At 39.3% G+C, this 144,179-nt stretch overlaps 1 protein-coding gene across 2 annotated transcripts; it reads right to left on the bottom strand.

Annotated features, from left to right (window-relative positions):
* Window positions 1–62,907: 62,907 nt before the first annotated feature.
* STIM2 (stromal interaction molecule 2) lies at window positions 62,908–129,380 on the bottom strand. Of its 2 annotated transcripts, XM_063335768.1 has the most exons (13): window positions 129,037–129,380; window positions 89,592–89,722; window positions 78,421–78,535; window positions 74,147–74,258; window positions 73,363–73,478; window positions 71,816–71,993; window positions 70,721–70,898; window positions 69,948–70,115; window positions 69,639–69,739; window positions 69,149–69,387; window positions 65,319–65,520; window positions 64,895–65,043; window positions 64,330–64,506 (listed from the first exon to the last, which is right to left on the bottom strand). In XM_063335768.1, the coding sequence occupies exons 1-13, from the start codon at window positions 129,248–129,250 to the stop codon at window positions 64,469–64,471; spliced, it is 1,941 nt and encodes a 646-aa protein (XP_063191838.1). In that variant the 5' UTR covers window positions 129,251–129,380; the 3' UTR covers window positions 64,330–64,468. The 2 variants fall into 2 exon arrangements, with proteins under 2 accessions (XP_063191837.1, XP_063191838.1); XM_063335767.1 differs by lacking the exon at window positions 64,895–65,043 and having other exon boundaries at window positions 62,908–64,506.
* Window positions 129,381–144,179: the final 14,799 nt, after the last annotated feature.

The following is a 144,179-nucleotide window of genomic DNA, read 5'->3' as shown; positions in this document are numbered from 1 at the left end:
GAAGTAAAAGGATATGAAAAGCCATTCGAGGCAGCAGTAGAAAAAAAAAAGTTAAAATAAAAAAGTTTTCCAACCTGAATAAATCTTTGTGGGAAATACTAAAATAAAAAAGGATAAGAGGAAGAAATTAAATATATCTGAAATTATGAGTGCACTAGAAAACACAGTACAACAAACTTCAAGCCAGCCTCTTGGGGAAAGATTAAAAATAAGAATTGTAAACTATACAAGAAGTATTTTGTAAAAACTGTACCTTGTTCAAAAATAAAGCAATCTAACTTATCTTCCCAGATGCAATATTCTGCAGTTTAATTTGGTAAGCTAAGTATTGTTTTTGATCTTTTAGTTGATTTCTGCCTAACTAGCTTTAATCGTAATGTTTACTTTAAATTGACACTCAGCAATTCCATGAGTTATTATGCCAACAACAGGCCTTCATTAAGTAAAAAGACTCAAAAATATCTTGAAGTCAGAACAACCAATTAAAATGCTGTTCAGAAACTCTCAAAGAACTAAAGAAGAGGTTCCAAAGTGGTCACAAACTTTTTCTTTGTCTGTCAAAGGAGGAGTCCAGAATGACTTACAATCCACTCTTCTAGTTAATGGCTCGCACGCAAGAGAAGCAGGGCATACCACCACCACGTCTTCAAAACTGTTTCTGATTGAACTGTAATTTGTAAGATAAGAAGGTTTTCAAGTATACGGCATGTGATTAGGAATACTCTTTTGTGCATTGCGCAGAATTCATTTGTGTGTGTAAAGCAAATTCGTCTGAGGGGGATTTTCCAAAGTGTGCAGCACAGTGGGGCCAAGGGACCAAGTAGATGTTGAGCATTTCCAAAAAAATATGGCAAAGTCAGTTAGACCAAGATTTCCTCCTATCGGATTCCCTAGGATTATAGTCTCAGTCAGGGCAAATTCCCATTTACGACACAGAATGGGTGGAGCGTTGAACTACTGGAATATGATACCCTTCACTGTTAATTTGGCAGCAAGGAGAAGTTAAAGCCAAGGTCTCCAGTTTCATAGGACAGTTTACATCAGAGAATAAAACGTACACGGGTATCTTTGTGCTAGCTTCAATATGCACCATAATACGGCAATGGAGATGCAATGACAGATTGGCAACCACATATTTGCAACCCCCAGAGAGTTTGATTTTTAGTTATTAGCCCCTGTGTTGTTGCATATGTAACTGAAGAGATATAAGTACATCCATTTTATTCTTAGCATACTACCATTGCACCTACGTTTTACTCTGTAGTTAGACATTTAAGGGTGTAGCTCTCAGGCCAATTTCGATGGGAAACTTCCCAGGAAAATGTCATTCAACCTTTGTATCTTCTCTATCCCTTTCTGCCTTATCCACCCTCTTCCTCCTAAAATTTTCTCCTTCACATCAAAAGTTTATTGTTATTTTGAAGCAACAGGAATCAAGGACAAGGGAAAGAGCTGGCTTTATCAGAGCCTGTGTTGAAAAGTTCCTGAGGATGTGGGAGAGGGAAGAAACATCAATTGCCGCAATCCAAGATGAAGAACTTGGAGGTTGGGATGTGAGGATTTTTGGACAAGCCAGCAGAACAGGGGTGAGGTATACATACATTTACACACATATTTGAGGCGTAAAAGGAATTAAGATTGCATAATGTTTCTGACATCTATTGCAATAGGCTATTCATTAAATCCCTGCTTTACCTCCATTCAGATAACTTCTCGGTACCATTTCAAAATGAACCCAGGCCTAAATAAAAGAGTTATAGAAAATATCTGCAAAGCTCTTCAGAGTGAGTACAATAGGCAACAACTTTTTGGAATGACAGAGAGAGAATGTTGATATGTTGAGGCATTTCATCCATTTAAAACCTTTCTCCCTTTTATCAAGTGTGTTTTAATTTTTATAAGTTCCTAGAGCTAGAAAGAGGCCTCTTTAATTATAAATGTGAAAGAATAAATACAAATCTTTAGCTTGCAACACTTCACTTTAGATTTAAGAATAAATGTGATTTAGAATATTCCTTTATTGTATATCAGTTTTTAGTAACTGGAAGTCAAAGGCACTGAAGATTGAAAGAACAGTGTAACCAGCTTGGCTTTGAGAAATTCAGGGCAACTGAGAGGCTCCTCTCAGACAAAGACACAACATACAGATGTCCTAGAATTCATCCGGAAGGAATGCTGTGCGTTCCAATATGCATTTCTGCAGGTAAAAATGCTTTTTTCTCTGCTTGTAGTTTGTAAAACCTGCTCATTGCAATTCTATAAATATTCCTTTAAATCAAAGGGAGGTATAGTTGCTAATATCCAGTCTGATGTCCCATTTTTGAACACTCTCAGAAGGGAGCAAACTTTCTTCGTTTTCTCTTCTTCACCACAGGGATCATTTACAAAGATATGAAGTCGCCACAATAATAATAAAGCCCCACTTGTGCCTCCAAATATATGCGGGCAATTCCAACACCACAAAAGCAATAGCCCAGGCTTCACCCAGAAATGGAAGCAGCAAGGCAGAGATTACATTTCAGTGATATGAACAGACTGCAGCTCTGCCAGTCATCTCACCATCTGGGCTTGGATGGGGCACGGAAATACAGTCTGGAGCACAAGCAATTTCCCCTAGCCACAAAAGCAACAGCTTCTCCCAGACCCCACACAGTGGTAGACGATAGGTACCATTTAAACAAAATAAATGTATGGATCATAGCAGAGGACAGGGAATGGAACCAGTACCTTTGTGCTAACCCTTCTCCTCTGAGAAGCAGCAGCTCCGGCTTCTCTGAACTTAGCCTGGAAACAGATCGAAAATCAAGAAGATAAGATGAAGAACAGCTGCTCAATGATATCAATTCAAAGTGATTCCACCAGCTTTTCAGCAGACTGAGTATCGACTGTGCATATCTGCAAGTCAACATCAGTAACAGCAGCGTGAAACTTCAGTGTTCTGCTGAGACGTAACAAGGGGAACAGGCACTGAGTAGTTGGGGGGGAAGGAAAGCAGAGACAGTTCAAATTATGTATAAACGTTGATCATGCGTGGATCCTGCACATTATTTGCAGCTTTCTTCTAATTCTATGGAATTTCATCTTTGGGGGAGCGAGGGGAAGAAAATAGCACAACTCTAGCCATCACTGCTACAGAGAAATCCCGTAAGTTTGAATTATGTTCAAAATGCAAGCAAGAAAGCCAGATATGCAGGAAGCTCAGAAATGAAAAGCTATGGTACTAATCACTCCTTGCATGAGCAGCACCTCAATTTGAGGGGGAGAGTTATGCGCTCCTCCCCTCACCACAGCCTGACACATGAAATAAAAAAAAAAAAAAAAAAAAAAAAAAAAAAAAGACAAAGACAGAGGGAGGGACCAGAATACCCAGTTAGGAACTAAACTAAGAGACCGTACCATCAAAATATGAGAAGTCTAGTCTGCTTGGGGCCAAAAGTGGTAACAATCATCATTTTCCCTTGAATTTATCAACTTCAAGTCCTCATCCATTGGCTTCTCTCCACAAACTTCAGATGACATCACCGCATAGATGACAATAGTCAAGTCTCCTCTGACAACCAGGAGGGCAAAAAACAAGGCACCCAAGGATTCAAGCCTAATTACATTTATATTCCTGCTAGCCTTAAAAAAAAAAAAAAAAAAAATTCCTGAGTCCTGAGCCTTATATATATATATATCCTTATCTAAGCAGGTGCTAAGCTTGGAGATTCATCACAGGAGTTATGATCATCTTCTTAACACAGGTAGAGCCTGTTATGTGAGGATCACTGGATATTTCAGCTTGGAAGGGACCTCAGGAGATCTCTCATCCAATCTCCTGCTCAAAGCAGGGCCAACTGAGGTCAGACTCCTACAGCCTGGGTCCATCTTCTTGATGACCTCCTTGTAGGTACTGGGAGCTGCTATTAGGTCTCCCCAAAGCCGTCTCTTCTCCAGATTAAACAAGCCCAGTTCCCTCAGTCTCTCCTCACAGGGCAAGTGCTCCAGCCCCCTCACCATCTTTAAAGTAGTTGAAACATTAGCTTCTAGATAGAATACATCACAAATTCCTTCATTCATCCAGTTACAATTTACGGAAAAAATACACTTTTTGATAGCAGCACTAAGATCTATACCGGTGCAGTCGAATACCAAACTGCTATATCGAAAAATATTGCTATAGCTTCTCATATAGGAGATAATTCATAAAATCTCAGGAAAATTCAGGTTGGAAGGAGGTAATATAGACCAACATCCTTCCCAAAGCAAGGTCAGCTATGAAGTCAGTGTTTTAATTCTTCAGTTGTCCATTATCACTGGCAGCAGATGAAGAATTCAACCTTATTTTCAAAAAAATCCATTTCTTGCTAACTCACATTTCATTTTGGGATTCTAAGGAATGAAAATGTTTCATTATGAACATGGGAATTATAAGGCAAGAGGGAGGGGTAGCCATCTGTAGTAGAACACGCTGCTCCTGTTTACATTCATCTCATCAGTTTGTTTACAGTGAACCCTCCTGAACCTCTCCTTGCTAGATAGGATGCCGTCCCTTTGTGTTAAGCAGGCTTATGCTTAAAGTCAGAATAAGCAGATGGAAAGAAAAGTTTTAACAACAAGAGTGCTCTTCCATTGTACTGGCGATGACAAAACAGTACAAAGTGTCAGCAGTAGGCAGAGTCTGCTGCCATCTACAATATTAGGTATGTTGCTGGTTTTCTTAAATCCAGAGTAGGCTGTTTCTGAGCAACTTGAAACATGCAGAAGAGATTAAAAAAAAAAAAAAAAAACTAGTCAACCGAGGACAAAATTCAAAGGAAGGCTTTCATTCCACGTCCTATCCTTTTGTATATAATAAATATAAAAGAGGCAGTCAACCTGCAGCCTTGGTTCAGAAGTAGTGCATAAGCACAATTCATCTACCTCTCCACTTGCTGTTTTTCAGTCAGAAACACATTAGGCACAGGCAGGAAGGGAAATGAATGCCTCAAAGAGGCAATTACAACCCGCTTCTAGCTGACCTCCTCAGTGTTAAATTCAGACACAGCAGTTTGTGCATCGGTTTCTGGGCTCTCCTTCTAGACCTTCCTGAACTCCTAGGACTGCTGGAGGACCTCTGGGAACTCTCTGAGGAACATCAAGGTTCCTGCTGCTGCCAGGAAAGGATAGCTACAGGAGGCTGCATCTGCTAACAAGCTCAGCCGCTTCTAGCAAGATCTGGCAGCTGTTCTTGATCAAAGGGTGTCCAAGCCCTCATCAGGAGCTTAGGAAGGGTCCACCACCCTTTCAGCATGCACCAGGGAGAGGCCTAGAGCATAGAAGTTTGTGCAGAAGGTGGCCAAAAAAATCTTTATATATACCTATACAGCAGCAGTGACATGACATAGGGCCCAATCCCCACCAGTGACTGGAACAACTAGCTCCGGCATGCTCTTTGATGACTGAGGACTGAGGAAGAGACAGGATCCACCCAACCAAGTGGAACAAAAGCATCTTTGACAGTAGGCTAGCCAGCCTGGTGAGGAGAGCTTTAAACTAGGAACAAGGGGGCCAGGAGAGATGGCAACACCCAATACAGCAAGGGAGCGATGGACAGGGTTGGCAAGTAAAGCGTGCAGCATTATGTGTACGGGAGACACCTCAATAAATGGAACTGGGCTGAAGGGGCCACCCGACATCTATGCACACAAATGAAATGCCAAAAGGACAGCAGATTGCATATGTTTTTTCAGAAAACAGTAAACTGATGCCTCTCTGAAGTGCCTATACACCAATGTTAGCAGCAAGGGGGAGAGGCAGAAGTAATTAGACATCTGTGTGCAGTTACAGGGTGCAACCTCATTTGGATCATGGAGACATGGTGGGGGAGCTCAGTCAACTCAAGTGCTACAATGCGTGGATACAGGCTTATTAGGAAGGTGATAGTGGATCCAGATGGATCCACTATTAGGAAGGCCAGTGTGGTGAGGAGGGGCAGTTGCCCTTGATGCAAGAGCACCAGACGGGTGATGAGCCAGCTGACAGCTTATGGGTCAGAATCACTGGGCAGACCAAAATCAGTAACGTTGTGGCGAGTGTCTGCTACCAGCCACCTGATCAAGAGGAAATATGAGATTTTGTGTCCTTCTTCAGCCACCTGGAATAAGCCTCACATGCACAGGCCCTGGTCCTCATGCAGACTATGACCACCTCAATATCTGATGGAGGGACAGTACAGCAGGGCCCGAGCAATCGAGACTGTTTCAGGTGTGCACTGAAGGTGACTTTCTGACACCCAGTGATCAAACAGTCGACAAGGGGAGATGCTCTGTTGAACCCTACGCTTACAAACAAGGAAGAGCTGACTGGGAGCGTGAAGGCTGGGGGCAGCCGTGACTGCAGTGATCATGAGATGTGGAGTTCAGGATCCATGGAGAAGGGAACAAGGCAAATATCAGGATCATGGCCCTAGAATTCAGGGGAGAAGACTGTGGCTTGTTCAGGGAACTACTTGGAACAATCACATGGACTATGATACTGAAAAGAAGGGTCCAGGAGAGCTGTTTGATTTTTCAAGGATCACTTCCTCCAAGCTCAAGAATGGTCCATCCCAATGTGCAGAAAGTCAAGCAAAGGTGGCAGGGAGCTCCTGAAAAATTCAGTAAGCGAAAAGAATAATCAGAGGTGGCAGCAGGGACAGGTGACCCAGGAGGAATACAGAGACACTGTGCAGTGATGGGGTTAGGTACACCAAAACCCATCTGGACCTGAATCTGTCAGGGAATCTACAGGGCACTCTCCTGGTTTGTGTTAGGAAGAGCGTTTCCACCAGGCTGAGAGAGGTGACTTTTCTCCTTCACTCAGCACTGGTGAAGCCACTGAGTGCCAGGCCCAGTCCTGGAATCCCCAGTACAAGAGAGACATGGACATGCTGGAGTAAGTCCCTTTAAGGACCATGAAGACAATTAAGGGACTGGAGCCTCTCCTGTGAGGAAGGGCTGAGAGCGCTGGGACTCTTCAACCTGCAGAAAAAAAGGTTCACACCTCATGGTGTGAGTAAAGAAGGTGGAGACAGACTCTTCTCAGTGATACCAGCCACAAATTCAAACACATGAAATAAAATCTATCAGGAAAAAAAAAAAAGAAAAAAAAGAAAAAAAAACCCACATTTTTACTGGGAGGGAGATTAAACATTGGAACAGGTTACCCAGAGATGTTGTGGAGTCTTGGTCCTTGGATATATACAAATTCACATTTGACACAGCCCTGAGCAACCTGCTATAACTGACCCTGCTCGGAGCAGGGGGCTGGACTGGATGATCTCCAGATGTCCCCTCCCACTTCAACGAGTCTGCGGTTTTGTGATCAGTTTGGTCGCCTTTCCAAACATGTGACCAAAAGCACAGGAACCTTTCATCATGTCATGTGTACACTTGTGGTAACTCAATGGGAACACTCATCTGTTTTACCTATATTACAAGAGTGCATTCACATCCATAACAGAAGAGGATCATGACCTATAAGCCCTGGAGTACTGTAGGAACACGTGTACGTCACACTGCACCAGAAACATCGGGAACCACTGATGGAGTCGATTCTTTTAGTTAAAAAGCTTAAGCGGTAACAGAAACGTTATAATTAGCTATGGATTCAAAGCTGTATTTGCTGGTAGTGGAACACACAGGAAGAATTACTCTGATTTACAGTAATTTGCCACTGAGGGTTTCAAACTTCACCAAAAAAAAAACAAAATCTAATGAGTTCATAATATAACAGCAGAGATGTGGAAACTCCCCAGGAAGGTTTTCTGTGTTGGAATATTTTTGCATCCTTTCTCCACTCTGATTACGTACCAGACTGTACTTGCTGACAAAAGAACTAGGCAGATTGAAAACATATTATTCACTAGAACCAGGGATGAACAAAAATGGCTGTATAGTTTGCAAAGTATTTCTAGTTTTTCTGGGTTTTTTTTATTATTATTTCACATTGGTTTGAATCAGAAATCATCATTAAAAAAAAAAGACCCAAAAAAGAAAATCCCATTTCAGATTAAGCCATTGATTCTGGCACCTGCAAAGGAAAGCAGAGATGGAGATCCACTCTCCTGCTCTGAACTGAGCAAAGCAAGGACTTGAAGTTTGGTCTCCAGAATCCCAGTCAATGCATTATGGGCAAATTCAGTGGAACACGTTAAGGAAAAGAAAAAAGTCTATGGGACTAATATGACTTTACTATCCCTGTACAATATCAAGCACTAAAATAAATCAGAGTTCTAAGGTTCATACACTTTAACCTTTAGCAGACAATAACAATTATCATTTTTTAAACACTGTATAGAAAACATAAAAATAAGTAAAAAAGAAGTTGATATCTAAAGGGAGGTATTTCTAGATGAGGGTTTGTTTGTTTTATGAGAGAAACTTTTCCATGACCAAGCTCATTGCACAGGATGATTACAATGTTAACAGAATTCCTTTTTAGGAGAGCAAGGCATTCTGTGGGATGAATTAGGTTAATTTTAAGAATAAAAAAAAAAAAAGAACAAGACAAAATAAGAAGCACCTACAAAATCAAAAAGTTAGAACATACGATACCTGTTTGTGAGTCTTATACCACTACAGGTTAGAGTTATATGATGTATACATACACATCGCATGCACAGCAACATGTGATATCACTGCTGTTTGTGTAGACACCCCAAAGCTGGCTTTAAAGTCACCAGGTGATAGTTGTTGCTGTCAGCGTAATCACAACAGCTCAGTGCAGACTGGAAGACCTACTTGACAAGCTTATTCAAGACCCTTTGGTAACGCCTACCAAGACCTATGCTTCCAAAGCAATAACAACAACTATATTTGAAATAGAAAGTTTAAACCTAACCTCATACATTGGCACAAGGCATAGTTATTCAACACCAGTAGAAAGATATTCTCTAGCACATAAATCATCCATCCATGGACAGACAAAGAAAAGGAGCAGACTATAGAGCTGCCAAAGAGGCAGCAACCTCATAAGCTTATGTCACTGTTAACATACCTAAGAAACGTCTATCTGCATCTTCGTTCAAAGGTTCATATCACAATGTTGCAGAAGGCACAGTCTTACCTGTCTAAGAAGCGGTCACAGAGAGGGTCGGGGAGCCTAGAAGAGTAAGCCATTCATTTCAGACACCTGAGGCCCTTTAACCAAAACATCCTCTAGGATCCCTTCTTACTCCAACTGTCTGATCAGTCTCTGTCTCTCCCCCAAGCCCAGGTTAACCAAAACCCAGCAGTATCTTGAGGGATCCCAGGATGTGGCAGGAGCTATGAAATTCAAGCTCTTCCATCTAGCTTCCCTCCAGAGAGGAGAGACGTAAATGGATCGACATCTAATTGTTTCAACCACCCGTGTTGTTTAATCACCAATTAGACCTCATTTCTCATCTGCTAAGCTCAACCTATCGATTTCCAGTCAGACGCCCTTCTTGTTTACTGTAAAGATGTGCCTCCTCTCTGCTCGGAGAGAGCAGCCACGTGTGGGCCCCACATGTGCCCCAGGGCAGCCGGCTGTGAGCCTACTCCAGCCCCACACCTGGCTCTGCCCGTGCCTAGGTGTCCACCCGAGGAGCAGGACGTTTCACAGCAGGCATAGCTGCACACTCACCAGTCTGAAAGCTTCGGGCTGAAGTCGGCTCAGAGCAGGCATCAGACTGTGCAGATGCTACAGTTGAAAGCAGCCCTTGGGTCGTGCCTGCAGAGCTCTCTCTTCGCATTAGTTTTCTAACTTTTTCAGACTTTTCGTAGAATAATTTTACATAAGAGGTTAGGATGGCACTTGAAGTAGGTATAGTTTTATACAGGGGCCGTATGGAGGCCTCCATACAGCATAAGTACCAAACTAAAAGCAGCACTTATCCTCAGCGACTGGCTGTTAGCTGTTGTGGGGCGAACGTATTTTTAGCACTATCTCAGTATTCCTGATGCTGAGACGCCTTCCTGACAAAGTTTTATTAAAATGACTCTTTCCACAAAATGTTTCAGCTTCAACAAAATAGTATTTCCTGACTGAAAAAAAAAAGTGCATCCAGTAATGCTGAACAGTTCTACCTGCTGCTTAAAATAAGCAAAAGCATCAGCATCGGGCACAGTGAACTGCAGTCATATGCATAGTAGAGGCAGGGAAGAAAAAAGCAAAGAGCGACAATGTAACCCACAAATGAAACTCAAAAAAAGGTTTGCATTTATTGTCTGGCTATTTTGTATGCTAACCAGTATAAACCTATTGTTGTTGAGAGACATCAAGTCATCTCAGCTAGGTCTGTACACTTTCCTGTTGCAGAGAATTGAATGGGTCATTCTTATCTACCTTTTCACAGTTTCTATAGCTTACTGATACTATGAAATCAAATTTTTAACTAAAGGATGGTCTGTCATTTTGTGGTAAGAAATGTATAACAAAGCTATGCGTCTGTTAGTTTATCTGCATCTATCAGATCAATCTGATTACTTCTGAGCTTTCCTAAACTATTCATAAGGAAAAACTCTGTTAGAATTAGGAGTTACGATTATTATGTCCTTCTAATGTGCTTAACAAGACAAATCATTACAGAATTCAAACACTTTGGCAAACATATATTTCTGGCAGGGGAATGGACATTAACATGGCAGCAAACGCAGTTTTTCATGCTCAGGAGACACTCTAGAGGGCTGTCCTGGAACAGAACTTTAGTTCTGGATGGGCTTAAGTCAGATAAAACCAGTTGAAAGAAATACAATAAACAAGAGTGTTGGAGAACAGAAATTTCAACACCTCTTATGAAGAAATGGAAAAAAAAATGCAAACCTACCATCACAGATAGCTGTAGAGACAGAGGCTGATTAACGAAAAAAATATAGCATCTGATCCTGTATTTGGCTAGATGCTGAAAAGCAAAGTCCATTTATTTAGAAGAACAAGACGACAATGATACAATCTGTTTAGAACAAGAATGTAATTTTCAGTTGCATGTCCACTTTCAGCAAGTGCAGTTGCTGGGGGAAAAAACAGGAATCGAATCACACTTGCTGCTAAATACATATTTAATTGCTTATGTTTTTTTTATATTTTGTTTTGCACCAGACTGTTTACCCTGCTCATGATGATGTGGAATTAGTGTTGCGAAGTGTTCTGCTTTCCCTTCATCGGTCTTAAAGTGCCCCCTAGCGCACGCTTCGGGAAATAGCCCAGCCTTAGAAAAAACCAAAATGCAGCGCCGGGGCTGAGCGCAGAGAATATTCTGGCAGATTTGATTTCATGTGGAAATATGTCGTTATCTCCCTCCAGTCGATTGCATCCAACTTTAGCGGCTGAAGCGGATTGTGCATCTCTGGGAATGGGAATCGGTAAAAGCGAACCCAGTAAGGTCCTAGATCGATGTATCGTTAGTCCTGGTCCTTTCCAGCCTTCTAACCCGCAGAGCTGCGACAGAGGAGACCTTGCCGCAGAGGATGGAGCACTGTGGTGTCAGCTCCGGGCTCCGGCTCCCACCCTCCAGGACACTTGCAATGCCATCAGCCCAACACAGCGGGCCCGGACCCTGCCCGGGAGCCGTCACCGGCCCCGCGGGGGACACCCAGACTCCAGACCTCCTTTCCTCTACTCAGCAAGAAAGGGTGAGACCCTGTGACTCTCTTCCAATTTAGGAATAGAAATGTTAAGAAAGGGATTTACCCCTCTTCTGAGGCTTTAGACCAGAGTGCCAGGGCCTGATATCCATCCAAGGAGTTACAGCTGGCTGCAGCAAAGTCAGCAGCTACAGCAACAGATATTGCTGAAAACTGCAGTTATTTAACCACGTGCAGACACGCGATTTTACGTCATCGCAACACTTCGTGTTTTCCTCAGGGGTGAACAAATCACCAGTGCTCTGTGACACAGTGAAAGGAAAAGAAAAGTGGGATTTATCCCTTTTTTAATCACAAAAATGAAGAGATATGACTTTCTCAAAAGCCTGTCAAGAATTACATGAAAAAATCTGAAATCACCTGAGCTTTTGGTTACCTGACTTTTGCTCAAACCACAGACTTTTCCCTCCCTTCCAAAACAGGGTATATGTCCAAAACGAGCTCTGATTTCACTCCCTGATAATCTTAACACCGCAGTGGTAGGAAAGAGCTTGTTTCTCAGATGCTTGAATATTACTCCTGATGTACAGGGATCTACCTGTCTTTTGTGATATGTTGTGATAAGCTAATTTCTTCTGCAGAGCTTTCCTGGGAAGAAATTGTACTGCAGTAAGGAAGTCAAATTGAAATAAACTGTTAAGAACGTTTTCAGCTGCACAATAAAAAAAAAATTAAAAAAATTGAAAAATTAGGAGAGTCCTATCACATATAAACTCCAAAACAATTGAGTATCAATAAGCGTATCCAGCTGACAAATCTCGGTGACAAGATGTCCTTAGAATTTGGGCAGCATCATCTGTGGCATGGTTTCTAACTGCTTTCCCCAACCCTCCCCCACAGAAATCACTTCGATCTTGCCTGGTTAGGTACTTAGCATTTACACTGTCTAGAAGAATATAAATTCCTAGACAGAAGACACTGCACATACACATCAAGAATATTTTAATTCCTCTCAGAGTTCTCTTCTCTTTGGGATCAAATCAGAGCTCGTACTATGAATCTACATTTTGTGGTTTTATTAATTTGTGTCTAATTACTTAGAGAGCTATTTTGGCTTGACGTTATTCCTATTTGGGTTCTGTTAAAAGATCTTCAACAGCTGTTCCAGATCAGTGTAAGAATTGATTTCACATCCATTTTATCATCGTAATTAATGAAGGGAAAGAAGCATCTGACTTGCTGTGTGGTCCATGGCAAGCAGCTTTGTCTCTTTGCTTGTGTTTCTACATCAGTACCGCCCTCATAGAAACTTATCAGGAATTTTTTTTTTTTTTATTTTTTTTACACTCATACAGTTCTAATCAGAAAAAAATGCAGGAAAAATAACCAACCACATTCTTACGTGTCTCTTATAGTGGCATATTCAAAATTTGTCTAGTGCAGATTCCAAATAATTTAAAATGTCATCAGATCATGGATAATAGGACCCAAAAGATCATTAGTCCATCTGGTCAAACCAAGACAATAAGACTTTGTACTACAAGATTTGAAAACACCCTCTCATGCCACAGCAAGAAGCACTATGCAGTAATGAATTAATTTATTTACATTTGCCACAAGCAGCTTGTTCTCTCATTCTCTTCCCTGTAACTAAATTATATATGCAAAGTAGGATGTGGTAGGATTGTTTTCCCCTGCATAAATATATACATGCTGCTGCGTGCTTATGTTAGAGAAGTCAAGGTCAAAAAAGTATACTTTCATTTGAAGCAGCAACTCCCACTGTGGTTCCTATAGGAGACAATTAAACAACCTCTGCTGAAAGAGAGCTTACTTTCATACTGAAGAACAACACTTAGCCAAAGAGCCAAACTGTCTATGTCTGAAGGCTTTCTTATGAAACTTGTACTTTGTGGAGTGATGAACGGATCCAGCTTTTAAGCACCTTCAAAATCTTGGGGGGTTCAAATTGGGTCAAGGTGACTGGAAACAGAATCACCAAAATGTTTTCTGTAAGAAATCTCTGAAGCTTTCCAGTCCAGTCTCGCCCTCCCAGCAGGCTTAGCAGCAGCACTGAATCAGGTCACCTGTAGAAAAACCCCAAATACGGTCATCCTGCCCAGGTCCTGCACTGCACTCCCAGGAAGAAAGGACAGCTAAACCTGACAGTCCCCATGCAGAAATCACGGCCGTTGCCCCTTGTTGTATCATCTGCCTTCTGAGGAATGTTTGGTACTCTCATTTTCATAACTCCCCACTTAAAGGAGTTGCAGATGTCTGCTAGATCACTCCTTAGCTTCTACACGACTAAGTAAGCCCAGCTCTCCCAAAGGGTATGCGCCCTGTACCCCATCTTGGCATCCCACTGACAGACCCTCTCAATAAGTAAATTATGTATTTACTTAATGGAAACATGGCTGTGTTCTGAGTTAAAACTTCCTAAGTCACTGGGTTTCACATTTAAATGTGCTATATTACTGTAGACTCCAAAGCTGCAGCTAAGACTTCATCTGCTGGATGGGACAGTACAGGAAATGGTAGAGGGTCTTTCAGATGCTATTATGCAAGAGCTCGCACAGAGAATTTATCTTCTCCCCAGGGAATACTGGGCTGTGGCTGAAAATACCTCAAAGCACAGTTTAGGTCTGCACTAAACCCCTGGCAAGTGTCTTGTTTCCATTCAGCTACAGTTGTGCTTTCAGCGCCTACCTCTGGATCGTTTTGATGGGAGTTATATCGCCTTACGCAGATGAACAACGCACCGTGCCATGCATTAAATTGCTCGTACCTTCGCTCAGCTTTTTCTAGATATCGTCAGGTTGCATAATGTTGCAGTCAACCGTGCCATCCTAATGGATCTTCATAACATCTCCATGTAAACTTTAAGTAGGTCTGGAAGAGGATTGAGCCACACGAGACCTCAGTTAGCAGATGAATAGTGCTCTTGATACTAATATTTGTCTTGGAGCAAACACATACAAGTTCTGGGTTTACAACTAAAATCTAAAGTGGACACATCAACAGAATAATCACAGTTTCATTATCAAACTGAAATGCTAGAAATCAAAATATGGAATGTATTTTTAATATATACTCTGCTGTTCATACTCTAGCTCCAAGCAAGAGCAGCAACCTGCAAAGCGGCCCTCAAATACCACCTAAAGCTGAGGCTGACACAGGATATCCTTTTTGCAGCCCTTATGTCAGTCACTTCCTTTCCAGCTACTGGTCTAAAAATTGCCTTTTTATCTGTGGACATTTTGACTTCAGAAAACTACTCAAGTAGTTTTAGTTTAGAACTGTGTCAGCTCCCCTCTACCCTGAGCTATATCACATTTTCCTCAGTCAGACCTATTTGATCCAATGCATCCAGTTCACTGGTTGTTGTGGCATCTGCATTCAGAGCGCCCTGCCTTTCCAATATGGCAACAAACAACAACAACAAAAAAAAGTCAGACTCTGACAAGTAGCAAACAGAGCGAAGCTGGGACAAGATTTACGACAGCCGGCACAGCTCAAAATTTCATGTAAGAGTTGAAAGACGAACTTCTGTTTGTAAGTTATATGGTTCAATTTGTAGCTGTTGTTCTGTAATTTTGCACATGCATGCAAACAAACGAGAAAACAGTATGTTACTCTTCCAAAATAAAAACAGTTTAGTCCTGGATTTGAAAGTTTTCTGGCTGCCCAGAGGCAGCGATAAAACCTAACATCTACCCTACCTGCCAATATTTGTGTGCAGATAACTCATCTAGAATCACAAAGGTTTTGGCTTTGTTCTGATCTAGCAACTGTTCCTGAGGATTTCCATCACTTTTACACAAATGCGAACGTTTTCCATGCATTGTTGCACACCAGCAACATTTTCCAATGTTTTTCTCCAATAAATTTGTACAGAAGACCACAGCAGGAAATTCTACATGCCCCATTGGGCTAGCAATCATTAAATATACAACATCCTAATGAAAGGCAGTTTACAGTACCAGCAAAGAACTTTTCACACACTGACAACCAGTTTCTCAGCTTTTGAAAGCTGCATAAAAAGGCTTCCAGCTGCCATACAATATTTGCAACCAAACAAAAACTAATCCTTGGCAAATGCCTTTGCAAAAAATAACTACAGAGAATAATAAAGTGGTTAAAAAGGGAGTCACACCAACAGGAAAAACAAACATTAAAACAATGCTTTTTAGCCCCTTCTTCCATGTCAAATCGATATGACTCACTCTTCCACGTCATCCTCCCACCTGTGCAAACTCTGAGGCAATATACCAATCAATTTCCAGTACTTCAACACAGACAAATACGACAACAACTTCCCGGGACGCAGCCAAATCTCACACATCTCAGCATCCAATAGCACACAACCCCCATCCAGTTCCGCAGAAGCCTAGTGCAGGTTGACATAGTAGTATTTCGACGTTCAACTATGTTTTTCATAAAAACATGATCAATTCATGAGGGAATCTCATTTCGGAAACCTGACCAAGACAGGGGGCGTACAGATTCCCAAGGCTCTTGCCTTCCCTTCCCCCTTGGCCACGTGTGGACCTGTGACAGCCTTCAGGGCGGCATGACCACAATTATGATCTAGCGATAGAGAGTAGAAACCTTTCAAACGTATTTGCATTTCATTCTTTTTCGACTGCAGGAGCTAGTCAGCGAGGCAGACGATGGCACTAGCCCCCTGGCATAGAGCTGGAGGAGGAGGTGAGACCTGCACCCAGCAGAGGAACACCAAGGGGTGAGCGAGGCCAGTGAAGTTGGGTGGGGACTATTTTGGGTTGTTATGGGCTGGGCATCAGCAGGACAGCAAAGACCATGCTTGGCAATGCACCAAGGTACAAATCCAACCTGGCAAGAGTACCGAAAGAGGCAGATGATTTGAATCAACACCAAAGGCTTTATCACAAACCCCTCATCCGAATCCTACCCAAAAAATATCTCGGTTTTTGGGAAGGGAACTTAGCATGGTACGTGTGGAACAAGCCCTTGTGGGAGCGAGTCTATCGCGCTGCGCTCTCAGTAAGAATTAATCCTCCCAGCCAAAGCCTGCATTCCCAGACAGAAAACTGCAACTTTCTCAAAGACAGGGAGTTTGCAGCTATGTGATGTGACTTAATACAGAGCCAAAGGGGATGGCACGCATCTGACCTATTTTAAAACACAAAGTGTGGAAACAACTCTCAGCAAGAAAATATGAGCTTTACTTTCAAGTGCAGGCAGGCCAAAGTAGCCCAATTATTTACCACCCAAGATGCTAAGGAGAAAAATAAGTCTCCCGGCTTCCAGCACTGTTACAGAATCTCAGAAATATTCATGTCTCTAATTAGTAGATGATGATCCTAATACCCTTCACTAATGCTCTCCCCTCTCATTTTTTTTTCCTGGTCATCAGCAAGCTCAAACCACAGATCTCCTGAACTGACCCCATTTAATACAGCGATGGTTTTGTCTAGATCGTGTTACATTATTTTCTTATTTACTTTGGAAATAAGTAATATATTACTCAAACATAAATCAGTTGACATCAGAAAGATGCAATGTTAGAAAGCAATAACAAAGGGGCAGATGTGTTTCTAACTTTTAACTCAGCTATAATTTTGTAGTTCCACAAAGGAAGAATAGGCTTTTCCTGCTCTCTCCATCAAAACAAGCAAAAATATCACTAATGCAGAAACAGTACATTGCAAAGGTATAAAAGTTATTTCACTATTTCTTTAAAGCCTGTCCCCAAGAACTCCATATGGGGGCAGGGGGGAGAAAAAAAAGAAAAAAACAACAAGCAGAGGCTCCTTTTAAGCATTTTGACTTAAACAAGTCTTTTTTTTTTTTTTTCCTTGTTGCATTTTTAAACACAGGGAAGAAAACTGTTATTGTAACTTGCACCTTAAAAATAAAAAATAAAATAAAAAAAAAATCACTGTCAACGTGTTTTTTTTTTTTCTCTCTCAAAGGAACTTGTGCAAGAATCACCTTTCAGCGTATCTGCTAAGCTTATTGGCCTGGCCATAAAAAAAGAAAAAAGAAAAAAAAAAAGGCAAAATAAAAGCACAAGCGTCTAACACTAGAATTGCCTAAGGTAGCAAGAGCCAGCCAGAAGCCTGCCTCCAGTGACATCTATGAAGATGTCCTTTCACAAAAAGGAAATGTTTGCTCCCTCTCATCGCTGATTTTAATAAGATTCATTGGCTGAGACAGCTATTCATGCAGAGCAGTTATGATCCCCTCAGACTTTTCATTGACCTTCAGGGAATTACAAAAGAAGGAACTGATTTCAGTTCCTGGAAAGGAGGAGGGAGAAAGGCAAGCCTGCTCTCGCAGGGTAAAGGTAAATACTTCAACAGAAAGAGCTCTGATATTATAAAAGAATTCCTAGCAGCAGGGAAGAAGGCATCAAATCAACTGCTGTCATTTTAAATATTTCCTACAAAGGAGGAAATATGCTTTAGTGCAATGAGATATCCAGCGGCGGATTTTTGTGTAGCATGCTCAAGAATTAATCTCTACGTTCAACCCTGCACCACCACTGCTGAGTCAGCACCATTCTTTTAAATGACCTGATTCTGTAATCCCATTATTAATATCACGAAAATGACTTTCCTCTTTGCTGTTTTGTGCTCTCAATGGAAAGCCACAGAACCGAAATGCATTAGCTCTCACAGGTCTCCTCTAGGATTATTTGCATCAATACAAACTGAATTAATCATGGAGACATTTGAATAATCACCACTCGCGTGCTAGTGCCAGAGCTATGTCGGGAGCTGCGGTTCACTTCTGTAAAATGTTGCATTTTATTTGTGTTATTGTCATCTGAAGCATGCATATTTTATTATTCTCTATCAGGTTAATATCTTGCAATCTACGTTGTTATTCTTTTCTTATTTCCCGGCATATCATATACACACTGTCTGCTTTATGTTCCCTAATCAGCAAGCCTAAATTTTTAAGTGGCACATGTTTAAATTTATGCATCTGAAGAGGGGAGTTCATTACAAGAAATAAACATAAGAAATACCAACATAATTGAGACTCCCTTTATTTTTGCAAGACGTTGACTCAACCTGTGATTTGTAGTGTTTTATATAGCTACAGCTTTTAACTCCAAAGAGGAGAGAGTCTACTAGGTTACCAGAGGATTGCTTTGATGGCCACTAAAATTTAACTCTTATTCCTGGGCAGTGCTATAATTCAAGTGGACTGCAAACGTGAAGAGTAAAGTGCTTTAGAAAAAAAATACCCATGATAAAATCGACCAGTTCGAATCCAAATGAGTTGGTAACCAGTGGGTTCAAGGCAATTTGTGTAGCTTGTTTAGCAACCTAAACTCTAAAGCATTCAGCATTGGTAGCAACGTATTACTAAGCATTTTAAATGCAAAAGAGCCTCAGACAGCTGGGGTCAGAACTCTGACAGAAGTGCTGTACAGTTTGTCAGCGTATTTGTTCTGCAAAATAAATTAAAAAAAATAAGATGCTTCATGAAACAAAGGCAACCAAAATTCTCACAAGACAAAGGACGTACTAGGACCTCGTCAAACGTTGTGATATACTGATGAAAAAATGACACCTCCCTCAAAAATAATGCATAAACACATATGAAAGAGACGCAACAGGCACAGCGACAGTGGTAACAAGCAGTCTTACACACTTGCACACAAAAGCCGGAGCGAAACAAATGACTTGCACTGAAAATGATCGTAGAAAAATACATTTATGTCACTGTTAAACATGGTTGAAGCAAGTTTTCAGCTATGAAAGAAAGACATCTTTATCAAAGGGAATTCAGAATAACTAGAGTGCCACGCAGTTGCCAAGGGCTCCGCAAGAAGGATGGAGGTAGTAGCCACTTTCCGAGCCCTTCCAATTTCCAGGCCGCCTGTTGCAGCGGTGCTGTAACATGAGCACGTTTCCCCAGAGACACAAAATTTCATGGTGCAAACACCCTCTAAGCAAAACTATGGAAACAATAAAAGAAGCACCGTACCAGAAATAATAAAACTGGAATAGCAAAAAGCAAAAATGTATTAAAAACATCCAACCAAAACAAACATTGACTTTCAGTGGAGTAAATATACTCATCTCCGCCTGAAAGGAGGCAAGACCTATCATTTATGAGGGGCAAGGCCTTTCATGAAAGTACAACAGCCAATTTACACAAACATTCAACTGGGCTATTTCCTTGTTAATTTTCTTCTGAAATGTTTTTTTCTTCTTTATATGTGGAAAACAATGCTTTACAAAAGTCCACACAGGGAAAAGAGAAATCAAGTATTTAATCCTACCCTGTTACTGTACAGCTCCAGTTACCATAACAACTTGCTGTAGCTCTTCTCATAATAGGCTTAGGGGGTAGCTTGTCCACAAAACCATTTTGTCACTGGAGCTATACCGTTTGTATACTATTTCACATCCACGCAGCCTGTCTGTTGCCAAGAGTCAAATCTATTTCCTTTTAAGTGTAAATATAATTCACAATATTTTGAGATTTTGTGCCTAGAAAAGTCAGACTACAGGAGGTGTTTGTAATCACATCACTTATCACTCAATGTGGCATTGGATTCATCATTTCAAAAAATAATAAAAATAGTCAGTCTTTACCCTACTGGTGCTCATCAGATGCTTCAGTTTTTCACCATGCTTATAACAGGAAATAGACAGTATTTTAAATACATATGTGAATTTGTAGCTGTATTTTCAGTCATCTCAGCAGTTCATTTACACCAAATCTGTAGTTCTTTCATTTCTATATTTTAAAATTAAATGGTTTTTAAGCCTACACTACATAATACCTCTTTCTCAGGTATCTTTTATTCCTGTTCTTTAAGAAAGTACTACAGCTATGGAGAATGATTGTGAAATCTGCCAAAATCCTGTGGTTAAAGTTGGAAACCCGGTGCTCAATTTGGGGCTTGGATTTTTTTTTTTTTTGAGCTCCATTTCACAATACAGACATTCTTTCATGTAATTTATTATTAAATATCAGTTTCCCCCAGCCTAATTTTGGTAGGAAGTGTTGGTACAAAAGCTAAGATGGAGCTTGATGTCAAAGTAATTTGTTTGAGAGGAGGATCCTCAAAATATCTTTCAGATGTTTTGAATTCTAATAATTATTTAATGAAATTATGCTGTCTTTTCAAGATAATTATTCACAGTGCCTCAGTGCAAGGGAAAATCTGTACACCCAACCTAGCCTGCTATTTGGTGTTTCCAGTGGAGTACGTTGGAGCAAAATGCTGGGCAAATGCAACTCTCAAACATTCCAGGTCTTCCAAACACCTTCTACTGGAAGGGAAGATAAAAGATTAAACGAAAAGCTCCAGAATTTTCTTTCCTGAAGGACAGAATGAACTCTTTTCTCCACAGGACAAATCTAAATGCAGACAGCACCAAATTTTTGGCTCTACAGAAAGTCTTAAAACCTCCTTTTAAGCAGGTCATGAGCAGGAGCTCATAAATTTGCACCTGTAGCTGATGGTCAAGACGCATCGACGTTCCCAACAAAATTTTCTTCCTCTGGCTAAGCCCCCTGAAGGAGGCTACGCTCCAGCCCTGCATCTGCTCTTGGTGCAGCAAGACTAACGAACCCTTACTGATAACAGGCATCTGCCTGTTAGATCCAAGACCCGATAGCATCTCAAAGTAGCAAAGGAGTGGTGCCCCCTCTAATTCTACAGGATAAATATCACAAGATCTGTGTGAAAGTCAGGATGGTGCCTACTTCCCCGTGCGAGGGAACTCTTAAACACTCACCAACATGTGCGTGCTTGTGGGAACCAGGATGAAGGCGAGCAGTGGTCCTGACTTAGAGATGCAAAGTCCACAGTTCCACCAGTTTTCTGGGCAATTTTCTGTACTCTGAGACGTTTTAATCACCTTGTCAACTGAAACAACAAAATTAGAGTCCATTTACAGGGTTTTTATTATTTCTTTGATTCCTTCTTCCTTGTTCCTTTGATTTCCTAATCTAAATCCACCCCCACTGAAGATTATTTCTATCTAAATCATTTCTATCTGCAAAGTTCTTTGAGTTCTTCATATTTGAGGTGTGTTATTTTTATGAAGCTTGATGTTTAAAGCATTCCTGAATCAAATTAAACAACTTGACATACTTGGACTTAATTTGATGTGTAAAGACCATTATTATCTAGTTAGCAATCTCTACTCAATTGTAAGTATTTTAAAAAGATCACTAAGGGAGAAATTCTGCAGTGTTACAGTCCACATACAAGTCATTAGCTAACACAGTAGCTATCCTTACCTATAGATAGAATTTTGTCTTTTAAATTAACAAATGATGAAGAACAGCAAGAATTTTTGCATGTAGGCATCCTAAGTGGTTCTAGTCTAATTGATTAGTGTTCCCTGAGCAGAGGCAGCAGGCTAGCAAACACCACTTTGCTGATGTCAGCTCAGCTCTGACATCAGTAAAGTCCCTATTGCAAACTTACGAAGGACGGGTAAGTAGAATGAGCAGAATTTTATTTCAGACCCATTAAAGTGCTGGAGATTGCATTGTCAACTAAAGCCGGCAAAATGTATATGAAAAGCAATTATTTCCAACTTTAAATATTACAATGAAGAAACATAAAATAAAATAAAAGCGTACTTGAAGTTTCCTTGGAAAAACAGCAATATCAAATGCCTGGAAATTCATTAATCTGTACAATACAGTGCAGCTTAGTGTTGCAAATTCCTCAACATGCATAACTAAGCAGCCTTCTGTGGAGGGAAATGCGATGTAAAAGACAAAGAAGAGGTGATGAAATAACATCAATACAAACTGAAGGTTACCAGAGCCTTGCAATTCTAGTTACCTCTGTGGTCAAGATAATAGGTTTTCACTGCATACAAATTAATGCCTCGTTTCTATTTAGAAACAGATGTGTGATCCATGGCAATCACTAAGCACTAGACAGTCCACTTGAGGGACCAAATAAACACTCCTTCAGGAACACATTAAGAAAACGAAAACTGTTGTCCAAGACACCGCTCTGGAAGAGACACCCTGACCACAACTTCCCTGCAGGATGAGAAGGAACTCCCCAAGACCTAGCACAAGTGCAGTATTTGGAAAAATAAATGAGAGCATGTTCTGGTACAAGGAATGGCGGAAGCCCAGGAGAATTTTAGTTAGCAATAGTCTTAGACGATTGGATATATGCAAACACAGAAAATGCCTCCTGTCCAGTAAAGCTAGACTTTAATACATCATCTTCATACATCTGTCATACATATGAACAGGACAATGCCAGAGAAAGGCTTGTCTCATCGCGACCCTCCTCTGAAGAAGCCCTGCCCAGAAAAGCCTCGGTGCGGTCAATCATTTCAAAGAGCAAGAATGCTAAAGGCATTCATATTCTGAGATGCTGTAACAGATACACATCTACAAAAGACATGACAAACCAGGTGCAAAGCCACGTTCAAGGATGCATGCAAAGTCTGCTGTATTGCCATAACATGAAAACCATGTTTGACTAAGTGAGCTTCTCCTTTATGCTATTCTAAACACAGGCTTCCTGCTGTATCTCTTAGCAAGAAGCCGGATGTTGCAACAATTCATAATACCCTGAGTATCACCACTTGCAAATTACTTCCAAGGAAATAAGTACTTAGGAATTTGTCGGAAACCCGATTAGATGGTGAAATGAATCAGTGTTAGAACTGCAATAGACTTTGATCAGTTTAAAAATGGCTTGTTTGAACATTTGAAATCATTAGCAAGGTGCAAATGGGAGTGATATAATATAGTGTTGAGAGCAATTAGTTTGGAGTTCATTTTGTAGTGTCTATTGAGTACATTATTTTTATCTGTTTTAGAAACATTATAATACTTGCATAATGGATGCGACACCCATTCTCCTTGAACGCTATTACAGATGTCTTTTCAGTAATTTTCATACACATGAAAGCAGCAGTAAAAATAGTATTTGCTCATAACTTGATCTTTCTCTGAGAGAAAGCTGAAGATTTCAGCGGATCAAATACTTATTCTGCCTTCCAAGCTCTTTAGACATTTATCCAAAGATCTACTAGAGCAATCAATGCAGATGGAAATGAAACTTTAAGACCTAGATCTACAACGTATTTAGATTGAATTGGTTTAGAAAAAATCCAACTACACATATTAAATCGAACACAACGTCTTTAGAAGATACCATTAATCTGGAAGTTACAGCTCCAGTTTCTCCCAAAATTTAGAGTATTACTTTTACAATAAAGCCAAGTAAAATGAATGTGCTTCCAGAGAGATTCTATTCAGAAATTATAGTGACCAAGTCCCAGAGATTCCTGTTATTTATCAAATTAATTTAATATTTTCTATGTGAAATTCTGATGGTTACCTCCCTGCCTTCTTCCCTGCAGTCCTGCCGCCTTCTCCAATAACGAAAACTTAAAGCTCTCTTATGACTTTGCAGCAAAGAGCAGTTGGGAAATACAGCCATTTTAATAGTAGGCTGCAGAAAAATAAACTCGTTGACTGTAGTGGTCTGAAAATCAAGATACATAGCTCAAGGAGTGACCCACTGACAGACAATAGGGTTTTCAAAATCTTCTTGCTCCACTGAGTTTAATATCTTCTTTCATTAGAGTAGATCCCATTAAGTGCCTGATCCAAACCATTTCAAACTCCACAGCAGTTTTTCCATTGTTATTAGTAAGCTTGGGATCAGACACCTAAGCATGGTTGTCTATATACATGGAATAAAAAATGCCATTTTGAAACCAGGAGTAGGACTGCCTACATATGGTTTATATGCGAAGGGCAAAAAACATGCAGAAACAGACTAGTAAATGGGTGGGATTGTTTAGGTTTTATTTCTAATGGCTGCGTTCACCATGAGTCATTTCTAATATGCAACACTTACCATGAAATGGACAACCTCAGTCTTCTGAGTAGTTTTCCTCACAATGCCTGCGCGCAAGGTATGGAAGTAGTTTAATCTTCATTTTATATATAAAAATTTGAGGCATTGAAATACGCTCATGAACAGAAATTCTGTGGCAGTAAAGGAAGTTATGAAGCTGAATGACAGAGTTCATATAACCAACTTTTTCATCCCCATCTCTTAAGACTTTTGCTTACTCAGGCACTGCTGTGATATTTGTCTCTGTACCGTTCCCAGTTAAAAAGCTACAGCTTCCGTCAAGGAAACATCAGGAGTTCAGACCAGTGGCACCAGTGTTCCCCACAGCGGCTCCAGATGGGGATTCATTCCAAATCAGAGGATGGTTTGCTTGTGCCTCAAAGTTCTAACTCCAGGTTCCACAAGCAGATTTTGTTATTTCTAGGGCAGCACTGACAGGGGAATGGGCTTTGGCATATTAACCAGAGCACCCGTAGCAGCTCTGCTAACAGCTCAGAGGAAAGCAGCGTATAGACAGCAACCTGCGCTAGTTAACGTTGTAAAAGCTCCTCATCCACCAGATAATTTATGCCTTTTACTGGAGCTAAATCTTTAGAACAAGCATATTAACTACATACAGAATCAGTTTCAAATAAAGGATGACTTCTGCCCTGACGCCAAGTTTTCACTCAGGAGCTTAAATTTTTGTTGTCAGGCAAATCAAAAACTGCTGTTCCCCTTGTTAGCACTCCACAGCTATCAAACTATTACTTCTCATTCAAACCCTTCCTAAAAACTCAGCTTGCTTAAACATGTGACTGGGTGCGTGTGTGTGTGTGTGTGTCACTAAGTTCATGAACTTCATTCACTCTGCTTTTTCAGTCAGATATTTTATAAGAGCCACCCACTAAGCATGGTCTTTGTCAGATGTTTTGTAAAGCACAGAGTACACCAATAATCAGTAAAAGTAGTAATAAAAGGTTAAGAAACAGAGTCAAGATAATAAAATAAAAAAAAAAAAAGAGCTTTTCCCAGCATCATAGATATTTCCAATATTTTTTGTTATTGGTTTTCCCTCCTGGAGGACATGGCAACACAGAGGGCAGACCAAAGCAAGGCAATCCAGCTCGTGAGCTACCACTAGTTCCCATGAGGCAGCTGAAAAGAACAAGATTAAGTGGAATCATCCCAAAACATTTCAACTATGAATTATTTTTTCTGAGGCAAAACGTTCCTCTAGAAAATTGACCATGTTCAAAAAGTAACAAGAATCATCAACCAACAAGCTTTTAAATGCAATTTTTCCATCCTAAGTAGTTTCGTTGTTTTGGAAAGGGAGGGGTTTTTTTAATATTATTTTATTTTAAACAATCAGTCCTTCAAGAACAGCAAAACGTAACCAGTAAAACAAAAAAATAATAATTTCTGCTCTTGTTGGAAGATGGGTAATCAAATAAAAGCCAACAACAGTGAAAGCAAGATGATTTCAGAGAGAGAGTTAAATAGAGAGAAGCTCCCAGAGGACCTTACTAACAGATGTGGATAGTATATTACGCCATTGTTATCAGGCAAAACTATTCTCTTTGCTTGTAAATTAAGTTAATGTGTCAGTATCAATACTTAGGGATTTGAATAGTAAAACAGATTTCAATTACCAGCGCATTCCTATACCTGGTGAGGATCGAGTCCGTTGTGTCAGGATGCCTCCTGCAGAATATTAGCTGCTTACAAGTGATTTCCCTGTTCATCCACCTCTGCGGCTCGCAGGCAGCGGGGCAGGAGCAGGGGAGGGAGGGGAAGGTGGGGGGGTGGCAGCAATGCTGCCTCTGACAGGCCCCTAACTGAGCCCCCACGCAGGTTCCCAACACCACCCACCCACATGGCAGGGCCGAAAGACAAGCAAGATTAGGGCAGTCCTTACAGCAGTCAGGTGAAAGTATCTCTGGGACTGATCTGAAGAGACAGGGCAGAGCCGAGGGCTATAACACGTACCCGAGCGGTGAGAGGCAGCACTCAGGGGCCTCCAGTGTGACCCAGCCAAGAGAGAAGGAACCAAACGCTTCCTCAGCTCACCTGCTGCAGCCTCACAGCTCATTCGTGTTCTCCAGTTTGAGCCCCCCGTGGGCCTTGCCACTGGTATCTCTTCGCATTTGGGCGAGGACCCCCCTTGCCCTTTGTATCCGTCTCCCCCTGAGCGGCTCCACAGAGAACTTCCCTGTGCCAGATCCAAGTGATGCAAACCAGGGCAGGAGGCTCCTCAGCAGAACAAGGAGCTTTCCCCCCACCTCTCCAGCGAGAAGCAGGAAACTTGTATAATAACTTAATTTAGACGCTGTAATGAACGTTGTTTTAATGTTCTGACATTAAAGGATGTAAGAATCATTTAAAACCTGGAAGGCAAATTCACTGTTGGTGCAAACAGCTGACTCCAGTGACATTCAGCTTGTTTATGCAAGCAGCAAATTTGGCCTGCGTGTACTTTTTGCTCAACGCTTCTGTCAAACAATGCAGAGCAAACAATATTTGGCTTCATCTCACTCTGGGCAGATCAACTATTTGCACCCAGGACTTTTTTTCTTTGCCCGCCAGTTTGAATTTTCCCCTAGCCCAGGCTTTGATGTACCTTTATAACAGCTGCAAAACACATTTCATGCCAAGGAACAATTTGCAGGCACAGCACTAGACATTTCAGAGCATTGCCAGTTATTCATACAGTATTTTTTTGGCAGCTTTTCGAAATATACCACCATAGAACTGTCGTCTCTCACAGTAACAAGTATTTTCATGCATTTGTCTTTTCTGTGAAAATAATTTATAAATTTTTACCACAACAGAGAACTCATCCTAGCAACATAGAAATTTTAAATCCGATAGTTTGCTTTTAATAGTTCTAATTCTAAAGCAGTCTTAATGAAAGCTATCTTGACACATGTGTACAAAATACCTCTTGCAGGTAACAAGGAAAGCAACAACAACCAAAAAAAACCCTTGCCTCTCCCACTGCATGCTTCGGATGAGCTACCTTCCCCCAGGGAAAGCAAAGGCTCATCTCTCTGCTCTTGCTTTTTCTGTACAAAATGTACAAAGAAATACTTCTAATTTGGATAACTTCATGTAAGAAAAGGTTTCTGTTAAGCAGGCATAGGTCATATGTACTCATTTACTTGAAACTCCTGAAACCAGGCCAGGAAGTCTCCGAACTTTGCAATTCATGAATGATTTCACCATAAAGATATGGTAAAACATTTTAAAAAAAGAAAAAAGAAAAACACAAACAAATACCCTCACACTCAGCAGCATTACCAGCAAAAACCAAAGCTGTTCATAGTAGCTTTCCTCAATTAAAAGAGTTTCCATCACAGGCTAGCTCCTGGAGTATGAGAGGATGACTCAGTTCAGTTGCCTTTTAAGACCAAAATGTACTTCCTACGAAGCTGTCCAAGGACAGTTTAATTAGAGAATTTAAATTCCATTGTTATTCAACTATTAGTAATCCATTCCTACAGGCCAACAGCCACAGGGCACCATTTCTAGCCGTCTGTCTTTCCTCATTTCAGCAGGTACATCACCATTTACGTACTTTCCGTTTCACATCGCAGGCAGACTCAGCCATCACCCTGAGCTACATTTTCAATGTAGGAATCAGATGTCCAAATCTCATGTTCTGGAAAACGTCCCTCTCTACTCACCAAACCCTCCGACCTCATTCACCTTGTCAAAAAACTCATCTCATCAGGCTTAAAGGCATCCTGATATTCTGGCTTTTAGGAAAGTACTAATTCATCCCTGAGGGCTGGGCTGGGGGCGCTTCCAGGAGAACCTCTTGAGAAGAACTACCTGCAGCAAGTTTCAGCTCACCAACACGGGTTCCCTCTGTCCTGGAAGGCAGGCCAGCCCTGATTGTCCAGGAAGGGATGTCCTTCCCCCATATGCTCCAGCCCTAGAACCTCTTTGGGAAACAGAGAAAAGGAAAACCGCTGCCAATTCACCACTCTGCTCCTGCCCCCTCGTGCACCGTCCCCAGCTGCCAAGCAATTTGATATTCAGTTGGCAGCAAGCATCCTGTTCTCTCAGAGAAAGTAAACTAATTGCCTTCATTATTACTGTTGTTTCTCATATCCCATTTGTGCTTTGTGCCACTTGGCTCTTTTGATCATTCATCTTAAATATACACAGACTTCAATCCATTTAGATTTATCAGTGCCGCATTCTGCAGGTTAATACTCTTTCCAGAAAGTAAGATTTCTTATAGTTTGATAGTATTTGGATAAGGAGTCAGTGTCTGCCTTCGCACCTTATTTACTTTTCCCCTCCCTCCACATATCAGTCAATAAAAAAAACACAGATGCAAAGTGTAGGAAAATCTTATGAGATAAGAGCAACTGCAGAAATATACGAAGTTAAACACCATCACCTAGCAAATCAATAGCAAAGTCAGAAAAACTTCCAATCTCTTGATCTAAATCCTAGACAGACTCAAAAAAAAAAAAACTTTATTTCTAACATCACCTTGGTTTCATTTATGACATATTTCTCATTTTGGTTGCTTGAAATACTTTAAACGGCGAAAGAAAAAAAATACGTGATGAGCTCTCCTTTATTTTCCTGGTTTAGTTTTAAATTAAAAAGAAGAACCTAGCACAATCCCTAAATCCTATATTTCAAAATTTAGGTTCGATTAAAAAAGGAGAGATCAAATGGACAGCAGAAAGTGTGGAAGTTTTGTGTTTAAATGAGGCAATTTTTATTAAAAATGGAAGAAAAATCTGTACAAGTATTTCTCAACTGTAACTTGCTAAAGATACATAGATATAAAATACAAACATTTGACTCCAATTTGCTGTACAGAATACTAACTACGTAAGAACAATAGTCAAAAGCTAAAGATTCAGTTTTCAGGATCCTCTAACACTGAAAACTTTACTTAGAAGCATTTTTGGCTAACTATTTGATAGATTAAAGAGATACATATATCCAAAATGATCAGAGCAGATAGCACGGCAACTAGGTAGCCTTCAAGTTGTCATTTAAGAGACTCAGATAGCAAAAAAAAATACAGCAAGCAAAGCAGCTGGATGCACAATTTATTTCCAGTCTCTTTTCTCGTATTAAAGACTATTTCTCTGTCATAGCAGCAACATTCATTATATTTGGAGCAGTGAAACAATGAAAACATCATCAGGCTGTAATTGGCCTGGGGGAGGCCGGCATTGGGGCATGTCAATTCTTTCAGTCGGAGGAAGATTGTGGCTCATTCCTCCAGTGACCCCCACCCAGAAACAGCTCTGCAGCCAAGAGCTCCTACACCTTTGTTATAGCTGTTAGTCTATCCCCATCAAGCTTAGATATCCTAAAACACAGTAAGCAAACTCAAAATGAGCAGTCAGTCATCCCTACTGGATCCCACTCTGGCTCGTAACAAATTGTGGTTTTTATGAGCAATTACAATTAAATCATTTTGTGATGAAACTTTTATTGAGAGGCACCATAGGAACAAAACCAGCAGCATAATTCAATTTGTTTTCTCACTAAAGATACATTGTTGAGCGGTATTTTTCAAATTGAGGCCTTCTGCCCTTGTGTCTTGTGAAAGACAGAGGACATTTCTCTAACCTCATTAAGTTCATAACAAAGACCAGAAGGAATAGTGTCTTCAGTTTTCAAAAGATGACATATGGTGTGTTCCACAGGATTGTCAGAACTAATCTCCGAAATCTTCACCTTAAATTGGCTGACAACTGTGCTAAGCTAAATTTATTTTTGCATTAACCCTTAGGAATACAAGCACATTTTAGATTGCCAGCAAATAGTAAAACTAGTAACCTTTGCAATTCCATTTCACTGTTCATCTGAAAGCCTCGAGGCAGTATACATGTGCTTCAGAACATCCAGTAGGAGAGATGCTAAAGCCACTTTAAAGATAGAAACACAGAGTAACAAATAGAGCAAACTAAATAGCAAGATAAGATTGCAATTGAAGGACAAAGCTATGGAGCTAATTTCCCAATTCCTAGCTCATAGCTGGAGACAGTCTTACTGTTAAAGGAAATATTTCCTAATGTTTGTGAGACCCACTACAACATCAGCATCAGCCAGTTTGAAAACTTCTGAAAACTATCATTTTCACATTCACAGAAAGCCATCCACACAAGGCACTCCAGTCTTGTTGGCTTTATGAAAGCTGTTCTGGCTGGGACCCAAAAAGATATTAATTCCAACACTTCTATGCATGTATGTCAAGAATTTGATGAAGCCTAGGAGACCTCTGCCTCGTTAGAGAATCAAATTGCTATCGTCCTGAGCAAGGACCTTAAAGTGAGATGCTCAAAAACTTGTTAAGCAACTTGTTTCCCTCACCCACCCCAAATCTATAAATTGGGAGATAAAACATCATTCTGTACTTCACAGATTCTATGAGGAAAGCTGATTAAACACCAAGATACTCGGTTATTACAGCCAGCAATCATGGAGACAGGGCTTTAGTAAAAGGAAAGTTTTTCCATCAAGTGCAGACTCACCAGGTAAAACTTCTCCTTCCATCATTTCAGATGGTTTCTTCTAGCTTTTGCTGAAGGTTGTTTCTAGCATTATTCTGTACAGCATGTGAGGCTATCTAAAAAGATCAATAAGATCAGTGAACACTAGCAAAATGAGTTCTAACAACACATCCAGACTTATATTTCTCAGAAACCAGACAATGTAGGCATTCTTTGGCTTAGTAGCCAAGAACAGGAAAGCTTACATCTCTAGAAATCATCTCCCTTTGATCATTTCTTGATCAGACACAACAGCTTCCCTCAACTCCATCTAGAGAAGTTGCCTTAACCCTTCCTAGATTTTCTTCACACTGAGGCATATCGCAACATACTGCTGTTCCAAGGTGAGGTATTTTTCTCATAAAACATTTGACTAGAAGAAAAAAAATAAGCAAGGAATATCTGTTGTCCTGAAGATATTTTTGTCCCCTCAGCTGTAAGTTAGAGATTCCTACACATTGTTATGTGTCAACGCAGCTCCTCTCAGCTTCTTCCTAGCTGTATTTCTATATACAGCTACTACCTATACTTATTTTTTGATCTGCATGTTCATTGTTTTGACTGTAGTGTTTGAAATCACAGCCCGTCTGGGTATGGCTTTTTCCTTTATCTGACTACTGTTTATTATGGCTAACGAGAATTTGCCTCAGCATTCTCCCCAAGCTGTGAATGTGGTTATTCAGTCATGATACATAAAGGTAATTTCAGAGATAACCTCAGGTTCAACAAAAAGTACAGGCATTCACTTCATGGACAAAAAAAAAAAAAAAAAATCTTCAACTGGTGTTGTTCAGGCAACAACATCGACCTACATGCAGTCTTTGGGAGACATCGCTTGGATTCTCTGTGAATAAAGAGCCTTCAGAGCCAGAAACACTCTGTCACGCACCACAAATTAATCTTGCAAGCTCCTCTAGGCAGAGGGGAAGAAACAAAGAAAACGTTCAAGTCCCTTTGCATCACATACACATAATACACAAGTGGAGGAGCAAAAATAACACTAGTATAAACCCTTCATCTAGCAGCTCATCACCTCCATTGGAACTGCTAAAGCAACGACTTTGTGTCAGCTTCATATTGATCGCAGATGGGAATCGGTTAACCATTTTCCCCTCACAAAGATTCTCGCCATGAAACTGCGAGCATTTTTGTGATAAAAAAGTTACTTGCTCAACAACACAAAAGCAGCTTAGCTTCAACAGTCCTGAAAATTAGGCCGCTAACTCCATTGTGCCTCAGCCTATATTCAAAACTCACTGCATTCAAAAGAATTAGAAATGTCTATCTACTGCTCAAAATGATACGTGTTGATTTTATGGAGGTTTTTTTGCTGCTGTACAGTCATAATAGCATAGGTATGTCTAGATATTTGTAAAATTTATTTCATATATTCCCTAAAAGTTAATGGTGACCTTTTGCAGTAGGCTAGTAGTAGGCTAGTATAAGTTCAGTATCTACAGACTTTTTTTTTTATTATTTTTTTTTTTTTTTACAGAGCGCTGCAGAGGCATTCTCGAAAGAAATGCAGACGTTATTGATGAAATTCACATCATCAAAATACATGAAGTGTTACACTGGAGAATACTGTTAGGTTGTAAGATCAGACAGGCACAGTTGGCCAATAATTAATATCACTCCACTCACAAGCGCATGCGTGTGTATATATTGAAAATTAGCTATATGCATAAAATGTTTAGATCTTGCATAATATCAATTTCAATATAAAGTAATATATACTATAAATAATTCTCTGCTGCAATGATAATGGCTTCCAGTTAGACCTCATATACAGTAAAAGCTTATGCCTGTGCCAAAGCACATATAAGCACTTCTATGTTAAGTGAATACAACACTGTATCAGCAAAGCGTTTGAGAGCCGGCAGGCCCTGGGTTCTCAAACATCTTTGAATCCAAGCTTGTTTTACACCAGTTATATTGGCAAAATTTTGCTTTTAAACCAAAGTCTTGACCTTTCTACAGCAACAAAACTTTCTACTGCATGTTGCCATTTTCAAAGATAGGCAGAAATAGTGAAATAGTCCTTTGTGTAGCAGGTTCACGGAAAGGTATTCCAGTTCATTTTCAAGTGAAATACAAACCTATTTTCCCAAGGAAAGCAGTGAAATGCCAAGGGTAGGGGAAATGGTAACTGCTGGCCCTCAATAAGATGATGGATGTCTACTACGTGAAGCTACATAGCTGGCAAGGTGTCCCCAAGATGTGTTTAGGACAGCCTCTAAAAAGCACGAAGAGTGATAATATACTGTTTCAACATCATAACTAGGCCCTACCTTATACAACCTGTCCTGCTGGTTTCAGTGGTCTGGTTGGTTTTACAGCGCAAGCCTTCTGGCCACCCTCCAGTATGCTCAGATTCCCAAAATGTGTTCAGCCCTGTCTCTTTGGAAGGGGAAGCAGCTCTCTGAAACAACAGTACACTCTTGTATGAACACATAAGTGCTGGAAACAGAGACAGCCCAGCAGAAGGGCACACTTTCACCTCTCCATCACCACGTTTCCACACTTCTGGGTTTTAGAAAATGTTTCGTCTTCATGACCATAACATATTTAGAATTATCCTTGATGACTGAAGAACAGGACCTCACACGCACCTGCTGCCTTCCCTTGACTTTCGATTCAGCAAAGCTTTAACTAAATCCGATCATTTAAGTAATCATGACATTAACATGGACGCTTGCCACCACCATGTTGCTTACTCTTCTTGTATCCCCATCAGGTCCATTTAACTTATAGCATCTCTGAGATGAGGACTAATTATTGCTTTGTGTTTGCACTTCAACATGATTGAGCCCTACTTATGAGCGTTTAAGACAATAATTGCATACTTGTATAAATTGCCACAGAGACAATTCAGGCACAACTACTTTTCTTCAGTGCATGTAAAAATCTCACTGTGCTGTTATTTGAAAAACAAGATAACAGCATTGAGGACAATAGGAATTAGCAAATATATATATATACACACAAATATTGAAGTCCCTGTCTAAAAACCTAGCATCAAGTTTTCATGCCTAAGCCTGTTCCTATCAGAACCAACTCTCCACTGAAGGCAGAAAACAATTAAATGAAGTGCATGAAGTAGCCATCCTTGAATTTTTGGTTGAAGATGAAATTCCATACAATTTTTATTATTTATTTCCCACTATTTTGGGTTGAATTAACTTAGTATTTGCAAGATGTAGGCATCATTTGAGTCTACACTAGAAACTCCATCTGATCTCGCCTCAAGTATCAAACACGATCAAGTCCCTACTGTTTTTCCAGGGGAGCAGGTTTTTGCATGGAAAATAAGTAAAAATGTCAGTAGCTCCAGTTTCACCCAATACTTCTTATAAATGATGGTATATGTTAACGGGACACAAGCTTTCCGAAGAGTTCATGATAGAAACATTTCAGCGTTCATGCATCAGTGTTTCAAATTTATTTCCAGTAGCATCACAACTGATTGTTTGTTGCGCTCTCCATCAGACTACGAAGAGTTGTGCTGGCCTAGTTTTGGGTTTTTCCTAAAGCAAAGGACCTGAGAAAAAGTGGATATTTTGATCTAAAATAAATATAAATTATCTAAATTTAAAGTAAATCTAAATCTAAAGTCAATATAATACTGCACAAAACAACTATGAGACAGTTAAAGTGACACAGATTATTAAATTAACCTTCCTCAACACCCATGAGGAAGGGAAGCTGGGCTATCAAGATCAGCTATAATTGTTTAATGTGGATAAAACCCAACAATTCATAACTGATCACATAACTCACAGTTTGTGTGCAAATGTTACTGTGCAATACCTACATGAAATAGGCTCTATTGATATATTTTGACGATCCATAATCTATTTTTTGTAGTAATTGTTTGGAGAGAGGGGGTTTAAACTACAGTTTAACATCTTAGAAATGCCAAATCAGAATTTCAACAACTTAATATATTCTTGTACTAAACACACCAGTATTCTCAGAGAACAGGAGAAGGTTTCCTTAATTTCCTGAGATGTTATAGATTAAGACATTAAAATTTCATGGGAAAGCGTAACTGTGCCCCCTTGTGTGCATTAGTAACATCATACGCCAGGTCTCAAACACACTACGTGCTTCTCCGCCGACTTAGTTTTCAGTTTCTGAAACTTTTCATAGAATTTGGTTAACTCTGGGAATAATTCCATAATGAGCAGCACAAATGTGACAGATAAGAGGCAGCAAAGGGAGAGGCACTGTAGGCCAGCCCTCCATCCCTACCGCTCATGAGCGCTGTTTGCCCATGATACCCTCCAACACCGCTCATAGGCAGAGGAAATTAAAAAGTTGAATTCAGGCTGAAGGGAAGAACTAAGTACGATACGCCTGCAGCACAAGACTCATTCAATATCACTGCCCTCAGGCCAGCAATGTTGGGGAACAATGCTACTGGCAGTGCTTAATGCTGCCTTTAATATGCTTAGCATAAGCCTTTTTTTTTTTTTTTTTTAAATAGGCTATACCGAGTGAGGAGGTTTGGTTTTTTTTTTAATTAACAATAATGGAGCACAGTCTCCAGAACTCCAAAGAGTCTTTCCAAATAACGAGGAGTAGTTGTGTTGACAGCCTCTGAGCTTTTCTAACGCAGTGAAATAAGGTAACTGCTGTCATTGGAAAATGACATCGGCTGCAGTATTCTGCTCTGTCCGCAGGCTGGGGTACTCCTCAGAAGGGACCTACTGAAGATCTTCAGGCAAATTTGTTCCCCGTTCAGAGTCACATGCCTAGATACCACTTAGATTAAGTCAAAAGCAGAAGTTATTGGTTCTCTCTGCTTTTAAACAAGTTAATTTTGAGGTATCACATGGATGAACAGAGTACAAAAAAGTCTAGCTGGATAGAGCACTGGAGTTCTTTGTAGACAAGCTAGATTCCCAAATAATTTTAAAAAAGGATTTCTAATTTCACGGAATCACGGAATCTTCAGAGTTGGAAGGGACCTCTAGAGATCATCTAGTCCAACTCTCCTGCTAGAGCAGGATTGCCTAAAGCACATCCCTCAGGGCTGCATCCAGGCGGGTCTTGAAAATCTCCAGAGAAGGGGACTCCACAACCTCCCTGGGCAGCCTGTTCCAGTGCTCTGTCACCCTCACCGTAAAGAAGTTTTTCCATGTATTTGAACGGAACTTCCTATGTTGTATGCCTACAATTTAGGCAATAAGCTTTAATTGTATAAAAATCATGTGTTCGATACAAAGCACACAAAAAAAAAAAACCACCACAACAACAAACGTTTAGAAGGTTTCGCTGTGTAAAGAGGGAAATAGGGGGTTTTTTTTGTTCCCTCCCTCTTACCACCAGAATATTTATACTCTTGGTACAGTGTGACAGAGCAGTACCTTAAAACAATAAGTAGGATATATTTTTAAATCAGTTGTATTTGAGTACTGACTAGGTGTGACTAGTGTACAACCTCATCACAAGTGTGGGTGTCCAAATTGTTGGTCTGCAGGAGAAGGGAGTCTCTCCAGATGATTGCTTGGCCTTTGTAGGAGGTTAAAGAACATGTTAGACCCTTTTCCCACCCACATATTCTGTTCTCCCTGTTGCTGGTTTTCTGGTTATCATAACCAATAACGACTTAACTGCAGGTTAAACAGCATTCCCGGTTATGGAAATAACGTTGCAAATATTGGGATTAAGGCAAAGGATACAAACTTGTAACCCCAAAATTTTTCAAAGATACTACCTAGGAATTGTGAAAACACATGTAAGTATATTCTCACGTACAGACACATGCACACAAGAGTGAAGGTGACACTTAAAGCCACTGACTTTCAGAAGGAATAGTATCTGACCCTTGAAAAAGGAAGAAAAAAAAAAATTCTGAAAAAGCACGTGACATTAAAAACACATTACCAAGCTACAGACGCAGTAGCTGCACTAGGTCATTGGTATGTTCTCTTTTCTGTGAATATGACCTGTGTAGTCTCTCCAAAGACACTCACCTGCCTCTGGGCGTAAGTTGTCCCCCCTGCGCTTTGCGACCAACCACGTGTGCTGCTTCAGGAGGTTCATTTGAGACGCGGAGACCCATAGAAACCAGAGCGAACCGTGCCAGGTAGGCTGCTTTTGGGGCTTACACTGGGCTGCTTTCAATCTGCCCCCCTGTTACCTTCCCCATTCCAGTAACCATTATAGACGAGGAAGAACGTAAAGGGAGAAAAAACCCTGAAGCCTACAAAACAAAAATTAACACAATAGCAAATATAGGTCTGCAGAGCAGGGAGGGCGTCATTGCCAGAAATGGAGGAACCGAAGACAAATTCAACCATCCTAAATATTAGGAAAGATAGACTTCTTTGCTGTCTAAAATCCTTCCACTCCAATTACTACAAATAAATATCGTATTTTAAGAATCTGTGCAGATGAAGGGCATGGTAATTATTTTTTTAATCAGATCTTGAAATGTTTGGGGGTTTTTTTCCATGTTGATTGGACACTTAAGATTCAGATGGACAGGGTGCTGTGCCATCTTGTCTAGTCCATGCTTTTGCTGAGAAAGTTTGGACCAGATGATCCTTGAGGTCCCTTCCAACCTGGAATTCTATGATTCAAGAATTACCACAGGCCTCTTCACATAAAACATCAGGTATTCATGTGTATTACTCAGCAGACGCTATAAATGCTAACAAACTTCTGAAATACAGGCAAATTGGTATTGAGCTACATCAAGAGAAGCTTAAAAGCCTATTTCAACATGTAACGGAGAGAGTTTTAGCATATTGAACAAACTTTAAAAATCCCATTCTTGTGCTGCACGCAGAAAAAACACCCAGAAATTACTCCCTGCAGCCAGAGAGTATGCTTTGATAAGAGTTTTATGTGGCTAAGCATGGTTTAAGATGGAATAGTCTTTTTTTCCATATAATTTTCTGTTTCTCTCCATTCTCCCTCCACCCCAGAAGTTCATTTTCAAGCGAATCAAGAGTAGTTTTCCTTCGAATTGGATTTTAAACACTCATTACAATTCTGTTAAGTAAGACTGCAAGCACAAGTGCTTCTCTCAGTCAGAAAAATCTGTTGTGAGAAGTAAAATTTTAAAACTGTTAAGTTCTTAGGTAGCATCTTCACTTGAATTGCCTTTTTTGAAGAAAAAAAAAAAAAGAAAGAAAATTCCATAACTCCTGAAAATCCAGTCTGCATTCACTCTGCTCAAGGATCTCCAGTCCTTCCAATGCATGCCACCTATCCAATCTTGACTTTGCCATTTTCAATCATTGATAATGTTCCAGTGTCAATCATTCCTCAAAAGCAGATGAATGATGCATCTGCATGGATTTTGAAGCAGGAGGTTGTACCTTTTATTAGCTGTGAGGTGATCCTCCTCTCCCAAAAACCTGATACCTCACTGGGTCTTAGGCTGAAGTTAAACTGTCTCTTACATCAGTCAAGGAATCACAGTTAGCACTTTGAAAGCAGATCCCTTGACTCCTCTCCTCCATATGAGGATAAGAATATACTAGCTATATCCTAAGATTCTGGTTATTATTTGCTCCTGGAAGCTGGTTTTCTCAGCTTTACCTTCTTTAGAAGAGCTGTAAATGGACAAACTGTGTTCTTGTAATATGAAACAAATCCTATTCTCACTTCCCTTTAAAGAAAAACTGTCCCTTAAAATGCAAGTAAAGACACAGCCATCTGCTCTCTCTTCTCCCAGACAGAGAAAAACACTTTGGGCCAAAAATACACAGGCAAATCAGGCATTTAGGGTCTGGGCAATATCTCCATTGTATGGGAGAAGGACAGGCAACGCTAGCAGAATAACAGTCTGATTCTCAGGACTGCCTTAAATGAAGAAAAGACTCATCAGATTGCCAGTGGCTGCACGAGGAAGACCAGACCCTCCCTCTTCTTCAAAATGTAAGGAGAGTTAACGTCCCATAAACAGCACATTTTAAGGCCAAAGCTCTAAGGTAACTTTAGGTAGGGACATGTTTTAGGTAAGCCAACAATGATGAAATGTAACAATTCATAACTAAGCCATATTCCAGCATGCAAACTCCATTGAAACAACTTTAATTCCAAAATATTTATTTTTATTCTCCCTGAATCACAGATTTCTCACACCTCTCTTTCCTCTGCAGGTCATACCAGATATAATGCTAGAACCACCCCCTAAAACGGCCCATGCTTCTGTTAAAATATGTTTTCTAGGGAGAAAAGCCTCAAATTGAGGACAAAAAAAAAAACACAACACCTTCTGAAGACTGACTTCTCTCTTTTGATTAAAAAGCAAGATATTTGAGCTAATACTTTTTACTAAGTTGTCTCCAGGTTTTGTCAGTGGAACTACAGCAGCCCCACCAGTCACCTGGCTTTAGCTTCTGGAAGCAGCCCTCGCTGGGCTTCTCCCAAGGGGCTCCACAGCATCAAGGTGGCTCCCCAGGGCGGGCAGACAGAAGCACAGCACATCGGTTTCAAGAAGCAAGGGAAATCGTTTCAGTCACTGTGTCCGAGTACAACGCACTGACAGGATATTGCTAAAGGAAAATGAGGAAAACATTGATACAGAGGAAGGTCAAAACACACACACTGACATCTCAGAGAGAAGCAAAGCCAGTTTTTCTTAATGCCATGTTAATAAGGGTGGAATGGATACCGATACTGTTTGCAGCTCAGAAATAAAATTGTGTGCAATACTTGGTAAAGTGGTGGGTGTAAAGGTTTCACTTATGCTTTCTCCTGGATAAAATGCAAAGTCAAAAACCTTTTGTAAGATAGCTTCATTAACATTAAAAAGATGTAAAAGTATGACATTCTTCTAGTACAGAGAGCAGCTACAAGGGTAGTAACCCTCACCTCCTGAGCATCGCTTTATGTCACTTGATAGCAAACCCCTGTGGAAAACACATTAAACAATATTAGCATAGAACTCCCCGCTTCACAGAGAAGAGAATCTCCTCATGGTGACTACAGCAAGCTAGAAGAAAAACGATGTCGCAAAAGGTGACCTCTGAATAGTTTTATAGAGAAGTGATAATATAAACCTATTCTCCCAAAATAGAACAGCACAAGAATCGCAGTTACAAGCTAAAGAGGATTAGTTCAATTGTCCTAGAGCAAGGAGAAAGTGTTTTGTTTAAAATTAAGAGACTACAAATTAAGAAATATGATTTCGTTAAGCAGAATTCAGTTTTGTATGACCTTTCCCATTGACAACAGGGTATGAGTAATCTATAGAAACACCAGTCTTGTCATATCAAGCAGTGCATAGCAACATTAATGCCGTAGACCTTCAAGACTCCCTAATGATAAATGGGTACGTTGCAGTTGCGCTCGTTAGCATGCAGAGTGCCAAAACCCCCTGAGAGTCAAAATATTCCCACAAATATATATCACCGATTACAGTTTTGTAAAGTAAACACAACAAATTTCTAACAAACAAATTGAGCAATTCAAGGCAGTCTTCAATTTCATTCAGTAACGGGGTTGATTTATTTTTTTTTAGAAGCGGTAAGAGTACAAATTCTTACCAGTTTTAGTCAATAAAAAGCTGTTTTTACAGTCTATAGAAATGCTAAGCTTGTAGGCTTTAAGGATTTATACATAAATAAAGCTGAAGCTCAAAAACAGGCAAAGTATTCTTCCATTCCTGTTTAAAAATATTTAAGAGTCTTTGAGCCAAGTTGACTGGCAGTTTTTTCATAAATTCAAATATTCATTTTTTCCTGAAACTTTTACATCAAATATTTTAGTTATTTAAGCTTCCTTTTGCTTTTCACACTTAAAAAAACCCACAGCCTCAGCAGCATGGTTTTCCTATCATTTAATATTTTCTAGAACAAAAGAAGGGTGTTAAGGGATGTTGGGAGCAGCAGCCACCTCCAGCAGCTCCAGCCCAGGACCGTCCTGCTCAGTGCTGGTGCCTGCGGTCTCTGCCCAGGCTGGGGGACACGGCTGCTGCTTCTCCCGTTGCACGTTCAACCAGCAGCGAAGCTGCACGTGTGTCCCAGAGACACAGGCAGGGGCACACGCTCAGGCCGTGGTGATCAGGCACAGGGCTCAGTCGGACAAGAGTGTTGAGCAGCCCCGTTTTACAAGGGACCAACCTATTTATACCCCTTTTTGTCTATGCCCACTGGACTCCTTCCTGATCCCCCAGGAACTGCACAATCCCCCATCAGTTTGTGGAGTTCCACCGATGCCCTGCCACATCCTGGACCCTCACCTTTGCATCCTATCCTTATCAGTTTGCCTGCAGTTTCCTGACAGCACATCAATTGCTGCTTGTTTCTTGTCTCTGTCCCATTATGTTTGTCTGTCAGGTCTGTGGCCCTGTATTTTGGTTATTGCTTCCTCCCTTCTCCTTTTCATCACATTTGACAAAGTCCTTGAACAGATAATCTTACAGAAATAAATGTTCCCAGGTTCCCCCACACCCTTTATCAGTTAGTGTGACATACCCCTGCATGCTCCCACGTACCCTTACAGACTTCTGATTGAATCACAGAATGGTCGGGACTGGAAGGGACCTCTGGAGATCGTCTGGTCCGACCACCTGCCAGAGGAGGGTCACCCAGAGCAGGTTGCACAGGAACGCATTCAGGCGGGTTTTGAATGTCTCCAGGGAAGGAGACTCCACCACCTCTCTGGGCAGCCTGTGCCAGTGCTCTGCCACCCTCAGAGTAAAGAAGTTCCTCCTCATGTTTAGGTGGAACTTCCTATGCTCAAGTTTGTGCCCGTTGTCCTGTCCCTGGGCACCACTGAAAAGAGCCTGGCCCCATCCTCCTGACACCCACCCTTTAAGTATTTATAAGCATTGATAAGATCCCCCCTCAGTCATCTTTTTTCCAGACTAAAAAGACCCAAGTCCCTCAGCATTTCTTCATAAGAGAGATGTTCCAGTCCCCCAATCACTGAAGTCAAGTGAAATCAAGTAAAAAATGCACTTCAAAAGGATCCATGGATAAATTGCCATGGGAATCTTCCACCTTCTATTTTTGCTTCTGGTGTGCTCAGACAAGGACTGTATTCATACTCGTGTAGAGAATTTATACTCCCTGCATTTACAAAGTGGCTCCATTTTATTTCAAAGAATCCTTCAGGGAGGAAAGTTGTACTCAGTGTGAGTAAAGGGTGCTTTCAACTCAAAATACAAGGCAGATTCTACTGCAGTATGCCAATCTTAGAGGAGGGGGAAAAAAAAAAAAAAAAAAAGAAAGCCTAGCTACTCCACAAACTGAAGGCAAGAATTTAGTCAACAATTCTGCTTTCTGAGAGAGGGAGGAAAAAAAAAAAAATTACACTTTTTCCAAATTTGAGGAGAGGTTTGCAAGTCAATGCTATAGCTGCTTCACTCTCTTTTTAAGCCGCTAAAAATGTAGAGATGTTTTGGTCAAACATAGCATAATTTTGAACGAAAGCTTAATGCTTCTTTCCCTCGTGTTCCAATAGTTACAGTTACGTGCCCAGCTAACGCTCCCCACCTTGCAAAGAAGAGCAACACCAGACTCTGGAGCGGCACCACACAGCAGCGTTTCAAACTTCCACAACAGCAACCCTGCTACAAAACTTAGAACAGATGGTAAGCCCAGTGAGAGGATTTTTCCTAAATAGTTTTCATTTGGGAGTAGCAATAACACACTGGCCAAGGGTGGCCAGGGAGTGTAACAATGCGGGCAATGAAAACACATACTAAACAGAAGAACTGGCATTGTTAAAGCTGGAGAAAGAGGGAAAACATGACATCTTTGGAATTCTCTACTCACCTCCACAACTCCAGAAAGAGTTTCTAGATTTCAAATGTCTGATCTCCTAAAGAGTCTAATTCGCCTCTCCCTCCTCCTGAAAGCATTTATTGCTTTGTTTTTCCTGGAATCTAAAATTCAAAAACACTGTCAGGAGGACACAAGAGATGATGCTTAAAATTTATTACTTTGAGTGACAAAGAAATTACGTCCAATGCTCCAAAACAAAGTTATTTGAATTAGAGGATCTAAGGTGGAGCTTTTGACAAAGCGTTAATCTAGATAACCGTGCGATCATCAGACCAGCTCAATCCTTCTAGGCTCTGAAATTGCACCTGACAGACAGAACCCACAGTTGCTCAGCATACGCATACGTATTTTTTTGGCTGAAAGAGCTGCTTCTTTACAAACATGTCTAAAGTGCACCAGCTCCCTGTTTAACAGCCATTTTGTGTTAGAATTTAATTCCTCCATATGCAAAGGATTTGACATAACACTGTTGGAAAGATTAACCCTTCCCCCAACCCTCCCCTAGGAAACTATACACCCGTGGCAGTTCATACACATACCCAAAAAGTTGCTCCAAGTATCAGCGTTTCACTGCAATTACACTTTACAAAACATTCTGCAGCTTCTAATTGAGTCAGGCGGTTTTTAGGAAGAAAAGCTTTTTTTTCTTCCCCCCTTTTAAAAAAACACCACAGCTTATGAATTCTACCTGCTTACTGATAATTTTGACACTATTGGAAAAATAAGGCAGCTGATTTAAGAAACAAGAATTATTCGCACTGAGGAGGTATACATCATTAACCATTTTTTGTTTCTTAATCTATTCTTCATGTGCTGTAGATAGAACAATTCTGCCACCTAGAGTAAAATCCAGGACCAAGATAAAAAGATTTTGGTGAACATGCACTATCTGCTTGACTAATTTGAAATGGAAGACATACCTTCTGTGGCAGATAATTAAATGTAAATATTTTAGGTTTATTCATCTTTTTAAATCGTGCTACAAAATATTTAGGAGGCTGCTTGCTATCAAAATCAGCAGCACTGCCAGAGAACTAGGTGAAATATATGATAAATAAAGTTGAAATAATTTACATTTTTATTGGCCCTTTCATTACACACATCTCCAAACATTTCCAAAACTTCACAAAGTAGTTATCCATTTCCCCATATAAGTGGGACAGAATTCCCTTAACAAGGTTTTAAATTAGGAACTGGTCTATTTGGGCAAATAAGGAAATTGTAAGCCAATTTAACAGAAAAATGGTTCCAGCTTATATATATCTACCTCCAACATTTCCAAATATTTCTATTTCTGAAGCCAAAAACTGCTGCTAGTTGATATGTAAAACACTGTCCATTAGCTGGGAGGGGAAAGGTGAGGCAACGGCAAGGCGGAGCCGTTCCTTACAAACAGTTGATGATCCTTAGTTTAATTTATATGAAAGCTAGGATTTTAGCATCTTATTAATATGAATTAAGGCATCTACCTCCAATTCTCCAGCTCACGAGGGTGGAAAAACTGATGCCTCCTTGGATATGAATCTGTGGTTTTAAAGATTCAGATAAATTTAAAGCAATAAATCATCCTATTCTGAGGGCTGAAAGGACATATGCTGAGCTCTTCCATGAGCAGTTATGTCAAAGTACCAAATAGCACATAATTTTTCCTCTAGCGACTGAAATACATTTGTCATTGTGGTAGATAGAGATTTACTTCCAACTAAACAGACTAAAAATATGATTTTCTTCCTCTAGGTTCTGTCTCAGACAGAAAAGAACACCCTATGGAAGGTATAACAAGGTTAATCCCCCAGCTCACCAACTGCTGGTCAAAAAGGCACGGACAAGAATTCCCTTCAGGGGCAGGTTTTGGATGTAACCTCTGGATCACAAAGTCTTTAAAATATTTGTTGCTAGAAGCCAGGAGGGTTTGCCAGATAAAGCATCTGTCTTTTTCACAGTTCTCTTCCTTAAACACCTGCTACTCCTGGAGACTAGATAGTGAGATAGCTGGACCTTGGCACGACCCACGATGGCCATCCCTCATGTGGTTGGTTTTGTGATAGGAAAAGCACCAAGAATTAGTTGTTGCTGGAATTAAAAATAGCCTGTGCTTATTGGCAATAATATGTTGCACCGGATGCACATAGCACACTTCATCTGAGGATCTAAGTGTTTTGCAAACATTAATTAAGCTCTGCACTGCTGTTATGATTCACAGAATGCCATTATCACACCCAAGGGACGCAGGAAAGAAAGGCATTGAAGCAAAGTATAGGGAAGCAAGCCCTTGAAAGCACAATGACTCTGGTTCCATTTCAGATCACATCAACCTACATCCACCCCAGGACAAAGAAAGTCAAGTCAAGGATTACTCAGAACAGAGCATTTCATTTTTACATGATTTGTGAAGCACGGGTGCTTTAAAAAGGACTTGTTTCTTCTGACCATTCTTTCTTTTCTTGTCACTTGAGAGATTATATATTAACATTTCCCAGTCCTTTTATTATTTCTGTTTATTCTGATCTCTTCTCTTCCTAACCCTGAGTACATTCACCTTTCTTGTCAAATTTGCTAGTCTTGACCTACTTCCAATTATTTGTCCTTTGAGTAGCACATTTCCTCCAAACACCCTATCCCTCACAGTCTGTCTTTCTTCTTTCACTTGACATTCCCCCCACAAGTCAGAGGCATTTTCCTTTCTCAACCTTTACCACATTTCTCAATACTGCACTGATCATTTCTGACTCCCTGGGGAGCAAATCGCTTTCTATTGCTAGGAGCAGGGAGTAAATAGGCATAGCGAATCTCGGGAGTAGAGAGCAGCAACCAGCATTCATTGTCCTCCACTGCTTTCTTCTCACCTCCATTAAAGCAGAAACACACTGAAGGACGTGTCCTCAGAGTTTCAAAACTGGTGCGTTTTGTGTTCTGATAGGTCTTTGTAGCATCAGTCATGGTATCAGCAGGAAACCAGCACAACTGAGCCCCTCACTGAAATGCCTGTACACTAACACTCACAGCACGCAGAACAGACGTCAAGACTTAGATGTCTACAAGCAGTTGCAGGGCTATGATCTCTTTGGGACCACGGAAACATGGTGGGATAGCTCACACAACTCAGCTACTGCAACGGGTGGATATAAGGCATGATGATGAGGAGGTGGAGATGCCCTCGATGTGAGACCACTGCAGGGATGCATGGAGCTCTGCCTGGGGGTGGGTGACAAGCCAGCTGATAGCTTATGGGTCAGAATCATAGAATGGTTTGTGTTCAAAAGGACCTTAAAGATCATCTAGTTCCACCCCCTGTGCCACAGGCAGGGACATCTCCCACTAGACCAGGCTGCTCAAAGCCCCATCCAGCCTGGCCTTGAACACTTCCAGGGATGGGGCATCCACAACTTCCCTGGGCAACTTGTTCCAGTGCCTCACCACCGCCATAGCAAAAAATTTCTTCCTGATGTCTAATCCAAACCTACCCTCTTTCAGTTTAAAACCATTACCCCTCATCCTATTGCTACATACCCTTGTAAAAAGTCCTTCTCCGGCCTTCTTGTAGGCCCCCCTTTAGGTACTGGAAGGCCGCTTATAAGGTCTCCCTGGAGCCTTCTCTTCTCCAGGCTGAACAACCCCAACTCTCTCAGCCTGTCTTCACAGGAGAGGTGCTCCAGTCCGCTGATCACCTTCATGGCCCTCTGGGCTCGCTCCAACAGGTCCATGTCCTTGGGTAGATCAAAATTGGCAATGCTGTAGTGAGTGTCTGCTAACAACCCACCTGATCAGGAGGAAGTATTGAATTTTTGCAGCGTTCTTGAGACAACTGAAGAGGCCTCACATGCACAGGCCCTGGTCCTCATGCAGACTTTGACCACCCCAATATCTGGTGGAGGGACAACACAGCAGAGCACAAGTAATTGAGGATGATTCAGGAGTACCAGTGATCAAGCGGCCAACAAGGGGAGATGCTCTGCTGGGCTTTATACTTACAAGAAAAGAACTAGTCAGGGGTGCTGCGATTTAACTCCCATAGGCAGCTCAGTCCCACACAGCCGCTCACTAACTCCCTCTGCAGCGGGATGAGGGAGAGAATTAGAAGGGCAAAAGCGAGAAAACTTGTAGGTCGAGATAAAGACAGCTTAATAAGAGGTGGAAAAAGAGGGGGGGGAAAACCCCAACAAAACAAAGGAAAAATAAGCAAAAGCAATCGCTTACCACCAGCCAACCGATGCCCAGCTAGTCCCCGAGCAACACCAACCCCTGGAAAACTCCTCCCCAGTTTTATTGCTGAGTACTATGTCGTATGGTATCCTTTTGGTCAGTTGGGGTCAGCTGTCCTGGTTGTGTCCTCTCCCAGCCTCTTGTCCACTTCCAGCCTACTCACTGTGGGGGGCAGAGTGAGAAACAAAGAAGGCCTTGACACTATGTCAGCACTGTTCAGCAACAGCAAAAATATTGGTGTTTTATCACCGTCACTTTGGTGATCACAAATCCAAAACACAGCACCATACAGAATGCTATAAAGAAAATTAACTTCATCCCAGACAGGCCCAGTACAGAGGGTGTGAAGGCTGGGGGCAGCCTTGGCTGCAGCAACCATGAGGAGTGGACTTCAGGATCCTGAAAAAGGGATCCAGGAAAGCTGATGGGTTCAGCAACTTGCTTGGAGGAGTCACACAGGGTATGGTCCTGGAAAAAAGAGGGGGTTCAGGACAGCTGTGGTTTGTTGTTGTTTTTTTTTCCAAGGATTGCCTCCTCCAAGCTCAAGAATTGTCCATCCCAATGTGCAGAGAGTCTGGACACCTGCACAGATGAACAGGGAGCTCCTGACAAAACTCATCTATCAAAATGAAACATAACAAGAGATGGTAGCAGGGACAGGTGACCCAGGAGGAATATGGAGACACTGTCCAAGTGTGCAGTGATGGGGTTAGGTACACCAAAGCCCATCTGAAGCTTAATCCAGTAAGGGACATAAAAGGCAATAAGAAAGGCTTCTACAGGCATATTAACAATTCAAGGAAGAATAGGGGCAGCATGGGCCTGCTGAATGGGACACACAGCATATGGTGACACGCAGAATGGATACAGCTAAGATACTCGATGCCTGCTATGCTTTGGTCCTTACTGGCAAGATCTGCCTTTCAGGAATCTCAGGTTCCTGAAATGAGCAGATACATCTAGAGCAAGGGAAATTTACTGCCAGTAGAGATGGGATGCACTCACAAGTGCTGAGGGAGCTGGTCAATGTCGTAATTATCTTTGAAAGGTCATGGTGATTGAGGAAAGTTCCTGAGGACTGGAAGACAGTAAGCGTCACATCTTTCAGACAGGCAAGGAGGAATATCTGCAGAACTACTGGCCAATTGATCTCACCTCAGACCCTGGCAAGGCGATGAAGCAAATAATCCTGGAAGCCATTTCCAAGCACACGAAGGACAGAGAGGTGATGAGTCAGCATGAACTTACAAAGCAGGAGTCACGCCTGAAGAGCCTAATAGCCTTCCACAATAAAGCAATGAGCTCAGCGGGTGAGGAGAGAGCAGTGGATATGGTTTATCTTGACTTTAGCAAGGCTTTTGACAGTCTTCCGTAACTTTCTTATAGACATACTGACAAAATTCAGACTAGGTAAGTGGACAATAAAATAGATTGAAAACTGGCTGAACTGCCAGGCTCAAAGCGGTTGCTGTGATCAGCAGCACAAAGCCTATCTGGAGGCCAGCCACTGATGTTGTATCCCTGAGGTTGATACTGGAGCCAGTACGGTTTAACTTCTTCATTAATGAACTGGAAGATGAGCATAGCAACAGCAAGTTTACTGATGATAAACGATGGGGAGGAGTGGCTGATAAACCAGATGGGTATGCTGTCATTCCAAGGGACCTCAACAGCCTGGAGAAAGGAGCCAACAGGAACCTCATAAAGTTCAGGAAAGGGAAATTTCAAGGCCGGTATTTGGGGTAAAATAAGCCCATGCATAAGCACAGGCTGGGGAGCAAGTGGAAGGAAAGCAGCTCTGCAGAGAAGGGCCAGGGAATACAAGAAATTGGATGCAAGTCAGCACTGTACCCTTGAAACAAAAACCAACAGTCTCCCAGGAGGCACTTGAAAGAACCTTTCCAGCAGGTAGAGGGAGACGATACTTCCACTGTTGATACACACCGTAAGTGCTGTAACCAGTCCTACACTCCCAAGTACAAGAGAGAGGTGGACAAACCAAAGCAGCTCCAGCACGGGGCCGTGAAGATGATTGCAGAACAGGAACATCTGAAGAGTGGCTCAAAGAGCTGAGATTGCTTTAGTTGGAGAAGAGAAGGCTCAGGGGGACCTCATTGGTGTATCAATACCCAATGAGAGCAAGACTAAACCAGACTCCCCTCAGTGATATGCAGTGAAAGAACGCAAGGTAACAGCCATAAATTCAAATAGGAATTTCCATTCAAAGAAAGTGCTGTTTTTTTACACTGAGGCAGATCACACACGGGTACAGGTTGCCCAGAAAGACACTGTGGGGTCTCCATCTGTGGAGATACTCAAAACCAAACCGAACACAGTCCTGAGCAACCTGTTGTAGGTGACCCTGTCTTCAGTAGAGGTGTTAGATTAGACAGTCTCCAGTGGTTGGTTCCTTCTCATCCTAAAAGTTCTGTACATTTGTGCCTCTTCCTTCCCTCCATCATGTCACTTGATGAAACTCCCTGTTTAAGATGAAGCAAGGTCAAATCTGCTTTGTATATAATACTCCTTCCTGGCTTTTCATTTTACTCGCCACTCACTTCCCCCTTGCTCCCCCCGGCCCCGAAAATGAATAGATTAGAGTATCCTGAAAGACAGAGCAGAGTTTAATGTAGCTTTGAAAATCAATACTTTTCTTTGCGAGAGAAAATGCTTAGCTCTCAGAAGAGTTTTATCCCTTAATCTGGTGCATTACTAATAATATCTAGAATTCAGAATAGTGCTTTCAATTAACAGAAGCTTAACATTCATTCAGCCTTTTGCAGGAAGCCTGCCACTATTACTTTTATTTTACAGAACAATTGAACTGCCTAATTAAAAGTCACAAAGCAAACAAGTGACAGTAAGAACTAGATTTCAACTTTCTGTCTGAAACTTAATACGTGATATCTGTATGCATTCATTAAAGCAAAGATCCAAAGCTACTACCTTTGTCGATACTCACCTTTGAAGGGCCAGAAAACAACAGAAATCTTTCACTTCAAAGTGATAATACACAAAACAACAGAATTTTTTCATTGGAAAGATTCATTACTCTAAGGTGTTAGGGGGAATTTATATGGACCCTTAGCCATATATTTATTTTATGCATATATATATATGTATGCATATACACACAGTTAGCTGAAGCTGAGTTTGTAGTGGAAAACATCAATTCTCTTTTAAGGAAGTTGTTTCCTGGGGTTTTTTTTCCTGTCTTTTTACCGTGAAGATTGCTGTCCTAGGCAGGAGCTACTTCATTTAGACTGAACCTGGCTGAGCTGCTCTGGGGTGGGTCCTGTCAGGTGAGGCCCTCAAAACACACAAAGCACAATCAGTAGCAGTCTAAGCAGAGCGATCAAACACTACCTTGGAGTGTACTGGGAAAGCTCGGCTGGGGCTGCTTTATCTGGCTGCCGAAACAGAAAAGAACAAAGTCCTACTGGTTCATTAAAAGCAGCTTTGAAAGACCTGTAGTTTTCGTAGAGTATTTTCAGAGCAGCCATCACACCACATAAGATGAAGTGGGCTGCGTAAAGGTTCACGAAGCAAACTTCTTCACACTTGTGAGCAAGACATTACTGCTATGTTTTACCGCTGAAAAACAGAAATAAAGAACACCACACCACCTCATTTTCCACTAAGGACAGGTAAATTATTTGCAATAGTGCAGAGCATATGTAATAGTAAGTTATATTCTTATGCTATAAAGATGCAAAGTTCAGTCTCGTACACAACAGCCATTTTCTATATATTTCTACAGTGCTGTGGAGCACTAAAACAAAAAAAAAACAAAACAAAACAAATCAGTAATTAAGGTTTTGTTTGCACTTCCACGATGACTTCGCAAGAATTTGCTAGTTTCAGCTGACCACATCATACTACCAGAGATGGGGGCAGAAGTGTAATAGAAGCATTAGTAATAATCTTATTGGAAGACGCTCAATTTGGAAGAAACACACGAAGTAAGTTGCATGAGCCATAATTTCAAGTTGGAAAGCATATGTAGCACTATTTAAGTGTTTCAAATTTATAGGATACTATTTTAAACCAACTTAAAAACCAAAGGTATTGGTAAATCTTTCTGGTGTCCATACCAGTAAGCTATAAAAATTCAAGGAGTCTTCCAATTACAGATTCACAAGCCAACAGTATTTTCCTGAAAAGTAATACCAATATAACCTTTGAACTCCTGCCTTTTCTAGTCTTCTCTCCTCCACAGATTCTTCATTGCTCCAACTACACCCTACAGTAGAGAACTGATTTAAGCAGTGTCCTTTGATGCTACAATCCCATTTTCTTGCATGGCAAAGCATCCACTGGTAGAACACACAGATTTCCCTGAAGTCTTCAGTAGGCAAATTATGAATGTGATACATCATGAACACAGCACTAAAACAGTGACTCACCAGTGCAAGACGCTCAAGGAAAAAAAAAAAAAAAAAAAAGGAAACAGCGAGTGTTTCCGCAGAGTTCAGGCTGCATTTAAAGTGAGGGAACTATTTGTTTTATTTCCAAGTCTTTCTGTTCAAATGAATATTTGACTTCTCCCAAACGGGGAATACAGTAAGAAATAAAAGGCTTTTTCACAAACAGCTAAGAAATTGAGCCGCCTGCCTAGTTTATATAATTCTTTGTAGAGAAGTCATCCTCTAATGTGCATACCAATTTTCCCTTGTGAAAAGGAGCAGCAATAATAACCAACAAGTTGAATGTTAGCATATTTGCGACCTAGCTGTCAAATCAAAATGTGTGAATTACAGTGCTGCTTTCTCCATTGATGTTCAGAATTTAACATATGCCAGCTTACACAGTGCTTGGAGATGAAGAGCATCTTTAAAGGGATGGAAAACATACGCCCCCTTCTCCCTCTGGAACAACAGAAGAAAATTAATGTTTGGTTGTAATGCAACAGAATCAATCACAGCTCTTTGATAATAGGTTTGTCTGAGCTCCCCTGGAAAATAGGACACTTGAGAACTCTTAACTACAGTAGATACAAATCCAAAATAGCCTTTGCAGTTGCAGCGAATCAGTGCCAAGGATGAATTATTTCCATAGAAATCGCAGAACAGTTTGCTTCCACAGGAATATGGAAAGACCTGGCAGAAGCCAAAAAGACAAGATGATCATCGGAACTAAAATACATCACCTTTTACCTAAAGCTGTGTATGGCAGGTAAGCAGCACGGGGCAAAGGGTATATCCAAGAGAATCTAGAGAAAGGAATGAATGAATGAGTACGTGTTATTGGGGATCTTAATTTCAATTGCTCTAGATAAAACAGGGGGAGCATAAGCAGCAGAACTGTATTCTCTGCTATACGCTCCGGAGCGAGGCATGGGGAAGTATATGGTCTTTAGCTGTGTTTAGAGAAAATGCCAGCAGGACTTTCTGCTTTTGCACGGCTCCCACATTACAGGATCTCCAGGTATTCCTCAAACTATTCAACATCACATCAGTGAGGGCTCTGAACAGCAGGAGTCTCTTCAGACATGTGGAGGAGCCTGGTTTGGTTTTCTCTTTAGCTTGCTCTAATGCTGAAGAGTTCACTACATCTCTCAATATGTTTGATTCAAAAAGAACAAAGTTAGCTTTTATAAAAGAAATTAACATCACAGCAGCTAATTGTTACCTTGCACAACTGGCCACATTTTAAATGTCTTTATTGCTGTATTTCCTACACACTCAATTCCAATCCTAACATCGCGCATGTTCAAGTTGATTAGCAGCTCAAGACCAAATTCTACATTGGGCTGCCAAGTCTCTTTCCTGAGTTCTGAGTTACATCTAGAGCACTCTAGGGATCAAGTAGTTGACATTTATAACAAATGTTTATCAAAACTGATCATTAAACCACTCTTGTACACTCGTTTATACACATTCCATCTTTAATGAAGCTAAATACTGGTAAATCTAGTAAATCTGGTGGAACCTTGAGGTGCCCTCACTGTTCGTATCGGCTATCAAGCATGTTACTCCTTTTAATTTCTTAACTCTTGGCTGCTGTGTCACGAGCACTTTCTTTTGTAGCCCTTTGCAAGAGGAACTACTATGTCTTCCTTTATTCACACTACATTGGGATGTTGAAGGACAAAGTAATACTATTTTTTTCTTTTCAAGGCTGCAGTAACTAGAGCTCCTTCAGGACTTTTCTTATATTGGCAAAAGCTAGATAGAAAAAGCCTCAATATTTTGGTGAATGAGAATTTTCTCTACCCTCTGCAGAGCCCCAATGACACTAGTATACTTCTCTATTAGCCACTGAGCGGCTACAGCAGTTGCCTCAAACACGCGATCCCTGGCAATGCCCAGTAACTCTGGCCAGACCTGCCAGAAGTGAAGTACTCCAGGCTCAACAAAACAAAATTCCAGTTAAAAAAAAAAAAAAAAAAAAACAAAAACCACCACCCTCTGAACTTGCAAAAAACCATGAGGTTTGCTCGCAACATGAGGAGATACACTGACAACAGCAAAGCAGCAGAGGTATCCCAGGCCCAATTTAGACAATGGAGGTTGCAGAGATACACTTAAGGGCATAAATTGCACTGCAGAAACTTTTCTTTGTATTACACAAAACAAAAAGAAGCCCGATTTACTACAAAACACAACTTCACGATGAGGTACATGCTGGGAGTGATGGGTTGAGCAGCTTGTCAAAAGAAATCAAGATCACTGATGCACAACTAATTGTTATATTTAGCTACTTTGCACTAGAAAGCTTGTCTTAAAAGGATGTATTCTTTCCCATTTGAAGTTTCCCAACTGAGGTTTTCGGGCTTGTGGGGTTTTTTACTTCTACATATTAAATCTGAAGGTTTTGCTGTTTATAAATCTGAAGGCATATATCAAAGCAGAAACTATACCGTTAAAGCACACCTGTGGTTGAGCAATTCAGCCATGCCTAAACATACGAATACAAGGACTTTCTGAAGTGTCATGAACCTCATTAGAAAAAGTCCACGTTCAGAACCCCTCTTCTTGTTAGGTACTGGTGATACAGTAACTTATAGCAACTTTCACCAAAACTCAGTGTTTCTTTCTGTCTCTGCTGCTTCTTCCACCCCAGACAGAAATTATTCAAAATCTCTAGCAATGTAAACTACAGTTATCCAGGCTGTTACATGCTCTAACTAAGCAACAGCATACTAAAAAAAGAAAACACTCTAAACACCACAGGTGTTTTTTCTTGTCTAGGTTTAGGTTAGCCATCTATCTTGGAGCATACCTGGCAGATAAAAATCAGATAAACTCAAAGAGGATAGATTTAGATTAGATATTAGGAAGAAATTCTTTACTGTCAGGGTGGTAAGACACTGTAACGGGCTGCTCAGGGAAGCTGTGGATGCCCCATCCCTGGAGGTGTTCAAGGCCAGGCTGGATGGGGCTTTGAGCAGCCTGGTCTAGTGGGAGGTGTCCCTGCCCATGGCAGGGGGTTGGAACTAGATGATCTTTAAGGTCCCTTCCAACCCGAACCATTCTATGATTCATGATTCTGTATACCACTGGAGATAGAATCTTAACTCTGGTGTTATCTTTATTTATCTTTCACAAACTATTTTATCTAAAATTGCTACAAAAAGATTAATGCATTCTGTACGTTGAGCAGAAAGCAGAATGGAATCCCCCCCAACCACCCCTGAAATATTTTCATTCACAATCCTCTTTAGGATTTTATTTTACACCTTAAAAACGGCGGGGGGTGGGCGGCAGCGGAGCAGCACACATTTCAGCAGTTACATAGTCTGTGTTTTGAACTTCCCTCATATACACCTCATTTTTCCAATCATTCTTCTAGACTCCTGCATTTCAGAGAAGAAAAAAATAATGCTATATTCTTTCTCCTGTGCCCCTGTCCCCAGCCTTTTTCTTCACTCACACATGTATTCAGATCCCTTCACCCACGTGCTGTAATTGTGACTTACAATTTCTGGAATATTTTCCTATTGCTAAGCCTCCCCTGTATAAAACCAATGAGAAAAACTGGAGAATGAGGAGCTTTATAAGATGAAAGTAGCAAAAAGAACAAACGGAAATCCAGCACGAGGTTCAGAAATTACTCTCAGAATGCTAACAGCCACGAACTGAAGGATAAGACCTCTTAGAATACAGACAAACCCTGGCCTTCAGAACTTAACTATATTTATATTTTAGATTCACGAGTTCACCATTTAACTTCCTCTTGGAAACACTGGGGAAAAAGTGATAGTTTTAAGTAGAGAAGTAGAAGAGAAATGGGACTGAAGCAGACAAGTGCTGCAGCATCACACGGAGAGCAGACTCAGCTAAACTTTACTTGGAATACAGATAAATGCCTTGAATACAGAAATATTTTCTACTCTATAGCTATGGTAGTGGAGACTTAGCACATCCTTACAAGGCACAGGGAATACGGGGAGACCTTTATGAAACTGACCCAGAACCAGCTTAACCAGGAGCATTCTATGCCTAGGAACGGCTCAACACCCAAAGGGTCTTAGAAGAGATTAGCCATCCCGTTTCAACCCTGTTCACATTCTCCCCGAGGGCAAGCAGGATGCTACGGAATTTCATAAGTAATGCCATCACCCAGTGGAACTGGTAAAACTGTCAGTTTAAAGGCCTAAATTTGGCAGGGTAAGGAAATGGACTTGAATTCAATAGTAATCAAAAGCAGTTCACCTAGAAAAAACACCTGACTTCAGTGACTGAGTACCAGCTTGCTGAAGTTGTTAATTAACCAAAGTTCAGTAATATCCCATGGGATTAGATTGCTCTTTGTTCCACTTGCTTGGGTGCCAAGTCTTGCAGTAAAATAAGGCATTTCTCATAAGCTGTGCTATAATGGCTCAATCAAAATTTGCAGGAGAAATTAATAGTAGGTCCCCAACAGAAAGGTATTTGGCTCTCCAAAGATGCAGAGCTGATTTAGGCTTTGCCAGCCTATATGCTTTTTTCCCCCCTCGATAAACAGCCAACACTGTTTAATCAAGAACACTGAAGACAAACTGAAGTGAAAGCAGTGACCGACTCACCCCCACCAAGTTACCGCTTCTGAACAGGGCTGTATTACACAGCTACAACTGAAAATAATCTATAGGATATTGGTAATTGAATCTGTATATGTTTGTCAAGGTAAAAGTAACTAATTTATTTTACACTATAAGTTTTCTAAACCCACTGATCCCATGGTCCACACCTGTATTGTCACTCATTTATCTCACTGCAATCCTGTCACCTCTACACAGGTGGGACTTTTGGTTGCAAGAGAAGCCACTTTTAAAAAGCTATTTTTGATGTACAGCTAGTGCTTCTTCCTTCTCACAGTTGCTACAAGTTATAAGGAATATTAAAGAAAAGCAAGGACTTTTTCTACTTTCTTGGTAGAGTGCCACATGTTCTCAAACTAATCCTCACGCTCAAAATCACAAGGCTATGCACTATTCCAACAGTCATTTGGAAAGGCTTTTCACCTTGTTTGGAAGAAAAAACACAAAATCCCAAATCTTCAAAATATGAAGCAACTTAAAACTCAGAAAGGCTCTCAAGCAAAAGCAGTAAGGCTCAGGATCTCCAAGCCTAACTGGGGCACGCTCGCTGCCAAACAAAACTGTCTCCACCTTTCCCTTCCCAGTAACATTGCTGTCAAGCTTTAACAGTAGCATGAAGCAAAGAAATACTGGCCAGAATCCTAAGCAGAACAATGAAAACTGATCTCAAGTTTTTTTTAAAAAAAATAATAAATAAATCGAAGTTTGTATACTCTGGGAACAGTCTAAGATGAATTAACATTACATAACATTTTCACTAACACAGTTTCACTTTTCAAAATGGAAGTCAGATTTATTCAACATTAAGTGTAACAACACATCAGAAATCAATATCCACTTATAAAATAAAGCAAAGTAACATGAATAAACACAGGAAAATACTGTCCGAGACTCTCCAAGCAGGACATTTCTCATAAGACTCACAGGAAAAAAAAATGATTTTTATATGCAAACAGACTCAATTCCCAAAAACTCAGTTTTTTCCAGTTGTAAAGCAATATATAGCTAATGGGAGGTAAACTAGGAAGGGGAATGAAATGCATCATGCTGTACAACACCAAAGAAATACTCTAACTGCGTTTGTGTACAGCATTAACAACATGCAGTAGATGAGGTTAAAAGCAAGTACAGTGTGTATATATTAGAGAGACAGAAACTAGTCAGTCTGAGGGCTTTGTTTCTTATTTTAGTTCAAGTAATGAAAACAAACAGAAGCTAAGAGCAAATAGAGGAAGAGCAGAATCTGCATGACGGACATCTCTTCCCAGAACAGAGAAGCATCTTAAGTAAGGTTTCAATTGTGCACGTATTTACTTGTCTTGGTCCTCTTCTTGCTATGGCATTGAAACATACCTAGATCCAATGACAGGCTTTATGCAAATATCTACATTTTTATAAAGCTGTAATTAAACAAAACAATGCAAGTCATTCAAATTCCACTAATCTTTTAAGTCAGGCATTAATATGCTGAACACTCACTACAACTCAATGATATTTAAATTAAAAATAAAAACAGGGCAAGACATCTCCCAAATAGCCTTGCTGAAATGTACGGTATTTTAATTATTTTTGTTGCTTGGAGAAGAGCAATGTGAAAATACACATGCTACCAAATTCATTTCATTAAGAACTATTTAAACAATTCTTTTAGACAAAAAGCTGGGATCTTTGTTCTTTCTAGTCGGTTCACAGCCTGACAGATTTCTCTTGCCAGTCTTTTTTTTTTTTTTTTAACAGCAATTTTTTTAAACAAACCCCCAAGATCTCCTATAGCTTTTGTCAGTTATTGAAAAGCAAGCAAGCAGAGCGCACATGCAAGTTATTAGAATTAGATAGCCAAATATAATTAACTACAAAGTTCCAAGCAGTAAGTACATCTACATTCCCCTGGGGAGACTCAGTCTTATTGGGAGATGGATTGGAAAGCTGATAAAGAACACAGGTTACCCGGTTCACTTCAGAAGTTCTCTGCCTTCCACCTGAAGACTTCCAGGAATCCATTCTACCACCTAACAGGCTAATAAGCTAGTACAAAAATTCAAGATTTTCATTCTTGTCAGTAAGAATGGACTGATGGCTGACAACGGAAGGTTGACTTTTGTAGGGCTGGACATACTGACCCTTAATTTTAAATAAATTCAAGTCTGAAAACAATTGTGCAGCATTAAGTTAAGATACAAATAAAGAACAAACTAAGGAGAATTTAAGAATGATGACTTTACCACTCATACACAAATTGCACCAGTCGATGCTGTACCTACTTCAACTGAAGTACAGCAGTACATTTTTACAACAATAGCCAACCATGATCTAGTCTTTAAAAAGCAAATATCTACCACTTATCTATTAGCAATTCTCGGCTGAAAAAAAAAATACTGTATTCTAAGCATGAACATGAATCAACTATCAGTACCTGTTTATTTTTGTAACAGTAGAGGGATCACAAAGAACTGAGTTGAATTAAAATAAAAGGAATGTAAAGGAGAAAGTCTTAATTCAGATGTGTCTAGCACATATTAAACCAAAATTGACTTTAAGACACATTACTGAAATCATTTGAAACTGCTCTGAGGTCTGGCAATCACGTAAGTTAGTGCTGTAACTACCAAATTTAATGCTGGGTCAAAAACGGAATAGAAATGCGAAGGTAGTGCCCTGCACAGTACATCTAAAGCATAAAGGCTTTTCTTGGATAAAGAGTTACTGATCCGAATGCTTTGAGATTGGATGTACTTCTCATCTCCAGCAATATAAGTTGTAAGCATTCCTTAGTTTTCTGACTTAGGAGCAGATGAAACACCTCTGAGCTCTTTTTCATCCTCTGCAATGAGCAAGAGAAATTTCTTTTTACCCTGCTCAAATGTACTTTCCTTAGCACCTAAGCAGAGACCAATCTTCCCACTTTCATTTCAGAGAAGCATTACATACACAGAACACACCCACACAGTCTGGAAAACTCGGGATTCAAAGTTGTAGAGAAAAAAAATGTAACCCAAATCCATTTTATTTCTGAAAGACTGAAGTGGACTGATAAATACTGCCATCTTGCATGAGTAGTGTCAGACGCAAGAGCAACTGGGATTAACAGCTTAAAGGTTAATATTGTTACAATTTATAGGAATCAGTGCATTGTGTTTATGCACTAAGTGGAGTTTCAGATCAGCACCACCTCTCGAGGGCTGGAAGGGAAAGCTATGTGTTGAGAACGTGTACGACACTGTTGAACTGCTACCGAAGCCTCAAAGAACAGTTATCTAAATACCGACATGCCACCAGGCAGTCAAACTCTACTGGCAAAAGCCTTTTTTGGTTATTGGTTATACCAACAGCTGTGTTTAAGCCACTAGTAGAAAAGTTTACCAGCACTTGGAATTAAACAGCCTTGGTAGGCTTAACCATTATTCAATGAAGATGCGACATCCAGGATCAAATGCCTAAAGCAATTCCAAGCAAGCAGTGTTTAAAACATGAGACAGTAACGCATCACTTCAGTCACTGCAACTGGAACAGAGTAGAAAACCATGTTCACCCTACTTAACATATTGATCAAGGCGATAAGCAAATAGTAAAGAGGTCCAAGAACCAGTAATTCTCTATTAGACTTTAAAAAAAAATTTTTTTCTTTTTTAACTTAAGCACTCAGTTTATTTACATTCTTCTTCCCTGCTTGTAAGTAAACAAAAAATAATGCTTCTTTGCATACATTATAAAATTAAGGTAGCAATCCCTCTCCAGCAATGTATCTGGGAAATGGAATGAAACTATTCTGAAGCTCTAAAAACTGGTGGTATGAGAAACGCTAATTAGAGATCATCTCTCTCCTGTGCGTGAGCTGTTTTCCTATATATTGGGAAGCAAAAGGGTAAAATATTAAAAGCTTCGATTTCTAATTAATTTTACCTTTTTAGGCTTTCAGTCAGCCCTAAGTTAATGCCTAAATCAAGCTGGCATCCATAAATATCCTAAGAAAACTTAAGGCAAGTATCCTTCGCTTTGCTATCTTCAAGGCTTCCAAATGAGGAACTGTATTACCATAACATTATTACCTTGACTATGATGGAGGATCTTCTCTTTCAGGAAATTGCCCCATCAGAAAGTGGAGGGTTCACTGCTACCCAGGTACCAGTGCAGTGGGGAAAGAAAAGTTGACGTATGCCTGGAATTGCCAATGAGCAATTTTAAATTCCATCACTGAGCAGGGAAAAAGAAGCAATTGTTTTAACCTCAAAATCTACCATAAATTGGTCAAAAGCATTCCCCATAGCAACCAGAAATGCCTTTCCTAAAATTTTTATGCTATTAGAAAAGAAGTGTCACGTATCTTTAGTAAGAATTGTAGAAAGGTATGATTTGTTCAGTTTTGGAAGAATTGGGGTTTTTTTTCTTCTTCTATATATAGAACCACACACTTGACACTTCTTCCTTTTACAGGTGAAAGGCTTAAATGGGAACCTCTTCAGGGAGAAGCCTTTTAGGCAGTTTCCACAAAAGTCCTTTGTCAGGACAGCAGCCCCTAACAAAATATTTAAGAAAGCAAAGATCCTCGTCTTCTGAAGAATACTGGAGAATTTAAAATAGAACATGTATTTTAGCTATAAAAGCTCAAAAAATTACTCTGATCACAACCATTCTGAGCTTAGAGCTTCGGAAGTCCTCAGCCATTTAAGAATGATGACACTAGATAATTTTGTCTTGAATGACTGACACGTCTTAGAGAAATCCTAGTGGCTGGAATGCTGGCTGGACTCACTGACTGCCAGACAGTTCAAGTTACACCATTCAGCAAACAGATAAAAAATGGAGGACCTTTTAAAGCACGTTGTCTCACTTCTGAGATGTTGACACATGCCAGGTACTTCATCATTAAGACCGGATTTGATGTTTGCCTGACTCTAAGGATCTACCTTTGACTCAGTACTCTCAACATACCTTAGCAAAAGGATGCTAACAGTTTGAAGACGAGCATTTCTACAGTAGCCATAGTAGGAGCAATGCAAGTCCCTTAGATTGTGGACAAATTTAGGTGGCAAGATGTGCAAGTGGTCTATTAAAATAATAATTAAAAAAACCAACTCTATGAACTATGAATTACAGCTTGTGCTCCAACATACCATACTCGCCACTTCTGATCACATTAACCGAAGCTTTCAGTTCTATAATATTTATTAAGTAGCAGCTACAAAGTTACAGGACAGCTGGTGATAAACTGAGTGTTGAGAGCAGTCTGTGCTCCAAAGGTTTGCCATTTCAAAGCCAAAATTTATCACTACGATAATCTCATCAGATCGGTTTGTACACCGCCATAACGTATTTTTTCCAGAAGACAGTAGAATTGTGTATTTTAAAAAGGTATTTAACATTTAAACACACAGCCAATGAAGAGTCCAACACCTCCTCTATTTCAATTTTTAGTTATACTTACTAGAGAAAAATTAATTTGTCTGGTTTGGCTTCTCAATATTTGAGCTTGCCTGAATTTGATGTAAGGATTAAGTAGTGCTGTCCTCCCACTCCTCAGTACCACATTTTTTTTTCCAACGTGTAAATATGTGTATCAAACATGTATCAGTATGTGCTTCCATGCGTATCAAAATGCCGCTTCATCTTCTTTGGTAATGACACAGGCAGAGTTCTTCAAATCTCACACTGCAAGATCTACTATATCCAGACACAGATCTTACTTTAAACTCAATTATTGCTATAGCCTTCTCAAGCGCAGACATCAAAATTGAACGTTTTTCTGGTAGTTGTCTTCTCCACGCTGTTTGGGAGGCAAAAGAAGTTCCCTTTGTACATGTTCAAGTACTTCATCAGGCTTTTAACTACAACTCTGAAGGCTCAGCATTGAGGTGGTTCTCTGGCACAAGACTTTTTGCATCGCTGCGTTTTGTCTACTACGTACAGAGTGCACAATCTTTCTTTAAAGAGAACACTTTTACCTTGTGATGACTTTTTTTTTTTTGCAGCTATAGCTGTTCAGTCTGATGACTCAGAGAATAATTGAACAATATCATACTCTTATTATTTTCTATTTCACCAATTTTTCTCTTCTCCAAACTTCACCACACAGTTGATTCCTCCTATGCTTTTCTGTATAGATGACATACAATTGTTCTTTGTTAGACAGTAAAACTCTGGATTCCTTCTGTTCTCTTAGAGAATTAGTCAATGTACCAGGACTTTTGAGGTACTTGCACATGTAAGGTCTCCATCCCATTTTCTAACCCTTCTCTTCTAACCGTTTCACTACCCACAGTAAATGCTTCTGTTAACATCACCACCGCTTCTTGAGCGCAGAACTAACATCAGTTCTGTACAGTGGAACCTAAATAGGAAGCTATAGAAAAAACATGTATCGCCTGATTTCAATTAGCTACAGGTTTTGAAGGCTTCTTACTAGAAAAAAATTTAGGCAGTCAGTGAATTAATTCTTTCATACAGTACAGCATGTACATATTGGCAAGGAGTGAGCCCCTAATCACAGGTCCGTGGCAGGGGCACCTGTTACTGGGGCAACGAGAACACCCCTATGGAAGAGCTGAAACTATTTATCATCACTGGGTAAATTGCTTGTGTTCACTAGAGCAAGAAGTATTTCTTTGGAATGTACCTCAAAAGAAATTCCTGCTCAGTATTAATGTTTTCAGACAAACTGAGTAAAAGGCACTGTTGCTCAAGCAGTACATTTGTTGTCTCCAACTGTTTAAAAAAAAAAAAATGTTTTTGAACAACTAGCTACTGTTGCCCTAAGAAGGCTTCCTTGTTACCTCGCAGTAATTTCACCTCTCCCTATAAAAGCTTAACACAAAAACCACTTTTATCTGAAGCATGTCGAGTCTCACCTTTATATCTATCTTTATATCTAAAATTATGAGTTAGTATAACAGTATGCATTATAAAATTATACCATTTACTTCAGACATGTCTGAACAGCTAAATCTTCAAACTATACAAAAATAAAGTGTATGAAATCTTACAAAAGGAGGACATTAAGACATTAAGAGCTAATCCAAAAAATATAATAACTTATACACAGCAGTAAGCATAAGCAATGTAGCCTACAACAGCTTTCAATTAACAGGATCTCTGAAACATGTCTGAAACAAGCATCAGCTAAAATTGGAACATTCCCAAGCACAATAATGTTTCCAATTTATTATCTTTGCCACAGTACAAACTTTCACAAACCCAATGTCCATTGTCTGTCAGTCTGTAAACAAAAGCTACTATCCCCCCTCCTTATTTTAAGGGGGTGAATATTTTCAGTCCTCAGTCAAGTTTCATATCCATCACTTGCATAAGGAATCAAGAGCCTCTTCTCTTGTGAAATTACTTTTTTTTCTTTTTTTTCTTTCTTTTTTTTTTTTTTTTTTGTGTCATACAGCCTGCAGTGAAGTAAAATCACAGTGAATGTCCTGGGAAAAACATGATCTTTACAGCAGGACTTGAACCATTCTAATAATAAATGTTTTGCATCTAACAAAGCTTCCCATAATAAAAGCATGGCATTTCCATTTCCAGAAATCAAGTCAATTAGAAATCCTAAATTCTACTTAAAAACCCCAAAAGATCTAAAAGTGAAAAGATTCATCTTCTCAAATACAAGTCTTTCAGTTTCACTTGCAGAGAGACTTTTCCAGTCTGTAAAACAGTAGTGCAATTCAATTAGTTCTACTTCTTTTATTTTTCTTAAAGTCCAGTAGATAAATGTCCTAGCTCTACGGAAAGATAGGAAGATGCTCCGGTAAACAAGAAACTTTGGCAAGCCCAGGAGGGCTTACTAGTCCATTAAAGCTTAGAAGTCCAAAGTGGCTTAAAAATGGGTTTATGAATAGACAAAACCCAAAACTAAATTAAAAAAAAAAAAAACCACTAAAAAAGACAAACTAAAAAAAGAGAAATAAATAGGCAGAAATGAATGTAAACTGTCTGAACTTTTTAATGATTTCTCATTGACAGCTGGCACGACCTTTGACAGTACAGTCAGTTAAATATAGTTGACCTACAGAGCGTTCCATTAGGGCATCCATTCTCAAATGCTCAAATGGAATTACATTCCTAAAGATTTAAAAAATAGAGTTCTTATAATATTACTACAGGTTTCTTCCGCCCACCTCACTTACTCTTCTTCTTAAAGAGGCTTTTTATTTTCGATGGCTTTTTGTTTTTTTCACCATTTTGGTATAGGTCCTGTGGGATGCTACTTATCCTAGGGACAGAAGCAGCTTCGTGGCTGGGTTTACTATCACTGCTGGCTGAAGAGCACGAGGTGTGCCGAGGCTTTGGGACTGGGATCCCAGTTGAAAGCTGGTTCATGCTGCAGGACTTCTCCAGGATTCCATTATAAACTTTGCTTGCAGGACTAAAGATCATGCTCTTAGTTTCTGCCATGCCTACACAGTCAGGAGAGCCCCTAGAAATATCTGCAGTTAGAGAAGAGGAGTCTCCTGTAGATGATTCCTCCAGCGAGAATTCTTCCGGGGATACTTTTTGAGGAGAAAGGGTCTGGTACATCTCAAGACTTGCTGGAGGAGACTGCTTCCTTCCAGTGGATGAATTTAAAGAGTCACATTCCGAACCTGTTTCCTGTACTTCCCTGAGTCAGAGCAAAGAGAGAAGAAAACATAATGAAACTACTACTTCTTTCATGCAGTTAAAAAGGAAATTAATTTAAAATCAATAACATTAGTCTAAAAGCACCACCCACACTTTTCCTTAGTAGTTAATTAACAAAAAACATTAGTTAAACATTTTAACTTACAACTTGTATTACATCATTTTATTATCTAAACTTAAGATAATTAATTTGTGCAATCTTGTTTTTCTGGGCAGCAGCATCATCTGCCCAGAATCAGTCATTTGTATCTCATTTCAAAGAACAAAAACTATCTCTCTGGCACGTGAAGTCAGAAAGGTTATGAAATGAAAGAAGGAGAATTAAGCCTATCATATACAAAAAGTTTCTTCAGGACAAGTGTCCCTACCTTTCAACAAGCTCATTTGCTCCTTCCAAAAGGAATTTAACCTTTTCCTATGAGGCCATGTAACAAGAGTAGGTACACGCTCAACATGCTGTAAGAATTGTGTTACCATCCATCTTCTCTTCGCCCAGTAGCTGACATTGCTTTTGATCCTAGTTTCAGATGTAAAAGCCAGTAACATATTGTAATGGAGAATCAGGGTTAGTTCAGTGCACCCTGGATTGTAACATTACTTAACTGTATATGACATGCTAGCTATTTACATACACATACCAGACAAGAACTCTCTCTGTTCCATGTGGACTATATTAATTTATATTATCCTACAGATTACGTTAACTTTTGGCTTGGTTCAACCTCTAATTCTAAACTGTTAGTCTCAAATAATCCTATCAGAGTTTCGAGTGCTGTTTGCTAATCTCCGTACCATTGTTTATCAGCAGAGAAGTAAATGGCTTCCTCCTCCTCTTCAGTTCGATAAAGAGCTGGGCAGCTCGACACAGAAAGGATGTCAGGGTCAGGGGAGTGCAAAGCATGCTGAGACTGTGGAGATGATGGCACAACATTGCGTCTCGATCGACACAAGCTACTGCTTCTTGCCAGTGTGCTGGGAGGTTTTACAATGGACCCTGAGGCAAAGAAAAAGCAAACCAAAACCCTCCAAATGACATTGATGTTAACAATATCTACTCTGAAGACTAAATAGCAGGTCTCTGCTTCAACCACAGTGATTCTTAAACAACTTTGACGTTGCTAGACTGTTTAGAGGGAAGAAAGACTGGCATTACCTTATACATTCTACAGTTAGATGAAGCAGCTAAGCCAGATGCAACTGCAGCAGTTTCGTGCCTGTCAAATGTTACTCTGACCCTGTGCACCAAAGCTCTGGCTCACTATGCTCTCTCGAGAACAAAGAGAAAGATTTGACTGAAATTCCCAACCCTTTATAAACTTAAAATAGCAGTGCTGAAATTAGTATGTTACACAATATCCTGTATTTTACTTGTGCGGCTATCTGAAGCTTAAAAGAATATGTAAAAGTTTTGCAACGTAGGTATACCTAACCAAACAGCCAGCTGAAATATGCTGCATAAGTTGAAAGTCACGTCAGACATGGAAGACCAACTTCATTTATATAACATGATAGAAAATATATAATTCAACCGTATTTTAAGCTCAAGAACTTCCTATTTGATAACACTTTCTTTTGCCAGGCTAACTATGAATTTCCGGAAACAAATATACTAATGGGTGGAGACAGCAACACAAGACTTGACCAGAAAAGTATCTAACGGGAAGTGACGAACTAAAATGTTCCTAATCCAATTTCTCCCTCAAAAGTTGATTAGGGAGCAATACTTCTACTGAAATAAGTCTACAACCCGGTTTTCAGGCTGCTATGAGCCTCCGGATTTCTCACAACCCTCCTCAAACTGTCCCACAGAATGCATCACTGCTTAGGTAAGACAGACCATACGCTTACTGATGTTCAAAACATTTACCAAGCACAACAGACTAAAAAAGAATTCAATTATTTTGTAGACAAGGACATCTAGCCTGACAAAACGCATTTTGTTTTTTGAGATGCCAGTTTAGCATCAGGCAAATTACAGATTCGCTTCCTGGAATCTCAGAAAAGGTTGAGTTGTCATTCCTCTTTTAGTGCAGGAAATCACAACCTTCACAAAACAGCAAGTAGCTGCACCTTCACCAACGCTTTGACTTTGTTTCCTACAGGGCTGAGCAAAAGAGAAAAGTCTACAAGTCCCAACGTGACAGTTGGCACGCAACTCAAAATTTTGATTTTACTTATGATGAACTCCCTACTGACCTGAAAAGCAGGTGTTGGCAGCTTAAAAATAAGTTTCTGTCATTACAAAAATATTCCTAAAAAAGCAAATGTGAACAGAGATAAGAGAATAAGAATCCCTTTAGGAAATTGGTACTATGTGTCCAGGTAAATCAGATGCCATCCTATTCGCTGGTGTAAAAAAGAACAAGACTGTGCCATCAGTGAATTTTGAGAGAAGTTACAAGCATTTTGGTTCCTTGTAGGTGCATAGACAGCAGATTATGAAGGATTCAGCTATGACAATTTAACATCTAGAATTTTCTAGTACAAATGAAACGCATTAAATCAAGGAATCAGATGAATCCTAACCAGTCAATGGAAAAGTAGAAGTTTCACCATCACCTTACTGTAATGACTTTGTTCCAGTCTCACACACCTATTTCTTTATTCCCTTTGTTCTTCAGCTCAGGATCGATTAAACAGATCTATTACTTCACACTATTTTAGCCTATCATCCCAATTCCTGTGGCACAAAGAACCTTGTCTGTCAGGCTTCAAATTTAGTCAGTCTTAAGAACCAAAAGGATGCTGGGGCAAGGTAACAGCCCAGACAGCTCAGGTCCAGAGACTGAAGCAGCATTGCTCATAACTGATCTGTCTGCACACTGCATTTTGCCTGAAGCCTCATGAGTAAGAAAAGTCATTTTGCTTCTGTCCTTCCTCATGTGCATTTGTCATTTTTGTCTAAACGATGTGAATAATTTAGCAGTTACCAAACTAAACTACAATAATTTGAGTCCTGAACTGGTTTCAACAACAGATCACTCAGCATATTTTCCCCTCTCTTTCCCCACTTCCAAGTGTTTCCAGGGTTTTTTTTTTACTGAGTAGCAATTTTAAAAGCTAGTCAGTTAAGGAGAAGCTACTTTCTTCATGTGGTCACTTCAGCAAAATCAGGCTCTCATGCCTTATGAAAATTCAGAAAAACACATTTAAATTTTTTGTAATATTGCTAAGATTCAGATAGTTTTCATCACTGAGACAACATCCATTAGCTAAATACTTCCAAATGAACTGAACAAAAAATTAAACCATAATTGCAAAAGCATACAGTAAAGTTTCAACTAAGTATGCTCTTACAAACTGTATATAGTCCTCTAATTGTAGTTCCTCTGAACGAACTGCACTTTACTCTCTGGTTTCACTGCTATGCAAGACCTGAATGAGAAGAGTGACTTTAAAAAAAAAAAAAAAAATCACAAGTCTGAAGTGTTACATACATATCTAAGTGTTTTGCCATTTTAGACCATCTGGAAAGTTGAGATAGTAAATGGAGCTCGTCATTTTGAAATCAGACCACAGGTTTCTCCATGCCAACTTGGAAGTTTGGCTCTAGGCATCCGTACTTTACTGGGTCATGCAAGAAATTTGTTGCTAAGGTGTAAATCAAAACCTTCACAGTGAAGATGACTAGAGAGACAAGACTGATCAGAACTTGAAGTAGTGTTGCAAGGGGATTAATGAACTTTTCAATGTGGCCTGTAGAAAAAAGGTTGGTACATTTAGAAGAAAAACGTGTGTCCAAGGCACGCTAAATGCAGCCAGCAAAGTGGCGACCATTCTCCTTACATCATTTTAAAATACAGTTCTAATTTCTTCTGAGAATCCCAGCCCTGGAAGAAAAACGTACACATGTGGAAAAAGTTTTCTTCCCTACTCATTCCTCAGCTTGATATTGCTTGTTTGAATAATTACATGGGAGCTCATCTTTTTGATTTGCCTCTAGAGTCCAGTTAATCACATGAAACAGGCCCTCGTATTGACGCAATGACTCAAGATACGAGGGTGGTCTGAATCCCCAGTGTATATCTTTTGATCATAGTTTAACCAAAGCTGGATTTCCTTCCCTCCCTCCAGCGCTTGGCCTCTCTGCCTCACACTCAAACAACCCACTGTATCCAAAACACAAACATTCTGCCTGAAAGCTTCCCTTGGACAACAACAGGATTTTGCTCCAGCTACTAAAGAATGCTTGAAAAGCTACGTAGCATGCAGCCTCTCAAAGGGTGTGATCTTCCTAGTAGCTCAAGGGACCCTAGACTAATTCCATCTCCTCCATTTGAAAGGATAAACGTGCTAACAGAAATTCAGCATTACTCATTATAATTTTTTGTCTAAGTCACAATCCAAGCATGACAAGCAGACTTTCAAAACCTTAGCTGGATTTACCCCCCACTTCTCCACTTAAATCACATGAAGGCTTTCTCTTCATGTTATCTTAATTGAAAAACCCAGATTTCAGTTTATGCAAGTCCCAAAAGACGCATCTGAAATGCTAGACAGAATTTTGGTCCTTTTGACTTTCATCCAATCCGGTTTAATTTCAGCACTCTTCTCCCACCCGACTTTAAAACCCCACACCACCAGAACTTTTCCCCTTTCCTTTTACTGAGTTCACCACTTACCATGAAATTGTGAAACTATTGGAGGAGTATCTTCATCTAAGTCATCAACTCCCCCTGCAATTGGGTAAGGAGGAATGGAAACTCGAGGCATAACTACCCAGCTGTGATCAGAGTAGAGAGAGGAGGTCAAGCTTGGCAGTCCAGAATTGTGCGCTATTTGAAAACCACAAATCTTCTCAATCTGTTGCCATCGATAAAGACGCTCTCGCAAACATGTCGTCAACTCAGAGAGCGCTTTCCTGAAGAAAAGCACACATTAAAATCAGATACACTGCTCTTAATGATAAAGCAAAGCAACAGAAACGCAGTCACTCTAGCATGCCAGAAGATCCATTAGGACTGTCCAAATACTTGCACTTTAATATCTTTTAAATGGTTCTACTTAAAAGTGCAAAAACACTAAGACACTACATTCCATAACTCTCAAAAAATTCTATTGTTCCAGGAATAAATAATTACAAAAGAATATGCATTCTGGTAATACTCTTACTTTGCTTCAAGGATTTTATGGTCCACTTCATCCAGGGAGGAGCTATGTGCAACATGTAATGTTCCAAATACAGTGCTTCGCTTCTTTTTTATCTTTTCTGCCTAAAAAGAAAGATAAAGTGAAACATATGAAACTAGGAGTTATATACTTAACACAGATGACAAAACATTAGCAATACTGACAGGTAGCAAACAACTCAGAGGAGAAAAAACTTCCAAATATTTATCTGCATAATTTGTATTTACTGTTTCATATATCTAGCAACAGATGAGAAAAGTCTTTAAGTAGCTGAAGAGTAAGAGTTGGTACCTCATCTTTGGCAATTGCTAGTTGCATTTCTGCATGCTGTCTTTTGATATTGTAATATTGTACTTCAACTTCATGCGTTAACTGAAGCCACTTCTGCAAAGCTTCAGGAACAGACCAATTACTTCTCAGCTCAAACTCCTTCTCAGCCTTTTTTAAAGCCATGCGAACCTAGCAGTCAAAAAGAAATAAAAGCATCACCAAGAGCACCACTAGAACTGACAGCAGAAGAAAGTGAAATACAAGCACCCTTATACCCCCACAGCAACGTACTATGGCTTTACAGAGCTTTGGTGTGTGCCAATTGCTGTCAGGAAGGAAAATCAGGCATTTCTAAAATACAGCATATGAATTTCCATATACTATATTATACTCAGATATTTTTTCCTATATAGTCCCCAACTTGAAGCTTAAATGATTTTGTAAGACAGCATTTTTATTTAGTATAATAAATCCAATCTATTTCTACTCAGAAGAGTGAGACAAAGCTACTATCTCTCATCTGATAACAAGATAGAAAAAAAAGCTCTGTATGTATTTTGTTCCATGAATACAACAACATTATGATAAGGTAATATACAAAATGTATGTCTTTTTATAGTTTCAGGATTATTTTATTAGACAACAGCATGATTGACAGACAATCATTAAGTGGTGTTAGAATTTTTCCATTCAAGTCTAGCATTAGAGAAATGCTGCTTTAAACGCTCTTAAAGATCTAATAAAACCAGGATGAATTTAAAGTCAACACTAAAATTACAAACAGTTTCAGATACCTGTACTAGCTCTTCCTCTGCATATTTGAGCCTGCTGAGCTCACATTCAGCTCCCTCCCTCAACTCCCTTAGGCGATGAGCTTCCCGTTTTGCATCATTGATCTCATCCATCATTTTGCGCTCCAGATTTTGCTTTTCCACAGCAACATTTCTATTCTCTTCTTGTGCCTTCTCAAGCCTTCACAATTGAACAAGAAATATGAGAAAATAACACGGCATATTTGTTAAAAGTTGCAGTCCTCAGAAGGAGAAAATGTGTCCAGCAACAGGGCAAGAGGCAATAGGCACAAACCAAAACACAAGAGGTTCCGTCTGAACATCAGGAAACACTTTTTCACCATCAGGGTGACTGAGCACTGGCACAGGTTGCCCAGGGAGGTGGTAGAATCTCCATCCTTGGACATATTCAGAAGCCGCCTGGACATGGTCCTGGGCAACCTGTTCCAGATGATCCTGCTTGAGCAGGTGGGGCTGGACAAGATGACATCCGGAAGTCCCTTCCAACCTCAACCATTCTGTGATGATAAAGACTGTGCAAGCTTCACGAATCAGCAGCAAATACATCACACAATGTGATGCCCACCTCAGACAAAATATGCAAACTTTTAGGTGAACCTTCATTAAATGTGTAAGAAGATCAAAATACAAGCCTTTATAGACAACTGAGTTAGAGATGCACCAGAGAAGACTATCAACTCTCACCCTGCTAAATAAGCAATAGAAAGTAATCAGTCCATGTCTATTTCAATCTTAAGAGCTCAAAAACAGGACAAATGTTCTCACTTCCATGTATGCAAGGATTCCAAAATAAACTGTAATTATTTGAAAATAACAGTACACACTTCTAAATCAGTAGGTAAGAAAGACTGAACCTCTATTCTCTACCTTAATTCCCAGGTCTGTATTGCCTGCTAAAATGTCCAGGAGCAATTTCTACCCAAAAAAACAGTCACGAAAACCACAATTTTCATGCAAAATGAAGATGAACAAAATCCAAAGGCAGATTGCTTAATGCAAATAATTTATGATTGTAAAGGATCTGTATTTGCATTTAACAAAAGGACAACTAAACATTAACTTTTTTAGGTTTTATACCTTTCCTGCAAGTCAAGAAGACTTTGCTCTGCTGTTTGGAGACTTTCTAAGTCCTTCATCATTTTTGTGATATGTTCTCTTGAGGTTCTGTTCTGTGTATAGGCAAACCAGCAGCCTCCAAAACCAATAACTATAGAAACTGTTAATATAAAATCCTTCATCCAGTTGTGAGGGGGACCTGTGTGGAGAATAACACAATCATTAGCTAGTTCGTTGACACAGACAACATACTATGGAATTCCTCTCCCCCTCCTCAAGACTAAACGGTGACAGAACCAGACGCTGAACAGAATTCCAGCTCACTTATCTCAAACCATCTCTAACTACCCTTCAACCTTTCAAATGGATTCCAGAGAATTTTCCATACAACAGAAGCAACTCTGCCCTAATACAATCTACTTATTCTATATTAAAACATACATTAGATTAAGGAAAGTTTACTAAACTTTTACAGTACATAGTTTGTATCTTTATTTAAATTAGTTAAGAGAGAGTTTCCCCAATTACACTTTATTATACCAGTAGGAACTTCAGTTACGTTTGAGTAAATTCTCCCCAGTCTACACCCTCTGGAATACCCTATGCTGAGTTAAAAATTTACTTGTATAAAAGAAAGTAGATTTTAAAAGGGTAAGTAGCTAACTGCAGCACTTTTTAAAAGCAAAACCTGGATTGTCAAAGTATCACATCCAAAATTCACATACACTTGTTCGTGCAACTTTTATAGTCACTTGCACCTTTGTTAAACAAACTTTTCAAAAGACAGTTTCTGCTAGCATTAAAGGTATAATGCAAACACAAAGTGCTTTTTTTTTTTCCCTAAAAATCTTCAGCTCAGATCTGTCAGGCTAACTCAAATCAGTCAGGACAGCTCACATCTGGCCTAACTTTTGCAAAGTCATTCACTACTCTCCAAACTGACCACCAAGCTCTGGAAAGACCTCCTAGTTCAGGAATACTTGACACACACAGTAGATCTGTAACTGTGTCCAAGCATGCAGACCACTGGTGATGCGGTAAGGAAACACCTGCACATGCTAAAATGGGTCAGATGCAGAACTGCTGCATTAAATTTAACTGCACTTAAACCCGAGTCTGCACAAGAGATGTTGATATTGGATTTGCACCACCATCTCCTTTTTTCCTTCCTTGGGGGAGGTTATCCCCTCTCATTTCAGCAGCCCAGCTTACACTGCCTTAGCTAAATGGGAACTGAATGCAACATTAGCTGTAAGTGTAATTTAAACAGTCAACACTTAGAGGACTTTTTGTGACACAAAAGCCAACATCAATCTGTCAACTAGGGTTACACTAATAAAATTTCTATGTAATCTTACACACAGAAGTGGACCTTTGTCCTGATCCCAGCATCTTGGTAACCTTTTTAAATTCATTGCCCAGTTCCAACACGCCTGTCAAGCAATCCATCAGTACATCCACAAAACAGATAAGCTGTCCTACCTACACTATCAGGTGCCACTGAAAGTATTTTCTGTTGAATTCTTACAAATAAGAGATAAGAAAAAACTCCAAAAAAAGTTACTAACGTGTGAGAGGCCCAAATAAAACAACATCCAAGGCTTTAAGCTGAAGCTTCTGTCTATGGCTCCGGTCAATTATTTTCAAGTGAGAGATCATGAAAGCATGTTCATTTACTGCTATCCTGTTAATGATAAAACAAAATGTTACCTATTCCACAAGCTATATTCAAAACCAGTCTATGGAAAGAAATACGTTAACAGCATTTCCCACAGTTATATAGATTATATTTATGCAATTAGAGTGAGAAATATAATACAATGACAATAGCGCTATCAAAAAAGCGTATCAGCATGTGGCAAACAAAGAACATCCAATCATTTCCCTATTCTTTTATTTCTGGCATAATCATAAAATAAAACCATGTGGCATAGTTAAAGGTAATGGTATATTTGTAGACTTCTGACACCAACTCTCTGAAACACATGCAATACTCAAATTTAGTAGTTACGCTCAAGAAAAGGGGTTCTGTGGAAAGTTTTTGATGGATACCCATACAATAGATTGGAAGTTGTTCAAAAGAAAGTTCACTACCATGCAGAATTATGTGATCACAGATAAAAGCTTCAACAGCAAGAGAAAAAAAACTAAAGTGAAAGGAGTGGCAAGAAGCACTTATATTTTGAAATATTTTGGCCGAAAAAAAATGGAGCTAGCACTTCAAAACTGCAAGGACACTTGTCTTTTCTTGCATTTGACAATATCTTGTTAGACTTTAGTTCACATAGCTGTTCCCACCAAAGTAGCAACCTATAGGGAATTATTTAAAACTAATCCAGAAGAAACCGTCACCTGGGAAGCGTTGTTCCATTGACATTGCTGTCTCTAAAATTCTTTTCATATTGGGGCAGTTCAACAAATTCTGACAGCCACTGAAGAGTATCCTCTTGAGTCCAGTTATGAACTGGAAGAAAAAGTCAGTTTAATTACCTTTAATTTTTATAAAAAACAATATCAAGGCACAGAAGACAAGCAGTAGGAAAGCAGGTTACAGTGAGCAAGAGCATTTAGCCAAATATAATTGCAGAAAAATTAGCACTGACATTCACCAAGGTGTTTCTGGCATTTTGCCTTTTTCATTATACACTTCTCAGAGGAAGCTTAGACAAACTGTAAACAAACAGGCATGGAACCAGTAGAAACATTTCTTTATTAAAAATTCCACAGAATAATTTAGTGTTTTGCTTCAGTTTAAATCAGGGCAGCATCTTGTGACTTTTATCTACTTAAACTGATCTCAGTCTCAATCCTTTTGTCCTTGCTAACCCTGCAGAACTAAAACACGTGTCAGCAGGTGCTGTAGCCATTTAAGGCAATGCACCAAGACCTTCCCTAGGATGACGGCTTAAGAACTTGTTTTCACAAGAATCTTCACAGAGGCTCGTGCCTACTAACCACAAAATGGGAGCAGAGAAGAGGAGTTTGAAAGAAAAAACTGAAAGACGGAAAAAAATTTAACAGGAAAACAATTAAATCTCTCTCATATATGCCCAAAACAGCTATATAACATGCATAACAGTCCCACTAAAAAAATTATTTAAATATGTAGAGAATAATTATCAATTTTCCTGTATAACAGCATCAGTCTACATAACCTTTCATAGCTACAGATGCTTTAAGAAAGTAAGGAAATACTACCTACAGATTTTACAAAGAAAAAAAAAATAATCACACTTCTGGCTTTTACACGCCAGCTGCTACAGCGTACAGCTTCACACTGACAGTGCTGAACGGAAATTTTCTATCCATTTATAAAGTCTGCAAAAGTTTGTCTGCACATGAAAGAAATAAAGTGACCACCTCCTCCTGGACAGACATAACTTTGCATGAACAATTTTTTATTATTTAAAAAAAAAAAACCAAAAACAAAAACAAAACACCAACACATCTCTCTATCCAAAACTATTTGCAAGTGACAATGCTAGGCAGAGATTTCTTTAGAAACCCTATCACAAGGGCACATTCTCAGTGGTGAATTTTGACAATGATCCTTTACAAAGTGGTGCTCAAAGCTTGACAGGTAAGCTGCAGGAAGTAAAAATTTTTTATAAGTTCAAATTCATATTTCAGTTTGCACTAAAACTGAAAATAAGGACTTCTAGCTCTCTTGTCTACACTAGCATAGCTGAAAAATAAGCTTAAATAAGCTTGTCAGTCTGACAATAGTAAATCATTTATGAACTCCAGGTTCAACCATTACAGTTTTACTTTGCTACAAAATCAATTCCCAAGGGGCAACGCTACATCACCAAGGATGCGGCACCCTACCCTACCTATTCACCAAGACAGGTCAGAGAACTACCCAGCCGAAGGCCCCTGTGCTGATTTTACAGACTCCCTTACTATTGAAACTAAATACCTACACATCTCTCTTCAGACAGCAAGTTCATATGATCTTCACCCATTAGAGTGTGTTGGGGGGGCAAGAAGGCAGACACCCTTGAGACATAGAACTTTCAAAGACTACTGTACAAAGACAGGTTTTCAGGCATGAAAATAAATGTTCATTTGCCACGTTTGCTGCACTCACAACTAAGACCTCTTAAATGGCCTTGTAGAAAAAAACCTGAAGATGCACCTTTGATTTTAACTCAACATTAACTACTAAGCTTGATACTTTGAAATAGCTGAAAGACTCTAGGTGTATAAATATTTCTTAGCTTAGTCAAAGCAAACACCGTACAACAAGCATATACCAGCATTTAAATTTAAAGAACAGACACACACAATAACACAAGTGAAAGGACTTTCAGAAAGCAGTGTTTTCTATGCTTTTGAACGCTGTGGTGGTTCCTAGCCATGCCTCTAAAGGGAGTTCTCTGCAGAATTAGATTATGAGATTAAAAAATTCAAATGGCCACAGAAAGCATAAGTAACATCAATTAAACTAAACTGACAGTCTTGTTTTGTACTAAAGGGCTCACTGAAACTGTGTGACAACACAGTATCAATACGCTAGATGCTGATTTAAGCTACAATAGGATTCCCTCCCTGCAGGTAAAACCTCTAGCAGCCTTGAAATTCCTTTAATTTGCACCAGCACGGATCACCCCTTAAGGATGCTGTACCAGGTGGGGATACCAAAAGCCTGCCCAGTGCCAGAAATATTAAAAAGCAAAATTCTGAAGCTGTTTTATTTTATTAGGCAAATTTTAAAGCTTTGAATGGAGCCAGTCCTCAGGGTTCCATTCGCTGTATAAAATCCTTCTTAAGCAATTACTTAAAAATAACCTTTGTTTTTCTTAGTCCTAAAAGGAGACACCAAACAGCAATTGGGCACTTACTATACCATAAACAATGTTTTCACTTTCTTCCTTAAATCTTATCTCACATCACCAATATCTAAAACAGAAAGCAATTTTAAGCTATTTGACAAAGACTTAAGGCAAACATCCACATAGAGCAAGCTTTATGGGCAGGAATGGGCAATTCTACTCAGCATAAACTAAGCAGCAGCAGATCCACAAGACACCTCTGCGTCGGCACTAATGGGCACTATCAAGGGCACTATTTAGAGCTTGTAATTCTCACACAGATACTTCAGACTACTTAAAGTTTCAAATTACTGATACCGTCATTTACACTACCTTCCACCCTCTTGTTTAATGCTGTCAAATTACACTAAACTGGCACTATAAACTAGTAGCACATAAGAAACGAATAAATCAAAATTCCTAAAACATCTAGAAAGCAAAACGCAGTAGTTTCCATGTTACCTGATACTAAAGGAAGAGAGTTTATTATTTGAGAGGCTTCATGCTTTCTGACAGTCACCAGACCACTGTTAACACTGCTGGGGAGTCTCATCCTAAGGGCCTCCCTGTGGTGCAACTTTAGTTTCCTCAACAAGATGCACAGTAAAGACATTATAAGCAGACACAATAAGACCAGACATTCCTCTCAAAAGTCTTTCGAGTCTCACACTTCTCGCTACCTTCAAGAAAACTGGAACAAAGATATACGCAACAGACAAATTAGATACTTCTGATATCACTATAGCCTAAATTTTTTGAAGAGTTACTCAGAAGTTAGATGAACTGTATGGAGAAAATTTTCTCTGATAATCTATTTGCAATGTTTTAATTGAGCAAGATCTTCAGTGAATAAGTATTTACAGAATATTTGAAGAGATGGGCCTAAAAATCACTAGTTAAAACACAGATATTTACTACACAGCAAACACTTAACCAATGCATTACCTCAGACTGTACTTAAATGACTTCCTACATTAGCAGGATGAACCAATGGCATGTTCCTAGTTTCATTCCTCTTTTATTCCTCCTTTTAGCTGTTTGAATAATACCAACTTTTAGATCTCTATATGATCACCATTAGCACAACACCTTCTGAATGGTGTGAGGAAAAAAAAGTTAAGTATTTTTCTCCTAACAACTCTAACATTCCAGACCTCTGGAAATTTCTTTTTTAATCAGTATATCCTGGAACATATTTGGCAATGAACACTGTACTGCTCATTATGTACTGTCTTTTGATATTTAGAATATTTGGCTCAACTTACTTATTTCATTCAAATCAAAGCAGGGGAGGGATGGTGCTGTTGGCTTGTCAATCCATTTTCCTGTATCCCAAGTTTAAAGACACTTTCCACAATGCTTTGGACTAAGAATTCTAGCTCTTTGTGGCACAAAGAAAATTTACATCGAAGTGGAAGCACACTGGACTTTCCACTTACTACAATGTATCATAAATGTTTAAAAACACCATGACAGCAGCCCTTAGGGCTTACTAAATTAAAAACATGCTTATCTGGAATTCAGCGCTTGCAACGGTTACCTTCATAAATTACAACCTCATACTGATGAGCGTGTAAACTAGCTTAGTTTACTTACAATACACCCAGCATGTCATGAGGTAATTAACACTAGCTGGACTGAACGAGCTTTTAGTCAGGTTTACATACGCCTATAAATAAGAGTACCAAAACAGACTCATAAAGATGCTTTAAGAGGTCACGCATTTACTACTCTAAACAACCTGCTGGAAAAATTGTTGAATTATGTCTATTTCGATAACCACCATTATTTTTACTATTCTTCTTTACCTACCTTCAGATGTTTTCCAGCGCTTCCACAGATCCTCAATGGTGATATGTTTGTCTTCTCTGTGCAGATGACTATGTTTATTTGAGGCATCCTTGTATTGCATATCTTCCCTTAGGAACTGGAGAAAGAGGAAAACATCATCTTAAATGCCAAAATAACAATTTCTAAACAGAAACAACAAGGAAGTCAGGCAGAAGAGAATCTTTACTATCTTTTCCCCGTGCAAGCAACATACAATTCATGGAAGCTGGACTACATCAAAGATTCAGAAAGCAAGTTAAACACTCTTAGAGGATCTGATTAAATCCTAGAAAAACTGAAGGTGCAGTTACTAGTATATTGGTTTAACGAGAACATTAGTGTGCCTTAGATTTACAGTGATTGCAAGAACGCACCACACAAGTCATACTGTGTACTTCTTTATTCCGAAGTCATTTAACCAACTTCACCTACTTGAAAATAAGATTTGTAAGATTTGAAAACACGCCAGTCCTTTACACGTGAGTAATACCTGAATCCTGCCATACCAGTTAAATGCAACTGTTTGAGGGATGAGAGAAAGGTGTTGATTAAGTATTACTAAAGTATTTTGATTAGACAACAAAAATTTGATTCTATCATCAAGTTAAAAAACAGAAGTCATCTTAGGGCCAATTTTCTTCTTGCTAATCATTCCTCAGTGGTTACACTCCAAGCACAGAAGCATTACACGAAGCTGCTTCATTCACAGTAATTAATAGGAAGCCTATGTCAAAATACCATGCTTTGCCTTTTAGTAAACATGATAAAAAAAGGAAGATCCTTAACAGTGGAAACCTTCCATAGGTATCAGTCCCTAAAAGCACAGCATGAGCTGTCTCTGTGGATGGAGATCTCAACATTAGCACCAGAAAACCAACGCAAGAGCTAAGTAATCTTCCACAGTAGGCTGCTTGCTTTCTTCAGTTCCTGAAGAATAAACTGCTCAAGGAAAACCAGCTATAGGTAGTCATGACAGCTAACTCAAAAACCAGCTCTTTATTTGGCTGGTCGTATGTAATCACGACTTCAAGCAGAGGTGAGGAAGAAGGCCAAGCCAGCGATGCACTGCAGAAGATCCCACTTCTTAAAACTTAGTCCTGGTAACAGTTTCTTTGCAGAGCTTCGCACAGAGGCCTCATTTCTAACAAATCTAGAGATTACGTCATTGAAGAAACTGCAGGAAAGACTGAAAAGTAGTCAATGTTAAACCATAATATTAACTCTTTAATAAGTAGAGGCAGCGTATGATAGCAGAAATATGCACAAAAAAAGTTAACACTTATCAATTTCCCTTTACTAAAAACTTAATTCTTACTAAGAAGTGAGTCTAAAAATAGGGGAAGGCATTCAAGTTTCTCCTTTAACTGCTAGACTTGGGATAGTAGTTGCCCTCCCTAATCCAATCATAAAACCATATGTGTCTTTTGGTTCCAAATACAGATTGGATGCAAACCCTCTTATTTATCTACCACTTCAAAACTTTTTTGGTTTTCAGACATTAGTTTTCTAAAGCCTTTTGATTCCTAAAATAGTTCCATTTAGCCCATACAAATTGCACAAGCATTTTTAACTACTCTTCCCTATGCATATGAGAGGCATAAATACAGATATAAATATACATACATGTATATACTTGATAAATATAGGAGAAATCTATGAAATATATAAGAACAATTGAAAATAGCAGCCTGTTGGGGCAGGGACAATTACAGAACTTCTGAAACACCATGGACCAGCAACTGCAAAGGATGCAATAAGTACAGAAAAGGACTGACTGCTGTAACTACATGCAAATATAAAAATATCTGCTGCATAACCTGTTGCATATTCCATGTTCCAAGTGCACTGAGTAATTGCCAAATTGGTACAATTGGTCACCACAATCATGAAGCTGGCAATTTCCACAGCTAACACGCAATCAAAGGTGGATTATTTTATTCGTTCCTACGCTGTGTTTATCAAAGAGTAAACTGAAGAAAAGGAACTAAAGAATAAGAAACAAAGAAATCTTCTTAACCACTAACGTACCTAAGACTTTCCAGATTAAAGTACACACAGTTGGAGCAGCGGGAAAGAGCTGCTGTTTGCCCACCTCACCTTTTCCCTTCAGACTGCGAGTACCTACAGCTACCATCCCCCAACACATCTTTTGCTTCTGCAAAATGCACTAAAAAGACAGAGAAAAATATAATATAGGTCCTTCCCTTTGAATACTGTCTCCCTTCATACGTGGGTTTAGGTGCACATTAACTCTCGCTCTTCAGCTTCCTAAGGACTGGCCATGCACTGCCCTGGGAGGCTCCAAATGTTGGGTGTGGACATTGGTTTTTAAAAAAAAAAAAAAAAAAAAAAAAAAAAAAAAAAAAAACCAAACGTTGTAGGCCGGATCAAGTTCCTGAAGAGGAACAGAATGGAATATATGCTATATGTAAAGGATTCAGCACATTTTGCATCTCCTCAGCTAAAACTCACACCTCATATCGGTTTTGTTTGTAAGAAACAAACTTGCTTCTATCTTTACTGCTAGTTGTCACCAGAAGTTGTAAAATACTTTCGGATGAGAATGTCTGAACAGTTACAGATGCTGTCAAGGAAAGTCTGAATTGCTGGTAACAACGCTACATACAGGGTTAGGAATAAAGAAGAGAAGGAAGACGCCAGCTGATAAACAGAAAATTTTCAAGGTGTTATATCTCACCCCAAAGCACTATAAGGTACTATAAGAAAGCATTCTGATTTTAAAAATGGGGTGGACGTAGGTTACCTTGGCAAGCAGAGAGGCAGTGCAAACAGCAGTTCATGGAAAACTTGCAGCATTTGATGTCGTTCTGCTATGGAGCCCACAGAGGGAGCAAGAGTCAACGCATGAATTCACATCCGCAACACAGCGCTGGGACACAACCGCCTCCGCCAACAATTTGAGGGGAACAAATGAAAAGCCCGGTTTCAAACTTCATCACAAATACAGAAAACAAATCCAAGATCGAAGCACAAGATTTCCCGGGAGAAGAGGACGACAGTAGAAAAGATCTGGTTTATACTGAGAGACTGCTCAGAGTATTTGACTCTGTCCCTTTTTCAAAAGGGACTGCCAGCACACAAACTTGGAAGCAGTTTGCTTTTACTAATCAGTACACAGTTACTCCTCAGAGGGAGAGATTAGGCATTTATAAGAATTTCTTCAAGAAAAGAGCCTCTTTTCTGTTCAATCCTACCCATATTGCTCTCAGATCCTGTGAGAATAACCCTGATGACTTCTTCAGCGAGGTCCTCTGACACAGGACGGTCACAACGGTAAAGTTACAGGATGCAGAGATAGAAAGGGGCTGTCACATTTCAAAGAATAAACACATTTACTAATGAAGAGATATATGACATCAAACCTCTTTCTTTTGTTTAAAAGATCTTTGTTTCAAAACTGGCCAAATATGGAAGTTCTCCTTTAACAAAAGGAATTGTGTCCTAAGTTGAAGTCAGTCATAAAAACAGAACAACTCTGGTAAAAAGAGGATTTTTCTGTTCCTTGTCAGGGCAGCTAATCTCTCTTCTGTTGCCCTGGTCATTAAGTATACAAAGAAAAGGTTAGAAAAATAATTCTAAAATAGGGAGGTTAAAAGAATAAGCTCTAACAAAAAAAATATCTAAGGATTATCTTAGCCAACATAATTACTTAAGAGGGAGAAAGTTTTTTAAGACTACAAAGTTGAAACCAAGAAAGCAGCAGATAAGTTACGTAAAAACTGTGTGAAACAAAAAATCATTTGTCAAAGCAGTTACTTCAAAAACAAGTAGAGAGTAAAAAAAAAACCACCACACCTCGACTCAAAACTGGAGGTTTGATCCCAAAAGTACCATAACAACTCTGCCTCTACAAAGATTCCCATCCCAAAGCCCAAGGTTCAGCAGTGTAATAGATGAAGAGGAAACTTTCTGCTCTCTAGAGAGGACAGGACTTGTGGAGCCCTGGAAAACAGTTACAAAGTCATGTATGCCACAACCTTCCTTTCTCTAAAGAAAGCTTTTAGTACATTCATCAAAATCCTGTCGACTCATAACTGAAAACTAACCTGATGCATGAACCACAAAAAAAAATTCTGACCCTTCCAAAAGAGGAAAAAAAACACACCAAAATCCAATACTGCTTGGACAGGCAGAGAGTGCTTACAAACTAAAGCCACATGCAACAATACAAAAAGTTAAAATATGTTAAAATATGGGAACTGGAAGTTGCAAGAGATGCTTGCTCCTTCAGGAGCAAATGAACAATTGCATACTTTTGCAAACACCAGTGGAAAAGTAAAATTCACCACACTCGCTAACTGCAGAAGGAAGTACTCATATGCTATGTTTATGTTTTGTTCTGGGTGAAGGCTCAAGTTTATGATTTTCAGTTTCACCAACTTAAAATAGACCCTCTAACTGACAAGTTTACTTTAAAAGCAATTAGTAACATTGCCTGGCTAAATACTACTGTCTTCCTTGAGCATCTATTCCTTAAACAGTATTATTCCCTTCAGTTTTAATCCTTCAAAAGAAAACCTGCAAAAGCTACAGCTTCAGTTTTCCTGTAATTCTACCTTCAGATACAGCAGGTCACCATTACACGGGCTTTTAATACATTCCCTACTGTCTACTGCTACCAGACTTATTGCAGTGCAGTATAGACTAAGTTGTGATGGCAAGTGTGGTTTTAAAAGGCAACATACTATGGTATGACAACAAAGGCAACGTTCAGGTATGACAGCGGTTGCAACTGCCTACCCTACAGGAATGGCTTCTAAATATGTTATACAGTAAAATAAGAAAATGTATTAAACCCTAATAAAAACATTACTAGAAAAACATAGACATAGCCTCAAAAGTGTTACCAAGTAGTAATCTAGAAATTTTATTGAGAAAAAAAAAAAGATTATTGCAGCTCAAAATAAAACTGTAGCTATTCTACTGCAAAGTAAACTTTGTAATCTCTTCAAAGCCACATTAGAATTTCCAAGGGGGCATTTCATTGTAGCAGGACTAAATGCCTGCAGTGCTACATAACCAGGTGCAGACAGCTTCATATTAGCTTAAGTAGTTCCAAGGCAGGCAAGGCATGAGGTAGGTCTGATCCAAATCACGTTGGAACAGGTTTCTATGCAACCGTACCCATGATAACACCCGCTGCCTCTCTCCACCACTTCTTTGCACGAGCACAGCCACAGACTAACACGGTCACAGTAATGTTTTCAGACAAGACCTGGCTCCTACCTACCCTGTTCTGAAAAAACTGTGTAGACATGCTCAGAGTTGCTTATAAAACTTCAGGAGGCTAAAAGACACTCTGAATGGGGACAAAACACTAGCAGTTGAATGATAAAATTCAACGCAAAAAAAAAGACCTCTATTAACAGATCTATGACTAAGGGAATCAAAGTAACCCAATAGCTTTGGGAGAAAAGGTTCGCTACACTGGTTAGGAAGCTCAAAATACTCGTTGGAAAAGCTCGACGTTCATAACAATGTTCTTGCACAGCGAGATGTAAAACACACTCAGGAGCCACCCCAGTGGTGTGCACAACAGCTGTAACATTTTCAGTTTCTGAACCACTGCAGCAGGTATTTCTCTGCCATACAGAATTTTGCCTAATTGGCTGACAACAAAGTACAAACAAGTTTACACAAATATGAACACCAGTTTAAGGACCTTTATTATATGAATGATAAGGATATCAGAATAAGGATAACAGAATACTAAGGGAACTTTAAAGGGCATTTAGCATCTTGCCAGTGTATATTTGCAGAAAAGAAAACGAAGCAAGAGCTCGGTCTACAGCGGAACCTCTCCCAGCTGAAATTATAACACTTGGGGTAGGTTTCTGAAGTTTAATGAGGTCCCAAGATGCACTAAACAAAGGAAGATCAAGCTTTTGAACCATGTCATCAATTATTTTTTAACATCTGTTCCATACATAGCTGTACTTCCCTCCCTCCCACAAAAAATCTTCTGCTAAATCTTTACTCCCTCCAAGATGTAACAATTTGCTTTTGTTCAAGAATACAGAAGGGCTATTCACTTAGAGCCATCCTGAGTTTAATATTAAGTTCTGAAAGCGTTTTTTCACCTTTATGCTCCTAATATCCAAAATACATACTTAAAATGGGGAGTACCACGCTGTCTTGGCAACTAGGTTCTTCAGGATTTCCTGTCACAGAATTTCTTGCTATTTTGCCCAAAGTATTTAGTACTCATTACTGTCCAGAACACATTATTGAAATGAACAGGTCTCTGGTCCAAACTAGTAAATCATGTTTCATTCTTTTTTAATATCTCTTACAGAATTAAAGAACAAAGATATCCACACTTACTTCACCAACTCATCTTTACACACATTGAATAGGCAGCTATTTCAGCAGTAATTCAGAAAATTATTTCATATTGAAGTTACATGTTAAATTTTGTATATCCAGATTCTCTTAAAATAGTAATACTTATGCATTATTATTTTAATTTAGCAAGCCTGTAAAATAAATTGTGATGTACAGATGCATATACCATTTTAATTGCTAAAAGAAAGGAAGCATAAATAACCAAGAATTTGACTAGCAAATTAATTACACCGTAAAAATAAATAGTAAGTGCATGAACTGGTTCTCCTTTATCATAAAACCTTTAACGACAAATTAGCACTAAAGGGAGGGTATACTGACGCATACTGAACTCACCCCAGTTCTATAAATTATTTATTAACTGAGTTGTTTACACTTGAGCTCTGTATCTTCTCCATTTTTATTTCCTTCTGGAGTCTTTCTTTGACTTTTTTTTCTCTTTTAGACTTCACCTCTCATCTTCTCTCTCAGATTATTTGCATCTTGGATGCAAATATGACCTCAAACGATAGCTTCACAGAGCCCACCCATTCAGAAATAGTCACTTCAAAGGAAGATCTTGGGCTATCAAATATTCTGCCCCTGTCAAACTTACTACAGCCAAAGTGCTATATATTACTATTGCTATTCTTCATCAGATCATACTAGCTACTTCTTCTGCTTTAATTGCTCTATAGAAGGCAATCCTCCTCCCTGTTTTAGGCCACTAAAGCTAGATTCTTTTTGATTCTTGCCTCCAGACAACATTTTAAGTCAGGCACTTCTGCATATCACCCCTCAGATTCCAACTTCTTTGACTATACTGTTAAAAGTCATTCTTTGATCATTTTGTGCTTTCAATACTGCAGTCTTTTCCTCTCTACACAGTGTTTTTTGTTTTGGTTTTGGGTTTTTTTGGTGTTTTTGTGGGGGTATGTTACATTGGGGTTTTTTGTTAAGGAATGATGCAAGCGCAATCACAGAAAAAAACGCAAGCAAAATATCAAGATATTAAGTGATCTATCCAAAGATCGCACGCAAAGCTGTGAATTCATGCCATTAGCTTTGTGTGACGTTAGACACCCAGTGAGAGACTAATATTTCAAAAACATCAACTTATTCTACTTCTACAGAGAGAGATTCCTTGACGAAGTGACTTGATGCAGGATCTACATATAGAGGTCATTTGGAAACAGGAAAAACCTATGTAAATAGTGAACATATGATAAGTCTGTCTTACTGCTTGCGTGTCTTCATCATTAAAACAAATCATGTACACGTGGTGCAACAGATGCTTCCTGAGGCAGATAACCTCCCACAACACATGACTAAAACATCAGTTAGCAATAAGTTCTCCCTTTTGGTTACGCTTTTACAGTCTACCTCTTTAAACCAGCTTAATTGCAATCTTCTGTATGTTAATAATAAAGTAATAACAGCTGGAGCTAGATTTGATAGAGAAATTCATATTAGCGTGCCCTAACGGTAAGTATAGACTTTTTCCACATTCTTCCCTTTTCCTCTTCTCTGCTGTACCATACTCTCTGGTTTCACACTGTGACAGGAATTAGTAACTGCAAAGTAAAGCATACTCTAAAGTATGACACAAATTTATTATCCAAACAATTATTTTTTTCTTTCAGTTATGTTTCTTGAAGTACCTAATTCTATATTAAAAATTCAGGGCAAGTATTGGAAAGTTACGTAAATCTTGAATTAAAAAAAAATTCAAACACATGAGTAGCTATGAAAAAAGCTCCCTTTTTCAAGTATTTTGTAATATCTAGAATTAGAAAAGTATGTTCTAGTGAATTTAGAAGTTCACGTTTTTTCATCTTCATAAATCTAAGTTATACCATCTAGTCTAACCTAGGTAACAGGCCAAAGAATAAGGAAAAAAATATCTAACCAGTCCATGCTCAAACTAGAGCCCCTCTATCTCCCTTAGAAGACTTCAACAAATCCCGCATGTGTTTTAATGACTAATAAATCCCATGCTAAAAAATTAGATCAAGTTTCCCCACATCAATTTCATCAAGGTCAAACACAAGCTTCTTTCCAGTGCACACAGGTAGATACAAAAGGCTTTCAAGTGTCAGACAGTTTTTGAGGAAATAAAGTTTCTTATAAAAGTTCAAATTCCCTTATGTCCTAGAGAAATTCTCTCTTTACAGAATGTTTTTTTGTGAGACTTCATGTTACAGAGGAAAAACAAACTACAACATAAAACAAGGCATGAGGAACATTAGGAAAAATAATAGACAGTGTGCAGATGAAGTGTCTGGAATCACTGTTGGGAGTTCTCAACTGGATTAGCAAATTAAAATAGCTAAAATAAATAGTTCAACATCTTTAGCTCTTGTTACCTTCCCCTCTCAAAATAACTTATTTACAAGAACTTCCTTCCTTGGTGTAAATATATACTTGTAATTTGTAACACTGTTTTAGTGCTGGTAAAACAGCAGAAAGTTATTGCACTTTGTCACATTTTCCCTGCCAAATAAAAAGCCGATGAGTATCTAATCAACTTACTCAATATACTGTCATTCAGGAGTCTTGCAAGCAAAAACCACGCAAGGACGAAACAGGAAATGCACTACCCTGCTGTTAAGTAAAATCCCTGTAGTTCATGTGAGCTTTACTTCTAATTAAGTTTTTTTTTTAATTATCAGTCCTCATTCTTAATAAAAACAAGCAGCATCACCACTGTGACAGAAGAAAAACAAATCTGGTTTTGAAATAGTGTATATTAGGACACAGACCTACTATACATTTAGACCTACTGTAATCAGGCAACTACATAACTATATTGTTAAAATGTCAGATCTTTTAAAATTATGGTAAAGATCCAGTAAGAGCGCTACAGCACGAACATACAGGTTACTAGTTGAACTTGCAATTAAATTGCATTTCTCATTAATTTCAGGTTTGCTTTTAATGTCTTAGAAGAAAGTACCCTATGCAAATACATATTCATCACTGATTTGCATGAAAACTATATGTACAAAAAAACCCTAATTTAGGTGGGTTTTTAATTAAATATTTCTTCAATAATTAAAAATGAGCTAGCAGAAAAAAGGGCTAGTTTCAGTCATCTTATTTTATGCACAGTGAGTAGTTTGAATATGAAGTTTCACTCATCATTCATTACCCCAGCTATAACCCATCATGAACTGTTCTAATTCCAGTCATCTTAAGAGGTTTTAAGAGTAGCTTCTGTTGCTTGGGTTTATCTTGACATTCCTCTGGAACAGGAAGAAACTTAAGGTCAGATATGAAGATGGTTCACTGGAAACCAGGACAGATCCTTTTTGAATACCAATAAAAAGTTTCCCCATGTATAAATACTTCAGTATTTTTTTTAAACTTCCTTAACTTCCACGTATAACAAATGCAGCACAAGTCATGAGAATCACACAATGCTGAGAAGCTCTTCAGAAAGCTTTCACACTATTACCAATGTTTCAGTTTGCAGACTGGATTGTGCCTGTCCGAAACATTAATTTACAATAACCAAATATTCTGCCATAACAGAGCTAGACTATTTCCAGTGCCTGAACTACCTCGCCATGACACTCCCTAAGGCACAGGTTTTCTCCTCCAAAGTCAAAAAGTATGTTACTTCATTCTCTCCACCTTCTCTCTGAAGGAACTACGTGTTCCTTCAGAAAACTCATGTCAACCAAGCAATCACTATTGATGCTGTTTGTACACAGTCACACAGAAAAGTAACTAGCATCACATTAAACTTGACAATGATAATTCGCAACTTAACTCATTCAGGGACAACAATCTTCCCTGAGATGTTACAAAAAAGGGAAGAGAAATCAGGGCTAGATTATTCTCCTGCTCACCTCTGGTGAGATTGGGCTTTAGAGTCACATAGCAACACCCTCATTTTTAGGGGACATCTTCATACCCTCACTTGCTCAAGCCTGTACCTAACAACTGCCAGGTAGCAGAAACAAGAACAATGAAACTACATGGATATTTCCATTCCCAACCAGCAATCTTAAGAATCACAATGTTAAAGTTGACTAAGTACAAGGGCAAGTCCTTTGCCAGGACCACCAGGAGCCTGCCCACCAAAGTCATTCAAGTACAATCACAAAAAAACTTCAGGCAGGGTCTGAAACATTGGAACAGGCTGCCAAGGGAAGTCTTGGAATCCCCATCCCTAGAGATATTTAAAAGACAGGTAGATGTGGTGCTTAGGGACATGGTTTAGTGGTGGTTTTGGCAGAGTTAGGCTGGTGGTCGGACTTTATGATCTTAAAGGTCCCTTCCAACCAAACTACCATTAACCTACAGCAGGAGGTGCTTACTACTTGCCTGCAAAATGTAAGCAAAAACACATAGGAAAGCCTTCTAGGTTGCTGCCTGTAACAGATACTGTTTTGCACCACGAAGTGCCTGGAAGAGATCTAAGGTAAACAGGAAAGCCCAGAGATGCCTTACACAAGAAAACCTTAGAGAAAAGAAACCAAAATACTAGGTGGCAGATCAGGTCAACTCTTAGTTGCCTCATTGCAAGCTAAACCAACACCATTTGTCTACCTTTTACACTAATCACAAAAATAACAGCTTTTATACATAGTCATATAAAACTTTCCTTTAGGCTAGAACAACGGACAATAATATTCCATTTCAGACAATTCTAGAAATTAGACTTTCCTTCCACATTTGCCTGAATTAAGAAAAACAGCAATGACTACTCAAGTGCTGGAACATAAAGAGCAGCTACATAAAACAGGCGGAAAAAAAAGACAGACCTCATGAATGCACAAGTGAAGGCTTTTTAGTCCTACCTCATCACTTTCATCTACTTCAATACCACCGTCTTTGTCATCATCCATTTGCTTATGGATCATCCGGAGAGCTTCTAGGCTGAATCGGTCCTCCTCAGTAAAGCACGGTGGGCTGAGTGAACTGCAGGGATCTGAAGGGCAGGGGGGGTGGGGGGGGTGGTGGAAGAACAAAAACAAAAAAATATTAGCTACTGTCACCTAGAATATAAAGCTCTCAAGCAAGAAAGGGCTTAAATTTCTGTATGTGTACAGGTACTTCATTGCACATAGCATCATAGATGTCAAATTTAGCTGTAACATAATAATTCTTACCAAAAAAGCGAAGGGAGTGGGGGAAATGAACTCTTTTTTTTTTTTCTTTTTTTTTTCCTTTTTTTTTTTTTTTTTTTTCCTTTTATCCAGGAAGGAAGCCCAAAGAATAGGCTGGAATAGTTTGACTCGACTCTCTCTTCCAACCCTGTAACCGCTGACTCCACCTCTTTCTTCTGTCTATCATCCACCCTAATAATGTATCACTGCAATAGCAAATAGAGTCACTACATTTTCCAAGTTCCTTTCTGAAAGCCTGGCTAAACAGAGACCAGTGGAGGGAGAGAAAAAGAGTTGTCATGTTCTACAGTCATAGCTTCATAAACAGATAACAAAGGGATGGTAACCACACTGCAGATCAAATTCAAAGTAAGTAGTACTACTGAATGCAAAATATTCAAGGAGGACTGCAAGAGAAAAAAGCACAGCACAAAGAAAATTCAACTGATAATAATACGCGGTATCTCAGTCCTGTATGCTCTGACCAAAACCAGCAGTCACCGTGGACCAGGATTCCAGGTCAAAAATAGTACGTTTTCATTTGCATTCATTACTGAAGGCTCACAATTTGTGTGCATCTGATGGCTCTGCTTTCACCACGTCGGATGGTCATCCCTCTGTTCTTTCCCACAAGGCACACGCCAAATTATCCACAATGCTTGATGATCAACCATCATTAAACACTGGTCTTTCACAGACCTTGGTATTAACTCATAGCAAGCTATTTCATTAATTCTGATGTACCAAACACCATCAAAGAGCAGAAGGTAGAAAAGGATAGAGAAATAATTTTTTGAAATTTCAGCTTTAATAAGATAGCAAATCCCCACTGTAATAGCCATAATAGCCCCATAAGCTGGTACACTCTACTTTACTCCTATGCTGACTCAATTTGTATTTGCATTGATATGACTCATTTTTGCTTCTTCTAGTCTATTTAAAGAATTAAGCTTTCATGTTACTCCAGAATTTATTAAAAGCTAATTTATATAAGTAATGAAAAGGAAGCACATATAGAAACAGAAAAATAAGTTTATTGTGTTAGCATTTCTGTACCAATAAATTTAAAAATAATCAAAAATAATGGATGCTGATAAGACTCAGCTTACATAAGGCTACAAAGCAGTAGTACAAAGGTAGCAACCATGGCATAGCTGGAACCTCAGACGCATATTAACAGGACTGATCCCTACAGCTAGACATGAGCCAAAGCATTCTTACTTTATACACCAATTTAATTATACAGAAGTTAAATTCCCTGTTATCTGTGCCCATGTATCAATTAAAACAAAAACCACAAAAAAAGAAAAATCACTACAAAAAACCCAAACTCACTGACACTGCCCCAGAACAGAGACATGCTGGTTTTAGAACTACTTCGCATAAATCAGAAATACGCATTACTAAACATCAAACCAGGACAACCACAATGTTTTCAGCTTTGGAATGCAACTAGTACGTCTTGGGAGAAAAAAAAAAAAAAAAAAAAGAGTGAAACTGAGTAAATTTTTAAATTAAAATAAAAAAAAAATCTAGTTTCTTTGTCCACCTTTGTTTCATTAGAAAGGTTTAATTTGAACAATACACAGCCTTTAGATTTTTGCCTTGCAATGAAAAAATTACGATCGTTGGGAGGTTTAAGGACTTTTCCCTATAATACAGAGTGCTTGGTGTAGAAAGGCTTCCCTTACAATAGTAATGACTCACCTCAAAGTTCTAATAATTAAATTCCAATAGCCATGAACAAAGAACATGACACTACTTAAATACAATCACGTATCATAGGAACCATCTTTGTACTGCAAGATTAGATCTATACTGTGTTTTAAGTTAGAAGAAAGCATAATTGTCAGAACAGGCCCCTCATACACACTGAACTTGTTTAATTTGTAATTAGTTCTATTCTTACATAGAAGAAAATGTCAGATAAATACTGTTCACAGTTTGCAAGCACCCATTCAAATGTTTTTCCATTTTGTTCGCCTGAAAGCCCAGCTTTTCAAATCAAAAAGGTTTTCTCAGAGTACATTTTCTCAAAAGTGAGGTTTATCAGTTTCTTAATCTGAGTACTTATTTATCTTAAATATGCCATTTTTGGTTATTTAAGCATGAAGGCACTTTAAAGAGCTATGGCTCTTCTTGAGAGAAGTAAACAGCCTGCTTGTGCTTCAAATGTCCCGTGCGCTGGCTCCAGGAACACTTGATCTCTCTTTTAAGAGACGATAGAGTTCCAATTGCTCCTTTTGGGACCGAGAAACATGGAGTAGGACCACATCTCGACTGTAATAAAAATTAACCCACTCTAAACAGAATCCAGATTTACCTTCAAGCTTATTTACATATGGTAAAATGAAATATTCCCAGACTGACAACACTTGTCATCCCCCTTGTCATCCCCATTGTTCAGAGGACAATCTCAAACAAAAACAAACAAAAAAAAAACAACCCACAACAGACATTACAAAGCCACAACCTAAAGAATAAGTGAAAAGCATTTCACAAGCACACCTATGAAGCTTTACCAAATCCAAAAAACAGCTGATGGAAATTTAATCATCTGCAGCTCTGCAGGAGATTCTAAAATGCAGTATTTTGCCTCATTTGCGTGGCAGAAACAATTCAGATTAATGCTAGCATTAAGTATGGTTAGAAACTTCTCAAGCATCCAGTTAATTAAGATAAAAGTCAAGAGGAAAAGTCTCAAGATAAAGCAAGCATCACAAATATAGACCTGAGGCCCCACAAAAAATTATAACACTAGTTGAGAATTATTTTTCACTTTGAATCCACCCTGTTGAAGGTGTCCTGGGTTTCCAAGCCTTCTATTGTACTTTAAGGCCAAACTTAATTTCATATCAGGACCGATTTTTCTGTCCTCATCTGTTATGTTGTCAGAAGTACACTTAGTCCAAAATCATCAGAGGAAAGAACACAGAGATGAAGTTCACTCAGCAAGTGAACCTGGTAACTTAGAATTTGACCCTTCCTTTAACAAACAGTGCAGAAGAACGAGCAAACAAAAGAGATACAGATTAGATGAGGTGGACAAGAGGCATAGAAGCACACCATATGTCACTCTAGGCAGGAGTTATTTTACAACCCAGTTTTTAATGTTCGTCAGAAGCAAGGAAGTGTCAGAACTTAGGGTCATGTTAAGGAAGGAATTTGTTACTGAATAATTAAATGTCAAATTTATGGCTCAACAAACTTGGCAGAGGCTTTTGAACCAAACCTTCCTCCTGCCTTGAGTAGCTCAGTAACTGTCCTAGCTCCAAGACGAGAAACTAGTCCACTCTAGTCCAGGGACCTGCTCAAAGCCATGGGCACAGACCAATCTTACAGGAGACAGTTTAACATAGAACCGAGTACAGAGTTATCTAACTGGGTAATCCAGGAAACTTTGTATTTACAGATAAGGGGAGAATAACACTTAGCACTTCTTTTTTCTTCCTTTTCCTTTTCTTTTTTTTTTTTCCCCCCTCTTTTTCAATGAGGCTAAAATAAGGTGAGACTATAAGAAAAACTTAAATTAGAAATTCCCCTAAACTTTAGAATCACAGCTTTTTCATACCCTTTCCTGAATGCAACAGGAGTTAAACTTACGAAGTGATGCTGTCAACACTAGCCAGTAAGGAAAGTTAGCTACACCCAGATCTTCAAGTGTTCGTGTCAGCAAAGCCCTTGAAATTTATTTTAGGAATACACCATCAGAAACAGTTCCAAAGTAAAAGGGTATGTATATGCACCTTCAGTCTTTCATCTATCCTGCATTTTCTTTTCCCTAAACTGTTGGGAGTGCAAAAGGCTTCAGAATGAAAAGGACTAACAGACCAACAAACAGCTAATAATCCTGCAGTTATCTCACACACACACCCTTTTGCAAATGGACACTGGAGCATAAAAGCTATGACTGTGCCAAAGCCTGTGACAGAGGAACCCTGGCCAGGTGTTTGCAGTTCCAATCTGGACTCCAAAGTGCCTGAGCCCTTTAGTCTTTTCGATGCCTCAAAGAGCCTATTTAAAAATAAGGGGGGACACAAAACCTTTATGATCTTCAGAGGTACCTGGAACCAGATACACACCTCCAAATTTAAAAGCCTTTAAATTTCTCCATTAGTTCACTCAGAGCAACTTAGCAGTTGGGAGCTATTTGGAGAGAGTGGCTACAACACATAATTTTTGCTCTGTGAGGATGTTTAGCATTCACCTGGAAGGAAGAGCACTTTTTTATGCTAACATATGGCAGTCCTATGGAAGCCCTCAGTGTTTCTGAAACTGCTTTTTTCTGATGAATTCCGGAGTGTACTATATTCTCCTTGTTTCATGATTCCTCGTTCCTAAGAAGCCATCTGGGATAAAGGGAAGCCTCGCAGAAAAGGCAAACACTATGCACAAGTATCAACTTCCTAAGTACATACTCTCAGCTTAAAATAACTACGTTTCAGCAAGCCATGATGACAGAAGTAGGATTTCTTAGCATTTTCCAGAGTCAGAGCAGGTGGCCACAATATCCCCAACCCCCTGCCAAATGCCAAATCTTCACCTAACTAGGATTTCTATTTCCTTACATTTCTTTCGTGCTTTAGTTTTACACCAGAGACATGCATTACAGTCTCTTCATCAATTCAATACGACTCTTTTCAAGGCAAAAAACACCTGTAAGAGAACAATGATTTTTAAAGACCTGAGTACAAATCTGAGTGTCGGGTACAGTAGGGATTATTGAAATTACTGAAAAGCAAGTGTTTTGAAGAATTTCACCAGATGTTCAAAACACAGTATTCACAGTAAAGGCAACAAACATGTTGGTTTTATCTCAAATTCTTACATAAGGTGTCATTAAAAACTTCAACTGCTTGAAAAGACAGCCTCAGAGTGAGCTTCATTTAATCTTTCAATTAAAAGCTCCCAAAGCAAATCACTCCTACTCTTAATAATTAAACTCCTCCATATGGCAAGTAGGCTGAGCAGGATATAACAGTTAACTTGACAATGTCATTTGTGACATTTATTTAAATGATTAGAGTGAAAAATAAAGTTCATCATTGCAGCACATCTTTCCACTAAAAACATTTTTAAAAAACAGACAAAATTTTGACAAAAAGGGGCAGAATACGCTTATCTTCTAATCACAACACTGTTACTTAAATGAGATCCCTGAAGAGGAAAATGCAGAGAAAGGGGAAGGGGTGCAACGGGAAAGGAGACTCAGGACATCGTTGTCTCCAGAGAAATTCAAAATGTAAAGTTTCACATTAGGTTTTTCCAATACTCCATATCAGAAATTCAGGTAATTTCTGAAACTGTGTTTATAAACTCATGCAATAATAGCAGATGAGACTCATAGATGAAACTCCTGACTGCAAGGTCTGGTATCTGAAGCACTTGTTCCTGAATACGTGTGGTGCTTAGGGATTGGTAACAATTCAGTTTAAAAAAAGAAAATAAAAAAAAAACCCACCACACAGCTATTTGCAGTTCAGCTCCATGAAAGCTGCCATAATACTTTTAAAATCCACCAAACAGCCTTCAGTAAAAAAAGATGACATTTCAAACAAACGTAAAATAAAACATTACCACTTCAATATGTATACAAGTGATCTTCGCATGAGAGATCTAAACCTCCGGTTTTATCACTATTCAGAAGTGTCCATTTATTCTGCTATTCCAGTATCTTTTTAATATATGCAAATCGATTATCTTCTTTCCCCCGCATGGAAACTTGAAACTTGATGAGGCAAGCAAGGCTTTGATTATTCCTTAAATCACCATTAGCTCATCTCTGCTTTCTCCACACCCACAAAAAAGCTGTCTAATTCTGAACTCAAATTTCATTTTTTTTATAGGCAGGGAAAAAGTGAAATCACAGTTTGTTATTTAAAGCAGAAATTCAGTAAAATAATGCCATTAGCAAAAATCAAGTGACAGGTTTTGATTAAAGCTTTTCTTATCTTTCTTAGATAAAAAGCTTCAAAACAAACTGCAGAACAGCAGACACCGTTAACTGTCTGATCATCTGTTAAGACATTCAAAAACATCATACACTATCTCAGAAAGCTATTTAAGAACTTCATAGCAATAAAAATGTTTAGTCAAAGGAAAAAGATAAGAAAGGAATTCTCTAGAGAATTAAATTTGAGTCAAATCTAATTTTGTTTTAATTTAACTGTATTAAAAGCAACTATCCCAAATCAGCAATGCTTATTTAAAAAGGAAGTTGCAAAAGGGAGTTTGAATACGTTAATCGTGTCAAGGATTATTCTGACAAGACAAAATATCAGTATAAACACTTCATTTAGAGTGCTAGGAAATTAATTATGAAGTTACAACTGTGCTCTGTCTGACTAAACAAAAATCAAGAAGATGGATTCATGGCTTTTCCATCTCCTTCCCACACCCTGCCTGAGCAACGACACAGTTTGAAGGGAAGAGGAAGTTGGACAATTATTGTATACAATGGTCAAAGTAGACTGATTTAGAAGAGGAACTCCTGCCAACCCTAACAAAGCAGGATGAAAGGAAACTGGGAGACGCATCTTACGCAAGCCATCAAAAATTCTCCGTTTTTTCCTCCAACTTGTACTTACTATGCAAACCTACAAACACATATGAAATTTGTTAAAAAGTTAAAAGTTAAGAAGTTAAAAAAAATGCCAGATGTCTGACACCTACTCTCAGCAAGAGGAAAGTCTGTCTCACTTTACTTATATGTATTAGTACAACAAAACCAAGAAGGGAAATACTTAATGCAGTTTAAAGCTAAGTTTTCATCCGTGTATCTTGATTTGACAGTGAAGATTATTTAATGCACCTTTAAAAACATATGATGTACTCTTTGTGTGTTATAGTAATTATTAACATCTAAAATTAGAATAGCTCCAAGAAAAAACAAATTTACTTAGGTTCAAAGATGACCTAAATCCATAACTTCACCTGGAATAAAAACATACCCTTAACTCAGACAAAATTAACACAACAGTTGACATTTTTGCCTTATATCCTATATGTGTTCAGAAGTTACAGCTATGAAAGAAACAAGACTGTGAATTTACTAGTTGGGTTAATTTGTCAACAAAACATTAAGCTGAAATAAACTACAGATGTGCATTCATACATATTCAGTGGCTATTAGTGCATAACACACATCTAAGCATATGTAACAATACACATCTACGCTTTTTATATATTTTAGGTCTGACTAGTTCTTTACTGTTGTACTAAAAAACTTTCTCCCTTTTCTACCAGCAAGAAGCTGGAAAAGATGCAGTATATCCCTCATTATGTACTTTAATCTGCCCAATAATTTGTCAGCTCTTAAGGAAGAACAGTAGCATAGCATTTGGTCAGGAAATCACAAAAGCAATTTACAGGTCACCTTCAAATGCCTGACAATATGTCCATGCGATTTCTGAAGCAAATGTCCTAAACCTCATCATCTTGCTTAGAATTCCATCCTTGTTAACACCCCTGCTGTGCATTAATCTGGAAGTCTGATCTTTAGCCCCCTGGTGAAAGTGTATAGTCAATATTCAGCGTACCAATTTCTATTCAGATATGGCTCAAGAGCTAAGCAGAGCATGAGCCAATAAACACTCTTCTGGAAGACAGTGATCCGCAGAACATAACCACCATGATAATGTGGCTGCTAATTTAAAAGTCTACAAGCTTTTTTCATGCTGAAAAGGTAGTTCATGACTTCTTAAAATGGAAAAAAAAAGGGGGGGGGGCACTTTAAAAGGCTTTTAGCACCTTACATAATTTTTAAAAAGTTCACTAAAAGGCATAAAAAGTTTTACAGATGTGGTTTCAAGAACAAAAAAGCATCTCTTAAGACCTAAATCCTTACACTTTCAGACAAATAAACTGAAACATGCTAAAATTGTAAATTAGAGGACTATATTAAAGTCATATTTATTATTTTTACACAAATTATATATATCTTTAAATTTATACTTTTAACCACATAAGTTTTTCCGCTGATATATTTGTTTTCATGTGTGATTCATAATCATATCCTATATCCATGAATCAGGCATGTAAGCATGACATTGCTGACATTACTGAATTACTTCAGTCTTCTCCACCATCTGATCTAGTACGTATATTATTAACTGTTCTAACCAAGGAATCAAATTTAATCCTCTGTGAGCACCATCTGTAGCATCGTCAGTTCCCTCAGAGTTCCTGTAACAACATGTTGTCAGGATGTATTTATACTTTAAGAGAGCATATCAGAATTATACAACCAAAAACCTAAATTAAAAAGATGTAACGTTGTACTTACAATAAAGGCAGCTTACATCAGGGCACTCTGTTTTTTAATACACAATCTGTTAAGATTCTAGCATTTGAGTATTATATTTGTCAGCCTATACAATGTTTATACTTTCAGAAATACAAAGGTGCTAAGTGCATAGATCCATTTTATTTAATCAGTAACACCATAATTAAACACTTCCTTTTAGCACCATTCAACATATCAGTAATTTTAAGGATGTATAAATATCAGTTTCTTTAAATAGTCCTATTAGCGTCTGTGAAGATTTAGTAGTACAGATTGCTGGCTAGTTAAGGACTATCCTACTTCCAGAAGCTTACATGAACTGCTCTGCAGTTAGCACTCACATCCAACTCCAGATTGCACAACTGGCAGTTTTGCTGCTACTAATATGCTGCTAAATATTTTTCTCATGATGAATTTCACCAAGTGATAAACCGGGCTGACAAATCTACTGATGGTGTCTCAGTTCACCTTGGTTTATTTGATGCATCTCTTGATGCGAATAAGATCTAGAGAGCCCTTTTTTTTTTTTTTTAAAAAAAAAAAAAAGCTTTCAGAATATAAAAAAAATGAGATAGTCACACATCTTTGGAAAAAACATATCATCTTTATGCTATTGCTCAAGCAACACAGACAACACAGATACTGATATTTACAGTTATCAGAATTTTAGATCTTGGTTGATACTGTTTTGATCAATGTATTTCTGGGCCCATAAAGACAGCAGCAAATGGTGTAGTTCTCCAGTATGTATTCCTTAGTTGTCAAGGTGGTCAATAAGATAGAAGCCAGTTCTTACACAATAAGCATGCATCAAACACTCACACTCTGCGCATAAGGTCATGCACTGGAATCACGCAGAGTAGAAAAAGAGGAAACTCAGTTCAATTAAACAAGAACTCCAAAACGTAGAATAAGTCATACAACGCCAGAGAGAACTAGCCCAGATATTTAAAAAAAAAAAAAAAAAAAAACCACCACACAGAATCAAATTCATACTACAAGCACATGGCTTTTCCCATCAAAAAGAGTTAGATACAATTTGCATACAAGTTTAAAGTAGTAGTATTGTGCCTCTAGACAAATCTCGAGAAGTCACAAACAAAAGAAAACAGTAAGGTTCCCAAATACTCTACATTTGCCTGAACAACACACATTGCCAAATACTACTTGTACAGCTTCAAATACCATCAGTTGCTCCCCAACAGCATGAGCATATTCAGGATGCAAGGAAGAGCCAAGGCAGTAATTTCACATATGCTCTAAAGCAGAATAAGCCAAAGACTAACGCTAAAAGGATTCCTAACTGTTCGTGCCCCCGCTGTTTGTTCCTGTCCCTGTACTATCCCCTTCCTCGTACCAACATCAGCACATTTGTGCAATCCCGCTGCAGGAAGGAGCAGGAAACAGATCCTGCCTGAATTGGTTCCTGATACACCTGCACAAACACTTGTGACGGCAAAGGTGCAGGGGGAGGAGGAGGAAACCCATGCAGAAGCAGGGAGAACTGCACTGTATTGCCAGTGCTGCTGCTAAACCCTGGTCCTGACGTGCCCTATGTTACAAATGAACGTAGCCAGCACCACAGTAGGCGAGCAATAAACTGAAAAATGGAATTAATGCAGTGGAACACCACCTACGCTGCTTGAGGGGAAAACTCCAGCTCCATTTTTTAGATCCGTGCCTTCTCCACAAGGAGGCATAGGACGAGGCCGTGGCCTAGATGACTTCTTGCAATTAACTATTAAGTGGAAAAATTATATACATAATTACCTGCAACAAGTTGACTCATGGCTGGACTCACTGAACTCTCCACTTGAAGCAATTTGCAATTTGTCAAGTAAATGTTGTGGCCTACAAAACCTAAAACACAGACTTTTGTAACACTATATCAGGAGTTAGAGTAATAGCAAACGCAAATAAAACACTCCACAAGATTTAACAAAACAGTTTCTAACAACACTGCCAGGATGCTCAGAATTTGTCCCTTTCTCCAAGGCTCTCCCCATGAGTCCAGAGAAGTCACAAACTCCAGATATACCCCACTTTGGCTGCAGTCAGTCCACATCATAAACAGCGGGTCGTCGGAGATACCTCTTCTCTACAAACTTACACCAGCAAGCGCAAGGTGCCCGCTAAGAGCATGGCTGTCCCAAATATTGCTGTAAATTATGTAGTCCCTTCATTTAAGCTCCAATTTTTTGACCAGTTTCCAAAACCTAGGAGCCAGAACATGCAGAAAGAATTCAATATGTAAGACTATTAAAAAAAAAACCAAAAAACCACACAACATATTAGGATCTGTCCCAAAGCTGACAAACTATGACACTTGGCTACATAAATCCAAATGAGCTTGTTTGGGGCTTTTTTGGTTTGTTTGAGGGATTTTTTATTTTTTTTTTTAATTATTATTGGCCACACAAGAAAGTGTTCTGAAGAGACAAAACAGCCAGGAACCTACTTATGGAAAGCTCAAGGGAAAGCACAAAAAAAGTATAAATTAATACTGTGGCAATTGAGGTTACAACCAACTACAAAAGAATGTTTACCTTTAAAAGGTAATCAATAACATGAAGAGATACATAATCTACTAAAGTAGATTAAGCCCCAACGTATGTTTCTGACACATCGGGAAAATCAAGAAGAAATGAAGGGCAGTAAGCTTTTTCCAGATGATGACTACTTTTACTTATGAAAGCCATTACAGGTACTTTATGACATATTACATCTAGCTTATTTAAACATAAAATTTCAGTGCATATTTTAGAGTCTTACATAAGACTTTAAACACTACTATTGATTTGTATCTATCAGATTTGAAAAGGCTAAAGCACGGAAAATAATATCCTAGGAGTTTTTTTTAAACTCTTGTGGACATGTGGTGCAAATGGGACTGGGTATCTCATGCACAGCATTACCAATGCTTCTGCTGCTATTTGCTCCCTGCAATAGACAGAAGTAGGAAAACAGGCACAGAGCCAAATTCCAACAGACATAAGTGTTTCCGCTACATTACCTTTTTTTTAATATATCAAATATCAACATGAACAGGTAGCCCATCATTTTCAATTATCAAAAAGGAAATAACTTCCAAAAGTTAAACCACCTGTTCATCATTAAGAAAAAGTAAACCAGAACCATGAAAGATTAATTCTATTTCAATACATTCAATTAGATCACATTTTCAAAAACCCCAGGAAGCAAATTTCACGAAATCTTCCGTTTCCCATAGAAACAGAAATACATGACAAATAGAACAAATAGAAAAAAACCCACTTCTACCAAATTAATATTGTTTTCAAATATGTTGGGGTTTCTGTCTTGTTTTTTGTAGGTGTCCTTTTGCTTATTTATGGCCTCCATAGACAATAAAACACATTTGAAGTTCTTTGTTCACATGTCAAAAAGAAAAGCATGTGTTGTAATGCTATTCGACCTTGCAGTTTCACTTTGGTTCAATCAAATACAAGGAACATATGTTCTACAGGCTTTATCTCCAAGGTCTATTCTCATGCCCTAAACACGATACCTGAGAAAGTCAACACCTAAAAACCAACGACTCCATGTCAGTTGCATCTATCAGCCAGCATACACATTTTAATCTTTTTTGTATATTAACACGATTTGTAGGTCATAAATCTTCGCTTTAAATATGTTTTTGTCTGCCACCATTTTAAAGCAATTTTCATACCAAGTCATCTGCTAGGGGCAAGGGGACAATTTTTGTCTATTCTGCATTTCTGAGGAACACTGAACACAATCAACACACAGTAGACACCAGAAAACGGGTAACATAATTGTGTCTTACATTCCATAACACAGAGCTACATTCTCTCCTTTATTCTATTAAAATGCAAAGGAAACAGTTTTCTCTTTTCATTAAGTTTCATTTCTTTAGTAATATTTAAAATAGCACATAAGTTAACACTAGTTTCCAGTTAACATGAAAACTTCTGACATGTTTGCTAACGGTCTTTTCATGTAAGTGAAATTTTACTAACCCATGCCAAATCAAAGCCAGGTTACATTACCATTAAAATTATAAAACAAACAAGTATTTTTGAACTTACTCAGTTAACATTATAAAAAAATTAATCAGCAAGTTTTCAAACTAGGAGGATATTCTCAGCAAAATTCCCCTCTTATTCAGAAATTCTCTCTGGCAATGACACGAACCAAAAGTCTTAGACACGTGCTTGGGACAGACCAGAGAACAGCAATATTTGTATATGTGACAAAGATGAGACTACTATAAGATAACTGAACCCAAGTCTGAAGACCATTGGTTTCATGTTACTTCAAAATGGTAGCATCACAAATTGAAAGCTTAGTACACTCACCTTATTCTAAGCTAACACCAACAACTATCTTGCAGAATTACTTGCTCACTTCCTTTACCTGTGGCAACAATACAAACAGCCTACACCAGAGATACCGCACTACTGACCCTACTATCTTAGCAATCATCAAGTTCTCAATTTTTCCTTCCTTCCTTTTCTTTAAAGTTTAATGTTGTTATCTAAAATCTTAAGATTTAAAGGAGAAACTGTCAAGGCATTAAAAAAAGTAGTCTTCCATCTAGGCATATCAGAAATTCAAATTGAAAACTTTCTTTTAAACACTTCTATAAATTTACTTCTCTGTGAGCTACTAATTCCCTATCTCATGCAAGATAATACTCACTTAAGAAACAGTCTTGTTAGATGTTTTGAGTGCTGAACTCTCCATCTCTCCTTTTTCTCACTTGAGTAATAAGAAATTATTCTATTTTCTGCTCCCATACCTTCTTAAACTCAGTTGAATGAAAGAACCTTTCTACGTGAGATTTCATCTCGTTTCTCTCCAAAGCCTACTACTTGTTATTATTCATATTCCATGGTCCAATACACAGATAACGTCCAGGCAGAAAATTCATTCAAAAATGCACATCTTAAAGCACTCAGATGGAAGCAAAACATTAAATATCTTCTATACAGAAACAGATTGTAGTTTTACAACAAGCCAACTGACAATCTATGATATCCAAGTAAACTTTTTTACTTTTTAAAGGAAAAACGTTGTATTGTTTGAGACTGTATGTATACATATGAACACACACATACTTGCAACATGCAACTTTTTTTTGTTCTGGAGGCTCATTTTGAATCCATTATTACTACACGTTCTTGAGACTTTTGCTTTCCAAATCTTATGCTCGATGAACTTGTTCAGTTTTATTAGAATTAAACGAAAACAAAGCTTCAATCCCATACAATTTCAAGGAGAACATTGATTCTCAGAAAGCTGGGCTTGTGTAGTCTTGTGAAGAGAAGGCTAAGGTGACCTAACAGCAGCCTGCAACTAACTGCTTGACAGCAGATGGCAAACCCTTCTCAGTAGGGACAGCCCACATAACATGGGGCTACAGTCAAACTATGCACTAGGAGGGGTCAGGTTAGACATCAGGAAACCCCTTTTTGCCAGGAGGGCATTGCAGTATTATGGCAAGCTACTTGGAGGACGTGGAGTTGCTACCCTTAGAGGATTTCAGAAGTTGGCCAGAAAGCAGTGTGGATGACCTGTTCTTGCAATGGTGACAATTGTTGCCTAGAGCACAAGCTTGACCTCCAGTGGTCCCTTTCAACCCGCACCTCTACCACCTGTTTTGAAAGGCAGATTCTAGAACAACAGTTACCCCCAAAACTGAGGGCTCCAATTCACAAATGAAAATGTAATACCAGTAGTCATTCCTGCTTATGAGATGTTAACTGTATGCTCACCATACGTTCCTAGGGTACTCCTAGGAAGCATGCTGTTGTGAAGAAGTTGCTGACCCACCACATTGACAACCCAAAGTATTAAGTAAATATCTAACGATAACAGACATAAAGAACAACGCAAACCTGAAGAAACCCTTGGAAAGTCCTGATCAAATCCCAAATGGGATCTTACATGCACAGGTTTTGCTGCCTTTCAATGTGCATATGTATTCCTCATGTCCATAGTAAAGAAGGCTTGTGTTCATGCATACAAATGGACTTCTGCTTAGGAACGCCTTTGCAAAATCTGTATGGTTTTACCATCACATCAGTTCAAAGCAATCATCGTATATAATGAAGAGATACAAGTTTCAGCAGAACCCAAGGCATTCTGAAAGACAATTAAGAGAACGGGGTATTAAGAATTGGTATGCCTGTAGAAGCCCAGAGCTTGACAATAGGGTGATAACCATTCAGAAGAAAGAATTTATCACAACTAGAATAGGCATGTTCATTCAAGAATGAGATTTTTTTTAAAGCTACACTACATATTGTATAACATTGCTTTGCATCTTGTAGTTCCACAAGAAATACTTTTCATATTAGGAGATATTTTGTATGCACGACGTTATGAAGACAAAAAAGCCAAAATTCTACTTTATGTAGCCATGTCTAGCCCCAGGTAAATGACAACCTGTACTTTTAAGTGAGATATCTATTACAAAAGTCTACACCTTTGTGCCACAGCTAAAGAAACTTTACGACACTGTTAGTTTTCTAAAGCTCCAGTAAGATTCAGTGTTGTTTTGGTAAGACGCCTCACTTTTCCTTTCAGCAATATAAAAATTTGAGACATTTAATATTCTCTAGGGACAAATATCTAAAAAAGGTTTAATGGCTCTATTAACACTGACACAAGTTTAAAGCTAAAGATTTTGAGAAGGGTTAACAATTTTCATATGCAGAACGAGGAGGGAAGAAGAGAAAAGACAGGGTTGTTTCAAAATCCTTTCACTGTTTTTATAAGCAGAAAAAGTAATTTAGGCAAAAGCGTTACATAAGTTACTGCACTACAACTGCAATCTTGATCAAAAATAAGATTCGAGATGCTGTTAGCTAAGTTGAAGTCAACAGCAGGGGGGAGGGAGGCAGAAGGGTGTGGAAATAGTAGAAAAGGAGATAAGATGGTAAACCATCGATTTTATTGATCTACTTAGAGCAGTGTAACAAAAGCACCTTATAAAAATCATTCAATATATTCACATAAAATAAGAATTTGTAACTTGAGACTTCATCCAGATTTTGATTGGAAAGCTGTAGAAATAATCGCATATATGAAATGCACTAAAACTGAGAAGCAAGCAAAATCAGAAAAACTGAAGTGAAATTAAGGAGATCTGCAGAATTAATGCAACCAACGCCCTGAAGAGGTACCCAAATCTACTCTATTAGAGTTCAGTTCTACCTCAACAAGAAAACAATCTGAGCTCAGAGCTCATTTGTGCATAACTACCCGCAGCAACACCTTACAGAAGGTCCAAACCCTGAAGCAAATTCAGGGTTTAAACCAAACACTAACAAGAATTCATCCCAGCCTTTTCTGAACAGCATCAGCTGTTCCATGTAACTGCACAAACTGAACTTGAGCATTATTTATTGAAAGGCGGGCTTCAATGCCATTAACTAAAATCTTTTATCTTAACACTTGCCAGGAAAAGCTTACCTAGTAAGCAGAGTAAAGCTACAAACGTTTTCAAATAACAATACTTAACCAGTCTCAAGCAGCAAACTGACATGTAAAAACAATGTATCAAACATTATTTAAGTTTACCAAATTTACTGGTGTACACAATTGGAAGATTCATCGGGCTTTTTTTTTTTTAATCTACAAGTTTTGAGAATATAGAAATCAGTAGGTAATGTAAATTACTGGCAGTAAAATTGAATCTCTGCACTGCATAGAATATTCTTTGGTTTTCGTTTGGGTTTTTTATAATAGTAATTATTTCAATCCAAGTTTTAATAAACAAACATTGGAGTTCTTTAAATTCCCTTGTTTCATATGAGATCACATGCACTATTGATTTACTGATCCCTTACAAAGGATTATCTGTTGTAGTAAAACCTGATTAATATAATAGAATTCTTTTAGCTTGGCAATGAAAATAAATATTACACTGATATTTTAAAGCGATAGACAAGATCGCAAGACTACTAGACCGAGGCAAAAATTAAGGATCTGCTATTCCAAGTACAGAATGCAAAAAACTTACAGAAATTGTCAAACAAAAAAAAAATAAAACAACCAACTCTTTGAAACGGGACAGTTGAGAGACAAGTACAATCTTTTAAATGACAACAGAATTCTGCAAATACCTGCAGAGACTTTTTTCAAAGGAAAAAAAAAGTCTACATTACTAAAAATGTAATCCTATATTGCTAAAAAAACACTGCCTCAAAAAAGAATCATTCCTTTCACCATCACATAACTGTGCCTTTCCATGAGAGGTCACACGAACAGAAGAAATTCCACAACTGCAGGCCAGTGAGATGACAAGTAAAGTAGCCAGCTCCAGAACATGCATTTTTCACAGACTTTTACTCTAAAAGCAAGTATCCCGCTTATCCTAAAAAAAACAAGTAACAAGTATTTCTTCCCCAACATGATATATACACTTCCTTTTTTTTTTTTTTTTTTTTTTTTTTTAAACTCCTTAAATGAACACAAGCACACCCTTTTCTTACCTGAAAGAGCTTTCTACCTGCAGGTCAATTTGAAATGACTCCAAAAAAGGAACAGCAAGAGGGTGAGAGCTGTCATAAAAGGAGATAATCTTTTATATTCTTAAACACCCACTTGCACTTTTCAAATTAGATCAGCATTTGTCAAATTGTATACTTCTATGTATGCACAAAAGCCAGTACATTTGTGAGGGCAAGTGTGTACATAATGGCTTAATAAAAATATCCAAAGTAACAAAAAGCAAGCAACTAGATAAAATTAAAATGAAGACAAGCAGGATTTTAGCTGCAGTTTTTCACAAGATGTCTTGATACAAACAGCCTCTAAGAACTTCATTTATCTCAATACTTTTATTTTTACTCCCATGGGTATTGCTACACCATCAACTACATTAGTATACGCCAAGTTCAAATACCAATAAGTGAGCACAGGCCCATTGACCTACTTAAGAAAAACACCTGCAGTAGCCCAGTCAAACCCACATGGGAGGAATAATTTGAGAATGGTTATCAACCTTTTTAAATTGCCATCAGCTTAATTTGAACAACAACAAACCTGGACAACAGCTTCGTGTTACATTTGCCTTGAAAAAAAAAAATATGCCAGAGTCCAGAATTTGTTCAGTCCCCCCCTAGCATCTTGACCCAAACCTTACAGTGCCACCCCAGTTCTGCCCTCACACCAGTTTGATTAATCGGTTTCTGTAGTCTAGAGAATTATCCACCCACATGAAGATGGGGCTGATAGAAGCCACACCTCAGAGAGGTTTCAAACAGAAACAAGGAAATGAGGCCAAACATTCAGCCATGTTTGCTGCATCGTGTCTTCCTGTCACCTCCGAGGTTGCAAACTGACTCAAAACCCCATCGCTTCTCGTTCGCATCTTCCCTTCTCTGATCAAAGCTCCCCTGCCCAGCCACCCCAAGGTCCCTTGCATGAAAGAGAACAACCACCCAGCACAAGCCCAGCACAAGCTGAAGCTGCAGCCTCTGTGGTATGTCATTAACTACTCAGGAAGACAATAGAAAGCTGATTTCATAAGTTGGTCTTAAGATTTTCTGTATGGGTGCAAATATTTAACTCTGCTTGCGCACGCCTCAGGCAGGACTTGCAAAGCGAACATAATCACTTTTAGCACATCACTGAGCACTCTACGGCTGGAACCACCAGCCTGTCATTTTGCATGCTCAATTCACAGCCAGGAAAACAGCATGATTCGAACAAGCTACAGAAATATTTAGTGCTCCAAACACTCAACTTGTTATCTAGCACAAAAACAAGTTTACAAGGTGCTACATATACTGCCAGATAGATATGGCTACGGACCAGTATTATAATGTAAATCAAGGGGACGGGAGAAGCACACAACTCTTATGCCAACTACACGCAAGCTTAATATTTAAAAATGAGTAGAAAACTATAACTTGTTACTTTCTGCTTTCAACGCTGTCAGTTCCTACAATAATTAGATTGCTGTTCTTCCCATTTGTGTCACTTCCCCCTCACCTTGTCACATGCACATAGCTACTCCCTGATTTGCTCATATTGTTCTTTTTCCCTTTCCAGGTTTTCTCTCAATGTCTTCCACGTTTCATTTCCAGTCACAAGGTTTTCATTCCAGCTTCTCATCAATCTCCTTATCTGTGAAAGGAGTGTTATCAAACTATCATCAGACAGTTTTCACATTCTGATACTAAATCCATCTTCTTACTGCATCTTCCTAACCTTTTTTTTTTTTAAAACCATAAATATAATTCATGTCATATATAGCGACCTAACAGTGCTCTTACTTGGTTACAAAGACCACTACTTCCCCTCTTCCTTCTGAAAATTCAGTTCTTCAATTTCTTATTTGTAAAAGCAATGTCAACAATTTACTTCTCTTCATCCTTCCCACCGCCCAGCAATGTTACAGCGGTTCATTCTGGTTAGTTTCTCATTTTATCAGCAACAGAATGGCAGATATGCATACTTAGACATTGTTGATCAGTTCGGGTTTTTTTCCACTGAACCAGCCAAAGTAATTTTTTGCGTGCATACACACTCCTCCAAACAACGTTCAGAACTGTTTTGTTTTGGTTTTGATTTTGAAAACTATTTCTTCAAATAGGACCTTGCAGAGAAGAGAATGAAGGAAACATCATAACAGGGACAAAGACAAGTTTTAAGACGTGCAAAGATGATTGCTACTCATTGTGATGGAAGCTCATCTTAAATTGGCCTAAGCATGCCAACACTTGATACAGGAACATCCTTATGCCATCAGAAACTGAGGAACACGAGGGCAGAAATGCCAGACTGATACTTAAAGCTGTCTTGTGGTGGTAGTTCATCTGTTCCAGTGCTGTACATGAACTAAAAAGGCTGCCTTTCAAGCTTTTCTCAGTGTGGGCAGTTAGGACTGCCTGGTGCCGTGCAGATTCCCAGATAAAGTTCACACTAGCTCAGAGATGTCAGCAAAGTATTCCCTTGAACCATAAAACTTGGTCCATCATGCACTTATTTTTCACCCCAAAACGGTGGTTGTGTTCTTTCATTCCAAATTAATATTACTGGTAAGAGATGCCAGGAGTATTCTTGTTAAAAAGACAAACAAGTACAAAGTCTTACCATTTGTTTATCCCACCTAGAACCTTCCTTCAATAAACCAGATCACAGTGTAACAAAAAAAAAAAAAAACCCACACCACACCCAAAAAAATAAAACCACCAAACATCTGTAAGCATCTTGCTTTCTCTTTTTGTTGCTTTTTGGGAAAACAAGAACAACAGAATTTCATTCTTGCATGATGAAAACATGAATACATGTTTATATGTGGTTGGTTTGGGTTTGTTCTTTTTATTTTTTTTAAAGATGCTTTCCCTTCTATTAGGGAACAAAAGAGAGACAAGAAATGTGATGGAACTAAAGGAAATAATGTTCCCATAATTACATATAGAATTGGAGATACTGTAACTCACTAGAATCTAAGCAACGTTATCAAAGAAGACTTGTGCATAAAGAAGCACAATATGTAAGTTCACACAATATATAAATAAAATATTGCTTCTTAATAGGAGTTACTCCAAAAACCAGGGTAGTATTCACCATTTGGTAGGTAAAACATTTTATTACCAGAAATCAAGAAAATTTTGCCTTGTTTATTTCAGTTTGGAGCCACAAGAATGCTTCGTCACACAGAGCCAATAGGTTCCTGATACAATGTTCTCCATTTGTTTGCTGTTTAACATAAAATGTTTACCAAATACGGAAAAACTACACTTCCCCTTAACATCATCTTTTTAGTCAGTGTAGCAGAGTGCCTTGAGTTTTCTCTTCCCTTATCAATACAATAAATATTGCATAAATATGTTCTAGGAGGAAAAAAAAAAAAGCCACATCGAGCTCTGTCTGGAAAACGTTGACTTTGTTTCTTGAAGATAATCTAGTATTTTACCTGAAGTCAAATCCAACAGCCAATAAATCGTACAAAATCCTTTTCATAAGCTGTTGTACTCAATAGAAGAGATGGTACAACAACATGTAAAATCAAACAAAAAACAACTCTTCAGAGCTGGGACACAAATGCAGCAGAGAAATATTGAACACAACTTATGGAGCAATTCTCTTCTACTCAGAGGCTTTCTCAGTTTATACACAAAAACTGAGACTTTCCTTTTTCACCATCAATGCTGAATAGCTACAAGTTCAACTGCAGAAATGATACTGAGCATAACAACCTCCTTCCTTCCTACTGAATTCTGCTGTCGACGAAGTAAAGCGTGTTAACAGCAATTCCCATCTATGACAATGTGAAGAGAAATCCAAGCCCGAGCTGTGGAGACAGAGATGTGGAGGCGAAGGTGCAGAGAAAACGACCATTGCTGATCTTACTGATTGCGCAGTAAGTCACCTGAGGTAATTATACACACCGGAATGTTTTAGTAGAGAATTTCTTACCAAAAAGATTGCTAATTGGTGTTAACTCCATTAAGTTATTTGCTTAATAAGCAGCTATTAAAAGTTACTAAATGGAGAAATACAGAGGTAATTACACCTTCCTTGCTTGAGTACTGTGTGCTGTTGTGCTCATCTCCAAACATAATTCTAAAGGAAGAAAGGGGAGATCTTCATATGCAAAAGGCATAGGATAGAAAACAAAGAATAGGAAAATAAACCAAATGGCAACATTTTTTTACAGTTGATAATATTTTGAAAAGCTAATAGCTTAAAAAAAAAAAAAACACAAAAAAAAAAAACAACACAAAAAAACCCATACAAAACCAAAACTGCCTTTACATGGTGTAATACACAGCTATGACAATGAGTTCTACGGATCATCATGTCCAAGACACTGAACTTTTTTAAAAGTGAGATCTATGTGATGGAACATAAAGCCACGTTTGTGTTAGGTAAAATAAAAATCAAGCCGCCTGGAACAAGTCTTCACACTTTAGGACATAAGGCAACTAGCAAATGGATTTTTTTAGGAAGTTATACTGAATCACTGTGCTGCAACTACGTGCTAGACATCTTGCAATATCCTTTTCTCAAGCACCAGGTAGATGGTTATTTCAAAATATTAGATAAGCTACTTCTCCAATTCTGTAAAACAATTATTATGTCCTTAAACAAGGTTCTAACCAATCACTTCTGGAGCAATGTGGGGGGGAGGGAGAAGCACACAACAACAGGACTAAAAGCATATTTGTGAATAATAGCATCAATTGTTATCTGAAAGAGCCGTCTCCAGGAAAAAAACCTACAATTCCAGTATTCCTAAAGCACCTCCATGGATTTCCACATCACAACACCATGGATAATATACATGGCTTTTCTCGTAAAGAAGCAGACACCAGTGTTTTAGTGAAACTTGACACCACAGGAATTGAAACCTCTCCCCCATCAGGAAGTGAAATTTTAGCAAAATGGTTCTGAATAACAGACAACAGTAACAGACGCTGTGTAGAAATGCACGTAAGTTTGCTCTCTTATAAAAGCAGTAAAAGTATTGCCCAGGATCACTTTGTTCCAAATACACCACTTCAGTGGTCTGTAAAGATCTTCAGTCACATCCAAAATTTGATTCCATTAATTCTTTTAAAAGATTTAGGTAACAGAAGAATATGATACATGCATACAATCCTCCTTGTCTGTTATCCAAGTCTTTGGAAGTAACCAAGTACTCGTAAGTAAGGCTAAAAGTGAAAAAAGCCTCTAGAGTTTCTTGTGGCATAATTTCAGCAGTACTAATTTTTGGACAATCAGCTCTCATGCATACACTTACACAAATTCTGCTAAACCAAGTTTTTTTTGTGGGTTGTTTTCGGTTGTTTTTTTTTTCTTCTTCTTTTTTTTTTTCTTTAAGTAAACCAATTAGTAAACACTACCCTAAAAACAAGAGGTGCTTTATCAGTGAATTAGCCAACAACTTCCAGTCACGTAACAAAAGTATGCAAGAGTATGCCATGAGTGGAATAAAGGATACACACTGTAACCTGCCAGACACCCTCAGAGTGGAAAATTTCAGAATCACCACATTTCTCATCTAAAAATGAATGACATAATTAAAGATGTGTCTTAATTTAGCATTTCTGTTTTGCTTTATACTTGTTTATTAAAGAGCTATGACAAAATATTGTCTACTTACATGAACAAACACACCAAAAGAATGAGACAGAAGGAATAATCCGAAGCAACATTTCCCAGCTTCCCCAAGTTGTTTACTGCAGGGAACTGCGTATGCAAGCCTTTAAATGCTACACAAAACAAATCTGTCACCACTGCTATCTTAATGACTTGTAAGTCTAATTGCCATTATGCCAAGGTTTTGGGGGGGTTTTTTTGTTTTGTTTTTTGGGTTTTTTTGGTTTGGTTGGGTTTTGTTTTGGTTTTGTTTTTTTTTGTTTTTTTTTTTTTTTTTTTAGAAGCAGCATTTTTACAATGCATTGTGTGGCACACAATTGCTACCATCCCTTGACAGAGCTTTCCTCCAGCCCCTCATTTGACCATTCACTTTTATTTAGTTTCTCTATCCATGTTCAGCCAGCATCCATCTTCCGTTGAACATTCATGGGACCATACTGGCAATCTCTCATTAGTTACTCCAATTTGCCTCCGATTTTCCTATTTCTTCTCTACTTTCTAAAATCTGGTCGAGCAACAGTGGCAGCTGGTTGGCACATTAAACATTATGCCAAGCAGGTGCATGGACAGAACAGAGGAGTTCGTTTTGACACACCTTTTGCTGAAAGCTGACTACACCACTTTAAATTATGGAATATTTCATATGCATGGAATATTCAGTTATTTACTAGCATCACTATACACAAGTAAGGTCCCAGTTCAGAGGAGATATTAATGCTATAATACCACATATAAAGTCCTTTTGCATATATTAAGTGTGTTAGACAACACCAAAATCATTCCCAACATTAAGTGTTGGGTCAACCATTAACTCTGAATGCAATGGTACAGGCATTCATTAATTGGGCAGAAGACACAAAAAGTCCAAGTAAATTCAGACAGTAATGAGGCCTTAACTAATCTAAATGGCTTTGCATCATACTTATTAATTAAGAACAAATGCCATATTTCTCAGGTACTCACGCTCGTATCATTCACCCCCTATCTGAACTGAACCACCTTATGAACAACAAAAAAGCAAAAGCTTCACAGAAATCTACTTCTAGATTTGTTTCTTTTTTTTTTTTTTTTCTTTTGAACACATTGCTTCACAAGTTCCATTAGACATTCAGCTGAGGAGGTAAATAACACACGTGACCAAAAGTGAAGGTAATGTTGGACAGGCATCCAAAGGCAGAGTTTTGCCCAAGAGGAAAAAAAAAAAAAGACAGACATTAATTAAAAAAATTACATGACAGGATAAGTCATTCTACATTAGACAAATCACTACTTCTAAATATATTATTTATTACACAAAACACATTCAGCTGTGCTTAGAAGTACAGTACAGAGCTTAAGCATAAATGTTGATTTATTGCAATTTGCATTAGTCAGATATAATAGGCAAGAGTTCTCTGCAGATTCCAATGTTAGCCTAAAAAGGGAACAGAAACTTAGGATAATCCTATCAGATATTCCCAACTGTCTACTGAAAGATCCTTAAGCACAGGACAACTGTAGCCTCCTAACAAGCTGCAGATTATGTGTCACCAAACATTCTTGAAGATTTTGGGTTTTCTCTGTTTTTCTAATATCTTTCAACGACAAGTCTATGCCATCAGAAAAAAAGACATTGCCCACAACCCTCATCCTTCCTACTGCAAAACACGTATGAATAGTAATGAACCACTAAAAGCAACTCCAATGCTATGGTAGCTTGCAGAGACAGAGTAGGCAGACCAGTATTCTGCTTGTGACTAAACCAATCACAGTTGCATGATACTGAACAATTGTGGGCGAGAATATCACAATTTCTAATTTAGCACAACATTCTGCTATGAAGTACAAAGTGTTACTGGAAGTTCCCAGATGCAATTAATGCAGAGGTGGAATTGTTCTTTCCTTTTTCCATAGCCATGCTTCAGTCTTATCTACAGATCTGAAATATTTCTGTTAAAGAGTTTCAGAACTACACCAGCTGATGGTAGTCTACTCTTCTGGTACTCCTTATGAACAAAGGCAGATAATCTAAAACCAGCTGAGCACCTTATATTCATTAAAAAAAAAATCTAGCAAAGCATGGTAATTCCTTCTGGAACCTACATGGCATTTTCAGTTACGTGCTATTGTACCCAGCATTTTACATTCCTGCATAAAAAGTTTAGCTATAGAGAATGGCTGTATTTAGCTTTTCAGTATTCCTTTTCCATTCTTAAACTGGAGCAAAAATTAAGGGGTGAATCACATGAGGTGAGAAGGCCTGTTAAGGAGGTTGGGGTACTCAACCAGAACATACCAAACATGCACAAGATTTGCTGGGGTGGAGGAGGCAAGGCAAGACAAATGCAACAGCACGACTTAACAGATAAGGTATTTAAAAGAATCTTACAAAATACATTATGAAACTTCACATCCTAAAAAAAATTAATTTCCTTACACTACAACCCAACCATTCATGTCTGTAAAACCATTAAAAAGCTGAAGTGAATTCAAGCATAGATCATCTTCTCTAGTAAATAAGTCATCTCCTAAGAAGTCTCAAACCCTCTGAAAGTAATAAATTATGGCTAACAAGGCTATCAAAGCTGGGGAGAAGGAGTTAACACCACCTCCCCTCCTGAGTAACATATTAATTATAGCTTCCTAGGTAGTATTACTGATTGGCTGACACCTAATCCTGCAACATTTTAAAGCTAAATGACACAGAAAACAAAACTTAAGTGCACTTAAGAAGCACTGTGAACATAAATACCAAATTAATATCCAACCTGTGCAGTAATTATTCATTCTGTAGCATTCAAAAAAAACTTAAACACATTAAAGAAACATGGTAAACACTATTTGAGTCATGTATTTTTAAGTTTATAACTAAACAGGTTAGAGGCTCCTTAAACAGGAGGAGGCACTGCTTCTAGAGCAGTTCTCATATAAAGCTACGAGAGCAACATTTTTTTCCATGTATTTGAAGTAAGTGTCCTCTTCACGCTCAACAGAAACCTAACTGACACAGCGAGTGGAGTTAGTGATGCGATCCACGTGTCCAAACAGGGCTTTCTACCTCATGGCAAAACAAGTTTACTCTGTTATAGAAGGAGCCCAGATTCCTAGCTCAGATGCCAACACCTCAAGAGGTGTGAAACGAATCCCATCCTTAAAGCTTCTGATCAAGTAACACCATGTGTAAGCACTAACGTGTCTGGGCCCTACAAACTCAACAGTGTTAAACAATAAATGAAAATAACGAATAGGTGAAGCAGGAAACTGTGCATAGCAATTGCTACCTAAGCATGTTTTTCCCCCCACAACGTGAAGTTTGCATGGTCTGAAACACCAGCTCGTAAATGATGCCACATTCTCAAAGTCCAGTATAACAACAATAGCCTCAGCACGAGCAACAGCCAGGCACAAAAGCCAAGGAGAAGGAAGCAGGCTCGCTGCTGGAAATAACCAGTGTGGGCACCAACAGCTGCTGCTGGGGCTGGCTGCTTCCCTCTGCTCTGGGCCCTGTACGCCCCCAGTAACCATCCTACATGCTTCAACCCCTTCTGGAAGCAGCATGGAAGCCGACAGCAAAGCTTTCTGCCTGCCCAACCAAATGCAAATTGTTATTTCCCTATTTCCTCCGAAAGGAATGACAACCGGACAAGAGCTAGAAGATGCTTGAAAGTCATCCTGTGGATGATGACACCATAATAAAAATAAAATCTAAATTTCTGATAGCAGAAGTATTCAACCCATATTCAGATATATCTAGGTATACCCCATTATCTTTAAAATCTTTTAGGTTAGGAAAGAAATAATTGAGGTAGCTTTCATTACACTGAAGTTCATATCCATTTCAATTAGTAAACAGAAAATGACTAATATCCAATCAGTAAAATCAAGCAGTTTGCCTGCTTAACAAACCAACTAACTAGAACTTGCACTTTGAAGTAATCTGTGTTTAACAGAACTTTGAGATAGGCCAAAGAGGAAGAAAGTTTCAAAACACTTCTAAGTGAGAAATCCGAGACCATCATGTGAGGTTATTTCGTAAAACAAGTGAACATGTCAGAGACAAAGGCTCATTATTCATGCAAATATAACAGGCTACTTACAACTCTTGGACAAAATGCACAGGAAAAGTACAGTATTTACCTCACCCTAACACTTAAAACTGCAATACTTTGAGAGCTTCATTATTAGCGTTGGCACCTGTACTTGCCACCAGTATGAACGTCATAATCCACTCTACTGTGCCTCTAACTTACACTTACTTCACATATTAACGTCAAGAAAATATCCAGGAAGTATGCCCTCCACTAGGTATCCAACAACCCAGGGATTAAGTAAAATACTGAAGAGAAATGCCTTGTATGCTTTAGTTCCACACAATACAGAACGATCTATACTCAAGTTCTGATCTTAAATTCACTACCTAGCCAAACAGAAGGCACTCTTTGAAATATCCAAGCAGTTATACAATGGCAGCCTCCATGGCGATCCCAAGACAAATGCTGTTGTTTTCCACAGCAGTTTACAGTTGATGTTTCCAATTCTCACCTGTGTTCCAGAGAACTTCGTATTTAAGTCTGTCTTCTCCAAAATTATGAATGCAAAACTTGCCAAGGAAAACATAATTATAGCTCTGTCTAGATAGAGAAATACATGCTCCTTCCTGCTTCTAACAAGTCTCTTACTATGCTCCCAATCAACAGACCAGAATTAAGTTTGTCCTTTATGATCACTGAAAATACAGCACAGACATGGAAAAGCAAGCTGAATTTTCACTCCTCTGTACACCATACTTCTCTTAATTTTCATGTGCAAAATGTCCTTGTTACTAGTAGAATGTTTCACTTCCACTTTCATTTTTATTGTGTACACCAAAAAAATTTTGAAAAAGGCAAACTGAACTAGGACACATTCATTAAATACCTCTGCAGTCAGTTTTTAGACCAAAACCCATGGCAAGACCAGACAGTTTCACTTAAACTATTTACAAGAAGCAGTGAAACAATTATTTTCATTCCAATAAGCCTTAGAAACCTTTTGGAGGAAAAAATAAAAAATTAAAAAAAAAACCAAACAAACAAACAAACAAGAGGCCACAAAGTCTGAAAAGTTATTTAAAGTTATTTTCCCTCAACATCCTGCAGATGAGAGTGGCCTGGTAGGAGCTACAGAGTGAAAACCCCTTTTTCCAAAGCCAATTCGGTTGACTGATCTTCAGCAACGGCTTGATTGATCTTCAAAACTGTCAACACTACAGCTACCTAAAATCTCCACTTCAGCCTACAGTCAGGTCTGAAGGTAAAAGACTAAAGACAGGTTCTTTTATCACAGATAGCAAGGCACTACGCATCTAGGCTTTAAGCAGGTTAACAATAGTATTCTGAAAACTCAGTATCTTCACTTGGTATGCTTAGTCCTCTGCCTAAAGTCTTCTCAAACACCTCATAGACCCAAAAAATACAGTATCAGAGCAACAAATTACCATAATTAAACAAGTACTTACTAAAACATTTGTGCTAAAACTTAAAAAAATTCTACTTGAATGACTAATCAACTAGTACTTTCATATTTAAAGAATAAATGCAATAATTTGGGTAACAAGACAATGGCTGTCTTGTTCTTTGGCTTCTGTAAGAATGTTAATCTGCTGCTGACAGCATTGTGGGCATAGAAAACTAGAAGTGGTGAAAAAAATCAAAAACAAAAAAGTCATTGTAATTTTACTAACTTCTGGCAGGAAATAAATTTCAGCCTTAGGATACAATTGCAATTTGCAAGACTGCAAACCAATACAAATCAACAGAAGAAACACAGTTCAATAAAATCAATTTACAAAGTGAGTCAGTTCCAGCAAAAATTCTGCCAGTCCTCAAGTTGAAAACCCCCACTTAGTAGCACCTCCCAAACATTTATTGTATAAATTATGATGCAGCTTACAACATTAGTGACGTTCTCCTTTAACCATTTTACCCTTATTTTTCCTACATTAGCAGTCACTTTAAACATTTGCACAAAACCAAAAATTAAGTGCTAATGGAAAACAGCAAGGATTTGCCAAACTGTCTTGTCTCAAACAACACAATGGCAATTTGCAGTTTCACAGCAGACTAGCAAAAACATATGAACTGGCCATGCTGACTCAAAGGTGTCCGCCTAGATCAACCTTGCACAGCACGAGTTCGCAGCAGATTGTGCACTACAAAGGGTGATGGCAAGAACAATTTTTCCCTACAACAACACATTTTTGGTTTGCAAAACAGTTCACTGCAATGAGATTCCTAGTTTAATACTACCTGTTGACACAGGTTTGCTGTCTCCTTTCCCCCAGGAAAATGGGAAGAGGGGGGACATATCTATTTTTAAACCTTCTTCTGATTTTCAATGAATGCCCCAGGTCTCACGGCATGAAAATAACTACCAGTCTTCCTATAGTTGCCTCCTTTATAATACTCATGATTTCAAAGAGGTCTACCACATCCTCCCTAAGACCTGAAACTCATCTGGCCACCACAGCACTCTTCCATCCATCCATCTGTCCCTCCCTCCACCTCCTTGGCCTTCCTTGCTTCCAGCCCAGGGTTCATTCGACCTTTGCTTAGCCAATTTCAGCAAGTTATTCCAGCAGAAAATTAACCCAACAGCTAAACTGAAATAACTCAGCATGAGGAAGAGGACAAGCTGAAGGCCTAAACCACAGCTGCCAATATATATTGTCTTTAACTTCCAATGAACTACAGACACAGGGCAGGTTTTTTAAAACCAAGAAGTCCTCATTTCTCTTCATACAAAAAACCATATATACAAAAGCACTGGCAAGCTTTATGCAAACCTTTTCTAATTTTACATATCCTTTCAAGTGACAACAATTAGTATACTATTTGCCTTTCTTCATAATTTGTAGTATTTCTTACTGACCAACAACCAAGCTTTTTCCAAAGAACAATCCACTATTACTCCCAAAAATCTCCAGTATAACAGCTAATCAGAGCTTCAGTTATTCATTTCAATCCAGTCCAAGTATACACTTAACAGTATGAAAGCACTGAATAAAATAAGCTCCTTCCTCCTTTCTCTCCCTGCCCCACTTTTTTGCACTTTAACACTACCATCATCACTCTGCCACACAGTATCATGAAATACCATCACAGATCTCTCAGAGCAACAACAGTTTAGGTTGAATCCCCCTTCATCATCCCACTACACATCAAACTTTCACTCATTTCTAAGCTAAATAGCATAACGCTCCACTTGTAACCATCTAGTACTGTGAAGACACGTCCTTTACCTTCCCATTAAGGTAACATTTTACCTGTGATTGCTTATCAACTTGTGTAATGAAACAGCAATTTCTGTGGACACGATCCCAGACCAGGTTGTGTACTGAGCTTCCATTTTGTTGAAATAAAGACGTTTTATCACTCGTCAACATCAAGAGAAATTAGAGCCTTGACTACTGTTCACAGGATACTATAAACAGACATGAGGCAACATAAAACAAGTGTCCGAGTGCGTTTGTGACAAAAAAGAAACACAACACAGATGCATAGTTTCCTAGGAAGGATGTTTACTTAATAAAGGAAACAAACCAGTTTTACTTGGATTCCTTTATAACAGAGTTTAAAAGTAGTCAAATGGATGCATTTAGAGCTCAGATAGGTGGTTGGGGGTTTTTTCCTTCAAACATCTATAGCTGCCTCAGAATGGGACATGTCGTCATTATCCTGTATTAATAAAATCAGGTTTCATCAGTTTTGCTTTACAGAAGCAAATAGTTATGCCTGGAAGTAATTCGAGTTGTGAGACATGATCTCTCTCTTACAATAAATCAACTGGTAAAAAAACAAATTAACTCCTAAAACGAAGGTTTCATTCCAAAACCTGGATTTTCCTATAATCTAAGTTACTATCTTCTGCAATAACTAATCTCTTTAAGAAGCCCTACTGAAACTTTGACTCTATTGCTAATCTAAGTCTCCCTCTACAAGTTTTATGGGTTGCTGAAATATTTCCTTACCAATTCTGAATACCATTTTCAACTTCACAGTTGGTAACATCTGTTTAAAAGACTGCTTTCCATGACAAGCTAAATCTCCCTTATCCACCCTTCTCAATCACTATTTACTTGGCATGCATGGACTTCTACTAAAATGGTTAATACCACCTTTCTCCAAAGCTGTTATCTTCTCAAAGGTGCCCTTGTGCAGCTGTGCACTGACCTGAAGCAAGGACCAGAACCTGCTGAAAAAAAAATTAATACCAACTTCCAGCTAAACCAATTTCCCCAAGCTAGCTCACCTCCAGCCACGATAATGTTAAGGGAGCAGCTGGAACACGCAGAACAGGGAGGGAGGGAGAGAAAGCAACATGCACAAAGGAGGAGCACCCCTTTCTGCAGCAACAGCCCACACCAAGGTCAGTTTAAATCAATAACAAAGCAACATCCTTCAAAGGCTGCAGAACTACAGGTCTATCGCTGCCTGCAACACAACCAAAGCAAGACAATTATCAGGAGTGCAGTTTCATAGTATCAAAACAAAAATATTAATTTACTTAAAATGCAGTCTTATCCCAGAGAATACGTAATACAGTTCATACATTGAAGTCAATCTAATCAATTTCACTGTCTCTTAGCTGTACTTTAAACAGGCACATTACTGCACTGTTTCCAAAGTAACTACAATACTCTCTATGGCTCTGACAGCAGTGTTTCAGTAGAGGAAGGAGAGAAGAAATTGAGGCAGCCATTTGCCAAAAAAAGTACAGGCAAAGTTAAGTTTTTTCAAAGAAAAATTAAAAATATACTCTGGGGAAGACAGGGCTGTCATGATGCATTTCACTTGCAACTAAAAATCACAAGTAGGAAAGGCTATAAATATATTTTTCCTTCCTGCCACATCATGCTAGAAGTACTGGAGCTACATGATATTATATAGTCCAGTTTTAATATTTAGTGAAAGTGTAAACAATACTTAGCACTAAAAAAAGAAAATTAATTTCCACTTCAAAACCATTTTTAATCCTTTAGGCAATGAAAATAAGACAACAGTATTTTTCACGTAGGCTACAATGTTACAGCAAAAAGTTATCCTGCAATCTTCTATATATAGCAAATTATGATTAAAACTACAGTAGAAGGAAGTCTCCTACTCAGAATAATTAACTTTCATATTTGTTTCAAAATCATCACAGACCACATGGTTTGAGTACTTTTGTTTATTTGTTAACAGTATAATACTTCTTGTTCTTCAAATAAAAATACTAGGTAGCATTTCAAATTGAGGAAAAGCTTATCAAACTTGTAATTTTCAGACTATAATTACAGAGAAACAACATAAGACTTATTCTTTTTATTTGCTTTAGATCTAGGCATACAAACAAAATTCACCTGCTTACTGCATCTAGTGAGGGTAGGAGGGAAGAATGCATTTCAAGTAAAATCCTGTGGTTGGGATTAAAAAAAAAATAATCAGCAGATTGACAAAAGTTATGTAGATAATCTCCTAGCAAAGCTCACTGAACACATTCCAACATGTAAACAGAGACAGCAGTATAAATCTAAAAAACCAAAAATCACTTACTGAGCCATTCACTTGTTCATGAAATGCTACACACACAGAAAAATAATCAAGAAACATTCAGGAGTTACTGACGACCAATCTCAATGGAGCACAGAGGAGTTATTTACTATTAAGAAAAAAATAACATTTGTCTGAAAATTTCCATCCTAAATAACATATTTAACTTGCAGAGAACTCTGAATTTTAACTAATTCAGTTCATACAGTCGCCTGATGGAAATGAGAAAAACTGTTCCTTTATCTGTGTAACATCACTAAATGTGCTTAACAATTACATACAACTGACCCCTTCCTTTATTCTAAACCACAAAGCCAGAAAGAGCATTCATACCACACCTTCAGGTACAGAAAGTTTCCCGTTCTAAGGAGAAACTACACAGAGCTAAGAAATCCAAAATGTCTTCACCAAATTTTATTCAACAAAAAATTGTTTAAATTACTACTCTACCACAAGGTTTGTTTGCTTTTAAACACAGCTTTAAATATGTTGAGATAAATTACTCTTCTAGTGCTCATGTCAGTTTTAGAAGCAGAGCACATGAAAATTTTTTACAAATTAACAATAACCACAGAAACAAAGTACATCAAAAAAAAAAGGTATTAAAATTGTAACTGGAGACAGTACCAGAGGGCCGGGCTGGTGACAGTTTTTAAATGCCTTATGATGCAGAAGAAGAGGTAGGAAACAGAAAGCATTGCCTAGAGGAAAAGGATCAAAGCTATCTTTGCATTCCTGTAAATTCTGAGCTACTGCAGAAGTTAAAGCTTCACCCAACCCAAGCACCCTCAACACCCGTTCCAATTTACACGAGTTTCTGTGGTGCTATTTACGATTTGCGATAAAAGCTGCAATAGTCAGCAACGAGCTCCCTCCCACCTCTGCATCCAGGAATCACCCGAGAAGCCAGATTCACCTGCAGTAGTGCAACACTGCTGCATAGAGAGGAAATTTGCTCCTGATATACTTAATCTTTGCTAGAGATCACAAGAATGAGATTCAAAAACTCAGTGGTTCCTACCCAGTAACTCAAATTCTGTTGACTCAAATGAGTCAACAGTTCTATTATGAGTGCTGCTAAATCAAATTTTTAACTGTTCTGACAAGTACATTATCTTCAATTTCCAAGACAGGTTCTAGTTAAAGCTCTTAGAGTACTTTTCATTATACAGATTTAAGGATTCTTCTAACAGGTCTCTGAAAAATTACATGCTTTTGCGATTCGAAGGAAAAGGAGCAAGGTCCATAAGAAGAAAAACAAAACAAAAAAGCCATGAAAGACACAGTAATGAACTCTCTTCATATAAGTTTGAAGTGCTCACAGAAATCAAGTAAACAAATGCAAATTTTATAGTACCCAGACAATCATCACATTCTGTTTAGGCCGATTCTAAATTTTAACAGTGCATTATCATTTTATTCACCCCTCCCCGCTTTCAGATATGCAAAGATAGTTTCCATAGTAACAGGAGAGACTCAGTAGTATCCAAAGGCAGAATAACACTAACTTATATAATAACTTGAAACTCACCTTACTTTATAAAATGCGTATATGCTTATTTTAAGACAACATAAATAGTGGTTATTTACTCTTAACACATACCATATGTGGTCAAGATAAACATCTCAAGTTCCTGTATTTTAAAATGCCAGTTTCACAGATAGGATGTAACAGTCTAATCCCAATGAAGTCTTCCCATGCACCAGGATTTCTGCAGTAAATTAGAGGCAACTCTTATGTAAAATAATACACTTTTGACTTCTGAGATTTTAACAATGCATTAAAAGTTACACCCCAAAAAAAACCCCACTGTAGTAATTTTCCTGGCTTTCCAACAACATCACAGCTCTTTGCGGTATGTTCCTCTCCCCTGAAGCTGATGGAGAACAGGTATTACATACAAAAAGGACATACAATTTACAGCACACAAGCTAAAAATCAATTAAAAGGATATCAAATTGCTTACTTCATACACACTTTAAAAAAAGGAAAGCACATTTTCAGGTGTTTTTCACAGTGATACTATCATCATGGGAAATCTTATCAAGATCAACTGCCTCTGTAATTTGGTCCAGTCCTCCTTTGACAAATCCATGGCAGCTCAACCTAGTTATGATAGATCAGCATCACTGAGGTTAGTTAGAAGAAAATGAGTCATGCCCAAGGTGCGTAGGAGCAGCTAGCCAGAATCTGGTAGGAGGTCCCCAGAAAAGCAGAGCTGCCTTCAGAAAGCTCACAGCTGAAAGGGCAACACAAAAACCTGCTGATGGGGGGATGATACTGAGTCAAAGAATTTCACGGAGGGACACCGAGGGGGTTTAAAAAAGGGTCTACTACAGACTACTGCAAGACAAGAAACAGAACACACCAGCTAAATAACCTGGCTAATTCCCAACAGTAAGCCCAGAGAAATCTTCAGAAGAGATGAGGCCGACGGTCAAGAAAACAAGTCCACAGGGCAGAAGGTGCGGACCGCACTAGCAGAAGCGCTGAAGAGTTACAATGAAAATTCTGGGAGGCTGTAAGGCAAAAAAACTCAGCTGTGGGCAAAGGAAGTTACAAGTGCTTGAGATCTTATCTCTGAGTGGGATTCCAATGCCACCCAGCTACTTAAAGGCCAGGGGTTTTCCTGGTTGACTGGTTTTTAATCTTTGTTGCAAAAGCCTCTACAAATCCAGCCAACTACAGCTGTTTTAGCTCTATCTTGTAGTTGTGACAATTCACCAGCTGCTGATTGAGCTATCAAAACCTGGAAACCTTGTTGCACAGCATTTCTTTGCTGGATTTCTCCTACTGCTGGGTTTCTCCTATTGATTATCACTAAAAATAAAAAATATTCCAAGAAATTAAAAACGTAACAAAACATAACAGAGCAGAAACTAATTAGATTCCAGGGACGGACAACTGCATTAAGATGCTGACAGAAAGTAAATAACAGCTTGAAGCTGACATCCCTTAGAGGGGAAAGGACTCAAAATTTCTGTCCTCCCAACAGAAATGGTAAGACCAGATCATGAAGAGCTTAACTAGAGACAAACAAATAGAAGTCATGGAATAAGAAAAGCCTGAAATATTCATTTTTCATCACTAGAGAAATCTACTATCCTTAAAAAGCAGTTTGCCAGGCAAGTTGACAGAAGTCTCATAGCTCACAACCTTTTAAGACCAGTGCATGCCAAAATAATCATGCAAAGATCATTTTGCTACGTGACAAAAGTCACTGCACTCTTTGTATTGCTCCACCGTACATAAAGTCTCACACACAGCCACCAACTTCCAAACAGATCATTCAAGCCCAAAAAGGTCACTACCGCAGTTTCACAGTCACCTTAGGGATGCAATTCTATGGACAGCTAGGCTCGTGCCACCCTTCTGTACTGTTGACCCCACCTGCACAGTCCCATCCTCTCTCTTCTTTGCACTGGCGCTAGTGCTTAAAGCACGTCAGGAAAGAATCTAATAACAAATCCATTGGGTTTTCTGTTGCCTGCATTTCTTTTTACATTCCTGCAAGCTAAAGCAGCAGACAGTGCCCAGCACAACACTGGCGGCAAAGAGGGCACAAAGCAGAAAAGGAGCAGGAACTGCCTCCCTCCTTGTGGGCTGCGAGTACCGGGATGAGGATGCCTAATACTACTAGCTCTCTTGTGCTAACAATATTGCTTGCACGGCCAGCTGGGGTCAGCTCCAAAGAAGAAAGCCACCCTTCAACAGCCACCCACATTAGAATGGCTTAAACCAATTGTGAAGTTGCAGCTGAAAATACACTTTTTCTAGAAACCCTCGGTTCTCAGATGCTGAAGTCAGATTAATTTGAAGAGCTCAGAGTGTTAAGATGATGCATAAATTCCAGAACAGAAACTCAATTAAAAGAAAAAAAAAAAAAAAAAAAGGTATTTCAATGACTTTCAGGAAAAGGTTACCTTACGTTGTCCATTCTTTCTTCAGTAAATACAATGTAGTGCTGTGGTTAAAAACGGTCTATCTCAACATTATTTGAGAGAAAATTATTAGCCAAATACAGGTCCACGTTCCCTGTTTCACCTGGAAGGCAGCCAGATTAATCCATGATCATGGATTAAATTTAGACTTTTAAACAAGAAAAGAATCCCCAATTATCCAGAATTACAAAGCAACTTAATTAAAAGTCAATGAATAAACTGAATGTGAAAAGCTGGTGTTATCTTCAGGCTCAGAGCAGAAGGTTCCTCAAAACTTTCTACCAAATTAAGTAGTGAATGAGCAGAGACAGAATGAATAGAAAACAGGCTCACGGGGTTCCAACCAGTGGAAACAGTTTTGTTGATCTGATTTTCATAACCGTGACTAAACACCTTCAGCGCAGTGTCAGATGTTACGTATACAGCTGTCATTTATAAATTACCATTAAAAAGGCACATATACAGAGGAAAACAAGAGTAATCATAATCTACATAAACAATTAAGTAAATATCTGAATATCTGGTGAAATATAGCAGTAGAATTTTAGGCTCTTTCCTAGTCCTAAAATTCATCACACATCCCTTTTCTGTCAAGTGTCTAGATTATCTTTGCCAGCTTCTTCTCTAATCCAATAAAAGCTGCCAATAATGGGAACTTGTTGAACAATCTACGTAATCTGACTGTTATAGGTAAAAACTTTCCAGCCTATATTTAACTTGAATCTCGCCCACTACAATTTACTTCCTCTTAACCTACATGTTAACCACAGAGAAAATGGAAAAAGTTGTTTTTTTTAAAAAAAATCAATATGCTTATGTGAACTATTTCTTACGTACACACCCCCACAGCCTTTTCCACCCCCCAAAATAAAGCAATTTTTTTTTATTTTACATCAGTCATTGGTTCTGAGCCTCTCAATCCACTTTGCTACTTTCCTCTGTACTTTTTTGTTTAATACTCAAGACTAGACACAAAGTGCAATCAAAAAGAAAAAAAATAAAAGCCTTCTGTAATTTAAACTGGACATATCCCAGGACAGCACCCGCTTTTGCAAGCTACATAATGTTGCTTTTTCAGATCAATTTATGACTAAGACTCCTGGATTGTTTCCTACAGCTGTGCTGCCCATACACCTCTACTCGAGCGCCTGATAGCCTCTTCCTAGTGCAGCATTTTATACTTAGCAGCTTTTTATCTTCTGGATTGTACTTCTCAAACCTATCAAAATGACTGAATTAAAAGTTTATTCTGTTCTTCTCCACATGCGTGTTGGCAGTCCCTCCTAACTCGAAGGCACATCTGCAAGTTTTATCTTTTAAGGAAAGAGTGATAGGTAACATAACTAAAAATCACCCCCTGAATATGTCACGTGGTTTTCTCCCAACCTTCAAGAGTTCTTTCAGCTTTGCAAAGAGTAACTTAAGACTATTTGGGGGTTAGTCACCAGACAGGCAAACAACTTATGTGATCAACTGAAATACCGTATTTATCAAATGTGTGAACGCAGAACTTTGTTAAAAACCTCCTAAAGACTAAAACTGATTCTAAGATGGCTCTTACCCATACGTATTTTCCAGACCAAACTGTCATGTAACACAAAAAATCCACTTATAACAGGTTAGATTTCTCAAATAACTGTATTTCTTCACCAGATTCACTGCTGGGGGGGCACCACAACAGCTGACAAGCATCTCAGTACTTTTACAGCCCATAAAATATATTAAAAAAAAAAAATTACTTTTTTCCATACAGACTGACACATCAAAATTGATTAAGCATGAAACGTAGACAGCATCGGCACTTTACATAGCAAGAATCGTTTAATACCACCTACAACCAGATTAACTACAGTCTGGGGGGGGGAAAAGCTGTTCCAATACATCATTTTCTCAACACCCCTGGGAGGTACGACTGCTGCTTCACAGACTGCGGATGTTCCAGCTTCCTTAGTTTATACGGCCAGACAACAGATTGAACAATTTAGATTTCAGAAACGCTGTGTCCTCAAAAAAGATTGCTAGATCATGTAGCCTTGCACCTCCATCTCAAGAGTTATTTCAGGAATAACGTTGAAGTTTCCCTAATTATAATTAAAATACACGTTACATCGAGAAGAAACCCACGCATGTTTCATCCACTGAAGTTCGGTAATTCTAGCTCGGGATGTAATACTATTCCAAACAACATCAGAAGTTTTTCTTCTGGTAAGAAACACACACTACTTTGGTTCAGAAAGTGTATGGTTTTTTCCTTCTTTCTTCCACCTTCTGCACACTCCCTCCAATTAGAGAGCTTTTCAAAAAGTACGTTATGAGACATGACAAACTTCTAAATGTCTTTTTGAGCATTTCCTCACACACCAATCCCATTTTCCTAAGTGAACAGTCAAAAGACCATAAAGCTTCCTCCTGTTCATTACCAGACAGATTCAGAATGCATACAAGCAATTCAGAGCCGTCAAAGCCTGCTGAAATTATTTATTTCAAATGTGTTTGGTGCAACTTGTTTTTAACTGCAGACATTACCATTTGCCCTAAGTACAGTAGTATGAATACATTGACCTTTTTTTTTTTTGGGGGGGGGGGGGGGGGGGGGGGAGGAAATTAATGAAGGCCAAAAAGCTTTCCACGCCTTTTTGGAGGACTGAAGCCCCCGTGAGGGCACGGGATGGACATCTTTGTCTTTCACAGCCCGGGGCTGCCGGCCGGCGTTGCAGCCAGCTGTGCTGCGATACGGCAGGACCTGCGAGTCGGCCGGGGCGAGCGGCCTCACCTCCTTCCCCCGGGGACCGCTGAGGACCCCCCCATCCCCGCCGGGAGGGAGCCCGGCACCTGGCCGGGAATCCTCCCGGCGGCAGGGGGAGCCGAGGCGGGGGCGCCGGGGACCGCGCCGAGCCGGGCCCAGACACCCGCCCGGGCGGGCGGCACCGCGGGCGCCGACGCGGAAGCGGCGGCTCCGGCTCTCAACAATATCGCTATTCAACAGGATCCTGCCGATATCCTGCGGCGGGCTCCTTCCCGGGGAGGGCCGGCCCCCGACGGGGCTGTACCGCAGTGCCGCCGCCGCCGCAGCCGGACCCCCCCCCCACCCCACCCCCCCGCCCTCTGCAGAGCCGCACCGCGGCGGAGGGAGGCGGCTCGGAGGCGCCCGGCAGCACCGTGGATCCCGGCGGGTCCGTCCGTTCCCCCTGCAAAGACCGGCGGGATGCTCCCCCACCCCCGCCCCAGCCCCGTCGGCTGCACGCGCGGGAGCCGTTACCTGTCACAACCGCCGCCGTCTCCGCCGCAGAGGAGGAGGCGGCGGCGGCGCCTCCCCGTCCTCCCCGCCGGCCACCGCCGATGTCCGCAGCCTCCACCTCGCATCCCCCGCCGGCGGCGGCGGGCAGGAGCAGCCCCAGCAGTAGCAGGCAGGTCGGCACCGCGGTCGCCGACACCACCACCGGCCGCCCGCCGGGCGCTCGGAGCCCGCTCATCGGTACCGCCGCTGCAGCGAAGAAGAGCGAAGGGAGGGAAGGAAGGAAGGAAGGAAGGAAGGAAAGGGCCGGAGCTCCGCCGCTGCGACGCTGCCCGCTCCGGCGGCACCAACCCGCCTCAGCGCCGGCCTCACGCCGCTTCCGGCGGCCGCCACCGCGCCGCCCGGCAGACACGTCACCGCGCGGTGACGTCACCGCGGAGGGAGGGAGGGGGCGGCCGGCGGTGGCGGGGCGACCCCGGGGTGCCCGGCGGGTCGCCGCGGGGAACCGGGCGCTCGCGGCTGCTCCCGCGGCGGTACCCGCTCCCCACACGGTGCGCCGGTGAGGGCTCGGCCGGCTCCCCCCGCCAGCCCTGCCCGGGGATCGGTGTGCGGCGGAGCGCACCGCAGATCACGGCCGGTCACTCAGCCGCGTTCAGGAAAAGCAAAAAACATCTTAAAATAAGACATTTTAGCGACGGGGGGGGGGGGGGGGTAGGAAAGGAGCCCTTGGAATTCGTTAAGTTTGTCCTTATCGCGCCAACGCCGCAACAGATGCCGTCACCTGAGGAGAGCTCCCCAAAGGGGAGGAACGTAGGGAAAAAGTTCCAGTTCGGCGCCAACTACAGCCCTCCCAAAGCAAAAAATTTAAAAAAAAATAAAAATAAATGGTGGTTTAAATCTGATCCCATACAACTGAAATCAGGAAAACTAAGCCCTCACAGAGGTTAAATCCTGAGTTAATCGTGTTTAGGACCTGGGTGAAACAATTAAAAAAGAAAAAAAAAAAACCAACCCAAAAAACTTGTGCTTAAGAACTTTCCATCGAGCCACTGTAATGGGAATAAAATCTATACCGTGCTTTGTCCTGTCCAAATCTATGGGATTTTCAACCAGTCTGTTTTGAGTCACTTAACCAGGAATAAGGCAGCCTTTGAAGACCGAGTCCAATCTAATATCTCAGATATGCAATGCACAGGTGCTAAAAGCTACGTAAACATTACATTCACTGTTAACTATTGCAATCACCTAAGAAATGACAGAAGTGCTTTGAAAGAGTCTTAGAAAAGCCTTTGCTATAAAGGAGAGAGGAGCATAAAGTGGAGTGGCATAAGCTGCTTTCGCGGGTCAGCAGAATCCAGAAAGCTAACTGTGAAACTGTTATAGCACTATTAAATGCAGCACGAAATCATTTGTCCAGCAACACAGTTAATGTGCATACTCCATCCTAGCTGAAACATATTTTTAATGAAAAAAAAAAAACACAAACCAACACACACCTCCCCAAAAAACCACCACAAAACACTGAAGTACTCATATACCATATGAAGATTTGGAAAATGTGTCTAAACCTAATGAATTTAGTTTGAATTGTGAAGTCTGTGCCTAGCTTTATCATTTGTGTTGGCTGAATACAACAGGCTTTAAAGACCAACAGTATCTGCCCAGATCTTGTGTAAAGAGAACAATGAAGTGCCTGCATCTTATGAAAGCTTGTTCGGTGATGTTTAACTTTAGGGAGGGGAGCTGGAGCAGGGTAAATTCCCCAGCCAGAAACAAAGAAACCAGCTGTTAATTTAATTAATTAGTTAAATTTAAAATACAAAGAGAGAGGTACACAAAGGGTACATGAAAGAGGAGAGTTTCCTGGACAAGTGTGAACTGTTTTAACTGGGAGCCGCTGGAGTCAAAGGATATGGACTGCACGAGTCCTATAGCGCAATGCCATGTGAGATGGGGACACGAACAGAGAGCGCTTAATGAAAATGCTGTGGGTCTGAAGTAGAAAATGATCCTTGTTAAAAATCCTTCTGCAAAGTCGGTTCATTTTCACCTCTTGCTCTCAACTAGAAGTCCCCAAATAGGACGCATGGAATGGACTTGTTTCATGCAGTGCTTGTGTTTTGGAGTTGGGGAGGAGGTCGCTGATGGTCAGGCCACCTTAGCAGCACTTCTCTCACGGTGAGAAGTGTATTAAATGGAAACAACTCTCGATGCATTTCTGCTTCACATCACACAGACTTGACTGTATAAACTCGGAATCAAGGAAGATACCGATCCTGGGCTGCAGCCTAACCCATTAATCCACAGGAACATAAATGACTTGTGGTTTCAATATGAGGACCCAAATACTGCTGAGTGCCCTGCAAGGCTTGATCACAGAATCATTTATGACATCTAGAGGTCATCTAGTCTCACCCCTCTAAGCCCTGAGGAACACCACTCATAACCACTTCATTTCGGAGTGTTGACCACTACTTTTTTGAGTAGAGTGATTCACCCACCTTGCGGGTGGTGAGTCACCACCTTTTCCACCCACCTTGTCCACTACTTCAGTCCATGCCTCCCTTACTGGACCACAATGCTGCTACGGATACTGTGGCAAAAACCCTGCTAAAATCAATGTGTGTTGCTCTTATCACCAAAACCATAGAGCAAATCATCTCATTGTAGAAGGCAATCATGTTGGTAGAACTGTGTTGGTTTTTCCAAATCAACTTCTTGTCCTTCATCATCCCGGAAATGACTGACAGAACGATCTGCTTTATGATCATCTCTGAAAGAGAGGCTGGGTAAGGATGACTCTCCCGTAGTTTCCTGCACCTTGCTTTGATGATAGATGTGACCTTTGCTTTTTTTCCAGTAACTGGAAATCCCATCTGATTGCCACAGCCTTTCAGAGATCATAGGAATCAGCGCAATGAGTTAGCGCCTCAGCGCCTTCACAAGCACCTCCTGTCCAGCCCTAAGGACTTGGAAACACCCAAGTTTGCTAAAGTGGCCCTAACTCAACCTTCCTCGACAGTTGGTAGTAGTCTCCTCCTCCAAATTTTGCCACTAGGCCTAGACATCTGTGAGGCCTGAGGGCTGGCCTTGCCAGTAAAGGACCAGGGAAGAGGGCTTTGAGTATCTCAGCCTTTTCCTGGTCACCCACCCCATTCAGCAGCAGAGCGTACTAACATTCTTAGTGTAATCAAAACAATTTAGATGACTGTTTTCTCTACCTCTGGGTGTAGGCAGCCATAATAGAAAGGCTGGAATTGGTGTGAACAGAGAATAAACGGTGATGTCTGGGTGTGGAGACACGAGATGGAGGTCACAGCAGCAAAAGGGCTCTCAGCATGGGCTGTGCTAATGGCACCCAAATTAGCAGGTCATCAAGACCCCAGCATATCTGCATGCAGTTAGTTCCACAAGACATCCAGATCTGGAGAAAAAGAGCAATGAAGAAATCCTGATGATTCAGAGAGGTGGGACAGGATGGAGATGCTGATCGCTACCAGCTGCTCAAGGCTACAAAGAGGCACATCCAAAAGCTGTGCATGGTTGCCAGCCTAAGAAGAACCCAGGAGACATGAGGAGGACTTCACAGCGGGTGTCACTTTGCCCCTCTGGAATTGCAATGGATGTAAGTCCCGATGCCTGGACATGGGCATCACAGTGCTGGATGGGTAGCCTGACCACCACTGCCTTGGTGCCCCATGGCTGTAGAGGCTTGCTGGACACACACCTCCTGGTGCTTCTGAGCATGATGACACCCTGCAGGCGTGAGACAGAGTTAAAGGTGCTTCTCTTCAGTTTCTGTTAAATAAAACCACTTTCGCCTCAGAAGGCCTGGCAGTGGTATGTGCCACATTGTTGATGGAGTGTTGCAACAGTTTTTCCCACAGGTGCACATGTTTATCTTTTTTGCAGGGAGCAAACCTCTCCGGAGGCCTAGCGTTAACCCATTTGTGTTGCTTTCAGTCATTACTCCTGCTCGGTATTAATGGACTTGTACAGTCTTGGTCAACTTTTCTGAGTGTACCTTGCTGTATGGATAACCTGAGATGATTTTTTTGAGTCCTGTCTTCCGTCCTTTCATAGAAAGCTTTTTTTTTTTTAAATAATGTATATTTTACTGATTTGAGTTGCCATTTCTGTCAGCAATTTTATCGTCCACCTGGCCTTGTTGTGCACGTTGATTTATCTAAACAGAAAAGGGAGAGGAAATAATCTTCAGAATTGTTTCATTCCCACAGTTTTTTCCAATACATACATTTTGTCAGTCCTAAAACTACCTGGACGCAGCTTTGAACAGTAGAATGTGGGGGGGGGGGGGGAATGTTTTTACTGCTATTTGGTGCTCTTTACAGTGTCTCCAAACTACAAGCTGAGAATGCTCCGGGTAGGTGTGAGGACTCAAGAGGGAAAATATTAACCAGGTACAGAAACAAGGTGACAATAACAGATGAGAAAGAAGCCTGGTGGGCAAAAGAGAAACAAAGCACAAAATGAAACAATACTGGAAGGTCACATAACAGAAAAGAGGAGACAGAAATAATAAGCACAATCTCAGGTAGAAAATAATACAATCAGATTTATTTATTTAAAACAAAATATAAATACAAACTGGCAGTAAGTTAATATAAATTCAAATAAGCAATGATCACCAGATTATCAGTAAATTGTCCAAAAAGCATCAGATTCTACAAAGGCTGTGAAAAGAAACAATCATTTTGAACAGGCTTGAGAGTAAAGATCAAATGTCTTCTCTTGATTAGGGAAGTTACTTATATCTACACCCAAATTATATTAAAAAAAAAAAATACTAATTGCAACCTTCTGGTTCTCTAATTCCATGTGCTGACAAAAATCTCAAACGAAGGTGGAATTTTATAGGCTTTATATTTGCCAGGATAAGAGGACCAGGCTTGGGACCCCTTGTCAGTTGTTTCTGAGTTACTCAAGTTTATGTTTTGAGGAGAGAAAGTCGTTAGCTCAAGAGGAAACTATACTAAGTATTTTAAGTGGTGCTGTATTCCCAGCCCTTAATGGACTAAGACACCATGGGCTGTAGATGTTATCTCAGTTCAATAACGAAACTGGAACTGAAAGAATGGAAGTGAATTAGACATTTTCCTTATCTGATGAGAGTATGATCTTCTTATTGATGATGACCAAGAGTCTAGGTATCTCTCAAATAGGCAAATTACCTGGTAATAGGCTAAAATGCTGCTAAAATGACAAAATCTCCTTCAATCAGTGAGAAGGAGCAGTCATTAACTGCGAACTAGGGCTGTAGATCTGCAAAGAACTTTTTGATTATGTCTTCTAATTTTAGATGTTTTTTCAATCAGTATTGTCACTAGTATTGCAGAAGTTTGGGGGTTTTTTTTTCTATAACACTTAAAGAGTAAAGTACAAATATAAAAAAAAAAGTCTTGAAAAATACAGAATGTTCAGCAAATGTTCATTGCAGCTGAATCTGCTATTTGGATGGAAGCTTTGCTTATGCTTTTTTCAATTTGTTGAGTTCTTTATGGGAACAAAGATGCCATTCCAGCTAGAAGATGTTGGCTAGGCAGACTGTAGCTGGATTTTGTTTATTTCAATAATAAACAAAGACTCAATCTGTTTACACAAGATCTGGAGGCACATCCGGAGATCCCAAATCTGAAGGAAAACAATAGCAGAATGAGTGAATAAAGAATTTCAGGCAGCACTTTGATTTCTGGAATCTGTAGTAGGAGCCAAACAGCTTGCTAGGAGACAGTATTACTGGTGATGGAGGAGCAAGAATCTTGCTATCCGACCGAATACTATTTGGCATGTCAGTTAGAGTACACAAAGCGATGGGTTGTTATGTGTTTTGACAGCTAAGGGACATTTGAGAGTAACACAAATACACTTGTGGAAATCAATACATTGCAGATTAAGGTGACCAGAAGTATGTTAAAAACTGTCAAGGGACAATCTTGGAGATCATGATGTCACTGAGTTCCCTCTCCTCATCTCATACCTCACTGTAACTTTTTATTTTTTTTTGCCAAAATTGATTGCCAGACCAGTCCAGATATCTTATTAAATTTTAAGAAGGCTTTGACTGTGGCAATTTTGCATCCCCAGTAAAGTCATATTCAGTTCATTTGTAGTTCAAACTGTCTTTAAATGATCAACGTAACCATTCTTGGTGGTTAATGACCAGCAGTATTACACAACTAATCCATACGCTAAAAATAATTTGCTTGCCATATTTCTGTTTCAGTTTTCAAGCAATGTAAGGATTGAACCCATTTCAACTCAGAAGTGATAGTTACAGAGACAACTCACTGAAATAGGCTATCTCAGAGGAAAGAGAATACAGATAATTTCATTGACATATGAAAAAAAAATAAATCTAGTATTTACATAATCTTTCTTTCACCTTCGCTGAATCTCAGTAAATCTCTAAATCCACCCTTACCTAGAGCAGAGGCAGTCAGTGCTTTGTGTCTGCTTATTCCCTCCCTTCCTGCTAGACAGCAAACAAGGAAAAAATTGCAGTCAGGAGGTGATGAGAATCGCTTCTGCACGTGACTAGCTTTTATCTTATAACAACCATGCTGATCAACTGTGCGGAAAAAATAGAATAAGAGACACAATTTAAAAAAAAAAAACATCACTTGGACATAATAATTTAGCACACTTGTGATCACAGCAAGTATCGAAGACTGCCTCCTGGGGCATGTTTGGGTATGTTTTCAGTGGAAGAAAAAAGCTCCTACTCACCTGGAACAGGCTATTCAGGCTGGTAGAGGTGTTCTGGGGGATCAGTTGAAATCTTCCCAGTGGCTATAAAGTAATTTTTGCATTAAAAATAATGTAAGTAGTAACTTTTAGAATATTTGTTTTTCTGTCTAAATAAGGAGCTAAAGCCCTGTTAGCTCCTAATGTATAGAGCTGCTCTTTACCTCAATGGGCACGGTCAGAAAAACGCTGCTGGATTAATTATTTATAATGGAAATCATTTGCCTCTTTAAGCAAACATTTGGGATAAATCTTGGGGTTTAGCAGCTGTTGATTGAAAAGTGGAACAAGCAATCACTCAATTGAGTGAGTGAGAGATTATATTCTCGTGATGTGTGACCAGCAGATAGTCATAAAAAGCCTAGTGAACGTGTGTACCGTGCAAATACAATTCTGTTGTCAGATGGTTTGTGGTAGATTGAAATGGCTGCTCTGAGGTCATGGCAAGCAGACTGTTTCCTGGAATTTCTGCAGGCAAGTTGCACATCCTGTAAACAGGAGCTCTCTGGATCCGCCACAGCTCTGTGCCACGTACTGCCAGGTACCGTGAGAGACATGGCACTCAATAAACAAGATCGTCCTACAGAGGCAGAGACAGCTACTCTCAAATCACCCAGGAAGTTGAAGGAGATATGGAAACTACTGCTGAGAAAATCAAATAACATGTATTTTGTCTTTGTCTCAGATTTTTTATGTTTCGGTTGGGGTAATAGGAAAAAAAAAGCATTGTAGGCCATATCCTCAGTTACAAGGTCATTGTAAACAGATCGTCTTCCTACTTTCATACACAACCTTGAGCATTTGGAATTATGACTCACCACAAACAGCTGTATTTCTCGGGGGGGGGAAAGTGAGAGAGAAATTTCATCCATTGCTTACATCTTCCAAAAGTGTATGTACAGTTCACTTTTGTTCCTGCTTGCTTTGCAGGTTGTGATACTTGGAGGGTTGTGTGCAATGCGCTGAACTTCCCTGAGCACTGGAGATGAACGAGCCTTCAGGATCTTCCCTGGATCTGGACTTTTTTTATTCCTCTATCTGCCTTCATGATGAAATTGGGAGAGTTTTGGTTAGGGTGGGATAAAAATGTTCTGCATTCAGTGAAGTTTGTTAGCCTTCTCTGATGTGACCTGTCTAGGACTTCCTTATCTGTTATTTAAATGAGGTTTAGCAGTTCTTTTTAAACCGTTCATGGTTCAATAGAGAGTAAGAGGAACTTCCGGAAGGTTGCTCATTTCATACTAAAATAAGCGTCTAACTTTTCCTTTAAAACTGTTGTTTCCTTCTACTGTCAATAAAGGGAGCCTTGGAGAGAAGAGGAGAGGAGAGGAGAGATGAATCAACTTCTAGAAAAAAGTGAGTGAGTGATATTTTGTTTCTTATCCACCAGGGACCGAGCAGCAGAACGTTGTCCTGATGCTTTTCCATATGCTTATTTCATGTCCCTGGGGCACATAACTTTTAAGCTTTACTGGAGTGATACACCTAGAAAACAACCATAGAGGTAAATATGTACAGCATGACAAAGCTGGAACGCACATCCAGTAGCAGTGGGTAAACCTTTCCTAATGGTTTGCTATCTGCTGTCATATTTATGTTTCAGTTAGTTCTTCAGAACCAATCTTGAAGGACTAAAGAGCCACTCAGAGAAGTATTTGGCTCCAAAGATGCATTCCCAGTGGGATTAGCTGTGCTAACACCAGCACTGTTCCCCTTCACCTGGAACCAGGATTTGTGACCCTTCAAAACTAGGAGTTTCGGTATCACTCCAGGACTGGTACCAGCTTCACATTCTTAATATTTTTGTAATCTGAAAAAGAAAGACAAGCTCAAGAAACAGTTAGCTACAAGACCAAAAAAATTAGCTTGCTCATGCCTCCTGAATTACAAAGGCTTGAGGTAGATGTGGCACCTGTCCAGAGTTACTGGAGAGAGACTGCAGCAAACCATGAACTACGGCAGCGGGTGTTGCTCCTCAAAGCAGGGCGGTTGCCGTGTACTGGGAGCTTTAAGCTGGAAAGAAGACCTTTACGAAGTGGTGTACTTCTTAAATTCTAACAACTGCTCCTTTTGGGTCTGACAGGTGGCCTGTAAGGTCACACCGAAGTAAGGGGGCCAGTGAAAATTTAAAATAAATATTACGAAGGAAATAAAAAGCTGAAATGCTTAGCATTAATCCTTCGCTAAAATCTTAATGCAGCACCGAGGCTTGAAAGAATGTCTCTGCCCCATAATAACCCTGCCTTTGCATGGCCCGGTCCCACCAAAAGCGGAGCGTACAGCGGAGACCTGTTTGCATTGGAACAATTTTCTGAGCAGTATCAGTGACCATCTCTCTGTTTAGATGTCTGGACTGAAGTCAGGAAAGAGAAATTTATCCTGCACTTGCCATTTAATCATCTCACCATCGCGTTTTCAAAAAAGGGGCAACATTTCACTCTAGAGAAAAATGAAAAGCTGCCTTCCATTTCCACCGGGAATGCACTCGTTTCAGTTGGGTTGTGTCCAGTTTTCTGTGAGTTCTATGGTAAATTCTACCAAAAAAAACCCAAAAAAACAAACGCAAAAAAGGCCAGTTCAACTGTGAATATTCTTCATTAAGCTGCTTGGAACTTATGAACAAAAAATCTGTATCCGTGAAGGGCTATTTCTTCTGTAACTTGGAAAAAAGGGTGATCTTTTATAGAAGTACAACGAACTGAATTGAGATTTTACAAAAATGTTCAGAATTGCTTACCTATGAGAATATTAGGCCTGAGATGAAAACCAGATAGAATAACTGTAAGAATTACAATTCCTGCTTCTGAACTAGTAAAATACAAATATGTATTTATATAAATTCCTTTATTCAATGGGTAAAAAACCCATCTGAATAGGCAAAGATGGACCTTGCATGTCAAAGAGTCTTACTCTTTATATTAAAAACCCACCACCTTAAAAAAACGAAGATTTTGATGAACCTCTGGGGGAGAATGTCACCATTTTGCAGAGACCAGAAAAGATCTGACAAACTAAGAGAAAGTGTATGCATCACAAATTACTATTGTACATACCACGTAAGAGGATCTTTGCTTTTTCCTTTGCCCAGATTTCAGCATTCTCCATTTGTTCTCCGGAAAGGATTCTTTTATTTTGTCCTATCCCTATGTTCTAGACTGCCACGTAAAGATCTAGTGTACACAAAACAAAGAAGTTTATTTGTACAAACTACCATCTTGACTCCTCCCTTGACGAAAGTCTAGTAGTAGGGATGAGTTTTACGAGTAGCATGGAATAATGGTGTTATGGTTTGAGGAACCCACAACAATTTATTGTTGTTTAGACAATTATTCTATCACCTGGTGACCCCTCCCCACCCAGGAAGGGGATGAGGGAAAAACAAGGAAATACAAGGGTTGAAATATAAATAGATTTAATAGAATAAGACTAAATAATTAACATTAATAGTACTAAAGAACCAATATTGATCCCGATACCAATATAAAATGCAGAAGGATTATACTGAGCTGATTATATCAGCAGGAAGCTGTGCACTCCCAGCAGGGGACAGCAAATGTCGGACACTGCGAGTGCTGAGGCTTCGGGAGGAAGGGGAGGGCTCAGGGGTCCGTCACCGGGGCAAGGAGTTCTCTGGACCACTGCCATCAAGGGAGAGAGAGAACCATGCAGGAAACTTTCTAATTTGTATTGAATGTCCTGTTCATGGTATGAAATAATCCTCTTGGCCAGCTTGGGTCAAGCACCTGGCTCTCGCTTCTCCTCATCCCCACAGCTGGCAAGGCTCGAAAACACTGAGACCTTGAAACCCATATACCATAGCTGGCTATAAAGTAAATATTTTCATGAGATTCAGACACTGGAGTCTTCTAAAAGTGCAGTTTTACCAAGCATTAGAAAATAAATTATTCCTGCGTCACTCAAACCAGGACATACATAGACCACTGCGTGTGCCTTCTTGCAAAGCCGAGGTGCTCAATATGACCTTAGGCAGGTTTTTTCCCAACTTTGAGTGAACATGTAGGCTAATGGGAATGGACTGATACCAAATCCTTACAGTTTTTCCAGGATTTCTTCGTAACAGATTAGACACATTGTCTTTCTCAGGGAAAGACAAGAGTCCTAATCATTTCTGTAAACTGTAATTCACAAAGACAGGAAAACTAGATTACACAAAGCTATGTAAGGATGTTGAATATTGCAAAAAGAGAAGAGAGGAGAAGGGAAAGCTCTGGAACAGAAAACAGCTAGTGGTAAAAGTTTGAATTTCAAAATTTATACAAACATATCAAAAAGACATTTTCTCTTTCATACGAGAAACTAACTAACTCAAGTTTTTAAAATAAAAATAACGAAGAATTCAGAAATGCTTTTTTACCTTTTAATTGACATACATGCTTTAATTGCTGAATAAAGACACAATCTAAAGTCAGGAGAAGAAAGCGTACTTTGCTTAATGCATAAATAGGAAATGATCCCTTTTTTGCAGAGATCATAGTCTACAGAATCTGAGCACTTTTTTTTCAACAATCTCTTTCTTTCAAGACTCCCTTTCCCCACAGCGGAAGTGCATTTTGTGGGAGTGAGGCAGGGGCGGGAGACAGGCTCCCCTGCCGGTATGTTAATGGTGAGGGCTGTTAATACCGAGAGAATCATAGAATCATAGAACGGTTCGGGTTGGAAGGGACCTTAAAGATCATCTAGTCCCAAACCCCTGCCCTGGGCAGGGACACCTCCCACTAGACCAGGCTGCTCAAAGCCCCATCCAGCCTGGCCTTGAACACCTCCAGGGATGGGGCATCCACAGCTTCTCTGGGCAGCCTGTTCCAGTGTCTCACCACCCTCACAGTAAAGAATTTCTTCCTGATATCCAACCTGAATCTCCCCTCCTTCAGTTTGAGGCCGTTACCCCATGTCCTATCATTACACCCCCGATAAAGAGTCCCTCTCCATCCTTCCTGGATGGGTACATCCTTCCCTTTGGGTACTGGAAGGCTGCTATGAGGTCTCCCCAGAATACTGATAATACCACTCTCCCACATCTATCAGTTAACCGTAGCGTCTTCAGAAACCGGTTATGGTTAGAATATCTCAGATGTATCACAAACAAAATTTAAATATCTAAATACGTCTTTACATCAGAAACTATAGAGAGAACTTCTTCATCACTAACGTGAATGCCGAAAGCAACCCGAACTTCCTTCACAAGCTGTAACAATGCCAGTTTTCCACCGCCAGAACTTGATGTTGACATTAATGAACCAGGACTGGGCTTCAAAGCAACGCTTATGTTTTTGTAACCCAGAAGCATTAAAAACAAAAAGGAGAAAAGGGAAAATGTTGTGTCACTAGACATCAAACAATTTCAGATAATAAATAACTCTGAGAAGATAGAAAATTAAATATCTTGCTTCTTACAACATGTATTTGTGCTGATTTACTATTTATAATTGGACTCATTAAAAGCGTAACTATCCTAAATAGAGCTTTTCAGAAAAAAAAAATCATAGAATATATCATTCATGGAACATACAACTGTTAAATAAAATGAACTATTGGGTACCTAATAAAACACCTTATGTGGCTGTAACGTAATATTTTGTCTTTGACTGTCAAATTCCAACTTGTTTCTTAGCAACGTGACACAGACTTTTTTAGTTTAAAACACAGAAATTGGTCGCGTGCTTTGCCTTGTACAAATTGTGAGCATTAACTCCTTTGTTAAATATTCCATTTATTTTGGTCGTAATCCCAAAAGAAACAATTTGTTCGAACTGTTCAGCCAAACACAATGTCATTTGGCAATGCACCACGGTCCTCCATAAAGCCAATTCTCTGGAGATAATTGTTTGAGCGTATCACCAGTCCAACATCTAGAAGAACACACTGATTTTGAAACACGGGCACGTCGAGGTCCCCCTCCGTCCTTCTTCATGGACCCTGAAGTTCCCCTTTGGCAACCAGCAAGGTCTGACAATACACAGAGTCAGGTGAAACTCCGGGGGCTTAAACGCAGACTCAAAAACCACGGTTTACCAAAAAGCAGTTATTGCCACCCTGTAATTATTTTAAGGCTGATCCCCAGTCAGTATTTAGCACAATTAGACCGCGTTACAATCCTCCCTGTGTTGCAGCCTTACAAAGTTGCTGAACCCAAGACGAACATCATGTTCTAACCGTGTATTTGTTCGGTGCCCATTAACATCTGCGCTGTTTGTCAACATCTGCACTGTGTGTCACCCGCAGAGACCCCGGTGTCCTGGGATGCCTCTCCAAAGGTCATGGGTCTGCGTGGCCATCATTTGGTAGCTATACTATTAATTACCTAATTAAAAAAACACTAAGAGACATTTTAACGCTGTTTTAAAGCGGAGCACAACTGTTGTGGATCAAAATGATCTTCCCTGCATTAACAGTTTTGTTAAGGTACTGAAAGAGCTGAGCATGAAGCAGGAAAAGAAAAAATATTCTTTCAGCAATTTCAACTAGCAGCACAGCTTATTCTGGATTCTAGAGATTTCAGTTTATTCTGTGGTTATTTACTACAACAAATGGTTCTTGCAGAGCTGCTCACAGACACATAGCCCCTCCTCCAGAAGTGGTGTTTTTTCCCTCCAGTACTGGGTCCTAAAGCCGTAAAAAAAAACCCCAAACCCAACAACCCCTCCACAGTTGTCCATCAGCAATTCTTCTGAAGCCCAGGTTCGTCAATATGGCTGTCTGGAGGGGAAATTATTCAGAGGGGTGGTTTCTCCTGCTGGTGCTGGCCAGGAGGACAGGAAGGCTGGCCAATGCCCCCTCTGCCGGCTATCTCCCAGGGGCCCTCGCCTTGGCCCTTGTCCTGGCCCTTGTCCTGGCCCTGGTCCCAGTCCTGCTGCATTCCCCTGCCTGGTGACTGCACATCAAGCGAGTTTCTGGGCGCCAGAGGAAGCCAGTACAAACCACAAAGCTCTGTTGATCTCCAAGATGTGCTTCAGCTGATGCCTTTCCTGCCTGGGCTTTGGGGATGGAAGCGGCGGTGCAGCATCCTCTGCCCGTAGCCAGGCAGGGTTGGGAGCAGCCTCGGGAACAGAGGGAACAGGAAGAGCCCGGCAGCTCCCGCCACCCCTGCTGCATCCTCCCCCTCCCTCCCTCCCTCCCTCCCCTGTTTCCGCGCATAAAATACTGGATGAAATATTTTACCGGTTTGTTACAATACATCGAAAGGCTCTTTCCCTTCCTTGTTGAAGATGCAACCCTACAGTTTTGCAATATATTTCACTATCTTTTAAATAAACGCTTATTTTGTCTCAATAAGTGGCTCACTAAATTGCTTTCCCCTAACTGATCTTTATACGGCAATTCTGTTTAATGAAATCCCTTCAGCCTCGTTGGAAGAATTTTATAAAATTAATTAGAAGACAGTAAAAAAGGCACATTCTTGGGCATATTTTTTTAGCTGGTTTCTGGTGACAAGTAGAAACGTGTCTTAAACTGGTGTCTCTTTCCAGCCTTTTCCCTTTACTGGGATATCTAACTGGTTTACAGTCTCCATACTCTCTCCATTTCACTTAATAAAATTTGTTACTATGACAAAAAAATTCCACTAAAAAGTAGAAACTATTCTAGTTGTTCGATTGTTCCATTACCCAGCCATCAAGATTTAAGGTTCAATGTATTTTTGGAAGTACTGAACGAAGATAACTTGGGTACATTTTTAGACAAGCCTATTCACTTTTGTGTTTTTTAAACGGTCTATTTGACATTACAAGAAACCTTTCACAGACCATAGCCAGAATCCCAAGGTAAGCAGCAAAACCCCTGATCTTTATCGATAAATATGGAAACAATTGGTTCTTGTATGGAAATGTCTGTTTATATTGATTCTAGATAGGTAGGAACAGACCAAGTAAAACCATTTGGCTAAATTGAGCCATTGAAGGTTCAGCCAAGCCTGTTAAAATTGATATAATTATCAATTTAGATATGATTCTACCATCAAAATCTGGCCATTTCTTAAAACAGCAAAAATTAAAAAACAGTTTTAGGAATTTGGAAGTCAAATGATAGACCACAGACATCAGCAGGTTTGAACTTGTCTCTAAAGTTAAAGAATTAAAACTTCAATCATAAAATCAGAATCATCTAGGTTGGAAAGGACCTTCAAGATCATTGAGTCCAACCATTAACCTAACGCTGCCAAACCCACCATTAAACCATGTCCCTAAGCACCACGTCTGCCTACGCCTACAAGGGAAACATCTAGCTGTAAGATAGAAACCGGTCATTTTAATATTTTTAAAAAAATATTTGAAGTGAAAGAGTGTTATCTAAGCAAGGGAGATTAACAATACAAGTATCAGCCAGAATCTGAAAGACAATATTTTGTTAGAACTAAAATGATTAACTGAGGGGAACATGAAAAC

The sequence above is a fragment of the Chroicocephalus ridibundus genome, chromosome 5, assembly GCF_963924245.1.
Source record: "Chroicocephalus ridibundus chromosome 5, bChrRid1.1, whole genome shotgun sequence".
In the NCBI taxonomy this organism is placed as follows: domain Eukaryota; kingdom Metazoa; phylum Chordata; class Aves; order Charadriiformes; family Laridae; genus Chroicocephalus; species Chroicocephalus ridibundus.
The sequence above is the reverse complement of the archived record's forward strand: the minus strand, read 5'-3'. Positions and strand labels throughout refer to the sequence as shown.

What these genes read in the sequence shown, in the direction of transcription:
- STIM2 (XM_063335767.1), bottom strand. Translation starts at nt 129,250, where the DNA reads ATGAGCGGGCTCCGAGCGCCCGGCGGGCGGCCGGTGGTGGTGTCGGCG. An exon ending in GCGCTGGAAAACATCTGAAG is followed by an intron (nt 74,259 to 78,420) that starts GTAGGTAAAGAA and finishes TTTTTCTTCCAG; the next exon opens with TTCATAACTGGACTCAAGAG. An exon ending in TAGCAATTGCCAAAGATGAG is followed by an intron (nt 69,740 to 69,947) that starts GTACCAACTCTT and finishes CTTTCTTTTTAG; the next exon opens with GCAGAAAAGATAAAAAAGAA.